The 136,981-nt window shown below is 51.0% G+C and overlaps 9 protein-coding genes across 24 annotated transcripts; 3 read left to right on the top strand and 6 right to left on the bottom strand.

Annotated features, from left to right (window-relative positions):
* Positions 1-4,528: 4,528 nt before the first annotated feature.
* Positions 4,529-15,334, bottom strand: TFE3 (transcription factor binding to IGHM enhancer 3). Its single transcript, XM_044235000.1, has 10 exons — positions 15,131-15,334; positions 12,712-12,825; positions 11,398-11,692; positions 10,527-10,772; positions 10,340-10,444; positions 8,754-8,871; positions 8,339-8,395; positions 8,091-8,166; positions 6,825-6,972; positions 4,529-6,376 (listed from the first exon to the last, which is right to left on the bottom strand). Exons 1-10 carry the CDS (start codon positions 15,244-15,246, stop codon positions 5,933-5,935), a joined length of 1,719 nt encoding a protein of 572 aa, XP_044090935.1. The 5' UTR covers positions 15,247-15,334; the 3' UTR covers positions 4,529-5,932.
* Positions 15,335-23,784: 8,450 nt separating this feature from the next.
* Positions 23,785-38,173, top strand: CCDC120 (coiled-coil domain containing 120). 10 transcript variants are annotated; one of them, XM_044234865.1, is made up of 12 exons: positions 23,785-23,815; positions 27,841-27,923; positions 28,058-28,221; positions 31,418-31,517; positions 31,694-31,784; positions 31,931-32,064; positions 32,759-32,899; positions 33,248-33,548; positions 33,844-33,948; positions 34,219-34,393; positions 34,528-34,626; positions 35,627-38,173. In XM_044234865.1, the coding sequence occupies exons 5-12, from the start codon at positions 31,736-31,738 to the stop codon at positions 36,564-36,566; spliced, it is 1,944 nt and encodes a 647-aa protein (XP_044090800.1). In that variant the 5' UTR covers positions 23,785-23,815; positions 27,841-27,923; positions 28,058-28,221; positions 31,418-31,517; positions 31,694-31,735; the 3' UTR covers positions 36,567-38,173. The 10 variants fall into 10 exon arrangements, with proteins under 10 accessions (XP_044090800.1, XP_044090799.1, XP_044090797.1 ...); XM_044234864.1 differs by lacking the exon at positions 23,785-23,815 and adding an exon at positions 23,848-24,065; XM_044234862.1 differs by lacking the exon at positions 23,785-23,815 and adding an exon at positions 23,848-24,065 and having other exon boundaries at positions 26,159-27,923.
* A 415-nt stretch (positions 38,174-38,588) lies between these two features.
* PRAF2 (PRA1 domain family member 2) lies at positions 38,589-41,541 on the bottom strand. The gene is made up of 3 exons (XM_044235084.1): positions 41,223-41,541; positions 39,853-40,070; positions 38,589-39,431 (listed from the first exon to the last, which is right to left on the bottom strand). Exons 1-3 carry the CDS (start codon positions 41,399-41,401, stop codon positions 39,292-39,294), a joined length of 537 nt encoding a protein of 178 aa, XP_044091019.1. The 5' UTR covers positions 41,402-41,541; the 3' UTR covers positions 38,589-39,291.
* Positions 41,542-41,946: 405 nt separating this feature from the next.
* Positions 41,947-47,369, bottom strand: WDR45 (WD repeat domain 45). Of its 3 annotated transcripts, none has more exons than XM_044235081.1 (11): positions 47,196-47,369; positions 45,515-45,586; positions 45,308-45,382; positions 45,114-45,218; positions 44,112-44,220; positions 43,896-43,990; positions 43,370-43,449; positions 43,045-43,253; positions 42,855-42,956; positions 42,625-42,770; positions 41,947-42,363 (listed from the first exon to the last, which is right to left on the bottom strand). In XM_044235081.1, the coding sequence occupies exons 1-11, from the start codon at positions 47,332-47,334 to the stop codon at positions 42,254-42,256; spliced, it is 1,242 nt and encodes a 413-aa protein (XP_044091016.1). In that variant the 5' UTR covers positions 47,335-47,369; the 3' UTR covers positions 41,947-42,253. The 3 variants fall into 3 exon arrangements, with proteins under 3 accessions (XP_044091016.1, XP_044091017.1, XP_044091018.1); XM_044235082.1 differs by having other exon boundaries at positions 44,112-44,217; positions 47,196-47,367; XM_044235083.1 differs by lacking the exon at positions 47,196-47,369 and adding an exon at positions 47,012-47,111.
* A 28,363-nt stretch (positions 47,370-75,732) lies between these two features.
* GPKOW (G-patch domain and KOW motifs) lies at positions 75,733-92,874 on the bottom strand. Of its 4 annotated transcripts, none has more exons than XM_044234541.1 (12): positions 92,772-92,874; positions 83,172-83,660; positions 82,052-82,206; positions 81,828-81,952; positions 79,870-79,979; positions 78,860-79,073; positions 78,075-78,207; positions 77,277-77,406; positions 76,952-77,075; positions 76,793-76,862; positions 76,181-76,266; positions 75,733-76,084 (listed from the first exon to the last, which is right to left on the bottom strand). In XM_044234541.1, the coding sequence occupies exons 2-12, from the start codon at positions 83,336-83,338 to the stop codon at positions 75,950-75,952; spliced, it is 1,449 nt and encodes a 482-aa protein (XP_044090476.1). In that variant the 5' UTR covers positions 83,339-83,660; positions 92,772-92,874; the 3' UTR covers positions 75,733-75,949. The 4 variants fall into 4 exon arrangements, with proteins under 4 accessions (XP_044090476.1, XP_044090478.1, XP_044090475.1 ...); XM_044234543.1 differs by lacking the exon at positions 92,772-92,874 and adding an exon at positions 91,669-91,760 and having other exon boundaries at positions 77,277-77,382; XM_044234540.1 differs by lacking the exon at positions 92,772-92,874 and adding an exon at positions 91,669-91,759.
* A 9,494-nt stretch (positions 92,875-102,368) lies between these two features.
* Positions 102,369-106,083, top strand: MAGIX (MAGI family member, X-linked). Its single transcript, XM_044234337.1, has 6 exons — positions 102,369-102,479; positions 103,274-103,415; positions 104,150-104,232; positions 104,309-104,545; positions 104,656-104,827; positions 105,577-106,083. Exons 1-6 carry the CDS (start codon positions 102,423-102,425, stop codon positions 105,873-105,875), a joined length of 990 nt encoding a protein of 329 aa, XP_044090272.1. The 5' UTR covers positions 102,369-102,422; the 3' UTR covers positions 105,876-106,083.
* A 3,037-nt stretch (positions 106,084-109,120) lies between these two features.
* On the top strand, positions 109,121-112,021 carry PLP2 (proteolipid protein 2). Its single transcript, XM_044234335.1, has 5 exons — positions 109,121-109,342; positions 110,450-110,602; positions 110,700-110,795; positions 111,335-111,425; positions 111,617-112,021. Exons 1-5 carry the CDS (start codon positions 109,247-109,249, stop codon positions 111,637-111,639), a joined length of 459 nt encoding a protein of 152 aa, XP_044090270.1. The 5' UTR covers positions 109,121-109,246; the 3' UTR covers positions 111,640-112,021.
* Positions 112,022-112,132: 111 nt separating this feature from the next.
* On the bottom strand, positions 112,133-120,789 carry PRICKLE3 (prickle planar cell polarity protein 3). Of its 2 annotated transcripts, none has more exons than XM_044234333.1 (9): positions 120,673-120,789; positions 119,406-119,491; positions 118,399-118,582; positions 116,375-116,488; positions 115,911-116,096; positions 114,818-115,021; positions 114,520-114,706; positions 113,418-113,714; positions 112,133-112,854 (listed from the first exon to the last, which is right to left on the bottom strand). In XM_044234333.1, the coding sequence occupies exons 1-9, from the start codon at positions 120,712-120,714 to the stop codon at positions 112,262-112,264; spliced, it is 1,893 nt and encodes a 630-aa protein (XP_044090268.1). In that variant the 5' UTR covers positions 120,715-120,789; the 3' UTR covers positions 112,133-112,261. The 2 variants fall into 2 exon arrangements, with proteins under 2 accessions (XP_044090268.1, XP_044090269.1); XM_044234334.1 differs by having other exon boundaries at positions 115,911-116,048; positions 120,673-120,788.
* A 1,461-nt stretch (positions 120,790-122,250) lies between these two features.
* Positions 122,251-134,636, bottom strand: LOC122897282 (synaptophysin). Its single transcript, XM_044235472.1, has 7 exons — positions 134,581-134,636; positions 133,355-133,420; positions 132,099-132,223; positions 128,741-128,936; positions 127,821-128,012; positions 126,148-126,478; positions 122,251-123,804 (listed from the first exon to the last, which is right to left on the bottom strand). The coding sequence occupies exons 1-6, from the start codon at positions 134,614-134,616 to the stop codon at positions 126,152-126,154; spliced, it is 942 nt and encodes a 313-aa protein (XP_044091407.1). The 5' UTR covers positions 134,617-134,636; the 3' UTR covers positions 122,251-123,804; positions 126,148-126,151.
* Positions 134,637-136,981: the final 2,345 nt, after the last annotated feature.

Below are 136,981 nucleotides of genomic sequence, written 5' to 3'. Positions count from 1 at the left end.
AAATAAAAAAAATAAAGAGGGTTTCTAGTACACTTACACTTTTTGGAGTTACTGACATGGTCAGATTAAGTTCTATCATATTGGTATATGTTTTCTACTTGTTCCTTCTGTGTTTTCATTCTCTGTTCCTCCTTTCCCACCTTCTGTTGAGTTAACCAAATGTATTTTAAAATTCAATTGTTATTCTTCTATTTGCTTTTCACCTGTCCCTGTTTTCATTATTTTCTTAAGAGGTAGCCTTGATAATTACAAAGTACATCCTTAACTTATCACAGTGAACTGAAAGTTCATATTGTACCATTTCACATGAGATGCAAAATCCTTGCAATGGTATAGTTTCCCAAATTCTGTCCTTTGTGTCATTGTTATGTATATTACATCTACATACATTGTGAATACCACAATTCTAATTGAGCCTCTTTTTTTTTTTTTTTAAGTAAACTCTATGCCCAATGTGCGGCACACACTCAGGACCCTGAGATCAAGAGTCTCATGCTCTACTAACTGAGCCAGTTAGGCATTTCCCAACTTTATCGTCTCAAGACATGTTTTAAGGATATGTTAGAGAGGATCTACAGTAACCCTTACTCTAGCTAGGGCTGAACTGGCCTACTCTTGAGGCATGGTCTTTCTGGGGTGTTTGTTTCTCATTAGGGGTATTGGATGAGGACTGTCTACTCAGGCTGTCCAAAAGACTTCTGTCTCCCCGAACTGTGCAAGTATCCATTTAGTTCACAGAATCCCAGGACTGATCTCTGCTAAGCCTCCCAGTGTTTTGTTTTGTTTTTTGTTTGTTTGTTTTTGTTTTACTTTATTTTAAAAGTTTTTTTTTTATTTATTTGACAGAGAGACAGAGAGCACAAGTAGGCAGAGTGGCAGGCAGAGGGAGAAGGAGAAGCAGGTGCTCCATCAAGCAGGGAGCCTGATGCAGGACTTGATCCCAGGACCCCGGGATGATGACCTGAGCCAAAGGGAGTCGCTTAACCTACTGGGCCACCCAGGCGCTCCATCTCCCAGTGTTTTATTGTGAGCCTGCATAGCCTAGCATTTGGCCAAATACCTACAGCAATGCCTATGGTGATTTCTACAAAGCTTCTTTTTCTCCAGTAGATTGAAATCCCAGCTGCCCTGCAATCTGATCAGTCCCTCCCAGATCAGCTCCATTGCTTTCCTCTGCTTAAGCTCTACTTCCCTACAGGGAGGTCCTGAAAATGACCCAGGTGGAAAGAAGGTACAGTCCAGGCTCACTGCGTGTTTCTCTTCTCTCAGCCATCATGTTCCAACCAGTGGAGCATAGGACAGCAGATAGCCTTGATAAACTTATTCGAAGAATGACGCCAGCTTCTGGGTCTCAGCACCTCGCCTCAAAAAAAAAAAAAAAAAAAAAGCCAGAATTGACATATGGAGACAAACATGATTGAGTTTGCTTAAATATACAGCCAATCTTTCTTTGTCTTGTGTGATCTTGACACTTGAAGAATGTGGGTAAAATATTTTGTAGGATGACCTTGTCCCAATTCATTTTTTTTCTGCTATTTTCTCATCATTACACAGGGGTTATGGGGTTTTGAGGAAGAATACTATGAACGTGAAATGCTTTCTCATTGTATCACTTCCAGGGATACCTGACAGCAATGTGTCTTAGAACTGGTGATGCTGTCAGATTTTTCTACTGCAAAGTTACTGTTTTTCACTTTCCTTACTCTTGTCTTTTGATGCAAGTGACTGAGCCCAGCTTAGATTCAAGAGAAGGAGAATTAAGCTCCAACTCTTTTGGGTGTGTGTGTGTGTAGGGGGGGAAATCAAGTATTTAATAAAAATTTGGGGGACACCTTGATGGCTCAGTCAGTTAAGTGGCTGCCCTCAACTCAGGTCATGATCCCAGGGTCCTGGAATCAAGCCCCATATCAGGCTCCTGGCTTGGTGGGGAGCCTGCTTCTCCCTCTCCCTCTGCCTGCCACTACCACTGCTTGTGCTCACTCACTCATTATCCCTCTCTCTGTGTCAAATAAATAAATAAAAATCTTTTAAAAAAATTTTTGGAGTGATACTTTATGGCCTTGCAACTATCCTGTTCACCTTAAAGTTTTGCCCACTAATATTTGCATTTAGTGGATCAGGTCCGCAGCAGTTACTACTGTGGTATTTTAACAGTAATTTTCTATTTCCCTCATTCCTTCTATAATTATTATTATTTGGAATTCTTATGCATGGAGTTGTCCAGTAGCCAGCATTTATTTATTCAATCATATCACTGATTTATATAAGTGTGGCATCACAGATATTTCATTTTGGGGACTATAAACCAATACTATCATTATTTTTTTGTTGCTCAAGTTGGGCCAGCTTTGGCCATTGGGAGCTTTCAGGATGGTTCTTCTATCCTCAAGACATGTTCCTTTTTTTTTTTTTTTAAAGATTTTATTTATTTGACAGAGAGAGATCACAAGCAGGCAGAGAGGCAGGCAGAGAGAGAGGAGGAAACAGGCTCCCCGCCGAGCAGAGAGCCCGATGCGGGCCTCGATCCCTGAGATCATGACCAGAGCCGAAGGCAGCGGCTTAACCCACTGAACCACCCAGGTGCCCTCCTTTTTTTTTTCTTTCTGGTACTTCCTTACTCTGTGGGACTATAGGAGGCTCCAGTCCCACCCTGTACTTCCCTACCCTGGCCTTATGACCAGCCATTTCTCCAGGGATCCCTGGTTCCTTTTACTGGATAGTGTCATGTAGAAAGCAAGATCTTGGTACTAAAGATGCTCATTGTTTTTAGAAGAGCAGCTTCTAGCCCTTCTCTGTGGACAAAGCACGAAACTGTCAGAGGAAACCAAGATGTGGCTGCTAAGTGCAATGCGGTAGGGAGCTGCTAAGATGGTCCCTCAGTGGTTCCGACCTACTGATATTCATGGTCTTTTGTAATCCCCTCCCCTGGAGTAACTTGATTCTAACCAAGAAAATGCCTTGCCTTTGAGGAGGTGTCACTTCCTGTGATTACATTACAAGAGACTGCAACTTCCATTTTGCTAGTTGACTCTCTTGCAGGTTTGACAAAGCAAACCACCATGCGTGAGCGCCTCATAGAAGGAAAGGAACACATGCGAAGGGCTGGGAGCTCCCCAGCTGATAGCCAGCGAGGAACGGGGCCCTCAGTTCAGCAAGCTACAGAGCTGAGACCTGCCCAAACTCATGGGAGCTCAGACCAGATCCTTTCTTAGTCCCGCTTTCCAGAGGAGTCCTGAATCCTGCCCAATACCTTCCTTGGTAGTATCCTCGGGAAAGTCACTGGAATAGAAGACCCAACTAAGCCAGCCTAGATTCGTGACCCACAAAATCTGGGAGGATGTGAACGTGTGTTGTTTTTAGTTACTGAGATTGTGGTAATTTGCTACACAGGAAGAGATAACAGAGTTTCCTTACTTGGATCCTAGAACAGAAAAAAAAATTCTTGGAAAAATCAGTCAAATCCAAATAAAGCCTGAAAGTTGAGTTCCTGGTACTGTGCCAATGTTATTTTCTTAGCATTGATAAATATGCCATGGTTCTGTAGGATATTCACATAAGAGGATGCTGGTTGATGGGTCCAGGAACGTCAATGCTTTCACAGCTCTTCCGTAAGCTCAACTTCCTTCAGAATACAAACTTGGAGAAAAACATTTCTGGGCGTTATGTGTTATGTTCACAAAACGAAAAAGAGAACACAGCAGATTTGAGGAGCAGGAAGTCCAGAAAAGGTTATCAGGGACACATCAGTCTGGTGCCAGAGGCTCGGCAACCAGGCCTTAGTGGTCAGTGTGACAGGCCAGAAAGGAGTAGGAAGGGTGGCGGTCACAATCTGCTAGAGGAGATGCAAGGCCAGGCCTGATGCCCATCCTGGGAGTCAGAGTCTGGTGGAGGAGTTCCAAAAATAATATTTTCCCCCAACTTTCAAGAAGAGTATTTGTGTTTGTTTACCTCCATTTAAATCCCCCCCCCCAAATGTCAACATTTGTCCCCAAACGGAACTGCTTGCTTGTCCCTCCACCCTTATGGTTTTTGTTTGTGCCCTTTGGACCATCTGGCAGACCTCTACCGCCTGCCAGGAGTTATCCTCATATGCTTCCTTATCGGTTTCCAAAAGTGAGCCTGCAAGAAAATCTTTGCTCCCTCTGCCCTCAGTGATGACATGCTTCACGGCAGATCTCTCACTCTCCTAACTTCACCATTTAGCTCTTCGTCCATCTACTAGCTGTGTATCTTCAGGGAGTTAGTTAAACTCTAGTTCTCAGCTTCTTCCAACATGGAATGGGACTAAGAAGTCGCACTTTCTTCCTAATTAGTCCTTGGATTAAACAATTAGGGGAAACATAACAGGAGGGTGCCTGGCAGGTAGTTGAGGACTGACTGCTTTTGCTCACAGGTTATTTTCCTCCAGCCCCTCTAATTTCTTTAGTCCATCCCACATAAATCTGCTTCTTCCAAGAACCTTCTTCCTCCTGGCCAGCCCCAACCGTGCTCACTGTACAGTCAAAAGCAAGGATAGGAGACCCTCTGCCAAAGTTAAAAGCGCATCAAACACGCCTAGCATTTATTATTTTAATCACAAACCTACAGACCCCTTAGTACACCCTCCTTGGGGCTTGACCCCAAGGATCTGAAGCTGACAACCTTGGGTGTATGTGGTAGGAAGGGTGGGCATGGGCAGGGAGTGTCTCACAGCTCTGAAATGGGGAGGAGTCCTCCCAAATGGAGAACAGGGTGGATGGAGGCCGGAGATTGGAGGTGACCTAGCTTCTGAGAAATGGGGGTGGGGGTCAGTAAAAAAAAAAATCAGATAAACAAAAGAGGCATACATATGCTTTTGCAACCCTCCCTCCAAGCCTCTGCTTTGGTGGGATAGGTTTCCACTTTTCCCCGGGCTTGGGAACTCCCCAGAAAGGCCCCTTCCTTCATCCTGCTCCTCTACAGACTGCAAGAGTGCTGGGGTGCTGGTTCTGGGAACCTGGACTCCGTACCCTCTAATTCCTATCACCTCCCTAACCTGCCCTTCAAAGTAGGAGGCGGGACTCTACCCAAGGGTGAGGGTCTAGTTCTCCTGATCGAGGTCTGGAATGTCGCCCCACAAGATTTCAAGATGGGCCCTCTTGTCCAAGGGCAAGGTTGGCTCAGAGCCCTCCTGGGTTAGGTCCCATTGGTCCCAGGTTAAGGCTGGGGAGCAAAAGTACCACTCTCCCCCTCCCTGCAGCGTGGAATGCTCTGATGGGATGTTGCTAAGGGACAAGGTCTGTGATCTCCACATGGCCTGATCTCACGGACTTCCCCATGTTTGAAATACCTGCGCTCCGCTGTGCCTATAGGGAAAGGGCGGGGCCTGGCTCCCGCACGACCGGAAGGCCAGGACTACGCTCTCAGGTGAAGGGCTCTCCTCACATCTCTTCCTTGGCTGGACAGGACGGGACTGAGGGGAAAGGGCAGGGCTTAAACCCCCAGGGTGAGACCTCTATTTTGACTCCTCTTCCTTGCCCGGATTGACTAGACTAGTGGTTCCAAGAGAGGGGGTGGGCCAGTATCTTGCTACCTCCTTACCCCAGGAGACCTGGCTAGGAGAGTCCCTAAGGAAAGGTGGGCCTAGCTCATCCTGCCTCCTTCCCTCACCTGGGCAAGGGCGCGTCCCACGGGGCGGGGCGAGGCTGCAATCTCCAGGGGAATGGCCCGAGGTTACCGCCTTCTCCACGGCTGAAACGCCTCACCGGCTGGTCTGGTGGGGAAGGGGGCGGGGCCTCATCTGACTCCTCCTCCTTGCCTGGTTGCAGGGGTGGGACCTCATCATGTCTGCTCTTCCCCCCAACACCTGGGCAGGGCAGTCTCACGGGAGGGTGGGGGGGGAAAAGGTGGGGCCTCATCCTGAGGCGTCCTCCTTTCCTGGGTGGGGATGTCCCAGGGGAGGGGTGAGGCCTGATCAGGACTCCTCCTCCATGCTGAAGCTGCTGCGGCGACTGCTGGCCTTGGAGACAGCGGGGGAGACCGACGAGAGCAGGGGGTCAGAGGCTGCCCGCAGTGGGGACAGGGCGCCCGACAGTCCCCCCACCACCCCTTCCTCCTCCTCCTCCATCAGAATGTCCTCCAGCCCCAGGTGGAAGGGGTCCCCCAGATCCCCCAGGTGGTCGCTGGGAAAGTGCAGGTCCAGAAGGGCATCCGAGGGTGGCGCTGGGGGCTGCTGATGGGGGGCACTCTGGGCAGATCCCCCCGCTGCGTGAAATGCTGCTGTGCCTGGCCTGCCCTCCTCCTCAATGTCCAGCTGCTCTGGCTTGAGGCTGTCAGAGGCTGAAGTTGTGGCCAGGGAGAGCAGCCCCGGGGTGGGAGGTACCGGCAGACCGTGGATCTGTGCCTGCAATTCTAGCTCCTGCGAAAAGTAGGGGGTGGGGGGGGCGGGATCAGATGGGGTTCATGGTTCCTCAGAGGCAGAGACGTCTGATGGTGCCAAGGGCAGGCTGCTGCTCACAGGTTGTGTGACTTGAGGCAAGTTTTGCTTAATGTCGCTGGGCCTCAGAGTCCTACTCTGTAAAACGAGTGGAATAACGGTCCCTGCCTCACGGAATCATACAGAGGGCTACCTTAGCAAATGGAGATAAGGCTCCTGTTGCCGTGCGCTGCACGAGACAAACACCATATATATTAGCCAGTATTCGTCGCTGTTCTCGGTAGGGTTATGATTGCTATTTGTTACTGTTGCGTGAGTTGGGGAAGCCCGGGGATCCCCCAAGTAGGCCAGGAAATCCCAGCCTGCTCTTCCTCTGCCTCTGCCTGTAAGGAGCCCCCGTCCCCTCTGCCACGGCCTCCTTGTCCCAAACCTGAATTCGGAGCTGCAGACTGCGGTTGGTCTGTTCCAGTGAACGTTGCCGGCTCTCCAGGTCTTTCGAGCGTTGCTGCTCCTTCTGCAACTTGCGGATGTAATCCACAGAGGCTTTCAGGATGGTGCCTTTGTTCCAGCGCATCTCCCTGTAGGGCCCGACGGGAAGGAAAGGAGGCAGTGTTGCGTAGGGGGGCTCTCGGGAGCTGATGGGGCAACTGCACCAGCACAGGCCTAGACCAGGAGTTCAGGGGTGGGGCATACCTCAAGGGTATGGAATGCCCTTCCCAGTTGTTCTAGGGGAAGAACAGATTCATGCTCCGAGAACATGGAAAACCACTTCCATCTCAGGGCCTCCAGGCCAACAGTGCCCTCCGCCGTGGACACTCTTCCCCAGACACCAAGATGGCTCCTGCCTCACCGCCAATGTTTGCTTTTCAGTCCAGGCCTGCCCGGTGCCCACCCTCCTCACCCTAAGTTGTAACCCTTGCCAACATTCCCCGATCTTCTATTCTTTTTCTAAAGTCACCTCTATGACCAACATGGGTCTTGAACTCACAAACCTGAGGTCAAGAGTCACACACTGGGGAGCATGGGTGGCTCAGATGTCTAAGCGTTTGCCCTTGGCTCAGGTCACAATCTTTAGGTCCCTTGCATCGAGTCCCGCATCTGGCTCCCTGCTCAGCAGGGAGTCTGCTTCTCCCTCTCCCCCTGCTTGTGCTCTATCTCTCACTCTCTCTCAAATGAATAAACAAAATCTTTAAAAAAAAAAAAAGAGTCACACACTCTACTGAGCCAGCCAGGCACGCCCCCATCTTCTCTTTATTTTTCTCCACAACACTCCTTGTAACCTCCCAGATTTTATTTATCTTGTTTATGGTCTGTCTGCCTCCACTAAAGTATCAGTTCCAGGAGCTCAGGGATTTTTGTCTGTTTTGTCCCTCTGATATCCTCAAGGCCTAGCACAGTCCCTGACACAAAGCAGCTCGATGCGTCCCTTGAATGAATAATTAGGAAGTACTAAATGAACCCAAAATGAGTGCCTATGTCAGATGGGGACCAGATGAGGCACACTGACTGCAATGTCATGCACTTAAAATTGTAGGTTAGGGGCTACAAGGGGCTACGCCCCTATGCAGGGTCCTGAAAGCTGGATGGACCCGGAGCAGAAATGCCAGGCGCTTCCCACCCAGGAACAGCTTTAGGGGAACAGGGCCCTCATCCCACCTTCTGCCAGCCCAAGACCCTCCCCCCATCCTAGACTCACGGGTCACTGGACTTTGGGATGAGGGTACCCAGCTCCTTGATCCTGTCGTTAATGTTGAATCGCCGGCGACGCTCGACTTTGGGGGTGGGGTGGGGAGAAGAGTGGGAAAGCTGTCAAGAGGCTGAGGAGGGAGGAGGAGCTGGGGATAGGGAGGCTGTTGCAGGGACAGGCCCCCCTCAAGGAAGGCCAGGGCAGGGAGTGAGGCAGGGCTGGAGAGCATGCTGGCAAGGGCACGGGAGCCCACTCACTTAGGTTGTGATTGTCTTTCTTCTGTCGTTCCTTCAAAAGGGCCTTGGCCTCAGTCTCTGGAAGAGAGGTGGGGGCGGTGGGTAGTCAGGACCTCTGGGCGTGGGAAAGACAGAGGGCAGCATGTACGGCTGAGGGGGTAGGAGATGGTGGGTGGAGGCAGGGAAGTGCCTTTTTTTTTTTGAAGTGCCACTTTCATGACTTTTTAAAAAAGAGCCCTGGTGACTGGTCATTTGTTAAACCCAAGACAAGAGGAAATGGGGTGAAAGCTAGCCCATAGGCCATGTGGAAGGAGAGGGCAAACAGCCCCTTTCTGTCTGCTTAAGTCCCTTCCCCCAGCATCAGGCCCACCTGGTTGACAAAGGGCTCACCCCGGGGTCCAGAATGGGCGCCTGGGGCCAAGACCCTGGCCCTTACCAGAGATCTCCCGTTTGATGTTGGGCAGCTCAGCCGGGCAGGAGTTGCTGACAGTGATGGCTGGTGTGGCCACGCCCTGACTACTGTACACATCAAGCAGATTCCCTGACACAGGCAGCTGGGGGCAGGGAGGGCAGAGAGACGACGGCTCGGAGCAGCCCCAGGCTTGGCCCCCTTCTCAGAACCTGGCCCCCACCCTTCCACACGCTCCACAGATGCCCTAACACAAAGACTCGCTGGCTCAACACAGGGACCCTTCCCTCTCGTTCAAGGGAACTTTGCAGGGCGACTCAGTGGGGAGGACAGGATCACGTGGACCCACCCAGCTTGGTCAGGGGACCGGAGTCTGCTGGACCCTTTCCTTGTGCCCCTGAGTGCCCCCAAATACCTCAGCAACCTAGGAGGCCCCTCTCCCCAACTCTGGGGTTGGCCCTGAGAAGTGCTGGAAAACCACTCCTCCTCAGGTCTTTCTCGGCTACGATGCAACCTTCCAGCCCGTCAGCCCCTCCTAGCACAATGTTCCAAGTCGGCATTCTTGGAACACTCCAGCTCAATCTTCTCAGACCTTGGGAAATTGTCATGGTAACATTCTATCCAAAATATGGCCTTTCAGAGAGTTCCAGCCCGATCTCTAGCCTTCTGCCGTGGCTGTTGTGTTCCACCACCTTATCATGTACATGGTCATGCACCGAGCTCCTGACTTCTGGTATCTTCCTACGCATTCCAATCTCTCAGGATTTCTTGTCCAACTATTCAACAAGCACTACTCTTTTATGCCAGCCTTGATTTTTTGGTTCTCTTTCCTTCACCCTCTCCTGGATATACTCCAAGGTAACACACTAAACCCTGAATAATTAATCCCACCTCTTGATGAATTATCATCTCTTGAAACCCCTGCTAGTCTGCTGGATCCATGTTAATATAAGGTCCCAGTCCCTAGCTGTGTCCAAATCAATAAAAAGTTCTGATAAGCTGGTGCCGTATTTATACACGCTTCTGTCCTTTTGGTGTGTTGGAAGGAAACAAAGCCACAGCCCCCTTGGTATGTCCCAAAGCAAGTTATAGGACTCCTGGAATGTTCCAGAACCAGAACTGTATAATTTATTGGCACATCCCTTGCTCCAGAGAGTTTTACCCACTCTCCACAAGGATCCAGCCTCTTGGCATGGTTCGCTGAAAGAAATGTTGTACTTTCCGATCACCCTGAGGTTCAACCATACCGGGTTTTTAAGACTTTTGATATGTTCCAATCGCTACATGGTCTGGCTATATCCCAATGACCTGAATCTCTTGCTACAAGAGTCCTCGGTCCCTCCCACACTGCAGTTGGACTGCCTGGGTATGCCTGATTACCTCCCCAGAGTCCCTGCCCTTGTATCTCTCAGAATCCACCAGAACAACCTCTCCACACAGCCTAACACAAGGTACCAGGGCCCTAGTGTGCTCTCTTCTCATCCCCATGGCCTCCTTCACTATCTTTGTACAACCCAAAGTAAGGGTCTTATATACACAGCCAGCCTGGGTGTCGTGTCAGGGATAGAGGGATGCGACTAAGCGTCAGCCAGCCTCCCGTCCCAGGGCCTCACCGTGCTGGGGAGCTGCAGCGCTGCGGTGCCTCCGGGCAGATAGCTGAGCATCTCATCATTGTAACTGGATTCCAGGCTGATGATCTCATCAATGACATCGTCAATCTGAGGGAAGAAGGGAATATGGACAAGGGTTAGAGGAAGCTGGGCGACGGGGAGTGTGGTAAGGTTGTCTGCAGCTACTGACCTCCTTCTCTGAGCTGGACCCAATGGTGAGGAGCGCCATGGGGCTATTGGGGGCGCTGCCTGTAGGACCGGCAGCGTGGGCAGCCTCGGGCGCTGGGAGCGGCTGGGTGCTAGCAGCTCCCGGTGGTGGCGTGAGGGCCTGGGAAGCCAGCTTGGGGCCGAGTGTGGTGGACAGGTACTGTTTCACCTGCTGCCGGCGTGCCTGCTGGAGGTGGTAGCGCGTCGGGTTCTCTAGGTGGGTCTGCACCTGTGGGAAGGGGGCAAGGTAGGATGGGCTGACTATGTGCCCCAGGCTGACCCTCAGAGGTCACCTGTTTCTAGGCTCAGGCCGGCAAACCCGGCCCAGAATCAGAAACCCCTCCTACCTCCCCCAATACTGGGAAGTCTCCCCCAGGGACCCAAACTCTTTCTCAGAAATCCCTCAGTTTCTGGGGCACCCTGGCACAGGTCCCAAGACTCCCTCTCCAGTCTCTGACATCACCTAGGAGACCTGAGATCTGACATCACCTAGGAGACGTAGAAGCCACATGTGGCTTCCCAAGTCACTCCAATGGCCAAACTCCTAATGTATGACATACACAGGAAACTCTTCCTATGAATTTCTTCCTGGGGTTACTTCATAGGAGGCCCTAGGGCCCACTCGAGGCACTTACAACCTTCCAGGGCCCACCCAGACATCCTGCGCCTCCTAAGAACCTCTCATGGCTGCACGAGAATGCCCTGGAACCCCTAAATGTAACGGGACACTAACAGAGCCTATTTGAACAGTAACTGGGATCTTCCTGAGAGCCCCTAGGACCTTGGCCGAAAAGCCACCACGACCACTCCTCAGTCACCAAGACCCCTCCCAGGTCCTCTGGATGTCACCGTACCTTGAGCACCTCCCTGGGCACCTGAGCAGGGGGAGGACGGCCCAGGGTGTGGCCCCCTGCAGAGACGCCCACAACTGAGATGGCAGGAGAGGCAGGGGCAGGGCTGGGGAAGGAAGAGGCTGCGGCCTGTTCCCGTCGCTCACGCCTCTCCTGCTCCTGGGCCTGGGCCCGCATGAGCTGCTGCCGCAGCAAGACCCGCGATGAAGAAGAGGACGACATGGCAGGGGTCCTGGAGCCCCCTGCAGAAGACGATGCAGAGAGTGGAGCTGGGGTGGCTTGCAGTGATATTGGGAGGCTGTGGAATGGGAAATATGGGGCCATACGTAAGCTAAAAGTCTTGTCCTGAGCCTAAGGAGTCACCGTGGGAGGAAGCGGATACTGGAATTAGGCCTGTTTTCTGCCTTCAGGGGCCACAACGTGGAGGGGGACACCCAGGAAGCACACCTGCTCAGGGCTCTCTGGGTTCACAGTCTGACAGGGGAGACACTGGGACCAGGCCGAGTCCCAGCCCTTAGAGGTCACAGTCTGGTGGGGGGAAGGTTTAGCCTTCGATCCTTATGGTGAAGGCTGGATCTGGGCCTGTTCAAACACTGAGGAGAGATGCCATTGCTAGGCTGTGGGAGAGGGGGTCCATCCCATTTAAAGGAGAGAAGAAGGATGCCAAATGGGGGCCATGGCAGTAGGTTAGGGTATAGAGGGCTCTTAAAGCTCCGTTTGGGGCTGAGGATGCTCAGCTCCTGGTCATGGGCATCTGGCTACGGGGTAAGTGCAAGGCCTTCCTCAGCCCCAGCCTGGGCCTCTAGACCCAGGAGCTAGGCAGTCTTGAAAATCTCAGAGATTTCACAATCCTCTCTTCCTGCCCCTCTTCCAGGTCCCCTCCCCTCTCTTAGAGCCCAGGCCGATGACTCAGCACATTTAGACTTCCAAGCTTGGGTAAAGAAGAGACCAGCAGGGGTTCCTCAAGGGCTGGGGGGGTGAGTTTGTTGAGTGGGGAAAGGGGTGAGCAGGGACTGTGGGTCCAGCTCCGCCCACCTGGCGGCTGGGCACCCGCAGGCCAACCGAGGCTTCCAGCAATATTTGTGTATGAATGGGTGTTCGGGTTGGGAGGAGGGAGGCAGGGGAGGTCTGGTTCAAGCTAATGGAATCCCAGCGTGGCCACCTGCTTTCCTGTGTGACGTACACTTTCAGGCCCTTAATTTTACCATCTGGAAAATGCACTCTGCCAAAAGGGCTGCCCTGGCACTGAGGGCCTCTGCCTGTCAAGAGGGGATGGAGGGGCCTGAGGAATCGGGAGGGGAGTCAGGGGAGACAGACCTTGAGCGTAGGGGTAGGGGCTGGCTTTTGAGCTCGTAGAAGCTGTCCGGATCGAGGACGCTTTCTAATTCGATGTCAGCAACAATCCCAGATTCCGGAAGCAAAGAGTTGAGGCTGAGGGTGAAAGGGAGGGAAGGGTGATTGTCAGTGAGTATGTGGAGACCTCACTCCCCTCCAAGAGAGAAAGAAAGAGTGGGCAGTGGGAAGGAGAGAGACACACATCAGGGGAGAGGGGAACAGAGCGCAGGCTGCAGAAGAGGCTACTCCTTGGTTACCACCATCGGGAATTTCCAGGTTTTCCTCTCTCCCCACACCCCTCTTCCCTCCCCACTTGCTTTTGTTGTTACCCATAGTCCCTTAGGATTCAAAATAGTAACAGTGCCTGGATCCCAACTCCTCACTCTAACACAATCACGTGTAATAACCTGGGTTGGAGGGAAAAGAGAAGCAAAGAATTTAGGAAGGACAATTCACTTTGCAGGAGTCCTGACCTCGCAGTCAGAGTTGTTCCAGCCCCCCATACCCCCTCCTGGGGTCCTGGCAGCTGAATGTGAGCCCACGTAGGTCTACACACTTCCAGCACTGTGGGGGCACCCTTCAGCACAACAGTCCATTTTAACACAAACTGAATGCATCACAAAGAACTGGGGTCGATGATTCACTGGACGGAAGGATCCACCATTTTTGCAAATAAGTAACACCCGCCCCAGCCAGAGTTCAGGGGAAGCCAATACACACCCCAAATACAAAATGGAAATATCAAGGGCTCCCCTCATTCCGGTAATTTGGATTTAAAAGAGGGAGCGCTGGGGTGGGTGATCCGCTTCCGCAAGCATTCTTTTCTTGGCGGGAGGAGCCAGTCCAGCGCTCTCCTGATTTTTTGGTGACAGAACACACACACACACACACACACACACTCCTACCTCTAAAACCAATATCCACTGACACAAAATAAAAAGCTGTACACCCCTCCCTTTCAACTATTCCCACTATTGTGATGAGCCAGGTTGTTTCAAAGGCATCAGAAAATGGGCAAGCACTGGGTGCAAAGGTTCTCACTCAGTCCTCCAGGCCAGGGGCAAGACCCTATTGTGTAGGGAGCATTCACATGCACATGAATGGATATGCATCCTGAATCGAGTCAAAGACTTAGAATGCTGAAATACTGTGGGTGACTTCGCTTAACAAGAACTCTCTCCCGGCTCCGAGGATCTGTCTTCTTCCTTCCTTTCCTCACCCTCAGATGGGGACCTAAAACCACCCAGGAAGTCGAGAAGAGGAAGCTTGGGGAGCTGCTGAGCTCAGCACAATCCCAGGAAGAAAGCAGGCAAAGCCCCATCCCTGCTCACACACCCATTGCACTGAAGTTTGAAGAGATGGGCACTGGGGTGGGCAGGGTGAGGACAGAGTGGGCTGGCGCTTACAAGCCTGCTGATCGAAGTGAGGATGTGAAGAGGCCACAGAGGACCCACCCAGGCAGGGATGGTGAACCTGGCCCTCATTCCAGCTCTAGGGACAGATTCGAGATGACTGATTTCCAGGGTCTGACTGACTGGCAGGGGGAGAAAAATAATCCAGGCACGCGCAGAGGGTGAGCCAGGCTGACTGAGAGGCTGGGATGGTTGGCAGCAGGAACGAGACCCTCCTCTGGGTTCCCAAGTAAGGTCTGAGGCCTTCCCCGAGCTTAGAAGTAGGACCATCTCTGTTGCCTCTGTCTGTCTCCCTGTCTCCCATTCAAGCCCCTGTGGGGGTGTGGGAAGAGGGCTTTTCCACTATCCCTGACCATGATCTGACCCAGCTGGGTGGGTGGGCAGGGGTAAAGTGATTATTCTGGTCAAGCCTTGATGAATGTTGCTTCTCTTGCTCACGCACACACACACACAAAGCTGGTCCCTCATAGCATATCTGAGATACCCCCCAAATCCCTCCAGATTCCTGTTATCCCCGAACATAGTCAAGCAACCAGCCACTGGGAATCATCCAGCTTCCAAGACAGCACTTCTGTCTTCCAGGACCCCTTCTCTGACACTGAGGGGAAAAGTCCCTTCAGATCAGTGCCTTGCCTACAGAGTACCCCCTCAAATTCATTCCCCTCACGCCTAACTCAAGGACCCCAAATTCAGCCCCAGTCCCCCAAGTTCAGTTGCCCCAGACCAGGCTCGGGACACAACAGAATCTTACCCCTCTAAACCCAGTCAAGAGCCCCCCAAATTAGAACCAGGCCTCCCTTAAGGCACTTCTATGACTTCTTTAAGCCTCAGTCCAAGCAGGCCACCAGCGGATTCCTTAGGTACCCTCCCAATACCGGCGCCCCGACGTCCTCCAAGCCTAGGCCGAGGGCCTGCAATTCCAGGCCCGGGCTCCCGTTGTCCCCCCCAGAAACCCCAGTCGGCACTACCGGTCCCAGGCGGCCCCGCACCTGAGCAGCTGGGCCGAGTCGGCTGGCCTGCGCTCCTCCAACAGCACGAACACGGCTCGAGGGCCTTCCGCGCTGGCCTCTACGCCGTCCCGAGCTGGCTCGGCCGCATGAGACATGACGCCCGGCCCCGGGCGAGCCCTGCCAGGCCGGTCGGGCCCCGGCCCGGTCCCCCTAACAAAATAAGAGTCCCCCTCCCCCCCGTTCGCCACCGCCTCCTCCGCTAAGCCATGGAGCGAGCTCTGCGCGGGCGGGCGGCGTCGGGACGATGGGATGGGCCGTGAGTCATCCCCCGCCCTGAACGGACCAACACCCCCCCCCAACCTAACCCTGGACGACCGCCCTCCTCCCCCTCGTCCTCTTCCCCCTCCTCCCTGGGCTGGGGAAACTCCACAGGAAGTGACCGCACGGAGGATGGACGGCTCGCTGGCCCACCCCCTCTGAGTGAGGCGGCCAATCATCGAGGGGTGGCTCGAGGGCCCGCCCTAAACTACGCCTCCGACACAGAGGGAAAACTCGATTCGGCCGGCCCTCATTCCGAGAAGGACGCTCTAGGCCACGCCCCCAGGAACAGTGGCCAATCAGCGAGACATACTTTGATTAAGCCACGCCCCCGAAAGCGATCCCTCCGCAGGATTTTTTTAAGCCGCTCCTTGCGTCCTCTGCGCCTGCGCACCGATGGCCTGTCAGCGCGCAGAGGGTCTCCAGGCCACGCTTCTAGCAGCAGGACCGCGCCCCCTCTTGGCCGATATTTGTAACGACCGCTCCCTAGATCGCGAGGCAACCTCCATCCAGCCGTGCCTCCTCAGCAGAAGCCTTAACTGGGAGGCCTAGGCAGCTAAGTTCCCCCAAGGTGCGAAGCAGAAACCCCGCCCTTTCGGTACCCACAAACTAACCGCCCAGCTGGTCTTCCCGGGAGCATTCCGCCTACTCTGTGTCACCTAGAGCTATTGCTGTACTAGGTCGTTGTACTACATAGTGTGTGCTTAATAAATCCCTGACAGACGAATGAATGAGTGAAAGGATGGAAATCTGGTCTCTTCAGTGAATGACTTCGAGAATAATAAAGATCCGGGTTTGGATTTGAGCAAGGGACTGCCCCTCTCCGATCCTCAGCTTTCCCGGCCTGTCAGATGGGGGTCATAATTACCTGTCTGGCAGGATTGTTATGAGGATTAGAGATAAGTTATGAAAAGTGCTAGCAGGTTGTTTGGCATGCAATCGGCTCTCCAAAACTTGATTCACTCATTTGTGCACTGGCTGAACAAATATTTATTGAGCTAGTCTGTGTTCCAGATACAGACAAGCTGGCTCACACACAGCAGAGGATGCCCCAGCCATACACGGTCAGCTCAAAGAACATCTGGACCCGCACCCTTCCCTTTGCCCTTCCCAACATCCCAAGACCCTTCCCAGTTGTTGGACCTCAAATAACTTCACTGAGTTCTCATCGGTCTTGCGCGTTACTGTATTGGCCCAGGACGTTGACTTAGGAAACACGCACCTCCCCACATGCTTGCACAACCCCAATCCCATTATCCACATAATAAAGATGACAATTAGGTCCCACATTCGTCTTTTAAAAAAATATATTTATTTATTTATTTCAGAGAGCGAAAGAGAGAGAGAGGGCACATGCGTGGGGCAGAGGGAGGGCGAGAGAGAGTCTCAGCTGGTCCTGGGGCTTGATCTCAGGAACCTGAGATAACGACCTGAGCCCAAACCAAGAGTCTGGTACTTAATTGACTGTGCCACCCAGGCCCACCCCCTCCATTAATCTTAAAAAAAAAAATCAACACATTACCAATAAAAATTCCAAAATAGAACTGGTAGACCTGTTGTTAAAGTTCTTATGGTGCCTTAAATATGTAAGAATATCTAATTTGAGGGGCTCCTGGGTGGCTCAGATGCTTAAACTTCTGCCTTCCACTCCAGTCATGATCCCAGCATACTGGTATGGAGTCTCAGCGGGGAGTCTCCTTCTCCCCCCCCCCTGCTCATGCTCTCTCTCTCTCTGTATCTCTCTGTCTCAAATAAATAAATAAAATCCTTTAAATAAAGAATATCTAATTTTATGAAAGAGGAAGAAAGGGGGAGGCATAATCTTAACAAATTCATAGTATATCACAAAGCACTAGTAATTAAAACACTGTGATACGGGAGTTGGAGTAGAAAATTAGATTGATGGCACAGGAAAAGTCCAAAAATCGACCTAGGTACTTGTGAGAATTAGTAAATGATATTTTAAGAACGATATTTCAAGTAACTGGGAGGGAGATGGACTACTTTATCTAAATGGTTTGGGGAGAAATGAATATCTTTTGGGAGAGGGATCAGACTCCTAATTTACACAATTCAGAAAAAAATAATTCCATGGGGCACCTGGCTGTCTCAGTTGGTGGAGCATGCGACTTTTGATCTCAGGGTTGTGAGTTCAAGCCTCATGTTGGATGTAGAAGTTACTTAAAACTAAAATCTTTTGGGGGCACCTGGGTGGCTAAGTGGGTTAAAGCCTCTGCCTTCAGCTTGGGTCATGATCCCAGGGTCCTGGGATCGAGCCCTGCATCGGGCCCTCTGCTTAACAGTGACCCTGTTTCCCCCTCTCTCTCTGCCTGCCTCTCTGCCTACTTGTGATCTCTCTCTGTCAAATAAATAAATAAATAATCTTTAAAATAAAACCTAAAATCTTCTTTAAAAAGCGAAAAGAAAAAGGAATTTCAGATTAGTTAAAGACCTAAACATTAAAACATTAAAAAAAAAACACTATAAAAAACATCCGAACAGGGGCACCTGTGTGGCTCAGTCTGTTAAGCATCTGCCTTCACCTCAGGTCATGGTCCCAGGATCCTGGGATCCAGCCCCACGTTGGGCTCCCTACTCAGGGGGAGTCTCCTTCTCTCTTTGCCTCTGCTCCTCCCCTCACTTGTGTTCTCTTTCTCTCTCTCAAGTAAATAACATCTTTTTAAAAAAACCAAATCAGAACAGAATATTTTGGAGAATGTGTTTAAAACCTTGGCAAAAAAAAAAAGCCTTCTTGGGGCGCCTGGGTGGCTCAGTGGGTTAAAGCCTCTGCCTTAGGCTCAGGTCATGATCCCAGAGTCCTGGGATTGAGCCCCGCTTCCGCTCTCTGCTCAGCAGGGAGCCTGCTTCCCCCTTTCTCTCCGCAGGCCTCTCTGCCTACTTGTGATCTCTGTCTGTCAAATAAATAAATAAAATCTTTGAAAAAACAAAAACAAAAACAGAACCTCACAACAGTAAGGTTTCATTTATTATCCCAACGTCTAGATCAGGAAACCAGGGTACAGCTAGGTTAAGTCATTTGCCCTAGGTCACCCCAATTTATAAAACCTGGAATTAGAACCCAGGCGTTCTTTACCACCCCCCTGCACCGTCTCTCCAGTTTGATCCCGTGGAAATATAAAACTGTAGTCCATTGCAAGATGCTACAAAGTTAAAAACAAACAAACAAACTTACAGCTGACTGGGAGAAAAAAAATCTACAGCATTAGACCCCCAGGTCACACACCCCAGTTCTACAAACACCAGCTTCATACGCATACCCCAGATATGTCCATGACAAATGCTTCCCCATCAACTGCACAATAAACCCATTCTTCATCTCCCTCAGTCTCTCTCTTAATCTCTTGCTCACATCTTTCCAACTTTTTCAACACCACGCTTTCTCTCTCTCTCTCTCTCTCTCTCTGGTGCGTCTGGGCTCTCATTGCAAGGCAACTGTGGAGTGGGATTAACAGAAAATATGGAGGGAAAAGAGAGGGCAATTGGAGTGTGACATTGGGGATGTTTAGAGGCAGATGTGAGTGGAGATCAAAGGTGGCTTGGGGCGAGGTTGGGATCTACTACAGGACAGTTTGTAGGCAACTAAAGGATTACGTGAAGGGCTTCAGGAGGAATGGGGCTACTAGAAGCAAGTTTAAGAGTGCAGGCGGGAGCCACTGAAGGGTGAACTGGGAATACCATTGGAGGATTGTAAGGGACTATGGGAAGTTGGTGAGTGATTAGAGACAAAATCCTGTCTTCTGTAAAGTTATTATGTTCACTCTCATAGGATGATGTGATCAGATGACTAGTGGCTCCCCAAAATACGTCCATGTCCTAATCCCTGGTACCTGTGAATGTTACCTTGTGTGGCAAACAATGCGTTGCAGATGTGATTTAATTACGAATTTTGAGATGGGGAGATTATCCTGGATTATTTTAATAGAATCTGGTTGTAATCTCAAGTGTCCTTATAAGATGAAGGCAGAGGCAGTTTTGATAGAAAAGGAGAAGGCAGGGCGCCTGGGTGGCTCAGTGGGTTGGGCCGCTGCCTTCGGCTCCGGTCATGATCTCAGGGTCCTGGGATCGAGTCCCACATCGGGCTCCCTGCTCGGCAGGGGGCCTGCTTCCCTCTCTCTCTCTGCCTGCCTCTCTGCCTACTTGTGATCTCTCTCTGTCAAATAAATAAATGGAATCTTAAAAAAAAAAAAAGAAAAGAAAAGGAGAAGGCAGGGCTTCCTGGGTGGTTCATTGGGTTAAACATCTGCCTTCGGGTCAGGTCATGATCCTGGGGTCCTGGGATCGAGCCCCGCATTGGGCTCTCTTTTTCCCTCTCCCTCTGCTGCTCCCCCCACCTGTTCCCCCCCAAAATAAATAAATGAAATCCTAAATGGAAGAGAAAGAAAAGGAGAAGGCAATGTGACCACTGAGGCAGAGATCTTAGCGATGTAGCCACAAGACAGAGAATGAAAGCAGCCACCAGAAGCGGGAAGAGGCAACAAGAAGATTCTCCTCCAAAGTCTGCAGAGAGAGTACAGCTCTTCTGACACCTTGATTTTGACCCAGTGAAACTGATTTTGGGTTTTGGGCCCCCAGAACCATGAAAGAATACAGTTCTTATATTTCAAGCTGTCAAGTGTGTTGTAATCAGTTATAGCAGCCACAGGAAATGAACACAGATTTTGGTGCATTCATGCACACGGATTGTGGCTTTGTCCTAGTCCGCTTGGGGTGTCCTAACAGAATACCACAGACTGGGCACATTAAACAACAGAAATGTATTTTCTCACCGTTCATGAGGCCAGAAGTCTGAGACCAAGGTGTCATCTGGATTCATTTCTGATAAGGACTGTCCGTCTCACAGGCAGATAGTTGCTTTTTGTTGTGTCCTCACATGGTCTTTTCTTTGTGCACACGCACTCCTGGTTTTTATTTATTTATTTTTCTTTAAAAAATATGCTATTTATTTGACAGAGAGAGAGAGAGAGAGAGAGAGAGCAAAAGCAGTGGGGAGAGGCAGAGGGAGAAGCAGACTCCCCACTGAGCAGAGAGCCTGATGCGGGGCTCGATCCCAGGACCCTGGGATCACGACCCAAGCCAATGGCAGATGCCCAACTGACTGAGCCACCCAGGGACCCCCTTCCTCTTTTTTTTTTTAAATTTATTTGAGAGTGAGTGTGCATGCATCAGGAGGAGGGGCAGAGGGAAAAGGAGAGAGAAAATCTCACGCAGACTCCATGCTGAATGCAGAGCCTGACCCGGGGCTTGATCTAACGACCCTGAGATCATGACCTGAACCAAAATCAAGAGTCATATGTCCAACAGACTGAGCCACCCAGGAACCCCAATCCTTTTTATATATATACAAGCAGAAAACTTAGTTGAACTGTGTCCTATAGTTGTGTGAAAAGCAGAGCGTCTCAGTGATGATCTTAGATATTCAACTGAGGAGATTTCCAAGGAATGTGTCAGAGGTACTGCTTGATTCTTCATACTGCTTTTAGTAACATGTGAAAGGAAAGAGATAAATTGAGGGAAGAACTGCTATGCAAAATGGATCCAGGATTTGGTGGTCTGGAAACTTCTCTGGCTGTCCAGATTGCAAAAGATACAGAATTTAGGAGATTTACTTTCAGCAAAGTATGTTCTGGAGAGAGAGCCAAAGGTGTGGCTGGACAGCCTTTTGCTAGTACTAAAGAGATTAGATGTGTGACTCATGGATCCTCTCAACCATTTCAGCAGAAGTCTGGAATGAGGATGGAACCTTCCATGAAGGTTTTGTGGAAGACTCTTCGGTCTACTGGTGTGAATCCTTGGGACTTCCATGAAAACCCACAAAATTTTTGAGGATGAATGTTATACGGACAGAAACACTGGCCCAGTTGGCTTGCGAGAAATGGAGATAGGATGAAATGAAGGAAGGATGTTGGACTCCCAAAATTCTACTGGAAGGACACAGGGCTAAAGCTACTTAGCAGCAAACATGTGCTACCCTTCAAAAGAAAGGATTAATGATTCTGAGGGCAGAGTGATGGGCCCAGAGGTGGAGCCCCACGTCACTGTGAATTAGTCCCAGGTCTTGAAACCTAATGGAATGTGCTCTGTTGGATTTCAAAATTACTTGGGACAGTGACACCTTGTTTCTGTCCATTTTCCCCCCTTTTGAATTAAGAATGCCTATAACTCCTATCTTATGTCTGTCCCACCACTGTGTTTTGGGGACAGATAATTACTTTCTAGTATCACAAGCTGGGTGATGGAGAGGAATTTTGCCTCAGGTTGGATCATACCCAGAGTCTCACTTATACCTGACTCAGATGATAAAATTTGGAACCTTTGGGCTGATGAAACTTAAGTGAGATTTTGAGGGGCTCCTGGGTGGCTAAGTTGTTAAACATCTGCCTTCAGCTCAGGTCATGATCCCAGAGTCCTGGGATTGAGCCCTGCGTCGGGGCTCCCTGCTCTGCAGGAAGCCTGCTTCTCCCTCTCCCACAACCCCTGCTTGTTTCCCCTCTCTCGTTGTGTCTTTCTCTGTCATATAAGTAAATAAAATCTTTTGTTAAAAAAGTGAGATTTTGAAGTTGAGTTGATGCTGTAATGGATGAAAGTTGGGGGTATTGGGATGAGGTACATGTATTTTGCATGTGGGGTAGATGTGTATCTTTGGGGACCAAAGGGTATAGTGTTGAATGATGCCCCCCCAAAGATATGCACATCCTAATTCCTGGAACATGTGAGTATACTTTAGATGGCAACAAAAAAAGGAAAGGAAAAGAAAAGAAAAAGGACTTTGCAGTTTGCAGATGTGATTACGATGAGGATTTTGAGATGGGGAGATTATCCTGGATTATCACTATCACGAGGGCCCTAACTGTAATAACAAGTGTCCTTATAAGGGGAAGCAGAGGCAGATTTCAGAGATGGAATGGATGGCAATCGCCACCATAGCAGAGATTGTACTGATGTGGCTACAAGCCAAGGAATGCTGACAGTCCCCATTGTAAGAAGTGGTGACAAACAGATTCTCCCGTAGAGCCGCTGGAGGGATTATGGCCCTGCTGGCACCTTGACTGTGGTCTTCTGGCCCCCAGAACTGTGAGAGAATACATTTCTTAGGTAGTAAGACACCAAGTTTGTGGAAATTCATTACAGCAGCCACAGGAAGCTAATGAAAATGGCTTGGGGTAGATTTGGTGATTGTTGGAGGGATGATGCTCAGAGATTATTAGAGACACTTTGAGGGGCGTCTGGGTGGCTCAATAGTTTAAACATCTGCCTTCAACTCAGGTCCTAATCTCGGGGTCCTGGGATCCAGCCCAGCATGGGTGGGGGGGAGTCCCTGCTCAGCCTGCTTCTCCCTCTCCCTCTGCTCCTCCCCCTACTTGTGTTCTCTCTCTCACTCTCTCTCAAATAAATAAATAAAATCTTGAAAAGAAAAAGACAGCTTAGGAGCTGTCATAATTAGGAGCCATTGGAAAGTGTCTGGGAACTGTTGGAGCCATCAAAGGGAAGACTGAAGGGGTTTGGTGGGTCACTGGAAGGTGGTTTGGAGGTTTAGTTGGAAGACTGGGAATGTAAATGAGGAATATTTACAGATAACATTGGGGACTATTATAGGGAAGTTTAGGGTGTAGTTGGGAGTTTTTGGAGGGTGGTATGGAAAAAACTGGGAGAGTTTTTGTGGGTATGGTTGCATGTAATTTACAACAAGGTTGGGTATAGTGATCATTGAAGAGTGGTTTGGAGGCATAGTTTTGTGCTGCAGAGTATGGTTGGGAGGATACATGGGGAGCAATTTGGGGTCCATGGGGGTGTTTTCAGTGCATACTGGGGGTGGATGGGAGAGTGACTTGGAAGTGCTCTTTGGAGGTTAATGATTTCATGGCTGATTGCAGATGGTTTAGGGGAACAGGTTGGGGGGTAGTGAAGGGTAGTTTATTCCTACAGTTCGGGAGTCCACGGAGGTTGGATTGGGGGTACTGCTTGCGATCAGTGGATCATAGTTTGGGGATGCAGTTGGGGGGATGATGGAGGGTGGTTTGGAGACACACAAGTTTAGAGGACAGTTTAGAGGTGTGGTGGTCGCTGATAAAAGGCAGTTTGGGGTACTGATTGGGGGGTCCTTTGGGGGGTGACTTGGAGTAAGGGGCGCCAGTCCGATCGCGGAGGGGGCGTGGCCTCCATAGAAGAGCGCTCCACCACCCCTCGAGAAAGAGTGTGCGCACGCGCTCCCAGCTGGTTCGCTCCTAGCGCTCCGAGGGCAGGAAAATCGAAGACCCAAACTGGCGCCTGCGCACTAGGTCTCCGCCGCTGCTGTGGTCCCGCGCCCCGCCCCCCGTCCCCCCACCTCCCCCAGGCTCGCGCTCAGCTGCTGCTGTGTCGGTGCCGCCGGGAAGGGACGGACCCGAGGTGAGGGTCGGGGGGGCCGGGGTCCACCGGCCGCGGCCGAGCCGGCGCGCCTCTCCCCCCCTCCCCGCGCCCCCCGTCTGGCCCCCACGGTTAACAGTCGCGCGGCCGAAGGCGGCCCACGGGCAGGGCGCGGAAGGGGGAGTAAGCGCGAGGCCGGGACGAGCGGGGGGGGGGCGGCGAGGGAGGGGCGCGCCCACCACCCCTCCTGGCCTGCAGCGACCCCGCCTACGTCGCGGGACGCGGACCTTCGGTGAGTAACGCCAGCTTGGAGAAGAAGGGAGGAGACAGGGCGGGGTGAGGGCTCGGAAACGCCAACAGGGGATGTACTTGCGCGCGCACCCGCGACCTCTGACCCTGTGGTCTCACTCCAGACCCCTACCTGACCTGACTACATCTTTTTTTAACCTCGAGCTCTGGCCAGTCTTGGCCCCAGGACCTCCGATCTCACCCCCAACCTAACCATATTCTGGCCTGGCGTGATCCTCAATCCCTGTTTTGTTCCCTTAAACCCAGCCCTGACCCCAAACCCCACCCAGTTCTGTTCTCGGGATCCTTGGCCTGCCCCTGCTCCATCTCTGAAGCTCATCTTGCCTTGTCCTGATCATCCCAGTTTCTGGCCTGATGCTTGACCTGTCTGTTCCCTAAACTCTTGTCCAGCCCCTGATCCCCTTCCAGTCATGTCCTGTCCCCCTAACCGCAGTCTGATCCAGGTCTGTCTGGATTCCTGATCTCTGATTTCTAAACTTTCTCCCCACCCTGTGCTATCCTCCTGGTCCCCTCCTGACTCCCCATCTCCCTCCTGGCCCACCCCCTTTAGACTGTCCCTCTGTTTCCTGCCCTGTCCCTGCCCCCACCCCTGTGCTGTTTTCCCCTGTCTTCTCTTGTCCTATCACTGTCCTCATTCCTCTCCTTATTCTGTCCCAGTCTTTTCCTGTTCCTTACCTCCATTCTGAACCGGCCCTTTTCCCTCTCCCCTTCCTTGACCACCATCTTGGCCTGTCCCCCATCATGTCTTCTAACTACCATTCTATACTGACCCTCCCCTGCTCTTTTGTTCCTTGCTGCCCTCTACGTTTTCCTCTGACCCTTGTCCACAACCTCACTCCATCCCATCCCCTGGCCAGTGTCTTGGCTCCTTCTCTGTCCTGCCTCCTGTCCTCCATCCTATGATGACTCTGATTCTGTCTTGACCCCTACACTCCTTCCTGTTCTTTTCCTTCATCCCCTCCCAACTCCAGGCTCTTGTTTTACCCCTCAACACGCCCCTCCACCCTGTTTAGATCTCCCTCTTCCTAACACCCACTTTCCATCTCCTCTCAGCCCCGAAGAACTAGGGTCCTGTTATACCCTGCCCCTCAACTTAGAGGTTCTACTATTTCCATGATTGCAAGTTCATCCCAAATGCTTCTCTTAGTATGAGCAAGAGCAACAGCCTTGGCCCTGTGTGGCTAAGGGAGTTTTCATATGTGATGCCCTTCACCCTCACCCAGTGATCTCACACACGGCTTGCATTTGTCTTCCTGCCCCAGGAGGGCATGTAACTGTTCCTATGTCCCCCCACCCTACCCAAGTGTGAAAGAACATCCTAAATTATTCAGTGACTCTCTGGGAGTCTGTGAGGTCTGGATCATGTTTCCAGCCTGGCTAGGTTGGGGGCTGCCCCATGTCAAGGTGGGGGGTGTGGTGAGCAAACATTCAGGGGTGGGAGACTCAGGAGTATGTGTGACTCTTCCGTGTCATGTTAACCCCCATGTGCTAGTCCTGATCCTGGGTGTGCATGATCTCTGCTTTCCTGGCCTGAAAAAATCCATTCCATGCCAGAGGCTTCAGGGCTTGATGGGGGTGGGATGGGGGTCAGAGGGGTTCTATCCCCCGCTTTCTCTGCTGTAAGCAATACAAATTTCGATGCTAAGTCCATCCCGTCTCTGTGTGTGTGTGTGTGTGTGTGTGTGTGTGAGAGAGAGAGAGACTGGGTGTTAGAATTAGTCCTATCCTGTAGTGACAATAACAGCTAGAGCAATTCTTTCACTGAATCTCCTTGATTCTGAGGACAGGCAGGGAGAATTTGGGTAGCAAGAAGGTAACATGATATTCAATTGTGTTTTGTTCCTACACTTGTCACAGAGAGTAGTAACAGCTTGAATAATGAGATACTGGACCCCTCTCATTTATCTGAAACACTTATCCAAACCTATTTTTTGAGCCCAATGTGAGGCTTGAACTCATGACCCTGAGATCAAAACCTGAGCTGAGATCAAGAGTCAGACGCTTAACCAACTAAGCCACCCAGGCACCCCTGTCCAAACCTACTAATAACAACACAAGCGTTCTTCATTGTTCCAGCGTCTGTCTAGCACCTGACTTCTGAGAGGGAGCGCTCGGATAATTCAGACAGTGAAAGGTACCAAGTTATCTGAAGAGGTTTTTTGTTTGTTTGTTTTTGCATTGTACATAGTGGGGAGGGTTCAGATGATGAGGGATAATGGCTCCAACTAAAAGATATATTCAAATCAATTCATTTCCTTGAACTCTAGTGGCAGGAGTTGGAACAGTAAGAGGACTGTGTTGTGTGAATATATTTGGTTCCTGCATTTTGCCTGGTGAGTAAGGGAAGCTCAGAGAGTACGGGACGCCAATTCTATCTCAAAGGTGTATCCAGATCCATTCAGTTCCTGTATGTGGATAGTGAGCTTTTGGAGACTGTGTCTGAATAGGTTTGGTTCCTGCATTTTTGATGTTGAGTAGCTAGAGGTCTGATAGTGATGGAAAACAGCTCTTCTCAAATATGTCTGGTTTGATATTTAGGGAGGGTTCAATGTCTGGGTGATAAGTAGGGAGGCTGTGGAGGCTGAGGGATACCAGCTCTGTCTCAGCAGTGCATCTGCATACATTTAGTTTCTGATTTTGGATAGTGAAGAGTTTGGACACGCTTATTTGAGGGAAAACAGCTCTGTTTGAAATTTATCGGGTGGAGCTGGGAGTACCAGCTCTGTCTCTCTCTCACACACACACACACACACACACACACACACACACACACGATTCCCGAGTTTGGATTGGGAGGAATGTTGTAATTATGACAGCCAATATATATTGAGCACTTACTTACCAAGGGCCAGTTACTGCCCTAAACAATCTTTAAGTGTCTTAATTCATGTCACGCTCACAACAGCCCTGTGAAGTGCATATTGTTGTCATCACCCCTGTTTTCCAGATGAAGACATTGAGGCACAGAGATGATAAGTGACTTGTCTGGGCAGCCACATAGCCATAAGTGGCAGAGCAGGGTTGTATCCCAGAGCCATGGTTTCCTACCCCTACAGGAGGCCACATGGGGCTCAAGTCCCGGCTGTGGTGGGACCTGGAGGTTGGCCATCTTGCAGGACGACGATGTGTGTGGGTGATTCTACCCCACCTGTTGGCCTAGCCCAAGAGGCCCAATTACCTGCTCTCCCCTCCTTACTCCTGCCCTAGCCCATCTCCACACGGGTTTATTATTGTTGTCATTAACAGACATTAATGACGTGGTGTGAGTTTTCTTGTACTTTGAAACGCCTTCCAAAGTGACTCTGGTCTCTGTTGGCCCTGGAAATGCTGTTTACCCATTTTACAGATGAGGATAGCTAAACCTTGGTCTGCATTGCCAGCCAGATACCCTTGGCCCTCGCAGCTCTGGTTTTATAAGTGTCCCTCTTCCCAGTGTTCTTGCTGTCCCCCAAGAGGCAGGAGAGAGGCTGTGGCTGAGGGGACACTCCCCATTGACACTCAGCCACCCACCTTATGGCTGCTGCCTCCACCAGCCCTAGGCAGTGGAGGCGGGGGAAGGGGGCGGATGAAAGGAGCCTTTGTGTCCCATGCCAGAAATCTCACTCCCAGGAAGAAAGGTGGGCAGGGTGGCAGGAGGCCTCGCATTGCGTGTCTACATATACGGGGCAGGGCATTGCTGGTACAGTGCTCCCCTCCAGACTTGGCCCCCCTACCAAGTGGGGAGGGAGCTTTCCTCACTCTGCTCTTTCACATCACAGCATGGGCTGCTGCAGGGGCCCGGGTTGGGCTTGGGCCCTGAGGTCACAGAGCAGATGGTCCCAAATGGAGCACAGGATGTGTGGTATGTGCCGGGGCAGGCCAGAGCCCTCAATTTCCTTGACTCCCGGCCAGAAATGCTCAAGGGGGAGGGGTGGGGCAGAACCTGCCTGGATGTGAAGAAGCATGAGCCCCCTCCCCACTTTTCCTCCCTTGCAGGAGTAGCCCCTGTCCACCTCCAGCCCAGGACCCGGCCCCTCAAGTTCTGAGTCCACCCGCTCTTATGCATCTTTGATCAGAATCAGGCCTCCTCACCTCTCCGAGCCCCAGCTTCCACATCTACGAGCTGGCTATGAAGAGCTGGGTCTGCGTCATCCTCCCAGGTTTGTAGGGAGCGGTAGGGGTGAAAATGTGCATGATGTGGTCAGTTGGCTGGGATGATTTCTTCTGGAGATGCAGAAGGTGGTAGGGTCTTGACATCCCAGTCTTTCCTTGGAGAAGCTGGCCTCCTCTGTCCTGAGTTTGGCAAACTGTTACCCCAGTGAGGGTGGCGGTTGCCCCAAGACCTTCTCCCACCTGTGCCTTGCCCTGGGAGGGAAAGGTAGGGGCCTCAGGCACGTGATGCTTGCTGCCTAGAGATACACACCCGATTTATACACGTGTGCTTAACAAGTCCCCAGAACTCCATCCTCAGCTCCCAGGCAATGCCCTTGGGTGGGCAGGGTCTGATGTGGGCTCCTGGGTAGCACTAGAGGCAGCTCCACTCCCACGACCCTTGGCCCTTCTTCCTTTGTTCTCTACTAGGTTACTGGGGTGAGCGGGGACATCTGGGCTCTTTTCTTGGTCATGCTGAACGCCCTGAAGGGACCTGGCCCTGAGATTGTCCCTGAGGGTGTCCTGAGCCCTGGTGACAGGCAGGCAAGGGTTAAGAGGTATGGGCTGGCCCAGGCCCTGGCCAGGTAGGCTGGGCTATTGCCTAGTGGGAGGCGGCCTAGGCATCCGCCACCGTGCTCACCGCTCACTGCCACTACCATCTGGAACAGGGCCTGATTGAGACAACTATCTTTTTCTTGAGGTACCTGAGGCCACCCCACAGCACCTCTCTGGCGTTGGTGAGCACCTGGGAACAGGGGGCCCGGGGCAGGGTGGCGGGGAGAAGGGTGTAGGGTGTACTGAGCCTTCCCCTGGGAGAAAGCCAGGTCTGTGTGAGGAGTGCAGTGAAGAAGGAGGGCCTGAGTAGAGGAGTGAAGCCCAAAATGTTCAATTTCCTCTCGTGGCATGAAGCCGATTCCTTGCCGGAAATGAATGAGGAGAAAGGATGGGGGAGAAGAGAAGCCAGAGTCCTCCTTCTCCACTGTCCCCCCTACTTCCTCTCCCCCTTTCTCCCCTGGGGCGTAGCCTCTGCCTTACTGCAACCCCGGGGCCCTGGGGGAAGCCCAGACAGAGCTATTGAGAAACTGGTTCCCGACACCTGCCTTCCCCTGATCTGTTCACCCAGAGTGGAGGCTGGGAGGGGCTCTAGGGCAGTGTGGGGAGCAGTCCCAGACACTGGGAGTTTGTATTTGCCACGCTAGTGGCAAGGTAGGGAATTGGGGGGTCCCCACTGAGGTGCTAGGGTGCCACCCAGGTGAGGTGTCTTGGTTGTAAACAGTCATTACGGCCAGGCCAGGAATTTCTTTCTCGGCTGTGGTGTCAGAAGGGCAGACCTGAAAAACCTGCTGGGCCCGCCTCTGGGTGTGTGTGGGGGGTACCCTCTCAGCTCTCCTGCTGCGGCCCAGCCTGGGACAGGAGTCAGGGGCTGGGGGGAGGGAAGTTAGGGAAGGGGGCTGCTGGGATCCTCCTTCGATCCCTGTCTAGGTGGGGACAGGGCAATTCTGGACCCCAAGGCAAATGTGCAGAGGGCAGGCAAGCAGAGGCTGAGGTTCAGGAGCTGGCTGTGGGGGTGTGGGGCATTGACCCTGTGTCTAGCCTACCCAGTGACCCCATGACTCAGGCCCTAGCTATGTCCCCGAGGTCAGGCTGGCAGGGTGGAGTCGGGGTTCCTGTCTAGACCCCATGTTGACTTCCAGGATGCCATGAGCTCCCAGGGAGGGAAAGCTCAAGGCAGCCAGCATGGGATGTGGGACCTATCCTGATGAATGGGCCCACCGGGGAGGAGTTGAAGTTCCTGCTGGGGTGGAGCCCTGGGAGAGTGCCTCAGACTCAGCTGCGAGGAAGGAGCCCAGGCTCAGCCGGGAGCTTAGGGGCCCAAGAGGTTGAGCTGGGACCTCAAGGAAGCTCTGCCATGCTGGGCGTCGTCAGGCAGCTTCAGAGTACATGCTGCTGCCTGGTTGTGCAGAAAGGCTCTCAGGCCTGACCCCTGCCCCTGAAAGCGAGGACGAGGGGCCACCGTTTGCCGGGAGCCGGTAGCAGGCCTAGTGGCCCTATGTTAACAGTTCGGCCGCATTCCACAGCAGATAGACGGGGAGGGGGCTCGAACCCTCACCTCCTTGGCTGCCTCGGTCTCCACCACACCTGGCCCCTGAAGCACGACAAGCTGGGATGAGGAAGGGAGGGGACCTCTGTGGCCTCATGAGGCCCTCCCAGTTTACTGCCGCCCGCCCGAGGTCAGGCCAGGTGGTGGAAGGTGATGTCACCTGGCTCCCCAGCTGGGGAATGAGCAGGATGTGGGAGGGAAGGAGCAAACTCCAGAGGAGGGGATGAGGGCAGGGCTGGCGGCCAGCCAAGGCAGGCTCTGTGGTCAGCCAGGGTGTTTGGGGGCAGAGAAGGAAGCAGGAGGCAGGAGGCTTGTTATCTACAGCTGTGGACTTTCCAGCAGGGTGACTCCCTTCTGCCGGTACAGGACTAGAACTGACTGGGGTGGGCACAGGGACTGGAGGGGTCGCGGGGCTAAGTGAACACTCTCCCTGTAGCAGCGGGGCCGCAGGATGGAGTCGGGATGAGTAGAGACCCACAGATCTGGGCTAGATCCATATCTCAGCTCCCTTGGCATTCTCTCACTTACGCGACAGCCATTCATTGAGTGCTCACTGCTGGCTCAGGAGTGTTCTGAGTGCCAGAGATATGGTGAAAACAGGACAGGTATGTTTCTTGTCCTTGTGAACATGCAAGGGAAGCACAATCTCTTATTGGACAGCAGTTGTGAGGGGACCTGGGCAGGGGCCCACCTCTGGAAGTGACATGCAAGTCCCCGTGTGTAAGCTTGCCCCCTGAGGCCAGAGGGGCGAGACATGGCAAGAGTGTTCCAGATAGCAGCCTCAGCCTGGGCAAAGGCCCTGAGGCCTGCCGGGCTGGGAGCTTATGAGGAATTGATGGGCTTGGAGCAACTCTAGCCAAGGAGGGTCAGGTCCAAGGGGTGGGCCTGGGCTGCATCCTTAGCCAGTGGGCAGGTTATTTACCCCTCTGTGCCTTAGAGTCCTCATCTCAGAAATGGGGGCAGTGATCACAGAACTGCTGTCAAAGGGTGGTTGGAAGATTGGGTGTGGCAGGGAGGGTGACTGTTCCAGGACCCAGGTACATCATTAGTGCCCACCATTGTTAGAGTTGGTTGAATCTGTACAGTTCATTCTTCCTCCCTAGGCAGAACTCCTGACTGCGGCCCATGGGCCTCTGAGGAGGCGTCGTAAGTCCGCCTAGCTCCCCACGTGCTGTGCATCCACTCAATGGGAAGGGGACCAAGGTACCAGGGCCCAGTTGGGCCAGACGCCGATACGGATTCTGAGAGGGCAGGTTGATCAGGCGGGCAGGGTCAGGGTTCCCCTTACTCCCAGGTGGGGTGCAGGGCGTTGGGCTGGGGCAGGGGTTGGGGGAAACGTGGGATGCACTTCCTTAACAGCTCCTGTGCGTCACTGCCAGGCCTTGTCCAGCCATCAGCCACGGCCTCTCGACAGTACCAGGATGGAAGTCAAAGGTCAGCTGATCAGCTCGCCCACCTTCAATGCCTCAGGTGGGTGGTTGGTTCCCCTTCTCTGCCTCTGCCCCCACTTCTGAGTCACCGCCTGCCTACTTTGAAAGGGTTGGTCCTTGGCCCCACAGCTGTGCCAGGATGCCCTGGCTGATCTTTGCCTGGAACTTTGCTCCCTCTGTGTCCAGCTGCCCTGTTCGGAGAGGCTGCCCCCCAGGTGAAGTCAGAGCGTTTGCGGGGGCTGCTTGACCGGCAGCGGGCCCTGCAGGAGGCCCTGAGCCTGAAACTTCAGGAGCTCCGCAAAGTGTGTCTGCAGGAGGCGGTGAGGGCCGGGCCCTGTGTCTGGTGGTGGGGCGTGGTAAGGACCCAGAGGCCCTAGGCAGGCAGGTTGGAGTGGCGAGTGCCGAGCCACATGTCTGGGTGGTAGATTCCTTGTCACCCTCTAGCTCCTCAAAGCTCAACTTCAATGTCTTAGAGTCAGTAAAATATGGCAGAGCAGGCCCTCAATTCCCTATCAGCAATTTGAAATCCCCAAACCCTTCTAAACAATAGTCATTTCCAAAATCTGGCAGTAAAACCTGGCCTGAACTAACAAGGGGTGAGTTACCGTTTTGATTTACCCCTCTTGGTGTGAACAGCTACGCAGTTGGCCAGAACCCATAACTGGCCAGAACCCATAATGCAGTTCACAGCATGCAGCCCCCGCCCTGAGGGGAGCGTGATGTCATATGCAGTATATAGACCTGTGGCCTTTATGAAAGAGAAGAAGTTCCAGATTCCAGAGCAGGTCTCCTGACCTCCCATGCCCACTGCCCCAGGGATTTGGGCCACCGAGGGGCTGAGAGTCCATAGCACCCCTATTGGGTGGCAAATGGGAGGGAGGAGGAGAAGTAACAGGCATGGGGTGCTGAGCATTACTGAGCTCCTAGTATGACTAATGTAGCTTCTGTAGTCATTCCTGCTTTGCCCCATTCCCTAGCTAACCCTCGGTAGTCTCTGACCCCTGCCCCCTCCAGGAGCTGACTGGCCAGCTGCCCCCTGAGTGCCCGTTGGAACCTGGGGAACGGCCCCAGCTGGTCCGCCGGCGGCCCCCTGCAGCCCGCGCATACCCTCCATCGCACCCCAACCCAGCACACCACTCCTTGTGCCCTGCTGAGGTGAACAGACGGGCCTGGGGGGCAGGATGGGGGTGGGACGGGTACAGATTGCTGCCTCAGTGTTGCAACCAGGGGAAGGAGAGGCTAAGGTGAGAAGGGAATGGCTTGAAGAAGGTGCGTTCTGGCTCTGAGGGAGGAGGCTGGGCCTCGTGGTCGTAAGCCTCTCATTCCCTGGAAGCATATCTGTCTAGTCCCTCCCCAAGACGGCTCTGCCTGCTGGAGAAATGAGCTCCACCCCAGAACAGGCCCTGCCCCTGCGCTGGCTGGCTCTGCTCACACTTGGGCCCGGGTCTTGTTCCCCTCCAACACTGACACTGGGTCCTGTCCCACCCTCTCGCCCACCTGCAGGAGCTGGCTCTTGAGGCCCTGGAGCGGGAGGTGTCCGTGCAGCAGCAGATTGCAGCCGCCGCCCGCCGCCTGGCCTTGGCCCCCGAGCTGAGCATTGAGCAGCGCCGCCGCCGGCGCCAGGTGCAGGCAGATGCGCTGCGGAGGCTGCACGAGCTGGAAGAACAACTGGGGGACCTCCGGGCCCGCCTCGGCCTCCCAGGGCTCCCCCCTCCGCAGCCCCTGGCCCTGGCCCCGGCCCCGGGGGCTCTCATCACCACCCAGGGAGTATGCCTGGGCACACGCCTCGCCCAGCTCAGCCAAGGTGAGCCAGCCCTGTCAATGCCCAAGTGTGGGCATGGGCTGAGCAACGTGGCAGGGAGGGGTAGATGGCCAGTGAAAAGTGGGAGCTGGGCGGAGCTGAAGGGACTCAGCCCGCAAGAGGAGTTGAGATAAATGGGCTCTACAGCAAGGGTGGGGATGCTAGGAACTTGACCAGATGGCACCAAGAAAACCAGGAGCCAAGCCTCAGGTAGTCTTGGATTCAGGTAAAGGTGGGTTCTTGGGAAGGAACGGGCCGGGGAGGAGACCATCCGGGGTTGTAAGGAGACTGCACCCAGGTCTTGCCTTGATGGGCCTGGGTCTCCCCTTCTCGCCTGTAGAGGACGGAATCCTGCACTCGGAGAGCAGCTCCCTCTCGGAGTCTGGGGCCAGCCATGATAATGGTGAGGACCTCTGGCTCCCACACCCACCCTTGCTTTGATGCTTAGCCCCTCCACTCTCTCTTTAACCCCTCCTGAGCCATGCCCCATCCTCGCATGGGGCCCCCATCTTTCTTGCTTCACGCTGCCCAGCTCCTCATCCCCAGTTCCAGCCTTGTGCTTTAGCTCCCGCCTGTCCTGCTGCTGCTACCTGCTTCACTCCCCCTGCCCCTGCCCACAGCCCATCAGGCCCCCTCTCTTTGACTTCTCCCCCACTTTCCACCTTTCTCCCAGAGGAGCCCCGTGGCTGCTTCCCCCTGGCCGAGCGCCCCTCACCACCCAAGGCCTGGGACCAGCTGCGGGCCGTATCTGGGGGCAGCCCTGAGCGGCGAACCCCATGGAAGCCACCCCCGTCAGATCTTTATGGGGATCTGAAGAGCCGGCGGAACTCTGTGGCCAGCCCCACCAGGTGAGGGTGAACCCCTTCCCTTCCCTTCCCCGGGAGCCGGGAGGGGGATCCTGAGCCTGGACGGGCAGGACGGCTTGCTGGTGGTTATGGTGTCTAACCTGGACCCCCACCTGGGCCTGTCTGTTTCTGCTCAGCCCCACACGCTCGCTGCCCAGGAGTGCCTCCAGTTTTGAGGGGCGAAGCGTGCCTGCTACCCCTGTCCTCACCCGGGGCGCTGGCCCCCAGCTCTGCAAGTAAGGGGACTCTGAGGGTGGGCTTGAGGACCGGAATAAGTAACTGTCCATTCTGACGAGGGGGGCATTAGTAAAGGGTGTGGGATGTGAGAGGCTGGGCTTTGAAAGGTATATTTGGAACAAGTCACTTCCTTTCTCTGAATCTTGGCTTCTCATCTGTGAGACGGGTATGATATCTGCATCTGGAGGACACTGTGGGCATAGTAAGTTCTGGTTCACATGCACTGAGCGCCTAACACCTGCTGGGAATTCGTGCTCTGCGAGGTGTGACTGCGGTCATTGCCATAAGGTCTTGGCTAGGTAGATGCTGTCATTATTCCCAATCTGTGGATGAGGAGCCTGAGGCACAGAGAGGTTAAGTGACTTGGTAGTAAACAGAAGACCTGGTGTTCAAACCCAGGCTGGTTTGACTCTAGAGTCCATGCATTTAATCACTGCACCCTCCTACTTCTCAAACAAATTCTTGCTAAGCACCTGCTTTTCCAGGCTGTGAGTAGAAAGTCCCTATCCTTATGGCACTCGCATCCTGTGAATTGTGGCTGTGGGGCTGATAGTTGAGGGTGGCTCAGACATGTGGGGGGTAGGGGAGGGCAGAGAATTCAGGAAGTTGGATTCCAGGCCCAGGGATTAGGACCCCACTTCTAGAAAGCTGGGAGACACACCCTCACAGGGCAGGGGGCCCCAAGTGTTGGGAAGAGCCCTCTGCTGGCCTTCCTCGGTCAGTTTTCCCCCTCCAGCCCTGCGCACGCTGACATCTCCCTTGGCGCTAACACCCCCCCAGTACGTCTTCTGTCCCTCTGCCCCCCAGCATGGGACAGAACCTCCACTGCCTTTTACACGCCCCCACCTGACCCGTTTATACAAGAGGTGTCTGATCCTGGGCCTCCTTCAGAGATGCGCAAGTGGAAGCTCAGGAAGAGGTGGGGCACAGTGGGCCAGGCACTCTGCCTGAGATTTCCGATCAGCTGTATTCCCATCACCCCCACTTCTGTGTCCCCAGACCGGAAGGCCTCCATTCTCGCCAGTGGTCTGGCAGCCAGGACTCCCAGATGGGCTTCCCCCGGGCAGACCCTGCCTCCGACCGTGCCTCCCTCTTCGCAGCCCGCACCCGTCGCAGCAACAGCTCTGAGGCCCTGCTTGTGGACCGGGCGGCCAGTGGGGGAGCTGGCTCCCCGCCTGCGCCCCTGGCTCCCCCTGCCGCTGGCCCCCAGGTCTGCAAGAGCAGCGAGGTGCTGTATGAGCGCCCACAACCAACCCCTGCCTTCTCCTCCCGCACAGCTGGCCCCCCAGACCCTCCCCGGGCTGCCCGGCCCAGCTCAGCTGCCCCTGCCTCCCGTGGGGCTCCCCGGCTCCCACCTGTGTGCGGGGACTTCCTCTTGGACTACTCCCTGGACCGGGGCCTGCCCCGCAGCGCTGGTGGTGGGGCGGGCTGGGGGGAGCTGCTGCCTGCAGCTGAGGTCCAAGGACCCCTCTCCCGCCGGGATGGGCTCCTAGCTGTGCTCCCGGGCCCACCACCCGTGTACACAGCTGACGGCAGCAGCCCCCTCCTCCGCAGCAAGGACCCCCACTCCCGTGCCACCCGCACCAAGCCCTGTGGCCTATCCCTGGAGGCCGCCGAGGGGCCCGAGGTGCATCCAAGCCCTCTGCTGTGGATGCCCCCCCCAACCCGTGTCCCCCCGGCCGGTGAGCGCAGCGGCCATAAGAACCTCGCCCTGGAGGGGCTGCGGGACTGGTACATCCGCAACTCGGGACTGGCTGCTGGGCCCCCGCGCCGGCCTGTGCTGCCCCACGTGGGCCCGCAGCACCCGCCCTTCCTCCATGCCCGCTGCTATGAGGTGGGCCAGCCGCTGTATGGGGCCCCCAGCCAGGCGCCGCTCCCGCACTCGAGGAGTTTCACGGCACCCCCTGTCTCCGGCAGGTACGGGGGGAGCTTTTACTGATGGGTAGGGGTCTCTGGAGGCAGATGGCAAAAGCACCCATGCTGGGGAGCAGCCAGTCACGGGAGTTAGTGACTCCCAACTGCGAGAGAACTAGCCGCAGCCTCGCCTCAGGGTCCTGGGCCCTGCCTGACCTGCATGAATCCACGGGGTCTTGGAGGGGTGTCTTGGGCCCTGGCAGCAGCAGCAGCAGCTGTCTACCAAGCTGTAGAAGAATTCTGATATTGGAACAAAACAGTGCATGTCTGCTGAAAATGAGCCTTGAAAGCAGGGTGCTGGGAGGAAGGGCCTCCCAGGCCCCTCGCCTCTCTCTTCTTCCTTTTGCTGTGCCCCCATGCTTGTGAGCCTAAAGGTGCTGTCCTGTGCCTGCCTCCACCTCTTTAACGAGCCTCTTTTCCTCTCTCTCTGTGTCTTGTCCGTCTTTTCCTCTCTTCTCTGTCTTGGCACCCTGTCTGGATTCCTGCTACCCCTTCTAAAGATACTACGCGGACTTCCTGTACCCCTCGGAGCTGAGCTCTCGTTTAAGTGACCTGACGCTAGAGGGGGAGCAGTCCTCCAGCTCTGACCCCCAGACCCCGGGGACACTGGTCTGACCCCTTCTTGTTGTCCCAGGCACGACTTTAGTCTGGGGAACACACGGCTGACCTCGCTGAACCCCGGGGTGTGATTGCTCAGTCCTGGGGGGGTGCCGACCTGATCTTCCAAGGCCCCTGGCTCCTTGTGGACCCACGAAGGTGTCTGACTCCCTGCTTCCCCTCTTACGCTGTGCTGGGAACTGGGGCCCTCAGCCAGCTGAAAAAAGAGGGGATGGTGTAATGGGGGCTCCAGGCCCCTTCCTCCGTTTCTGTTTACACTTGTGATTTAGGTATTCACTGTCTTCCCCCAACACTAGACCTTTTATAAAAGGGAAACTGTGATCTCGTCCTGGTTGGGTTCATTCCTATCCCCATGCCCAGCCTGTTCCATTTAGGAACCCCCCCCCCAAAAAAAACCCGGACAATATAGGGTCTCAGGGCCCTGTTCGGGGCAGCCAGGAGACTGGTGTGAACAGAACTCCCTGCCATCCCCCCACCAGGGTAGTTCTTGGGGAGGTGGGCTCTCTGCCCGCATTCGGAAGGACTGAAGTCTGGCTAGGGGGCTTGGGTTCATTTTCCTACTCCCAGGTGTGCCCAAGGGAGCCCCAGTCCTTGTCTGCCTGTCTGTGCCCGCTGCCTCTGCCCACAGGTTGAGATGGCCCAGCCTCTGCCCTATCTATCCCGGTCAGGAAGCCAGCCCTGCAGGAGGGCTAAAGGGCAGAGCCGCTGGGTGTGTTGTGTCCTGGGATGCTGCGGTGGTGGAACCTGGCATCGACTCGATGCCAGGAAAATCCTCAGGTGACGTCTGGCCACAGGCTGCGTCACGTCTTCCTTGGCTTTCTTTCCATCCACCACTTTTTAAACAAATCTACACAAGCTGTGTTTTCTATGATACCTATCTGTGACTTTCTGGAGCTAGGGGTCCCCTGACCTCCTTTACCTGGTGTTAAACTTTTCTTTTTTCTACCAATGGATCTGGGCCCAAGACACTACCCACACTGGAAGGGGATTTCTATAATAAATGTGTAAACCGAACCCATGTGTCACTCCGCTGTCTGCCTTGCCTTGGGGGGCCACACCTGTAGTTAAGACCAGGTTAAGATATTTTTATGAACCAGATTATCAAACGAACACTGGGAACAGCCTAATGTCATCAACTTGGGCTTCACTTGCTGTGATGTGGGGCAACAGCTTCGCCGGCCTGTGCTCCAATTCCCCGCCAGCCCTGGACAGGCGCCGTCAGTAATACAAATGATAGGAAACACTCTGCCTTTAACTGCTCTGGGCTCTGCCCCAGAGGGAGCCACTTGGATGAAGGAATGCAGAGCTTCCCTGCTCAGTCTGCATACTCGACAGAAAGAGACCTAGTCAGAAAAAGTCCAGCAGAACTGAAAAGCAGAAGGCCACTTCTGGCCCCCGAAGCGCATGGACTTGACCCCAGAAGCCCACGTTGGCTTGAGCGATGCACCAGCCTTTATTGTTGCAGTAACACTGATTATAGATGCCCCATTCTGGGTCTACCCCCACCCCTCCCCACCCTACCCCTTGGTCCTCATCACTGTGGAACTTTGGAGAAGGGGGCAGAACCCCTAAGCAGAGCTGGAAAGAGGCAAGTGGGACTGGTGAGTGTTTGGGTCACATGGAACCAAGGGTTCAACAGCATCAGGATGCCTGAATTCTCTGTCCTGATGGGGGCTGGGAACACTGGGTCCCAGGTTCAAGATTTGGCAATGCCCTAACCTGGTTTCAAAGCCGGGGTAGGGTCTGAAAAAGCCTAATATTAGTCCCAGGTTCAAGAGAATGCCTTGGTCCCAGATCCCAGCTTTGGGGCTGAGCATGGGAGATGGGTGGGTCCCAGATTGGGGGTTGGGGGGGGGGAGTATCTCTGGGTCCAGAGTTTGAGGTTGGCCACGGATGCTCTGGGCTCCACGCCCCAGGTTCAGGGCTGGGGAAGTGTGGTCCCCTATGTAACAGGCGCTGGGTAGCAGGGATATCCCAATTTTGGGTCTGGGGTGGGCAGGGTCACTGATGTCCTCTGCTTTTTGAACTGGACGGGGCCCTCTATTTCAAGGGCTGGGAAAGGGCTTTGGGTCCCTCTACAGGGCCAGGGTGGGGGTGGCGTTCTCCAGGTCTTGGGTACAGATCCCAGACCCCTAGGATCCAGCCTCCTGCTCTTGTCCCAGCGCCTCCAGTAGCAGGCCCATGGGCGTCCGCTTGAGACCAATACTCTCAATCTTGTTCTCGATCTTGTTCTTGAGGTTTCGCAGGCGCAGCGAGGCGTGCACCAGAATCACTGTGGGCAGTGCCGAGAGGAGCAGGGTCAGTGGGATGAGACCTCAGCTTTTAGCCAATGGGGGCCCACAGAGGAGAACCGGAGCACGGGCAGGCCAATAAAGTGGTCAGCGGCCAGGATGCCTGCGATCTGAAAGCGTGGCGGAGTAACGAGTCTTGCAACAGGGGCGTGGCCAGGGAGGGCTCAGGGTAACCCGGACGAGGCCCGGGGAGGACGCTCAATACTCAGAGCGAGGCCCGAAAGAGCGGTAGTAAGAGGGGCGTTCTCAGAAGAGGGAAGGCAAAGCCAGGGAAGGCGCTTTGCGAAGGCGGTGTGGTCACGCCCGCCTGGTGTCCCCGCCCCCTCTTAGGGCGGGGCTGGCCTGCCACTGTGCGCAAGCGCCGGTCGTTTATTGGCCTATCTACGGGTAGCGGATACTTACGAAGCACGGGCCCGGCGATGCTCAGCAGGAAGGTGCAAGCGCCGCCCACCGCCCAGAGAACAAGGAGGCCGAAGGCAAGCACTGCGGCCAGGCAGGCGGCGGGGTGGCTGCGGCGGCAGCGGCGCACGGCTGCTTGAGTCTCAGCTGCCCACACCAGCGCGCCAAGGGCCACCGTCACAACCAGCGCGCTTAGGAGGGTGTGCAGCGGGCGCACGTACCTGCGAGGACAATGGAACTGAGCTAGCCCGGGCGACGGCAAGAGGGCTGCACAGCCTCCAAGCCTCCCCATCCACCCCGTTCCGTACCCCAAGAGCCTTGGCTCCCCCTTCTCAGGGACCTCCAGCCCGGAAGATAACTCCTGCCAGCCCGTCTCCCAAAGGTTCCACCGTCCAGGGCTTCCGACTCCCAGGAGCCCTGGAGGTCCTAATTTCCTTTCCGTCAATCCTACAGTCCCATCTTCCTTAGCTCTCCCGTTTCAGGTCCTCTCAGTCCGCTAGGCCTTCAGGCTCCCAGACCTTAACAGCTCTTTTTCTTCCAGCCCTATCCCGGCAGGGCCCCTCTCCAACCCTTCAGACCCCACCCCAACCCGCCCCCAAATCCACCCTTTGGGCCCATCCCTGTAGATTCCTCTTCCAGGCCTTCTGTCTCCAGACATTTCCCTCTCCGCAGGCCCAGAGTCTTTACAAGACCCGTTCCAGACTTCCTCCCCTTCAAATTCCCCATCCAGGTTCCCACTCCCTGTACATCTCTTCCCCCATCATTGCTAGCACCCCTTCCTTGCTTTCAGTACCACTCTTAACTTCCTACCCTGCCCAGGACCCTTCAGGTTCTCCATCCTTCTCTGGTCTCAAGCCTTCCACCACTGGGTCCTCCCTCTCCGTTCAATTTCCCCAAGAAGTACATGCTCCTGGAATGTTCCAGTCACAACCAGGCTCCCCTCCACGCCTAGTGCCTCCACAAGCCCACCCTCCCAACCCTTCAACTTGACCACATCCCTGTCCCTGTCTCTGCCCGAAGTCCTCCAAGGCCGCTTTAATCTGGGCCCATCACTCACGTCCTCCCCCTCCACCCCCACTTTAACTTTCAGGCCCTCCTTATCTTCTGGTCCACCTCCTTACCCAGTTTCCTCTCCAGTCCCACATTCTCCATCCTCCCGACCCGCTATCCTCAGCCAGTATCCCACCCAAGGCACTCCTTATAACCACGTTCGACTTCCTTCAAGCCTCCCCTCCCAGGCCCCGGAGATTTCCCATCTCTAATGAACTCGCCCTTTCCGCCTTCATCCCCCTCCCATTCCTCAAAACCCCACTGGTCCACCCTTCCTGCCCGCAGTCGTCCCCGGCCAACGGGACTCCCCCTCCCTCCCTCACCCAGCCAGAGCGAGACCGAAGACGAAGCACAGAAGGTAGTTGGTTTGGTAGTAGAGGAGGTTGTTGATGACGCGGTGGCACCATCGCTGCGGGTCGCATGGATCCGGAGCCGCTAGACGCGCGGACCCCAGAACGAAGTCGTCCAGGGCGCGTAGCGGTGGCAGCCGCACCTCCGACATCCTGCCGGTCGATGTAGCTGGACCAGCCAGAAGAGAGGCCGGACTACAACCCCCGTTATACCCTGCGCCGCCGCGAAGGACACCGGGAAATGGAGTCTGGGTCCAGCAGTTGCTCTTTCAGCCACCTAGGCGGACTACGTAGCAGCAATGCACGTGACCAGAAATGCCAGCAACATGCCGGAAGTGTAAGGCAGCAGGGGCTGCCGGGAAATCAAGTCTTCGCCGCCGGGCGAGGTACTCCCATCCACCCCCAGGTGGGGGCGCCCAAGGGGCGGTTCCTAGCCGTGCTGACGGCTCAAGTACACAGTAATCCCGACCTTCCAGGACATGCAGGAACACATTCTGGGACATACAGATAGGGACTGTCAGACTTGGGCAGGATTGCAGGATCCCACTGTTAGGGGCCAAGAGGGCCCCACCTACTTGGAAACTCCCGCAGGTCTTTTTCAGCTGCATCTCCTCCGGCCACACCCCTGCACCCCAGGTCCAGCCATAAATACTATTGAGGGCCTTTTTTAAAATTCATATTCACCACATCAGAGATGTCTCTTTCTGGGAAGGTTTTTTAATCCCCACAGGTGAATTAGGGCACTCCCTCTAGGTCGCTAGCAGTCTTCAGGCTGGGAGTCCCAGGGGGGTCTCCTCCCTCCATGGGTCCCTGGCCTGGTCCTGCAGGCACACAGTCCCCAAGCTTTTTGGGGGGAAGTGAGCTGTGTAGGCATTGCACTGCTGTTTGGAAGGTGGGCACCTGCCCCATTACTGCTTGCTGGCTGGCAGCTTCCACGGCACTCCTGACCCCCTGAAGGCTTTGCAATCTAGCACGGCAGGTCCCTCACACAACCCACAGTGTCCTCAAAAGTCATCGTCATCACAGATGTCAAGGTATACATCAAAAGCCTCTCTGTTGCAGTTTCCATCAGGAGTGAAGACATATTTGTGGAAGGTCCCATCTACACAGATGGCTGAAAGCGGGGAGGGTGGGGGGGGAGAACAGGTAAAAGGTTAAAGGCTGCCGAAGCCACCCACTCCAATCCTCGACGGTGTCCCATGGCCTACAGTCTACCTCCAAGCCTTTGTTCAGGCCATCCCTCTGGGGATGGGAGTTGAGCCACCCGCTCTAGCTCTCTCAGGCTTCCCATGCCCTGAAATTCCTGCAGGTCCAAACTGCAGGACTTTGCCCATGCAGCACCCCTGGTTGAGAGGCAAGAGCTATTCCCACTCACCAATGACAGAGTTGACGTTCTTGGAAGTATTGCGACCGAAGGCGCAGATGCAGGCTGACTCGGCAGGCACGGTGAAGCTCGCCAGGCTCCACTGAGAGTCCACGTATTGCCCAATCATAGGCCCCACCTTGCCCACGCGAGCCAGCCTGCAGGCAGCACTGGCTGAGCCCAGGTGTGGGACACAGGCAGGGGGACGGGGGACAGGGTAGGGCCGGGCAGGGAGTACTCACGCGGAGCGGCGGTTGAGGCGGGTGTCCTTTAGAGCAAAGATATGGACTGTGCCCTTATCGCTGGAAGCGCAGAGGAACGAGGAGTCATGGCTGAAATTGATACTAGAAGACACATCGGCAGTGATGCACACGGGTCAGGTGGCAGAGGGTCACAGGGTCACGCAGCCCGCCGCACATACCCTGTGCTCACCAGTAAAGGGTGGCAGGGTCAGTGCCTCGGCGCAGTTCTACCAGTTTCTCCTTGGACTGTGTGTCAAAAAGGCGAATCAGGGTGCCCTTCTGGGAGGCAGAGGCCACTACCGTGCCTGGCTGGTTCAGGGACACGCAGGCCACATCGCTCTGATGGGCGTTGATGGTGAAGGGAGCAGAGGAAGTGCCAGGCTTCGTGCTCGCCAGGTCCTGTGGGAGGAGGAGCAGTCTGGGCTTGGGGTAGTATGGAAGGCGGAGGCCAAGCGGCCACAGAACGGGCCAGCCCAGCCACCCACACACCTACACTTGCCCCCTGGATGGCTCACCACAAGTTGCAGGCTCCCACACTTGTGTCCAGGGAACACCAGCAGCTGCTTCTCCAGGCTGGGGCAGAGGTCACAAAGCCCTAGGGTGTGAGGACAAAATGTTGGGGGAGGGGGTAGGCTGGTAAAGGGGAGGCAGGGCCCCGGCCATGGGCCCGGCGGGGTCTCGGAATAGAGAGAAGCTGGGTAAGGCCCAGACTTTGACCTTCTGCGATATATGGCCCCCAAAAAACTCTCAGGGGGGCCTGCCATCTGCCTGGCTTGCCACCAGTGAGGGCCCAACGATCCCTGGCACAGCCACGCAATGTCCTCACTGGGTGCTCCTTCCCTGCTCTCTGGGGCCCCCAGGGGTGGGAAGACAGAACTGCCTAATGGATGGAAAGACAGACAGACTGGGAATATGAGCCTCTCTGCACAGGGACTCTCGCCCTGCCCCTTTCCTAGCTTCTCTGGGCACCCCTGGCGTTCTCTCACTTCCACCCTGTCCACTGCCTCCTGCCCTCACACCTGCACATCCGGGTCCTCTCACCCTTGGGGTTGTCTCGAGTGTCAAACTCAAACAGCTTTCGGGGATTGTCGGGGAAGGAGTACACGTAGATGCGGTTCCTCAGCACGATCACAATTCTGTGGGGATCACACAATGGAGGAGGTCCATGAGGGGAGGGCAGGATGCCCATGGAGGACTAGCCCTCTTGCTGCTGTGGGGACCTCCTACCTCCCCCACCCCAGTCCCCCTCAGGCTCACTTGTCATGGCGCATGCGCACAGCCAGCACTGGCTTGGTGAAGGTGAACTCCAGCACCAGCTTGTCCTTGGAGTCCTTGCCCTCCCGGGCATCGTCCCAGATCAGCACTGCTGGGCAGGTGGGTACGTTGTCGGGGCCAAGGTTTAGGGCGAGGGGCAGCCCTGGTGACACAAGACCCACCCCTACTCCCCATGGGACCTCAGCCCACTCGCTTAACCTTCTGCTGACACCAGTGTGAGCCTCATGCGGCATGAGCACATGTGGGTGTGATTCCCGAGGGCGCAGGTTTCTCAGACTGTTATACTCATTTACAGATGAAGAAACCGATGCTCAAGGGGGCTGAGTTATCGGGCCAAGGACCTCACTGCCCATTAGCAACCAAGCGGGGATTCACACCCAGGCCTGGAACTTCCCATCAGTAACTAGTTCTGCCGCCGGGCTCCCAGTCCATACCCCTAAGAGACTTCCATGATGAATCCTAGGGCTCTGTGACTCGCCTAGGGCCTCTCCTGCCATGTCCCAAGGGGATTAGCAAAAAGCCTTAGAGCAAGATGGCTCCTGAGGCCCAAAGCAAGAGGGCACGGCTGAGATGTCTCCAAGATTTTAAGACCTATTGGTTGTGTGACTTTGGAAAAGTCCCTTGACCTCTCTGGACCTCGGTTTCTTCATTGTAAAAATGGGGATAACAATACTTCCTGCTCCATAGAGGTACCGTGAGGATTAAATGAGTTAGTATCTGTAAAGTGCTTAGAACAGTACCAGGCTCACAGCAAGTGCTCTGGAGGGAAGGACAAGGCATACATGAGGCATTCAGTTAGTGTTAAGCAAAAGCAAAACACCAAGCTTCTCAAGCAATGAGCGCCGTGACTTCCAAGCTGTAGGCCTCACTGTGTGACTCTGAGGTGCTCTAACATCTTCATCTGCCCACGCCTTGGGGGTGCCTGGAGGAAGCCAGGATTCCAGGGAGTCGGTGCCAAGGGCAGGAGGGGATGAAGGCACTTACCTGAGATCTCTGAGAACTTGGGGCTGCTACCACCACCCACTAGGGCCAGCAGGTTGGAGCGGTGCAGCATTTCCACCAGGCCCATGCTGCCCACCTGCTCATGGTCTGGACAAGGACCAGGGTGTCAGTAGGGGTGGGAGCCAATGCCCGACCCACCCCTTCTGCCCACTGCCCCTCCCCTGCCAACAGCTCACCCAGATGCCCCTTCTCCATCAATGGCTCCACGTTGTAGATGCGCACACCAGTCTCCATAGCACAGCAAAAGCAGCCTGGTGGAAGGGGGAAATTCTGGCTGCCTCGGCTGATGCCCAGGTGGAAGCTAGGGGCTTAACACCCACCTCTGACCATTCTTTCCCTTCCTCCCTCCCAACTACAAGGGTGAAAGCACGAGCCTCTCTCACTTTGGTCTTGGTTGAAACGTAGACTGGTCACTCCTCGAAGCGGCTGCTGAGTCATGGTCCAGGATTGCTTCCCTGAACACAAATGGGGATAGAGTTGGGAAGAGTCTGGTGTTTGCCCTCCAAGTCCTAGAACTCCTTTCCCCAAATGATTTCTTCTTCTTCCTCCTCTGCTACTTACTGCCTCCAGTGCAACTACAAAGACAACAAAACTGGGGGATAGTTCTGGGGTCTATGCTCCCGAGACCCCAAAGGGCATGGCAGGAACTCCTCCATCTTCTCACACTTGGTTGACCCCAGCTCCAGGCCCACCTTGACTTGGCTGGACTCCCCACCTCCTTCTTACTCCATGGCCCTCACTCTGCGCCAGGAAGTAATGGGGTAGAGGGTGCCCTAGTGATATCTTCTCCCCACCGCCAGTCAACCCTGGCCCTAATGGCCTGCAACCACCCCCCATTCGTTTCTCATCTTCACACCTGGACCTACCATCCAACTCCACCTGTCAATAAACAGAGAAAGGGGCTAGGACCCCGCACCTCCCTGACCTGGCCCTGAGACTTGCCATGTTTGGTCTGCCACCCACAGGCCTTCCCCTTCTCATGCCGTGCTGAAGCTCCCAAGCTATTCCACCATCTCAGAGTCCTCGCACACCTTACCTCCTCCCAGGCTTCTCCAAACCCCTTGGGGACCCCATGCCTCGCTCCAGATGACCCCTTCTCGTGCCATGCTAATTTCTGCCTGACCAGGGCCAGCCTGGATGTCCCCCCAGACCTCCTTATGCCCTAATGACCCTACATCAGATTCCCCTATCACTCCAAATCACACACCCTGGGACATCCCCACCTGTGTGCTTTTCTGTCCCTGACTCCAACATCGACTGGCTTGAACTTACTCCCAGGAATCCCATTCCCCTTACATTCCTCCTCCAGATTCTCCACCCTCTTCCCCAAACACCCTGCCCCAGGGCAACCCTTCCCCATCAAGACTTGCCCAGGACACACCTCCCCAAACCCATACCTGGCACAGCTCAACCCCACCAAGACACCTGCCCCAGACCCCTCTAAGATTCCTGTCCTAGAGCACCCATACAGCCTTCAAACTCCCATCTCCCCAAGACCTTTGCCTAAGCACTCCCCCTCCCCATCCTCCAAGAGCTCAAACCTACCTTCCCCCACTTTGTACCACCTCCACTGGACTGCCTCTGTCCCCAGAGACTCATTCTTTGGAGAGCCCCACCTTCCAAGACCCTTTTTTGGACGTCCATTCCAACGATCTTTGACACTTAAGAACCCTGCCCCGGGATGCCTCACTTCCCTCCACTTCCTCAAGTCCAAGACCGCCCTCATACTACTTCCAACCCAGGCGCCCACTTAAGCTTCCTGTCTGAGCCGCGCCCCCATCTACCAAGATCTCTGTTCAAGGGCCCCTCCCGCCCCAACCCTCCCCCAGACTCCAACCAACTCTGGGATCATGCCCCAGTTCCCCACTGCCTGCACTGACCTGACCTCCGTGCGTTCCCGATCCCAACCCTTGCTGTCGGTGCCGCCCGCGGCCCGGTTTTCTGACCTCCCGGGCCCTGACGCCCGGCTCCGGTGTTTACATCAGGTCTCACTTCCGGGGGGAGGGAGTCTGTAACCGGAAGTGACTCATCTCGGCCGGAAAACGCGGCCGCAACCTTGCTCACCGGGTTTCCAGGCCTTTGGAGCAACGCGAGCCATAGCTGCATCCCCCGGCGAGGCTGTGCGAGGGCCTGGCTGTCTGAGGGAGCCGAGGCGGGTGGGCGACAGAGACTTGGCGTCGCTGAGCGGAATAGGGCCGACCATTCCCCAGCTCGCTCCTGCTCTGAGAGCGAGAGGCGTTAACTTTCTGGGCTAACAAGACTCGGGCCTCCGAGGTGGGCTAGAGTGGCCTTTCTTGTTGGAAATACTAGTCCTCCCGGATTTCTAGAGAGGCGAGTGGGGGAGGCCGGAGGCGGGCGCGGACCTGGAGACCTTGAAAGCTGAAACTCCTTTTGCCCAAGGGAAGACAGCCCCTCCCCTCGCTTGGTTTGTTTACAGAAGGAAAAATGAGGTTTTAATGGGGAGAGGTACACGTGCTTACTGCGGAAAAAAGCCCAATGGTGTGCATACTGGAAATACTTTTTAATTCAGCTTTTAACTTTGTAGGTAACTGGATTCACACGTAGTTTTGAGAAATAATACAGAGAATTCACATGTACTTTTAAGGGTTTCCCGCATTACATTACGTTTCCCGCATTTACATTAACATGTAAATGATGGTAAAATGTTACAATGAGGTTGTTGACATTGATACCCGTCTACCCATGCTTTACTTTCTCTCAAGTATTGCTTTGATGCTTTTTAAAGTTTCTATTAATATATAATGGATATCTGTTTCAATTCCGACCTTTTTTTTTTTTAGAGATTTATTTATTTGTCAGAGAGAGAGCACAAACAGGCAGGGCGGTAGGCAAGGCAGAGAGAGAAACATGCTCCTCGCTGCGCAAGGAGCCCGATGCGGGACTCGATTCCAGGATTCTGGTTTCATAACCTGAGCCAAAGGCAGCAGATCCCCAAGATCTTTGCCTAACCAACTGAGGCACCCAGGCATCCCATCTTTCTAACTGATTCATAGCATTCCATGGAATAAATGTAGCATGGTTCAACTCTTCTCTTACTGATGGCCATCTAGGCGGTTTCAAGTATGATGTCAACATACTGTGAATTTGGGCTCCATATCCTGTCCTAGGCGGGACTCCACTACTATGATCCTTGGCAAAGCCAATTTTCTGGCTTTCTTCAGTCTCTACTTCCTCGTGTCCCAGATCATATTTAACTTAATTCGGTTGGGTCCTGCCACTCCCATGTCTCTGAGATTGCTCTTAACCAGATCACCCGTGAATAATAATCCTGTTAAACCAGCAGTCACTTCCCTACCGGCAGGCACCCTCTCCTGTGACCCATGCATTCCAGTTTCTTACTCTCACTCTCTTGGTTTTTCTCCTACATTTCTTTTGTTATTATTATTATGAACGTACGATCTATTATTTGTTTCAGGGGTACAGGTCTGTGAATTGTCAGGCTTACACAATTCACAGCACTCACCATAGCATATACCCTCTCCAATGTCCATCACTCTTCTTTATTTCTTGCTACTCTTACACCTTTATCCAATTCCCAAATATTAGAGTATCCCTGGGTATGACTCTGGCCCCCTTGCCTTTTTAGGCAATATTCTTTCCCTAGGTGACTTCATTTTGTCTCATAGCCTTAATTATTGGGAGATCCACTAATTTAGGCCTCTAGCCTAGAGCTTTTTGCTGAATGCCAGACTTACGTGTGTTGTGGCCTGTTTGACATCTTCCTGTGGATGTCTCATAAAGTATGTCAGACTTAACACATCCAAACAGATCTCTCTGGGTGCCTGGGTGGCTCGGTTGGTTAAGCATCTGCCTTAGGTCAGGTCCTTAGATTGCAGGGTCCTGGGGTGGATCCCCATGTTGGGCTCCCTGCTCACAACAGGGAGTCTGCCTCTCCCTCTGCCCCAAACTGCTCCCTGCTTGTGTTCTCTTTATCTCAGATAAATAAGTGAAATCTTTAAAAAAAAATACAGGCCCTAAAAAAGTAAAATTTATGATGTCTGTTTTCCAAACAGACATGACCAGGCATAGAAAGAAGCAGGAGGTACATATCGCAACATGAAAAAAACCTTGAAAATAGTTTGCTAAGTGAAAGAAGTCAGTCAGCAAAGAACCTCATATTGTGTGATTCCATTTATGAAATGTCCCAAACAAGTAAGTCCGTAGAGACTGAAAATAGATTAGTGGTTGCCTAGGGCCTATGGAAGCAGCAAAGGGGTCATGGGGGCAGGGGTGGGGCATTGATTGGGATGAAAAGGGCACTGATTGCTAAGGGGTATGGGGTTTCTTTTGTGGGGGATGAAAATGTTCTAAAACTGATTTTGGTAGTGGTTGCACAACAGTATACTAAGAGAATTGTACACTTTAAATGAATTATGTGGTATGTGAATTACAGAAAAATACACTGAATAGGATTAATGACTAGACATAACAGTAGGAAAACATGGGTGACTTGAAGTCATAACAATAGAAACTAACAAAATGGAACAGAAAAATAAAGAATCTAGGGGCACCTGGATGGCTCAGTTGGTTACATGTCTGCCTTTGGCTCAGGTCATGATCCTGGGGTCCTGGGATCAAGCCCCACATTGGGCTCCCTACTCAGCAGGGAGCCTGCTTCTCCCTCTCCCTCTGCCTGCCGCTCCTCTTGCTTGTGCTCTCTCTTTCTCTCTCTCAAATAAATAAATAAAGTCTTTAAAAAAATAAAAATGAAGAATTCTAAATAGGGCGCCTGGGTGGCTCAGTGGGTTAAGCCGCTGCCTTCGGCTCGGGTCGTGATCTCAGGGTCCTGGGATCGAGTCCCATATCGGGCTCTCTGCTCAGCGGGGAGCCTGCTTCCCTCTCTCTCTCTCTGCCTGTCTCTCCATCTACTTGTGATTTCTCTCTGTCAAATAAATAAATAAAATCTTTAAAAAAAAAAAGAATTCTAAATAAATAAATAAAGAGGGCATAAATAAGCTATGGGACAATTTCAAATGGCCTTATATGCAGGGAAATAGAATCCCCAAAGGAGAGGAGGGGGACAGAAAAAATATGTGAAGAAGTAATGTCTGAAGGGTGTGGTACATAAACAATGAATGTTAGAACACTGGAAAAAAACCTTCCCAAAAATAGTGAAAAATATAAACCTGCAGATCCAAGAAGTTCAAAGAACTCCACTATAAGAAACATGGAAAATATTACACAAAGGCACATTGTGATGAAATTACTCCAAACCAATAATAACAGAGAAAATCCTAAAAGCAGCCAGAGAAATAAGATGTATTACATAAGGGAGAAAAAAGAGAAGAATGACATCAGATTTCTTATGAGCAACAATGAAAACAAGAAGACAGTAGGGCAATATGTTTAAAAGAGAATATCACAGGGTACGTGGGTGGCTCAGTCGGGTAAGTGACTGCCTTTGGCTCAGGTCATGATCCTGGAGTCCTGGGATCGAGTCCCACATCTGTCTTCCAGCTCCACAGGGGGGTCTGCTTCTCCCTCTGACCTTCTCCCCTCTCATGCTCTCTCTCTCTCTCAAAATAAATAAATAAAATATTTAAAAAAATAAATAAAAGAGGATAGCACTTTCTGAATGGTAGAGTAAGGAACCCCCAAATCCATTCCTCCTTACAAGTAGTGAAAACACTGGCCAACAACAATAGCAAAAGAAAATCCAAATTAACTTTCTGGGAGTTGTAGACAGTTAGTCAATGTAGGCATTAGCTTGAAACAATCTGAGGAGCATTTATTCAAGAAAAGTGTCTGAATCTTGGTAAGAATGAGCTTTGTGATATTTTAATGGCTTTATTCCTGTCCTCCTCACCCCACTCCATCATACCAATGAAAACCAGCAGCCTAACAGGATGAAGGGAGGAAAATGGGCTCGGAGCTCCCCTAAAAGCTACATTCTTAAAGAATTGCCATCCTTTTTAGTTTTTGGTTTTTGTTTCTTTTTAAAATATTTTATTTATTTGACAGAGAGAGAGAGAGAAAGCCCAAGCAGGTGGAGCGGCAGGCAGAGGAAGAAGCAGGCTCCCCACTGAGCAGGGAGCCTCATGATGCTGGGCTCCATCTCAGGATCCCAGAATCACGACCTGAGCCAAAGGCAGAATCTTAACTGAATGAGCCACCCAGGTGCCCTGAACTGTCATCCTCTTTAAAAATCATATGTTGGGGTGCCTGGATGGCTCAGTCGTTAAGCGTCTGCCTTTGGCTTGGGTCATGATCCTAGGGTCCTGGCATTGAGCCCTGCATTGGGCTCCCTGCTCGGGGGAAGCCTGCTTTCTCCCTCTCCCACTCCCCCTGCATGTGTTCCCTCTCTTGCTATGTGTCTCTTTGTCAAATAAATAAATAAAATCTTTATAAAAATAAAAATCAAAATCACGTGTTAACATAAACAGCATTTTCCAAAACAGAACAAAAAATATTTAGTTAGAAGAATGGCATCATTTTACATGTCTGCAAATTTCTTTAATGTCTGGTTTAATAGAAAAAAAGCTAGATTCTCATATACGTTCCTGAGTTCAGTCTCTTGTGATATCACATATTTGATGTCCTCCCGAAAACTCTACTATGCATTTGTGAGAGAATGAGTGTGAAAAAGGCAAATAATGTCTTAGTATTGTGAAAACACTGCTGACCTCCAGACCCCTTGAAAGATTCTCAAGGGCCTCCATCAGAGATCCCAGACCACACTTAGAACAGTTAATCAAAGCTGTTAAACTTTCCGGTTATAAAGATATCAACCCATCCTCACCTCCACAATGAATGTTTAATCTCACCTTTACACTGAAACAAATAGGGCTTTACATCTTATTTGAATGAAGATGGGTTCCTAAGTGTTTAAATCCTCTTCAGTTTGCTTCTCAAACCCGTGGTCTGTTTATTTACTTAATGCTGTGTTTTAATCAGACAGTCACCAGAGAATGAAGAATGATGCACATTCCTGTCATACAAAGTTGTTATGAGGAAGGGTTTCAGGATCAAAAGGACCAAGTTTCAATGACCAAGTAACCTGATGAAGAAATCCAAACTTGGATGAATGTTTAGGCATTCCAGATTTGTGGGACCAAGTTTTAAGTACTTACATCTCTGTCAACATCTTGTTCAAAGTGTGGATCTTGAAGCTAACATGACTGCTCGGATCCATTTGGGCCAACTTCAATATTAAGAGTCTCTCCTCGAACATTTCATCTTCTTTTGTGAGTGTGGCTCACTGAATTCAATGCATCCTGGAAAATGGATTATTTGTGGCTTGAAGAATTGTTTAAGTTTTACTCTGGTGTTTTGAAAAGTAGCATCTTGATTTCCACAGGCCTCCATTTCACAACGAATCGTTGAACATTCAGTCATTCATTTATTAAATCCCTACAACACATCAGGCACACTGTATGAAATGCTGGGAATAGAACTGGAAGCAGAACAATATCCTTGTCCTCTAAGGAGTAAGCTGATGAACATATACTTAACTGCTAATGGAGGGGAAAAGGGTTAGGAGATAGGAAGGAAGAGCTGGGGTAGAGGTAGGGGTTGCTACTTTATTTGGGGTGTCAGAGAAGCTTTTGTGATAAGGTGACATTTGAGCAGAGACCTGAAGAGAGGGAATGAGTCATATGGAAATTTGGGGGAAGAGCAGTGTGGGCAAAAGGAACAGCAAGGGTACAGCTTGAGAGAGGAGGTCACAGAGTTATGGGGTCAGGAGCAGATCATGCTAGGCTTCATAGGTCAAAATTAAAAAAAAAATAAATGAAGGCTTTGGCTCCTGTTCTGAGTGAGATTGGGAGCCACTGGGGACTTTGGAGGTGAGGACAGAGACATGACCAGGCTTGCCTTTTCAAAGAGCATTGCCTGCTTTGTGAAGACCAAAGGAGAGCAGGGAAAAGGTAAGCAAGGAGGGCAGTTAGGAGGCTATTACAGTAAATCAGACAATGGTTTCTGGTGGCTTGGATACTGGGCAGTGGAAGTGATAAGATGCATTCTGGAATTATTTTGAAGGTAGAGTTGAAAGGACATGTTGGACTGGAGATAGGGTGTGAGAAAGATAGGAGTCAAAAATGATTCAAAAGGCTTTAATTCACCTAGGAATCAGCTGGATAAGCAGATTTGAGAAGGGAAATTGGGAGTTTGGTTTTGTTTTTCCAGAGTCTGAAATATTTATGAGATAATCATGCAGAGATGTTGTGTAGGTGGCTGGAGATGACAGAAGATCAGGAAGAGAGCTACAGGCTGGAGGGAGATACACATATAGGAGCAGCCAGAATATCAATGTTATTTAAAGCATGAAACTAGAGAAGATACCCTAGGGAGGGGGTGCAGATGAGGTCAGAGTCCTAAGCCCTCAGGCATTCCCAAGGTACAGGAGTCAGGGCAATGAGCAGGAGTCCGCAAAAAGACCCAGTAGGAGCAGTCAGTGAGGCAGGAACAGAACCCAGAAGGGATTCCTGGAAGTCAAGTGAAAAAGCACTTCAAGAAGGTGATGACGTGTCAGCTGCCAACTGTGCCTGAGAGGGAAAGACGAGGGGTACCCACTATATGCAGACACTGGGTATCCAAAGAATGCCAGGCACATGGGGCTCCTGGGTGGCCCAGTCGTTAAGCCTCTGCCTCGGGGGGCGCCTGGGTGGCTCAGTGGGTTAAGCCACTGCCTTCGGCTCAGGTCATGATCTCAGGGTCCTGGGATCGAGTCCCACATCGGGCTCTCTGCTCGGCAGGGAGCCTGCTTCCTCCTCTCTCTCTGTCGGCCTGCCTCTCTGCCTACTTGTGATCTCTCTCTGTCAAATAAATAAATAAAATCTTTAAAAAAAAAAAAAAGCCTCTGCCTCGGGATCAGGTCATGATCCCAGAGTCCTGGATTACCTCACATTAGGCTCCCTGCTTGGTGGGAAGCATGCTTCTCCCTCTCCCTCTCCCACTCCCCCTACTTATGTTCCCTCTCTTGCTGTCGCTGTCTTTGTCAAATAAATAAATAAAATCTTTAAAAAAAAGAATGCCAGGCACAGAGTAAATGTTCATGTACTTTTTTTTTTTTTAAAGATTTTATTTATTTATTTGACAGACAGAGATCACAGGTAGGCAGAGAGGCAGACAGAGAGGGGGGGGGGGGAAGCAGGCTCCCTGCCGAGCAGAGAGCCTATGCGGGGCTTGATCCCAGAACCCTGGGACCATGACCTGAGCCGAAGGCAGAGGCTTTAACCCACTGAGCCACCCAGGCGCCCCATGTTCATGTACTTTTAATTGTAAAATGCACACAATGTAAATTTACCATCTTAAGCATTTTTAAGTGTACCATTCAGTGGTGTTTAGTATTTTCTCAATGTTAGGAAACAGTTCTCCAAAACAAAAAGTCCCCATTCCCTCCCTCCTCCCCACAGACCCTGGAAACCACCATGTGACTTTGTGTTTCTATGAATTTGACTACTCTCATAAGAGTGGGAACATACAATATTTGTCTTTTCATGATTGACTTCTTTCACTCAGCATCATGTCTTCAAGGTTCATCCATGCTGTAGCATATGCCAGTACTTCCCTTTTTTAAGGCTAAATAGTATTCCATTGTGTGTGTATATATGTGTGTATATATCTATATGAACACACACATAGATATGTACCGTGGGGAGTCTGCATCTCCTCCTGACCCTCCCCCACCTCGTGCTCTCTCTCTCTCTCTCAGTCTCTCAAATATATCCATAAAATCTTTTTAAAAAACATATTACTTATTTATTTGACAGAGAGGGAACACAAGCAGGGGGAGAGGGGGAGGGAGAGGGAGAACAGGCTTCCTATGGAGCAGGGACCCCAGTGTGGGGCTTGATCCTAGGACTCTGGGATCATGACCTGAGCTGAAGGCAGACCCTTAATGACTAAGCCACCCAGGTGCCCCTAAATAAATAAAATCTTAAAAAAAAAGAATACAGACTTCACAGAATTGCTTCATAAAAGTCACTAGATGAATAGCAGAAACAAAACCAACAAATAGCAGCCAAAACAAAGCCCAGGGAGGAAATAATCTGAATTTCACATTATATTAAATGTCCACATTTAAAAAATTGCAAAGAAACTAGAAAGTATGGACCATACATAGGCAAAAAATAAACAATAAATAGAACGTGTCCCTGAGGAAGCCCAGATATTAGGCTGCACTAGACAAAGATTTTTTTTAAATATTTTATTTATTTATTTGATGGACAGAGATCACAAGTAGGTAGAGAGGCAGGCAGAGAGAGAGGGGGAAGCAGGCTTCCTGCTGAGCAGAGAGTCTGATGTGGGGCTCGATCCCAGGACCCTGGGATCTTGACCTGAGCAGAAGGCAGAGGCTTTAACCCACTGAGCCACTCAGGCACCCCTAGACAAAGATTTTTAATCACTAGTTCCTTTTAGTTCCTTTTAATCAAGGTTCTAAATTAGTTCCTTTTAATCAAGGAACTAAAGGAAACCACGTATAAAGAACTAAAGGGAAGTTTAATAACAGTGTCTTACCAAATAGAGAATATTTAAAAGGAATGAGGGGCAGCTTGGTGGCTCAGTCAGTTAAGTGTCTGCCTTTGGCTCAGGTCATGATCCCAGGCTCCTGGGATTGAGTCCCACATCAGGCTACCTGCTCACTGGGGAGTCTGTTTCTCCCTCTCCCTCTGTTGCTCTCTCTCTGTGTCAAATAAAGAAAATATAGGGGCGATTATTACCTGGGGAGACAAGATGGCAGAGAAGTAGGAGGCGCTGTTTCACCCAGTCCTCTAATGTGAGCTGCTTTCCTACCAAAGAACTCTGATCACCCATGAAATTAGCCTGAGATTAGAATTACATACTTTTGGATCTCTATGGGGGAAGAAGATGCAAGTGGGCAGGTAAAGCAGAGTGGAAACATCAGACTGATGTTGGAAGATAAACAAAAGGGGGACGGAGCCACCAGAAGCGACCCATTGGAAAGTAATACCCCAATACAAGAGTGCCCTGTGATTGGGGATTGTTGAGGCCAAAAAAAAACAAAAAAACAAAAAAACAAGGCTGTACCCACCCCAAGCCTTGACATAATACAGCCATCTTGGCCCCAGCAGCCATCTTAGGTCTCTGGGACCAGTAAATGACCCCTGGCTCTGGGAAGACTGACCAGAGCAATTACAATGAATAGGACAGGTCCAGGAAGACTGAATGGAGCAAACACAAAGATCAATCAGAAATAGGATGGCTTATCATTGTAATAACTCATGTCATGAATAATATGGCTTGATGTTATAATAGATCATGTCAGAAAGAAAAAGGAAAAAACAGGAACAACATGGTTTTTCGTTGTAATAGATCATGTCAGAAAGAAAAAGGAAAAAACAGGAACATAGGGCTAGTAGTCGTGGCCGAATCACCTACTGACACCCCTGCTCTGCCTTTAAAAACTCTGACTGTAATCTGGTTCGGGGTCCAAGTCCCTACTCCACTTCATCGGGTATGCTTGGGCCCAAGCTTAAGCTTGTCAAATAAGCCCTCGTGTGATTGCATCCGTGCTTGGCTCCTTGGCGGTCTCTCAGACACAAAAACTCGGGCATAATAGGGACCAGCATTAACTTGGAGTCTGGTTAAAAGCACTCAAAAAGAGCAAAAGATCTTTAGGGGAAATTGGTGGAATTGGGTGGTTAGGGACAGGGACTTAAGCCCATGGACCCAGGATGGCCCCTGAGCCACAGGCGCGCCTGAGAATGTCTCGGTGGCGGCGCCCATGAGGGAGTGGACACCAGCCCGCAGAACCCCAGCCTTTTGCAGTCTGCACGCGCGCTGCACGACCAGAGCCTGAGCCGCGCCCCACACCGTCCCCTGAGAGAGGTGCGTGCAGGTGCCAGCCCACGCTCTCTCAGACCCGGAAAGTCTGAGCACTCCCAGCCCGGGCCAGCTGGAGGGAAAGTCTCAGTGCTCTATATGGCTGCTTGGGACCTCTCTGGCGGTCTGGACCTGCCCAGACAGCCGTGGCTAGGATTTCTCGTGGTTTGGGGTACAAGCGGGAGTTCCTGTGACCCCAGAGATCGTGACTGGGGACGTGCTCTGCCAGCGGCCGAGGGGGAGTTTATGTGCTCCGGTGCACCCAGAGGGGAACAGACTGAGGCTTCTCTGAGAGGGAGGTCTGGGTGCAGTTTGCTTTCCTCTGAACCTCCAAAGAACCACCAAAAGCCACCAAGGGGGGAAAAAACAAACTAACAAACCAACCAACCAAAAAACCTCCAGAGAACAAAAGCCTGAAAAACTAGTTTCTTCAGAGCCCAGCCCCTTGATGGGGGCGGGAGGACTTAACTCTAGCAAGACTCCCTGAAAAACCACACGGCAGGCCCCTCCCCCAGAAAGTCAGCCAGAAAAAACAAACAAACAAACAAGAGGACAACCACCACTACTTCATAGATACAACTTTTATTTTTAATTTGTTCCCACTATTCCTCTTCTTTTCATTTTATATCACTTTTAACCTATTTACCATCACAATGAGATGATCAGTACATCAAATACCATAGTAACCTTTTAACCTGAATGTTTTTGAGACGTATACCTGTGTTTTTCTTTTGCTTTTCTATTTTTCTATTTATTTTATTTCATTTTTAATATTCATATAGAGATAAGCTTCGAGGTCCCCTTTCCCCAACCAATGCTACCCCTATATATAAACCAGTTTTAATCCCCATTTATCTCAGGAAAGTTGAGTCCTTTAACAAAGATATCAAGATACATCCAGGAAGAATCAAAATAACCGTCCTCACCCACACTGAGAATTTATAACCACTCTCCCAGCTTTTTCTTCTGTCAGTGTTTCTGTGTATGTTTTTGTTCTGGTAGTATATAAATCTTATACTTGGGATTCATTTTTGCTGAGTTCTTTTATTTATTTATTTATTTATTTATTTTCTTGTCCTCTACTTTTGTCGGTCTTTTTCTTTGTCTGTTTTTGTTTGTATACTTCATAAATCTTACCTTTGGGGCCCATTCAGGCTGGGCCTTCTCTTTTATTTTTTCTTTCTTTCTTTTTCTCCTGTCTCTCTCTTTTTTCCTTTTTTCTTTCTTTTTGGTGGGGACTCTCGATTGCTCAGAAGTGTTCCAGAGGGCACCTTGCCTGCACCATGGTTGATACATTCAGCTACACAGCCATTCAGCCATGTCTCACCAAAATGACTAGGAGGAGGAATGCCCAACAGAGGAAAAATTCAGAGACTGGGCCCTCTCCATCAGAGCTATTGGATATGGACATAAATAGTATGTCAGAAAGGGAATTCAGGCTAACAATTATGCAGGCAACAGCTAGGTTGGAGAAAGCCTTTGATGACAAAATGGAATTGATTAGGGCAGAAGTGAAAGTCACAAGGGATGATGTTAACAAGGCTCTCAACGAGTTCCAATCTAATCTAAATTCTCTAAAAGCTAGAGTAACTGAGGCAGAAGGTAGAATTAGTGATCTGGAGGACAAACAGATAGAAAAAAAAGATCAGGAGGAAGCCTGGAACAAACAGCTTAGAAGCCATGAAAACAGAATTAGGGAAATAGTGATGCCATGAAATGTCCCAATGTTAGAATTATTGAGGGGGAGGAGAAAGGAAGAAAGACTAGAGGATATAGTTGAACAAATTCTCCATGAAAATTTTCCCAATCTGGCGAATGGAACCAGCTTCCTGTGCTAGAGGCAGAAAGGTCTCCCCCCAAGATCATAGAATCTAGAAAGACCTTAAGATACCTGATGAATCATAATTTTAGACAGGAGCTTTTGAAAGCAGCTAGGGGGAAGAGATTCCCTATGTACAGAGGAAAACCCATCAGAATAATGTCAGACCTGTCCACAGAAACCTGGCAAGCCAGGAAGGGCTGACAAGATGTATTCAGGGCACTAAATGAGAAGAACATGCAGCCAAGAATACTTTACCCAGCAAGACTGACATTCAAAATGGATGGAGAGATAAAGGGCTTCCAAGACTGGCAAGGTTTTTTTTTTTTTTTTTAAGATTTTATTTATTTGGCGGCGCCTGGGTGGCTCAGTGGGCTAAGCCACTGCCTTCGGCTCAGGTCATGATCTCAGGGTCCTGGGATCCAGCCCCGCATCGGGGCTGAGCAGAGAGCCTGCTTCCTCCTCTCTCTCTGCCTGCTTGTCATCTCTCTCTGTCAAATAAATAAATAAAATCTTAAAAAAAAGATTTTATTTATTTATTTTTATTTATTTGACAGACAGAGATCACAAGCAGGCAGAGAGACAGGCAGAGAGGGGGGGGGAGGCAGGCTTCCTGCAGAGCAGGGAGCTCGAAGCGGGGCTCGATCCCAGGACCCCGGGACCACGACCTGAGCTGAAGGCAGAGGCCCTAACCCACTGAGCCACCTAGGTGCCCCAAGACTGACAAGGTTTAAAAGAGTATGTGAACACTCAAGCCGGCACTGCAAGAAATATTAAGGGGGGTTCTATAAAAGAGGAAAAAACCCAAGAATATCATTGAACAGACATATATGGAGACAATCTGTAGAAAAAGAGACTTCACAGGTAACAAGATGTCAATAAAAATGTATCTCTCAATAACCACTCTCAACATGAATGGCCTAAATGCACCCATAAAATGACACAGGGTTGCAGATTGGATAAAACGACAGAACCCATCCATATGATGTCTACAAGAGATTCATTTTGAACCTAAGGATACATCCAGACTGAAAGTAAAGGGATGGAGAAGCATCTTTCATGCCAATGGGCCTAAAAAGAAGCCTGGGGTAGCAATTCTCATGCTCTCAGGGTCCTGGGTTCAAGCCCTCAGGGTCCTGGGATTAAGCCCCACATCCAGCTTTCTGCTCAGCAGGAAGCCTGTCCCCCCACCACCAGCCTGCCTCTCTGCCTACTTGTGATCTCTCTCTGTCTGTCAAACAAACAAATAAAATCTTTTAAAAGAGAGCTTGTGCTCTCTGTCTCTCCTTTAAATAAATGAATAGATAAATCTTAAAAAAAGAAATATATACTATAAGTTAAATCAGTATACTGTAAGTTAAAGATGTATACTATAAGTTAAAGAGCTATACTATAAGTGCTAACTCAACCAATAAAATAACAAATCCAAGACATATAAATGTCAAACTAACACAGGAGAGAAAAAGAAATCGACAAATAAATTTGATTACTTCAAAAGAAGGCAGAATAAGTAAGAAAAGGGAATAAAGAAGAGATGGAACAAAGAGAAAACAGCAGGATGGCACACTCCCAACTTTGTATCACCTTATCCTGTTTTATCATATTAAGGTAAATAACCTAAATATCCCAGTTAAAAGACAAAGATTGTCAAACTGCATAAAAATCTACTAAATGCTAACACTAAAAAAAGATATGCTGAAATAAAGATTTTATTTATTTTGACAAGAGAGAGACACAGTGAGAGAGGGAACACAAGCAGTGGGAGAGGAAGAAGCAGGCTTCCCTCCAAGCAGGGAGCCTGATGCAGAGCTCGAACGCAGGACCCTGGGATCATGACCTGAACTGAAAGCAGACACTTAACCACTGAGCCACCCAGGTACCCTAACACTAGCTTTTTTTTTTAAAAAGGTGGGACTGCTATACTGTTATCAGACAAAGTAGGTTTCAGACTAAAAGCTATTACTAGGGATAAACTTTTATCTGAAGCATTCATACACATAATAACAGAGCTTCAAAATACATGAAGCAATAATTGATAGAACTGCTAAGAGAAATGGACAAATCACAATTACAGTTGCAGACTTCCTTATTCCTATCTGCATTATTTGTAGAAAAAGTAGGCAGGAAATCAGCAGGAATATGGTAGATTTAAAACAACAGTAGCAACCAACTTGACCTGACCAATATTTATAATATATTTCATCCAACACCAGCAGAAAACAGTCATCTCAAATGCACACAGAACATTTGCAAGGCTGAAATATTTGGTGAGTCAAGAAACAACAAACCTTTGCTAGATTCAGACAGTTTATTACTTACATGGATTGCATAAAAAGAGTAGCAAAGATGTCAGCTCCCCATATCTTTTGGCCCATAGGACAACATCAAAACAAAAGGGACCAGATGATTTGCAAGAAAGAGTTTATTCTGGGCCCCCAAATTAGTCTCAGTAGATGCAAAAGGGTTCAGGTTATACAAAGTATTTACTCTGACTACAGCGGAACTGAATTAGAAATCCATAACAGGGGGTGCCTGGGTGGATCAGTGGGTTAAAGCCTCTACCTTCAGCTCAGGTCATGATCCCAGGGTCCTGAGATCGAGCCCCGCATCGGGCTCTGCTTAGCAGGGAGCCTGCCTCTCTCTCTCTCTCTTTCTCTCTTTGCCTGCCTCTCTGCCTACTTGTGATCTCTGTCTGTCAATAAATTTTTAAAAACCTTTTTTTAAAAAAAGGAAATCCATAACAGGAAGATGTCTGGAAAATTGCTAAATATTTGGAAATTAAGTAACATGCTTCAAAATAACTCATGCATCAAAGAAGAAATCAAAATTGGTCTCAGAAAACATCTTGAACTGAAGGAGACTGAAAAGTGAACATATTAGTATTTGTGGGATACAGCTAAAGCAGTACTTGCAGGTGAATTTATAGCATTAAATGCCAATATTAGAAAAGAAGAAAGGACTAAATAAGAAAGGTCTAAAATCAATTACCTCAGCTTCCACCATAAGAAACTAGGAAAAGAAAAAAAAAAGAAACTGGGAAAAGAAGAGCAAAGTAAATGTAAAGTAAGCAGAAGAAAGGAAATAATAAAGATCAAAGTGGAAATTAATGAAAATAGAAAACAGGAAAACAATGGAGAAAATTAATGAAACCAAAAGCTGGTTAGTTGAGATAAATAAAATTGATAAACATGAAGACTTACAAGAAAGAAAAGAATGAAGACACTACTTACCAATATCAAGAATGAGAAGTGACATCACTACAAGTTCTAGTGAAACTGAAAAGGATAAAAGAATATTTTTAGAGGCACCTGGGTGGCTCAGCTGGTTAAGCAGTCAGATTCTTGATCTCAGCTCAGGTCTTAATCTCAGGGTTGTCAGTTCAAGACCCATGCTCAGCTACCTACTGAAAAGAAATAGACTATTTAGAAAAAACCTTATGTCAGTAAATCCCACAACTTAATCAAAATGTACAAATTCCTTGAAAGATACAAATAAGCGAAGCTCACTTGAGAAGACAGATAGCTGCGGTGGGGAAGGAAAGAATGAGAACTAATTAATGGGCACAGAATTTCAATTTTGCAAGATGAAAAGAGTTCTGGAGATGGATGGCAAATGATGGCTGCTCAACAGCGTAAGTATACTTAATGCCACTGAATGGTACCATTAAAAATGGTCAAATGGGAAACTTTATACTATGCATATTTTGCCACAATTAAACAAAAGAAATAGGTAACCTGAATAACCCTATATCTATTAAAGAAAAGGACTTTACAGTTAAAATCCTTCCTACAAAGAAAACTCCAGGCCTAGAAGTTGTTACTGGTGAATTCCATCAAGCATTTTAGGGAAGAAATAGTAACAACTCTACACGAACTCTTGCAAAAGTTTGAATATTTCCTAGCCATTCGATGGGACCAGCATTACTACAATACCAAAACCAGATAAAGACATCACAGAAAAAGAAAATAAAGACCAATATCCCTTATGAACACAGATGCAAAATTCTAAAAGTTATTTTAGCAAATTTATTCCAACAATATATTAAAAAGATAATATATCACAACCAAGTGCAGTTTGTTCCAGCAATGCAGGTTGCTTTAACTTTCAAAAATCAGTCAATGTAACTTCCCATACTAACAAACAACAAAAGAAAAAAAATATGATCATCTCAATAGGGGTAGAAAAAGAAGCTGATAAAAGTAAACATGATTTCCTGATAAAACACTAAGGAAAGTAGGAATAGAAAATAACTTCCTGTATGTGCTATGGTGAGTGCTGTGAAGTGTGTAAACCTGGTGATTCACATACCTGTACCCCGTGGGATAAAAATATATGTTTATAAAAAATAAAAAAATAAATGAAACTATATGCTTAAGGAAAAAAAAAATCCTCACAGTAACCCAGCCTATTGGGTACTATCTCATCCCTACTATACACAAAAGGCAACTGAAGGTCCTGGAGTCTAAGTCACTTGCTGTGGGTAGGGAAGAACTGGGTGGCAGAAGTCAATGGACTCCCGGGTCTGTACTTATAACCACCGTGCATCAGCACCCTTGATCCATAGTACTAGTCGGCCTCAGTAGCAAGGAACAGGAGTCCACTGACACTAGCTTAAGAACACAGGGGTTTTGTTACAAGGAAGGATATCAGGGTGTCACAGAATCCACAGGCAAGGAATTAGCTGGACTGCAGGAATCACCAGCAACTAGACGTTGGTTTGCCACAGGAACCAAAAGGATCATCTGTTGATTATGGATTCATTGTTTGTGTCCTCCCCAAAAATTATATGATGAAGCCCTAATCCCCAACATGACTGTATTTGGAGCTAGGACCAGTAAGAAGATGATGAAGGTTAAGGGAGATCGTAAGGGTCAGACCCTAATTTGATAGGGCTGATGTCCTTATAAGAAGAGAAGGCATCTGTCTGCTAGGCAAGAAGAGAGCTCTCACCAGGGGGAAAAAAACCCACCCCTGCCAGGACCTTGATCTTGGACTTCCAGCCTCCAAAACAATGAGAAAATAAACTTCCATTGTTTAAGCCAAAAAAAAAAAAAAAAAAGAAAAAGAAAAAGAAAAAAAAAAAGAAAATAACTTCCTTAACCTGAAGGAGAGGATCTATGCAACAGGTACATGAAAAAGTACTCATTGCCACTTATCATTAAGGAAATGTGAATCAAAACCATAATATCACCTCACACCTGTCAGAATGGCTAAAATTAAAAAAAACACACACACACAGAAGAAACAACAAGTGCTGGTGAGGATGTTGAGAGAAAGGGGAACCCTCATGCACTGTTGGGGGGTAATGTAAACTGGTGTCGCCATTGTGGAAGACAGTATGAGGGGATCTCGAAAAATTAACAGTAGAACTACCGTATGGTCCAGCAACCCCACTTCTGGGTATTTATCCAAAGGAATTGAAATCAGGATCTTGAAGAGATATACGCACTCTTGTGTTCCTTGCAGCATTACTTATTGTAGCTAATATGTGGAAACAACTTGCATATGGATTGACAGATGAATGGATAAAGAAAATGCAGCACATACATACAATAGAATACTATTTAGCCTTAAAAAAGAAGGAAATACTGCCATATAAGACTATGTGTATGTGCTTGAAGACATTTGCTAAGTGAAATAAGCCAGACACAGAAAGATACATGATTCCACTTATGTGAGGTGTGTAAAATAGTAAAATTCATAAAATCAGAGACTGGAATGTTGGTTATCAGAGGTTAGAGGGTGGGGGAGTTACTAATCCACAGGTATAGAGTTTCAGTTAGGTTAAGATGAGTAAATTCAGGGCCCCTGGGTGGCTCATTGGTTAAAGCCTCTGCCTTCGGCTTTGGTCATGATCCCAGGGTCCTGGAATCGAGCCCCAAATCGGGCTCTGTGCTCATCAGGGAGCCTGCTTCCTCTCTCTTTCTGCCTTCCTCTCTGCCTACTTGTGATCTCTGTCAAATAAATAAATAAAATCTTAAAAAAAGAGAGAAGAAAAGATGAGTAACTTCTAGGGAAGCCTAAAAAACAGTCTAAAAAAAGATGAGTAAGTTCAAGATCTGTTTTGTAACATTGTGCCTATAGTCAACAATTATGTATTGTACACTTAAAGAGGGTAGATCTCATGTTGTGTTCTTACCACAATAAAATTAAAAAAAATAAAAGCTCCTTGAAGGAAAAAAAGATGTGGATTGGCTAAAGTTTTTTTTTTTTAAGATTGTATTTATTTTGTTGGGGGGTAGGGGAAGAGGGTGAGAATCTCAAGTTGATACTCTGCTGAGTGGGCTGATCTCACAGCCCTGAGATCATGATCCCAACTGAAACCCTAAAGTTCTTTTTTTTTTTTTAGATTTTATTTATTTGTCAGAGAGAGAGAAAGAGAGAGCACAAGCAGGGGGAGCAGCAGGCAGAGGGAGAAGCAGGCTCCCTGCTCAGCAGAGAGCCTGATGCAGGACTCGATCCCAGGACCCTGAGATCATAACTCAAGCCAAAGGCAGATGCTTAAGAGACTGAGCCACCCAGGCACCCCCCTAAAGTTCTTTTAAAAAAGATTTTATTTATTTTAGAGAGCATGTGCGTGTGGGGGGTGGTAAGGGCAGAAGGAAGGGAAAGAGAGAATCTCAAGCAGATTCTGACATGGGGCCTGATATGGGGCTCTGTCGCATGACCCTGAGATCATGACCTGAGCAGAAATCAAGAGTCGATGCTTAACGGACTGAGCCACCCAGGCACCCCTCGCTAAAATATTTCTGAGGCCCTCTCAATCTTGCATTAGACGTGAGAATCTAGTTGTGACTATGGACTTTGTCCTTAGTCGTGTTGCCCGTCACTTGACTCTGAAACAGACCTACCTCTGCTGTTTTTTGTTTGTTTGTTTTCCGAAGAGCATTTCTTAACTGGAGCTCATATTATAATTCTCTGAAGGCCTCATTATAATAGAATGCTGGTCTCTACCCCAAAATGTCAAATTCACATCCAGAAGGTTGCCCGAGAATTTGCATTTCTACACTGTTTCAAGATGATGCTGGTGCTGCTGGTTTGGGGTCCACATCAAGCATCTCTGGTTGTCTGATAGTACAAAGTAATAGAACTCTGCTCCTGGAGTATTGTTGTATCTGCCACAAAGGAATTCTGATTCAAGGTATGACCAGAGTTCCTAGAAGGACAGGAAGCTGGGACTTTGATGAGTTTATAGCTTATGATTAAAATATGTTGAGCTTACTTGGTAACAAATGGTTGTTTAATAAATGACAGGTATGTTGGAGAGAGGGAAAAAAACCCCACCATTAACATTATACTTAATGGCAAGAGACAGAATGCTTTTTCCCTAAAACCAGGAGCAGATATCTATTCTCACCATTCTTATTTTACTAAAGATTCTAGTCAGTGCACCAAGGCAAGGAAAAAAAAACAAGGCAACCAGATTGATAAGGAAGAAATAAAAGTGTCTTTATTTGAAGACAGTATGATTATCTAGTAGAAAACCCAATGGAATCTAAAAAAATAGCTACTAAAATGAATGTTTTGCAAGGTTGCAAGATATGACCAATGTACAAAAAGCAACTGTATTTTTATATATTAACAATGAACAACTGTAAATTGAAATTTAAAATAATATATACAATAATATCAAGAAATGTGAAATACTGGGACACCCGGCTGGGTCAGTCAGTACTGCATGTGACTCTTAATCTCAGGGTCATGAGTTCAAGCCCCATGTTGGGCAAGGAGACTGCTTATTAAAAAAAACAAACAAACATGAAATACTTAGGGATAAGTGTGACAAAAGATGTGCAAAAACTATATATTGAAGACTACAAAAACTGCTGAAATTGTAGGGTCATAGGGAAGCTCTATTTTTAATTTCTTGAGGAATCTCCACACTGTTCTCTAAACTGGTACACCAACTTGCATTCCCACCAACAGTGGGAGAGGGTTCCCCTTTCTCCACATCCTCTCCAACACATGTTGTTTCCTGTCTTGCTAATTTTGGCCATTCTAACTGGTGTAAGTTTGTATCTCAATGTGGTTTTAATTTGAATCTCCCTGATGGCTAGTGATGATGAACATTTTTTCATGTGTCTGATAGCCATTTGTATGTCTTGATTGGAGAAGTGTCTGTTCATATCTTCTGCCCATTTTTTGATATGATTATCTGTTTTGTGTGTGTTGAGTTTGAGAAGTTCTTTATAGATCCTGGATATCAACCTTTTGTCTGTACTGTCATTGGCAAATATCTTCTCCCATTCCATGGATTGCCTCTTTGTTTTGTTGACTGTTTCCTTTGCTGTGCAGAAGCTTTTGATCTTGATGAAGTCCCAAAAGTTCATTTTCGCTTTTGTTTCCTTTGCCTTTGGAGACATATCTTGAAAGAAGTTGCTATGGCTGATATCAAAGAGGTTACTGCCTATGTTCTCCTCTAGGATTCTGATGGATTCCTGCCTCACGTTGAGGTCTTTTGTCCATTTCGAGTTTATCTTTGTGTATGGTGTAAGAGAATGGTCGAAATTCATTCTTCTACATATAACTGTCCAATTTTCCCAGCACCATTTATTGAAGAGATTGTCTTTATTCCACTGTACATTTTTTCCTGCTTTGTTGAAGATTATTGGACCATAGAGTTGAGGGTCCATATCTGGGCTCTCTACTCTGTTCCACTGGTCTATGTGTCTGTTTTTATGCCAGTACCATGCTGTCTTGGTGATCACCCCTTTGTAGTAAAGCTTGAAATCAGGTAACATGATGCCCCCAGTTTTGTTTTCCTTTTTCAACACTTCCTTAGCAATTCGGGGTCTCTTCTGATTCCATCCAAATTTTAGGATTGTTTGCTCCAGCTCTTTGAGAAGTGCCGGTGGAATTTTGATCAGAATGGCATTAAAAGTATAGATTGCGGGGCGCCTGGGTGGCTCAGTGGGTTAAAGCCTCTGCTTTAACCTGGGATCATGACCTGAGCCGAAGGCAGAGGCTTTAACCCACTGAGCCACCCAGGGGCCCAATAAATAAAATCTTTTTTAAAAAAGTATAGATTGCTCTAGGCAGTATAGACATTTTAAAAATGTTTATTCTTCTGATCCAAGAGCATGGAATGGTCTTCCATCTTTTTGTGTCTTCTTCAATTTCTTTCATGAGTGTTCTGTAGTTCCTCGAGTACAAATCCTTTACCTCTTTGGTTAGGTTTATTCCCAGGTATCTTATGGTTCTTGGTGCTAGTGTAAATGGAATTGATTCTCTAATTTCCCTTTCTGTATTTTCATTGTTAGTGTATAAGAAAGCCACTACTGGGTATTTACCCCAAAGATACAGATGTAGTGAAATGAAGGGCCATCTGCTACCCCAATGTTTATAGCAGCAATGGCCACGGCAATGGCCACACTTTTCACCAAACTGTGGAAAGAACCAAGATGCCCTTCAATGGATGAATGGATAAGGAAGATGTGGTCGATATACACTCTGGAGTATTATGCCTCCATCAGAAAGGATGAATACCCAACTTTTGTAGCAACATGGACAGGACTGGAAGAGATTATGCTGAGTGAAATAAGTCAAGCAGAGAGAGTCAATTATCATATGGTTTCACTTATTTGCGGAGCATAACAAATAACATGGAGGACATGGGGAGATGGAGAGGAGAAGGGAGTTGAGGGAAACTGGAAGGGGAGGTGAACCATGAGAGACTATGGACTCTGAACAACAACCTGAGGGTTTTGAAGGGGCGGGGGGTGGGAGGTTGGGGGAGCCAGGTGGTGGGTATTAAGGAGGGCACGTATTGCATGGAGCACTGGGTGTGGTGCGAAAACAATGAATACTGTTACACTGAAAAGAAACTTTAAAAAACCTGCTGAAATTAAAGAACGCATAAGTAAATGAACCTTATTCATGGGTCAGAAGGCTAAATATTATTAACATATCAATTCTTTCCAAATTGACCTGTAGATGTGATCCAAACCCAGTAGGCTCTTTTGTTGTAGAAATTGACAAACAGTTCTTAAAACCATATGGAAATACAAATGCTCTAGAATATCCAAATCAACTTTGCAAAAGAATTATAAAATTGAAGGGCTAACACTACCTGATCTCAGGAATCATTATAAAGCTACAGTAATCAACACAGTATGATATTGACATACAGGTGGACAAATATATCAACAGAACATTATAGAGTCCAGAAACAAATCAATACATATATGGACAACTAATTTTTTCTTTTCATTCTGGTGGATAACTGATTTTTTATAGTTTTTTTTTGACAGAGAGAGAGATAGATCACAAGTAGGCGGAGAGGCAGGCGGTGGGGGGGAGCAGGCTCCCTGCCGAGCAGAGAGCCCGATGTGGGGCTCAATCCCAGGGTCCTGGGATCATGACCTGAGCCAAAGGCATAGGCTTTAACCCACTGAGCCACCCAGGCACCCTAGATAACTGATTTTTGACAAAGGTTTAAAGCAATGCAGTGGAGGAAGGATAGTTTTTTCAACAAATAGTACTAGAACAGTTTGATATTCATATGCAAAAGAATGAGCCTGGATCTGTACCTCCCACCATGTCCCAAAATTAATTCAAAATTAACTAAATGTATAATCTAAAAACATAAGACTTATAGAAATTCTTTGTGACTTTGGATTAGGCAAAGATCTTTTTGATATGACATCAAAAGGACAATCCAAAAAGAACAAATCAATATATTTGACTTCATCAAAATTCAACATTTCTGCTTTTTTAAAAAAGATTTTATTTATTTATTTGACGCACAGAGAGGGAGCACAAATAGGCAGAAAGGCAGGCAGAAAGCGAGAGGAGGAAGCAGGTTCCCTGCTGAGCAGAGAGCCCCATGCAGGGCTTGATGTGGGGCTCCATCCCAGGACCCTGAGATCATGACCTAAGCTGAAGGCAGAGACTTTAACCCACTGAGCCCCCTGCTTTTCTTTTTTTAAAAGACATTTATTTATTTGAGAGAGAGAGAGAGAAAGCATGGGGGGAGGGGTAGATGTAGAGAGGCAGGCTCCCCATTGAGCATGGAGCCTGATGAGGGGATCCACCCCAGGACCCTGGGATCATGACCTGAGCCAAAAGCAGGCACTTAACCGACTGAGCCACCCAGGCACCCCAGCATTTCTGCTGATTCTGTGAACATTCTTACACATATCTTTTTGTTGTTATATATGTTTTTTAAAAGATTTTTAAAATTTACTTGTCAGAGGGAGAGCACAAGGAGGGAGAGTAGCAGGCAGAGGGAGAAGCATGCTCCCTGCTGAGCAAGGAGCCTAATGCAGAACTTGATCCCAGGACTCTGGGATCATGACCTGAGCCAGAGGCAGGCACTTAACCGACTGAGCCACCCAGGCACCCCAACATTCCTGCTTTTCAAAAGATATTACTGAGAGAACGAAAAGACAAACCATGCACTGGGAGAAAATATTTGCATCTATATGATAAAGTATCTCTATCCAAAATATATAAAGAGCTCTAAAAACTCAATAAGAAGACCAAGAGTTCATTTTTAAAAGAGAGGCAAAGAGTTTTACCAGATACTTCATCAAAGAAGATACACAGGTGGCAATTAAACACATGAAAAGATGCTCAGTATCATTTGTTGCTAGGCATATGAAAATTAAAACCACAAAGAATATCAGAAACAAATATTGGAATGGATAAAATCTGTTTGACTGACCATACCAAAAACTGGTGAGGAAATAGAAGTCATGTACACTACTGGTAGGAATGTAAAATGGTACAACCACTTTGGGAGACAGTTTGACAGGGTTAATTTTTTTGGATTTTATTTATCTATTCGACAGAGAGAGAGAGAGAGATCACAAGTAGGCAGAGAGGCAGGCAGAGAGAGAGAGTGAAACAGGCTCCCCACTGGGCAGAGAGCCCGACGTGGGGCTTGATCCCAGGACCCTGAGATTATGACCTGAGCTGAAGGCAGAGGCTTAACCCACTGAGCAACCCAGGCACCCCAACAGTGTTTTAAAATATTAAACATATACTTATTATGTGATCCAGTTATTCTGTCCCTAGAAGTCTATCAGGATAAAAGAAACATATGTCCATTCATAGACTTGTATGCTAATGTCCAACAACAGATAAGTAAATAAACAAAATGTGGTATATCAATACAATGAAATATTACACCGTAAAAAGGAACGTAGTTCGGATACCTGCTGTAGTGTGTCAACCTTGAAAACATTATGTTGAACGAAGGAAGCCACACACAAAAGGTCACATATTGTATGGTTCATTTATATAAAATATCCAGACTAGGCAAATCTATAGAGACAGAAAATAGATTAGTAGTTTCCAGGGGCTGGGGGAAGGGGAAAATGGAGAGTGTGTACTAATTACTACGGCGTTTCTTTTTATTTATTTATTTATTTATTTTTAAAGATTTTATTTATTTATTTGACAGACAGAGATCACAAGTAGGTAGAAAGGCAGGCAGAGAGAGAGAGAGAGGAGGAAAAAGGCTCCCTGCCGAGCAGAGAGCCCAATATATTTTTTTTAACATATAACATAGCATTTGTTTCAGGGGCACAGTTCTGTGATTCATCAGTCTTATATAATACCCAGTGCTCATTACAACACATAACCCTCCCCAGTGTCCATCACCCAGTCACCCTCTCCCCAACCCCCTCTGGTATGGGGTGATGAAACGTTCTGGAATGAGATAGTGGTGATGGTTGCACAACCTTGTGAATATACTAAAACCACTGAACTGTATACTTGAAAGCGGTGGATTCTATATGTGGATTTTATCTTACAAAAAAACCCCTTTGGAATGGAATAGGGAATGACCTGTTGATGTATGGAACTACATGGATGAATCTCCAACAATTTTCTAAGTCTGTCAGACAGAGGAGAGTACATACTCAATGATTCACTTATAGAAAACTCTAGAAAATGCAAACTAAACTATAGTGACAGAAAAGTGAATCATTGGGTGCGTGGGGTTGGGGCTGGGACGGGAAGAAGAGATTATAAAGGGGCAGAGGAAACTTGGCGGTGACGATATGTTCACCATCATGATTGTGGTGATGTTTTCATTGGGTGTATACCTGTTATTTTAGAAATAATACAACCCCTCCTCTGCCTTCCTGGGCCACCACCATCTCCTGTGCACGTCTCTTTGCGACGTTTCTGATAGAGGGCATAAAAAGTCATCTCTTAGGTCCCAAATATGAGAAGTTATTTTATTCTTTTCTGTTGATATTCTGAATCTTTGTATTAGTGCTTTCTGAAAACAATCTATACATAGGATATGGTAAAGACACTATGAAGACATATTCTTCAAGCACTTTTCATTTTTTTATTTTTATTTTTTAAAGATTTTATTTATTGATTTGACAGAGATCACAAGTAGGCAGAGAGGCAGGCAGAGAGAGAGAGAGAGAGAGAGAGAGAGAGAGAAAGGCTCCCTGCTAAGCAGAGAGCCCAAAGCAGGACTTGATCCCAGGACCCTGAGATCATGACCTGAGCCAAAGGCAGAGGCTTAACCCACTGAGCCACCCAGGCGCCCTTCAAGCACTTTTTAAAAGGGAATAGGCTCGGGGGACCTGGGTGACTCAGTCAGTTAAGACTCTGCCTTCAGGCCGCCTGGGTGGCTCAGTGTATTAAGCCTCTGCCTTCAGCTCGGGTCATGATCTCGGGATCCTGGGATCGAGCCCCACATCGGGCTCTCTGCTCAGCGGGAAGCCTGCTTCTCCCTCTCTCTCTGCCTGCCTCTCTGTCTAGTTGTGATCTCTCTCTCTGTCAAATAAATAAATAATTTTTTTTTTTAAAAAGACTCTGCCTTCAGCTCGGGTGGTGAACTCAGGGTCCTGGGATTGAGCCTGCTCAGTGGGGAGCCTGCGTCTCCCTTACCTTTACCCCTCCCCGTTTGCACGCTCCCTCTCAAATAAATAAAATCTTAAAAAAAAAAATAGTGCCATCCGCCCACTCCAAATCTGGTTGACGCTGCTGGTCTTCCTTTCTCCGCCATGGCTCTTCTCTACTTCTAGCTGACTAAATAAGTTACCTTTTTTTTTTTTTAAGATTTATTTATTTATTTATTTGACAGAGAGAAATCACAAGTAGTCGGAGAGGCAGGCAGAGAGAGAGAGAGGGAAGCAGGCTCCCTGCTGAGCAGAGAGCCCGATGCGGGACTCGATCCCAGGACCCTGAGACCATGACCTGAGCCGAAGGCAGCGGCTTAACCCACTGAGCCACCCAGGCGCCCCTAAATAAGTTACTTCTTATATTTACTGCTTGTCTCTCTGCCCCACTGGAATATCAGGCCCACAGGGGCAATTATCTTTGTGTTTCGTTAATGGCTTTATCCCCAGTACTTAGAATCATGTCTGGCATATGGTAGGGACTCGTCTGTTGAATGATTTATGCTCTACTGTATCCCAAGCATGCAGAATGGTACCTGGAACACAGCGAAAGCTTAAGAGACACCTGTTGAATGGATTGGGGAAATAGGGGCACTAGGTGAGGACTGATTGCCCCTCATGCAACTTTCCAAGTTGTTGGATCCTTCACCCTCCCGCATGGTACTAAAACATGGAGCTTAAGAGGGCGCAACGTGGGGAGTGGCGGGGAGGAGCCCCTGGCTGAGGAAAGAATGTCAGAAGAGGGTCTAACTGCCTGTTCTCTGCCACCAAGCTCAGCCCTGGGCAACAGTCCTAATTGCCCCAATAATTCGCTCCTCTCTGAAAGGCAAAGAGGCTGCTTCTTGCGTCTGCTGCCACTGGTCCTGTCTGCGCTGGTCCATCTCTGCCCTGCAGTGTGGCATAAGCTGGCAGTTTCAGACAGTCCCTTCCTCTCCTCCATGTGCCATGACACTTAAAACAGATCTTTCATCAGATTTTAGTTTCGTGGAGTTGACTTTTCTCTCGAGCCTGCCTTCAAATGCAGGGCCTGAAGTTCTTAAATACACCCCCATGTCCAGAACACGCAGCCCTAGCAGAGCATCTGGCCCCTCAACAGACCATCGTGGTTTTGTGTGCTTCTTTTGAGTGGATCCCTCCTGATACCTCAGTTCCAAGATAGGCTCCTCGTATCTCAAGAACTGTGCACAGGATCAGGAAGCTTTCCCGATCTGTCCCTTGTCCATTGGGCACAAAGAGAGACAATAAGGCTGCGCGGTTCTCTTGGCTCTCTGCCTGGTGCTATTTGGCTGCCAAGGTCGCCCCTTTGGCCACAGTTGCTGCAACAACAGCTGTGAGTCTGTGAATTCTCCCCAGGCCACGCACAAGCCAGGGACCATGACCGTAAAATTTGTTCAGACTGGCCTCTTCAACGTCATGGGGGATGAACAAGATGTAGGTGAGAAAGCATCTGCCTTTCCTGCAAAGTCTTTTGAAGACAGGCTCGGGAGAAAACACAGAAAGAGTCTTGCTGTTTTCTCCTGAGCCTGTTCAGCTGAAAGAGTCTTTCAGCTCTTCTCAAGGGTATTACCAAGATGAATTTATTTTGATTTGGAGGAGAGAGGCGGCCTTCATGACAGAGCATAGAACGTACAACAGGACTACTGGACATGTCAGATTGGGAACCTTGAGAAGGCATGACCCTTCCCCACAACATGAAAAATATAACTCAGCCAGGAATTCCGGAGGCAGTGTAGACAATCACCATTATGACTCAGGAACTGGAGCAGTTGGGGGTTAGGGGTTTCCTCTGCTCCCAATCTTGAAAATAGATGAGTTCTGGAATTAATTAGGGATGACAAATCAGTCAGTCCGTAAAGTTCATCTTTGCTAGTGTACTTCACGCTGCGGGGGTATGAGACTGGAAGATTTTCTGGTTATCCATTTCCTTACTTGGCATATGGCCGCTGATGTGGCCAACTCACTGCTTTTTTGTACTTGCTCGATTCTGGCTCGAAGCTGCAGTCCGCCTCTGCTTGGCAGGGACAGCAGCTTAGCTTTTATTGTCATGCTCTGGGGGATGCTCCAGGAGGAGGGCAGATGGGCAAAATATGTGAAGGGGGTTAAGAGGTACAAACTCCCAGTTACCAAAAATAAATAAATAAGTAAACAAATAAACAAATAAATAAATAAGTCAGGGAGATGAAAGGTATACCATAGAAAAGAGTCGGTAATGTTATAATGTCTGGTGAGGACGCTCTGCGTGCTGGGCACGGCGTCATGTGTAGAACTGTCAAACCACTACACTGGACACCTGAAACGGAGATCACATTGGACATCAATTATACTTCAACAATTAAAAAATTTTTTAAAAAAGATTTAATCAGAAAAAAAGAGTTGTAAGAACTTTAATGTGATAATTCAATTATTTAGAAAAAAATTCTCCAGTGCTGTGCCATGTTCTGACCTGTCGTGAGTTTATACCAGTGACGAAGATCTAACTCCAACGCCATTTATGACATCAACAACTTAGTGATCGGGGGTGATTTAGAAGCAACTGTACCTAAAGTTCTTGCTTCCCTTGCTGCTTTTCTATCTCAGCCTGTTAAACAGGAAAAAGTTGAAGGACTGTCTAATAATAACTTTTCTCAGAGTCCAGTTACCTGGAGGAATCAGAGAAGTTTTACCCAGGACACACAACATTTTTTACCATCAAGCCAAAGTTTGGGGACTAAAATGGGGGCCCCAAAGTTAACTGACTGCTCTCGGAGGTAGAGCAAACACATCCTATTTGTGGGTAGAAGCCTCCCTTTCCTCTGGACTCTCTCGTCACCGGCTCAAGATAGCCTCTGGACATCTGATCTGGACCAAGAGTAAAAGCAGAGCCACCGCTGGGATTCTCGCTTGGAAAGCTGTGCAAAGACACGGCATTCCAGACTTCTTAGTATCTGCTCAAGGGACATACTTCATAGCTTCGGTGTTCTGAGAATGAGCTCGTGAGCAGGCAGATCCTTTGGCTTGTCTGTCAGCCCCACAGGGTGGTGGGGCTGAAGCCCTGCATGGCTCCCACCACAGTCAGCCCAGCTCCCGCTTCCACTCAGCTTAGCACACATTTACGATCTCATCATTCTGCTAAGTTTGGGAAATGATTTTTATTACATGCTAACTTCTGGAAAAGTCTCGGCCAGTTTTGAGCCTCCCTTCTGGTCCATCTTTCTCATGCCCTGTCCCTGTCCTTGTCCTGGAGCTTCAGTGCAAGCAGATGGCAGAATGACGACCTCCCCACCTCTGCGAAGACAGGCTTTGCATACTGTACAGTGATGGCAGCAGCCCGGGGGTGGGGCTGCAGGTCAGTCTTCGTCTGAGTCATTGGGGCCCTCGTACTGGCAGACAGCGTCATAGTGAAGCTCCACCAGCTGATTCTCTCTCCGCAGCTGCACCAGGGCCTGGTTCCGTTCTCTGTCCCAGCCCAGCAGACGGCCCACCTGGAGCAGTGGCGGGTAGAGTCAGCAAGGCCAACCCAGACACCGAGACGGCCCTGGCATGCCCCCACCTCCCCCATACCCAGGTCTGGGACTCACCCTTCCAGCCTGTGGCCCCAGCACCACCATCACCCGCTTGCCCTCGACCTTGGGGATGAGGGTCTCCAGCATGACTTCCTTCACGCCTGCAGATGAGGAAAGGGGACTGAGTGAGGCCCTCAGCCAGGGCCAGCCCAGCCAGGGCCCTGTCAGAAGGACCTGTATTCCCCAGAGACACCCTGCACCCTGTTGACAAGTGGGGTCCCACCACCCCATTTCACAGGTGAGGACACCTAAGGAGCAGGTCCTAGAAATAACTCAATAAAGGGAGCACTTATGCATGAAGATGATGGGTGACAACAGATCCCATTTACTGTGGGCATGTCAGCTGCCTGCTCTGCTCAGGGTGTTCCATACAATCCGCACAAGGCCCAGTCCCCAGAGGGAGAAAACAGCTCATTTCCATGCCAGTGTTTGCCCGTGGGGGGAGAGAGGCTCAGATAATCACCATCTCAGAAGCGCCTTGTGCTCCATCAAAAGATTCTGGGCCTTGCAAAATACCTGAGTTCTGCCCAACCCCCAGCCTTTGCCCACGCCAGCCTCTGGGTCGAAGACAGGCTTCCCGTTTGGCCTCCAGGAGGATAACAACCCAGTGGTCACCCTCGCATTCACCTTCCAGGATCCGGCCTTCCTCTGTTCGACACACACAGGTATCTGGGCTGAGGACATCTTCAATCGTCATCTGGGGAGAGGGTCGGGGGTGTGATAATGTCAGACTCACGAGGCCTAGTCCCTGGGGGTGGAGGGGGCACCAGGTTGCAGGGTTCCCACCTTGGTGTTGTAATACTGGCCACCCTTGTACTGCTTGTCCACAAAGCGCACACGCAGGTCCCTGTGCAACCAGTGCTGGCTCCGGGAACCGACCTTCTCAGTCTTGGCTACAGGCTCCCCCTCTCTGTGCGAAAAGGGGCCAACGCGAGGCTTAACTGATCATAGGCATGTTCTGGTCACCCCACCTTTGCGGCTGTGACACCCAGCCGTAGTGCCGTCCCTAGTTTCTTCTATGTGCCTGCCTGGCCCTGGAAGCCTTCTCTGGCTGCTAGGACCTTTCCATAGCCTTGCCTTCTCCCCCCACCCCAGATGCCCAGGGTCCCACCGGTTGGGAAAGTGTTTCCGCTTCCTCTCTGAGTCTTCCCGCCGGCCGGGGAGCTCCTGATCCTGAAGGGCCTTCCATGATGACGACGCTGTTCCATTCTGTTGTCCTGGGGAAATTTTGTTCATCTGGCCTGTACAAGGGTATGTGGAGGAGAACCAGAAAGGAACCCCAGTGCGTCATTCTCTTACCAGGGAGGCTACACCTTGGCCTCCGGCCACCTCCCAGCTGCCTCAGTGTCCCCTCCCACCATCACAACTTTGTCAGTGCCATTAGAAGACTCTTCCCTTCCCCTCAACTGCTGGGCTTCCTTCAGGACACCTTCCTCAGCCACTCCAGCATGTGCTGATCTGAGGCACCATTCCCTAGTGTGGGCTAAGGAAATCCGAGAGCTCTGACAGCACCAGTGTCCCATCTGCCAAACTGCTCCCATCCTGCTGCCATGCCTAGAATGCCTTCCTCCTTGGTCATGGCCTAGTCCCAGCTGCTCTCATGACCTAGAAGAGGGGCTCATCACCTTGAATAGAAAGACCTCCTGAGGACGGGCATAGGTTTCCAAACATGTTTTTTCTTTCTCAGAAAGAGGCTAAAGCGCCAGCATCATTTTTTCTTCAAATCACTTATCTTCATTCTCACCTCCTGACTTCTGACCAGAAATCACACCTGCCAGGCAGACCACTGCCCTTCCCCTCTGCGGATCTCACACCTGCCCCCCACGCCCAAGCCTTACCGCCCGAGACAGGCCCTACCACCCCTGGAATGCTTCTCCAACTCTCCCAGCAAGGTAAGAGGCTCACTCACTGAGATCCAAGGAGTTCTTCTCAAACTCCTGCTGGGAGACAGGCCGCAGGCAGTACTCACTAACTGTCACCATGCGGTTCCCCACGGCCAGGCGAACCATGGCCCGGACATTGTCAGGATCAAGGCCTTCTACCTGAAGTGTTGGTGGGAAGAAGTTAGGCAGGAGTTGAAAGGACTAAACCCGCATTCCTTTTATTTTTTTTAAGATTATTTATTTATTTGCTAGAGAGAGAGAGAGAGAGAGATATCACAAGTAGGCAGAGAGGCAGGCAGAGAGGGGGAAGCAGGCTCCCTGCCAAGCAGAGAGCCCGATGCAGCACTAGATCCCAGGACCCTGAGACTATGACCTGAGCCGAAGGCAGAGGCTTAACCCTCTGAGCCACCCAGGTGCCCCTAAAACCACATTCTTAGGATCAAGCTGTCTAGTCTTACCTCCAATAGGCCTGACCCCTGTGTCTCCCCCACCAGACTGGCCCAAGGTCTGGAACTGGGCCTGGTCTACGTGTCTCCCCCACCAGACTGTGTGCTTAGGATAAACTTTAAAGAATTTAAGTCTCAGGAACATGTGGCATATGTCATTCCCTCTTTCAGTTGGAAACCGAGGCCGAGAAAGGCCCAGCAGGTGGTTCTGAGTTAACCAAACGAGGCAGCAAGCCAGGCAGGCCTCAGAGACAAGGACCCCACCCAGCCTTTCCATCCTAAACCCAATTCTTCCTCCCTCTGACCCTTCCCATCAATCTTCTCTGCTGCCTGTTTTGGGCTCTAGGCATAGCCTGGTTCCTTACCTTCCCATAGAGGCCTCGGTGAGGGCCAGAGAGAACCACCACAGCCCCTCCAGGCACCAGTCCTTGAGGCTGGTCTTCCTTATCTTTCTCTTGCTTCTCATCTGGCTTTGGTAGGTGGTGGGTGCCAGTGAAGACCAGGGCCTGGACCTCATTCAGGCTGGCGCCCAACCCTAACCCCTTCGGCCTCAGTGAGTTGACACGGGGCTTCACCACTCTGCAGGGAACATAGTGTGTGAGCTTGTTGGCCTGGGGGCACGGGAGGTGAGGGAGAGACACAAGTCTTCCGTGTCCCCCTGCCCAACGCCACCCAAATCCCAACTGTCAACATGTTCAAGAATATCCTTCCTGATCTCACATTAGGGCTGTTTTTGATCTATAGAGATAGCAATTTCATTTGGTTCAACCTAATAACACTGGGTATACCATCTACTACATATTATCTATAGTGGGATCTGGGGCAGAGCCCTGAATTCAAATATCATAATAATATTTCTACAGGGGAAGTCATACAAATATTCATACCAAGCAGGAGAAATCAACTATAATATGCTCTGTATCAATTCAGGTCATCTTTGGCTAAGTGGTTTATGAAAAAAATGTGTGATTTTCAGAATTCTTCAGAGTTGAGAATTGAGAAGAAGGGCTCCTAAATCTGTGTGATAACAGCAAACATCTCGTCTATGTTTATCTGGGGCCAGGCCCTGCTGTAAGTACTTTATGTGGATAATTTCACATAATTCTGCAACAGACCTGGGAAGTCAGTATTGTCACTATCCCCATGTTGCAGATGAGGAAGCTGATACTCAGGAAGGTAACCAATACATAAACGGGATCCTGTTACAGTTTCAAAGGGCAAACAGGAGACTGAAACAGTAGTGGAAAGGCTTACCGAACTACTTAGGGTAGTAATATGCCCTCTTCGTACCTGGATGGTTCTGGATGGGCAGTAACCCAAGGGGGTCTTGTTCACTGCCCTGTCTGCTGCCCCATGCCCCTACCCTAGAACTCACTGATTGAAGGTGCGGCCAATGCCCTCGCCAGGTTTCCAGCCCATGCCTCGTAACATGGCCAGCCCATAGGCCTCTACGGGGACTGCCTCGTAATCAGCTTCCTCCGGCACCTACAGGTTCAGCAGAGAAAGGATGGTCAGGCTGGGCCCATGGTGCGCCCTTGGAAGCATGCTTACTAACACCCAATGGGTGATCCTCAGTGCTTCTTTACCAGGAGTTTACCAGCTTCTTTACCAGGTACTTCTTTACCAGGGAGTCCAAGCAGAGAAAACAGTAAGACCAAAGGCCCTGAGGCAGGGCAAGCCTGGTATGTGGGAAGAGCATCATGAAAGTCAACCTGACTGAAAAAGAGATGTGGAGGCAGAGAGGGGTGGTGAGGGATTGATCAGGACGTCTGGGCTGGAGCTGTAGGAGGGGGGCCGCCAAAAGGGGGTCCGTGAAGAAGTTACTACAACAGTCCACATGAGAGATGCTGGTGGCTCAGACCAGAGTGGTAGGTAGGTGCTGGTGAGAAGTGGTTAGATTCTGGATGTATTCTGCAAAGGGAGATGACAGGATTTTGCTCAACGACTGCATATGGTGTATGAAACAAAGAAGAGGGTCAAGAGTGACTCGAAGGTTTTTAGGCTGAGTGAGAGGAAGGGTGGATGGAACTGTGATCCACTGAGATGCTGCAGGCTGGGGAAGGAGAGGAAATGAGAGAAATGAGGCCAAAGTGGGAACAGGATGGAAAGTGAAGTGAAGGTCTTTTTTTAAGATGAAAAAAACCAGGGCGCCCGGGTGGCTCAGTGGGTTAAAGCCTCTGCCTTCGGCTCGGGTCATGATCCCCGGGTCCAGGGATCTAGCCCCACCACACTGGGCTCTCTGCTTGGCGGGGAGCCTGCTTCCTCCTCTCTCTCTCTCTCTCTGCCTGCCTCTCCGCCTACTTGTGATCTCTGTCAAATAAATAAATAAAATCTTTAAAACAAAAATTTAAAAAAAAGATGAAAGAAACCAGAAGACGGATGAAGGCCAATGAGAACAGTTCAGTTGAAAGAGGTGATCTAGGGCTGTGGGAGAACTAGGCCCCAAAGAAGCATTGCTAAAAACTGTGAAAAAAGTGGTGAAAAGGAGGGTCCATGGGTATGACAGACAGACTTGGTTGCTTCTTTAGACGCACCCCAGGTAAGTACCCTATTACCTACACATCCCATCCTCACTCCGTCGACTCCTTTTTATCCCCCAATTCTTTATACTCATTCTAGACACACTGCAGGTTGCTTCACTGATGGACCCACACCACAACTGACCCACTGCCACTGTGCCACTGCTCAGGTTGCTGTTGCCCTAAATACCCACCCTGCACCTCCCTCACTCACTAAAGCTGACCTGTCCTTCCAGGCCTCACTCCTACCACTCTGGTCTGAGAGGCCATCCTTTCCAGCCTGTGCTACTGGTCTCCTTACTTCTGCCTTTGCTTACTACTCTATTCTGCTCATAGTAGCCAGAGAGATCCTGTCAAATCTTAAGTTCTGATCCCGCTCTGCTCAGAAGCCTCTCATGGCTCTCATTTCATTCAGGGTAAAAGCCAAAGTCCTCACCATGGTCCATAAGGCCATGCTTAGTTTAGCCCCTGCCACATCTGACTTCGTCTCCTCCTCTTCTTCATTCATTCCACTCTAGTTACACTGGTCTCCTTGGTGTTGTTAAACATGCCACGCTGAGTCTACCCTCAGGATCTTTGCATTTCCTGTTCCCTTAGCTCCTCATCTTGCTTAGATAATCCCAGAATGTAAGTGTCTTCCACATCGCAGCATCTGGATTCATTTGTTAATGCTTCCCAAAAAGGGCAGAAAAAGAAAGGGATAGGCAGCAGGCCTCTAGTACACACACAGACTTTCCCTGCTATGTGCAGAGAGGCAAGCCTGGCAGACGGGGCAAAGAGAGGCTGGGGTAGGAGGAGTTAGGGGCCAGCTCACTGTCTCAGCCCGGGGCTCGCTGTCTGCCCTTTCCCCGTTAGGGATGCATCCTTTCTGGATCATGGGGATAGCAAGCGTGGGGTCGACACCCGAATTCTCTCTCTCCTCCAGGGACTTCTTGGAGTCTAAGGAAGAATGGGAGGGTGCAATGAGGTCCCACCCTATCCTTCCATTTTCCTCCCCCTCTTCCTTCACTGGGATAACGCGAAGAGCGGATCACTCACCCTCAATGAGCTCCTTCACAGCCTGGGACAGCATCCCATCCACCAAGGTCTCAGTATTTGTGGATGGCCCAGGAGCATGGGTCGGTGGCTGCCTGCGACGGCCATTCTGGATCAAAGGGATGACGAGTTCCTTGGGGGTTTCTGAGGGCTTCACACTGATGTGGACACAGAGTCGTCAGGTTGGGAGAGTAGCATGGTTAGTGGGTTCTGAGCCACACTCCTCCCTCCAGAGAAAACAAAAGAGCCAAACTCACCTCCCACCCCAGATGGACCACACCCTCTGCTCTCCTGTAAGGCCTCTAATGGTGCTTTCCTGGGATTCTCTCCCTCACCCACAACTCTTAAATGTCAGTGCCTTTGAGGAATCAGCCTTCAGTCCTGGACCCTCCTCTGCTCATCCCAAGACTCACTTCCATGACCTTCAAGATGCCTCACAAATCACCGTCTTCAGCCCAGCCTCTCCCCAGATCCAGGGTCCACGTCAATCTCCTGGATGGCTGATTTTCTTCTGGAAGCCTCTCCCTCTGACTCTTTCCTTTTTTTTTTTTATTTTTTAAAAGATTTTACTTATTTATTTGACAGAGAGATCACAAGTAGAAGAGAGGCAGGCTCCCCAGTGAGCAGAGAGCCAGACGCGGGGCTCAGTCCCAGGACCCTGAGATCATGACCTGAGCTGAAGGCAGAGGCTTAACCCACTGAGCCACGCAGGCGCCCCTGACTCTCTTTTCTGAATTAAGCAGATGATGGCCTCTCCCAACCTGAATCTGCCCATTCCACCCCGTCCCCATACTAGAGAAGCTTCACCACTTCGGATGGGACACTAGGGGCCCTTTCGTTCTTCACTCTCTTCCTTCACTCAGAACGCACACACTTCAGGGTCCTCAAGTCCTCAAACACCCCCTCTCAGGAATACATCCTCTTTTCTCAAACGCCACGGCTCTTAGGCCCAATTCCCCCACCTCTCCTGCTCCACACTGCCTGCTTCTCGACTCCAGGAACTTCCCCAAGCTGTGTTTCAGGCGTTCCAGACCACCGCCACCAACACAATCAACTTACATTCCACCCTCCCGGTTGCACCCACCGCACCGAACTCCAAGGGATAAAAGACCCGACGCTTCACCTTTGCAGCTCCCTCCCTTCCACGGTCTTCAAGAAATCCTTCTCCTCTGGAGCCGCACCCGCGTCGTCTGCCAGCCGTCTCCGGGCAGATGTGCGACTGAAACTGAATGAAATTGGGGCAGCGGAGGATCCCGACGGCCGCAAAGCGTCCTCTTCGGCATCCGCCATCTTGCCCCCCTTTCCCAGGCTAGTGCGCTGCTTGCTGGAAAGTTTAGTTTGCGCTCAGTTTGACCAGGGCCGGAGGACGAGCGCTAGAACTACCTTTCCCACAGAACACTGCGGTACCAGCCGCGAAGTTGAAAAAGGGGCCTTAGAAAGTAATTGTCGCTCTTTTTACTTCATAGGAGCGCGTCGCGCCAAGCGTAAAGGGAAATGTAGTTCTTGGGTGAGGTAGATGGGGCAGAAGTCGATTCATTCTTGCAGGTATTCCTTCCTCGGAGATCAACAAGTATTTATTAATTATCTACTGTGTGCATGTTACTGTGCCCTCCTGGTATGGGGAAATGTAGATAAAATACATCATTAAGAAAAAAATCTGTGAATGCCAGTTGTGTACAATAACAGACATTTAAATTGTGCCTACCAATGCCAGATTTAATACACAAGCTCTGGATTCAGATATTAGTAAAATAGACATCCTCCTTTCTAAATATTCCAGTGGGGAACAATAACACTTAAACAGATATTTTACACACACACACACACACACACAGTTGACCCTTGAACAATGCAGGGGTTGGGGGTGTCAATCCCCTGCCCCCACAGGTGAAAATTTGAGTAACTTTCGACTCCCCCAAACTTAATTACTAACAACCTACTGTTAACTGGAAAGCTTAATGATAACATAAACAGTAGATTAACACATATTTCTCATCTTACAGGTAATATTTTTTGGGGGGGTTGTTGATGATGATTTGTTTTTAAGTAGGCTCCATGCTCAGCATGGAGCCCAGCGGTAGGGCCTGAACTCACAACCCTGAGATCAAGACATGAGCTGAGGGCACCTGGGTGGCTCAGTTGGTTGAGCGCCTGCGGTCAGCTCAGGTCATGATCCCAGGGTCCTGGGATCGAGCTCTGCGTCAGGCTCCCTGCCCAGAAGGAAGCCTGCTTCTCCTTCCCCCACTTGCCCTGCTTGTGTTCCCTCTCTCTCGCTGTCTCTGTCAAGTAAATAAATAAAATCTAAAAAAAAAAGAAAAGAAAAGAAATGTGCTTTGGGTAAGTAGTGCTGGTCAGGCATAGATTACAAGATGATCAGGGGCCTAACTTGACTTTTCTCATGTCAAAAAAAGCTATGCCTTATCTTTCTTTTTCCAGGGATCCCTAACTACTTCTGCTTATATTACCAACATTAAATATGTTGTGAGAGCAAGGTTCTTTTTTTTTTTTAAAGATTTTATTTATTTATTTGACAGAGAGAAATCACAAGAAGGCAGAGAGGCAGGCAGAGAGAGAGAGAGGGAAGCAGGCTCCCTGCTGAGCAGAGAGCCCGATGCAGGACTCTGAGATCATGACCTGAGCTGAAGGCAGCGGCTTAACCCACTGAGCCACCCAGGCGCCCTGTGAGAGCAAGGTTCTAAGGCTCTGAAAGATTAATGGGACAGATTCCTCTTGTGTCAGACCATAAAGAGATATGGAAAATGAAAGGGCCCCATGAAAGGCCGTTTTTTTTTTTAAAGATTTTATTTATTTATTTGACAGAGAGAGATGACAAGCAGGCAGAGAGGCAGGCAGAGAGAGAGGAGGAAGCAGACTCCCTGCTGAGCAGAGAGCCCGATGCGGGGCTCGATCCCAGGACCCTGAGATCATGACCCGAGCTGAAGGCAGCGGTTTAACCCACTGAGCCACCCAGGTGCCCGAAAGGCTGTTTTCTGAACTGCTGTTTTACCCCTTTTCTTGCTTCTATTGCTAGGATCAGCACACCTGTCTTACACATTCCTTGTAATACAAACAACCTATGTTCTCACTTTGTAAGGATTGAGGAGTTAATGATTTCTTTGGAGCCTTCCGGCACAACAGATAACTTCTTCTTTTAATATTATTTATTTTTTAAGATTTTATTTATTTACTTGACAGAGAGAGAAAGAACACAAGCAGGGGGAGTGGGAGAGGGAGAAGCAAGCTTCCCGATGAGCAGGAAGCCCAATGCAGGGCTCGATCCAGGACTCTGGGATCATGACCTGAGGTGAAGGCAGCTACTCAACGACTGACCCACCCAGGTGCCCCACAATAGATCACTTCTAAGAAATGACTAGGTGAGGCCATTATGTGCATATTCTAGACCACGGGAGCTAGAATCTTGATGCCAAGACTCCTTATAAGTGACTTATGGAGGACACCTGGACCCTTATAGTTCTGACCAGTTTCCATGTGTCTGAGGGGACACTTACATCAGACTACAATCCTCAGTAAAAGCCCCAGACGAAGCAAAAACAAGACACTCTCCTTCCCTTCTGAGTCTCCCAGACGCTCTGTATCTGCACTCTCTCTATATCTTCAATAAACTCTGCTTTTACATCCTCTTGGCTCACATTTGATTTCTATCCTGTGTGACACCAAGGACTCTCTTGGCTGGTCCTGCAGGAACCCCTCTGGGTCCTTAGACCCAACCTGCATACATCATTAAGAGCTTGTAAATTAGGGACGCCTGGGTGGCTCAGTCCTTAAGCGTCTGCCTTCGGTTCAGGTCATGATCCCAGGGTTCTGGGATTGAGCCCTGCATCGGGTGCCTTGCTCAGCTGGAAGCCTGCTTCTCCCTCTCCCACTCTCCCTGTTTGTGTTCCTCTCTCACTGTCTCTCTCTCTCTGTCAAATAAATAAAAATAAAATCTTTTTAAAAAAAGAGCTTGTAGGTGCCTCAGTGGTTTAAGGCTCTGTCTTCGGCTCAGGTCATGATCTCAGGGTCTTGGGACTGAGCCCCACACTGGGCTCTCTGCTCAACGAAAGCCTGCTTCCTCCCTTCTCTCTGCCTGCCTCTTTGCCTACTTCTGATTTCTCTCTGTCAAATAAATAAATAGTCTTTAAAAAATACTTTAAAAAAGAGCTTGTAAATTAGAAGATTGATATTTAAATAGTCACCAGAAAGAATACGAGGTATCTGCCAAAAGTTCATCCCAAGGAAATCATTAAAGATGTGTGAAAAGATTTTTCTAAGTTTATTTAACAACTCTCTATACTTGGGACGCCTTGCTGGCTCAGTTGGAAGGGCATGGGACTCTCAATCTCGGAGTGGTGAGTTCAAGCCTCACGTTGGGGGTAGAGATTACTTTAAAAACTAAAATCTATATGGGTGCCTGAATGCTTCAGTTGGTTGAACATTTGGCTCTTGATTTTGGCTTGGGTTGTGATCTCAGGGTTGTGAGAACGAGCTGTGGATGGGCTCTTCGCTCCAGTGCACAGCTGGCTTGGGATTCTTTCTCTCCCTCTCCCGACAGCCCCTCCCCCAGCTTGTGTACACACACTCTCTCTAACTAAAGTCTTATAAAAATATATAAAAAATAGGGGCGCCTGGGTGCCTCAGTGGGTTAAAGCCTCTGCCTTCGGCTCAGGTCATGATCTCAGGGTCCTGGGATCGAGCCCTGCATCGGGCTCTCTGCTCAGCAGGGAGCCTGCTTCCTCCTCTCTCTGCCTGCCTCTCTGCCTACTTGTGATCTCTGTCAAATAAACAAATAAAATCTTTAAAAAAAATAAAAATATATAAAAAATAAAATCTTAAAAAAAAATCTCTACACCCAATGTGGGGCTTGAACTCATCACCCTGAGTTCACGAGCTGCATGCTCCTCTAACTGAGCCAGACAGGTGCCCCATGAAAAGATTTTTTTAAAGATTTACTTATTTATTTTAGATAGGTGGGGGAGGGCAGAGGGCGAGGGAGAAAGAGAATCTCAAGAAGACTCCTCACTAGTTGGGGAGCCTGACAAGGGGCTCAATCCCCTGACCCCCAGATCATGACCTGAACTGAAATCAAGAGTTGGCCCCTTTACCTACTGAGCCACCCAGGTGCCCCCCAGAATATTTTAAAAATAGAAGTTCTAGTATTTTCTTTCCTTTTTTTGGTAAGATTTTTATTTATTTGTCAGAGAGAGAGAGAGCACGAGAAGGGGGAAGGGCAGGCAGCGGGAGAAGCAGGCTCCCAGCTGAGCAAGAGGGGCTCCTAGGATCGTGACCTGAGCCAAAGGCAGTCACTTAACCGACTAAGCCACCCAGGTGTCCCCCCAAAAAGATTTTTTTAAAGATTTTATTTATTTATTTGACACACAGAGAGAGATCACAAGTAGGCAGAGAGGCAAGTAGAGAGAGAGGGGGAAGCAGGCTCCCTGCTGAGCAGAGAGCCCAATGCGGGGCTCAATCCCAGGACCCTGAAATCATCACCTGAGCTGAAGGCAGAGGCTTAATCCACCGAGCCACCCAGGTGCCCCAAAAAAGATCTTTATATGAGATTCATCATGGTATTATTTCTTGTAGCAAAACATTGAAAACCACTTAAATGAACAACAGAAGGGGACAGGGTAAATGAATTACAGCACATTCCTTAGATGGAACACATATACTAGAATCTTTAAATGTAAAGCTGTAAATATGCTTAAATTAAAGTGGGACATAATCACAGTGTTTGGAAAGTAGAATAACATGGCGGGTCACAGGACAGTCTTGAAAACAAGAAGTACAATAATTAATCTCGTGGCCATATTTCCAGGCTTAGAAGCCCTGGGCATCCTTAAAGATACCTAGCAGATAAAGACTATAAAGCAGCTTTTATAAATGTCAATCTAAATAAAAAGGCAAACTGAGGCAAGCTCAAAAAGATTAGTTAATTTGGGAATATCAGAGATTGACACTGGACACCCGAACTGTAGCAAGCTACAGATGAGTCCCAAATTCCAATTCCTCTGCTATTCCTAAATAAACTCATCATTGTGAGCTTGCCTCAGTTTACCTCTTTATTTAGGTTGACATTCCTTGGAGTCAGAAGTGGGAGCCAAAAGAGTTGATCCCCAAAGAATGATAATCCAGGGAATCAAGTGAGGTACCCACATGGAACCCCTTGCCCTAATCACTTATATGAGTTACACTTTACTTCCAAATTGGTGAGTCTCCTTTAAGATTCTGAACTCCCTCCCTTTGGTTGAGCTTTCTGACTTTATTCAGGATCTGTTTAAAGACTTCTTTTTTAATTGTTTATGTTGTTTTTTTGTTATTCTTTTTAAAAAGATTTTTATTTATTTATTTGACAGAGACACAGCTTGAGAGGGAACACAAGCAGGGGAGTGAGGGGGAGAAGCAGGCTTCCTGCCAGCCGGGAGTCCGATGTGGGGCTCTGATCCCAGGACTCCGGGATCATGACCCAGACAAAAGAAGCAGCTCAATGACTAAGTCACCCAGGTGCCCCTAAAGACTTTGGGTTTTTTTGGTCAGTACTCATTTCTCTTAGTGAGTACTAGTTTGGTGAATACTCCTTTGTTTTATTATTGGAAGCACATCAGAATTTTGGTGTAATTCCTTTGGAATTCTTGGGAGTGTTAAAAAGAAAGCCATTGGCCCAAGGTGGAGTCACTTGCCCTCAGGACAGCAAACTAAGAATTAATTGCAATTTCAACCTCTTCAGGAGTGGAATTTTAAATCAATCAATCTGGAATTTTCTGGTCTGCACCAAAGAGGCCACCTCTCACATGGGGCCCTCTCATTCCCTAAAGCAAGATCAGCTAATCTGGATGGTAAGAAACCCCTTGTCCTACCTCTTCCCATAAGGGGAAGCGACCTTGCCTGAAACAGTACTTTCTTTTCTTTTTTTTTTTTTTTAAAGATTTTATTTATTTATTTGACAGAGAGAGATCACAAGCAGGCAGAGAGGCAGGCAGAGAGAGGAGGAGGCAGGCTCCCTGCCGAGCAGAGAGCCCGATGCGGGCCTCGATCCCAGGACCCTGAGATCATGACCCGAGCCGAAGGCAGCGGCTTAACCCACTGAGCCACCCAGGCGCCCTGAAACAGTACTTTCTTTACTGTTGCTAACAATTTCTTGCCCCATCTTCCTTCATATGAAAACCTTCCATTTTGGGGGTGGCTGGATGGCTCATTCGCTTAAACACTGGACTATCAGTTTGGCTCAGGTCATGATCTCAGGGTCCTGAGATGGAGCCCTGCATCTGACTCCATGCCCGATGGAATATGGGGCTTTCTTTCTCCCTCTGCCCCTCCCCCTGCTCACATGTTCTCTCTCTCTCTCTCTCTCTCTCCCTAAAATGGATCAATAAATCTTTTTTTTAAAAGATTTTATTTATTTATTTGACAGACAAATCACAAGTAGGCAGAGGGGCAAGCAGAGAGAGAGGAGGAAGCAGGCTCCCTGCTGAGCAGAGAGACCCATGGGGGGCTCGATCCCAGGACCCTGAGATCATGACCTGAGCCGAAGGCAGAGGCTTTAACCCACTGAGCCACCCAGGGCCCCTGGGTCAATAAATTAAAAAAAAAACCTTGCATTTTGTATACCTCCTCTCAGACCTCCTCTCTCCTTGTTAGGTTAGATGCTCACCAATTTATGAGTTGCTTACTAAAACCAATTATGGGGCCCCTGGGTGTTTCAGTCCTTAAGCATCTGCCTTTGGTTCAGGTCATGATCCCAGGGTTCTGGACTGAGCCCCGCATCTGGTGCCCTGCCCAGCAGGAAGCCTGCTTCTCCCTCGCCGGCTCCCCCTGTTTGTGTTCCCTCTCTCACTGTGTGTGTCTCTCTCTGTCAAATAAATAACTAAAAAGTCTTTAAAAAATTAAATCCTTGGGGCTCCTGGGTGGCTCGGTGGGTTAAAGCCTCTGCCTTCGGCTCAGATCATGATCCCAGGGTCCTCAGATCGAGCCCCACATCGGGCTCTCTGCTCTGCGGGGAGCCTGCTTCCTCCTCTCTCTGCCTGCCTCTCTGCCTAGTTTGATCTCTGTCTGTCAAATAAATAAATAAAATCTTTAAAAAAATTAAATCTTCACATTTAGTTGATTTTTTTTGCTCCTTAGTGGATATTAGAACTAGTAAACAAGTTTGGCAAGGTTACAAAATCAATATACACAAATTAAGAATGAAATTAAGAAAATAATTCCATTTACAGTAGTCTTAAAATAATAAGATACCCAGGAATAGGTTTTTATTTTTTTATTTTTAAAAATATTTTATTTATTTATTTGACAGACAGATCACAATTAGGCAGAGAGGCAGGCAGAGAGGAAGGGAAGCAGGCTCCCCACTGAGCAGAGAGCCCAATGTGGGGAGAGCCTGATGTGGGGCTAGATCCTAGGACCCCGGGACCACAACCCGAGCTGAAGGCAGAGGCTTTAAGCCACTGAGCCACCCAGGCACCCCATATTTTTAAAAAAAATTTTTTAAAAATTGTATTTATTTATTTGACTGAGTGAGAGATCACAAGTAGGCAGAACTGCAGGCAGAGAGAGAGGGGGAGGCAGGCTCCCTGCTGAGCAAAGAGCCCGGATGCTGGGTTCCATCCCAGGACCCTGAAATCATGACCTGAGCCGAAGGCAGAGTATTAACCCACTGAGCCACCCGGGCGCCCCCAGAATAGATTATTTAAAAAGAACTATGAAAACTGTACTGCAAAAACTATAAAACATTATTGAAAAAACATAACAAAGACTTAAGTAAAGGAAGAGACACGCAATACTAAGGGCCTGTGCTGGATTCTCAACCTGGTCCTTGATTACTCTCCTGCAGCTTCCATCGTTATCTACCACCTCTCCCTCAACCTGTGCTACCAAGATTCATTAAGGAAGTTTCCAGCACCAGGGACTGTTCAAGTACCCAAAAGTATCCACAGGTTTTTCCACATTTTTCTGTATTTGCCACACCAGGAATTCTGTATGAGAGACGAGAGGGTCCTGAGACAAGTGCCTCTTGTAACACGTAATCGTCCTGTTCATTTAGGAATCGCATGCTAAAGACTGCTGGAAGGAAGAGGCTAAGAAAGCTGTTGGTGACTTTACTAACCTAGGTACAACCCTCTAAATTTACATTCTAGCCTCGGCTCTTCCGACTCACATTCAGCCCGGACCACAATTTAATTGCCTAGACAGTGCCCCAACAAGTAATTCTCCAAGTGTCACTCACATGAATAACTACCCAGATCCCCCCCAACTTCCTAACTACTCCTGGTCCCGGCTATTTGAAAACACCTCCAGATCTTCTTCCTACATCCATCTAATAAGGCGAAGATCCTGCTCCTCATATTACACCCTTAGGTCCTTCCTGGAGCAGCGGGGTGCAATGCAAGATTGGGGCCCTGACCTATAAAGTTAAACCCATTCCGGACATTTCGAGTCCCGCCCCCTGGCATTTATAGGCTCCACCCGCATAGAATGTACTTTTTATCCAAGCCCGCCCCTCAGCGAACTGCCCGCCCCCAAACTCTCCAGGCCCCACCTCCTAAAAAATGCCAAACAAAGTCCCCATTGACAGAGATTACCATCTGGCCCTGCACCAACAACTAGCCAATGGGACATTGACGTACCGCAATCACTTTTCCAGGGTCACCTCCCGGAGGAATGTTCTCGGATAATGCCAAGGCTCCGCCCCCTCGAAGCGTCCTCCGAGCCCCGCCCCGCCGCCAGTGGCACCCTTTGGCTCCACCCAGAGAAGTAACCAGCAATCCCGGTTCTGCCAGTTCTGAATCCTGCCCCACTCACATCCCGCCCCCCGAGAGGCCCCACCCTACCCGCCCCACGCACTCTCTCGCCTTGGGGCGTACCAGCGCCGCCACGTCGGCCACAGCTCTGGCCGCCAGGTGGCGCGCGCCAGGAGCTCCAGAGCTCTGGAGCCAGACCGCAGGGGGAGGTCAGCACCCCCCCCCCCGAGCCTCGGCGAGCCCCCACGCTCCCCGACGTCCGAAGACCTAGAATGCCCCTCAAGACCTTCGGAACCCCCCGACCACTCCCTCGATAGTTCCGCAGGCCCCTCTCAACTCCCGCGACCCCCCGCCATCGCGGGTATGCCCGCGGACCCCCGCCCGATACGCTCATGATATCCCTGGAGAGAGCTAGCTGACCGAAATATTTCTGGACACGTCCCAGCACCCTGGGACTATTTCTGGAGGTCTCCAACTGCCCCTTCGTAACCCCAGATTCCAAACTCTTCCCGCACAGGAGCGAGAGGGACCCCGATTCCCCCCAGATGTCCCGACAGAAGACGGTCTGCCCCCGCTGTGGCCCTGGCACCCCCGAGGCCCCTTCCAGATCTCCTAGGCAAACCTGATGGCCCACGTAGCCCCAACTGCCGCTCCATTTATCCCCAGAGGCCCCCGCCTAACCCCCCGCAATTCACTACGGACCCTGAGTGGCCAGGCGTCCCCAGTGACCCCGGGCAGACCCCTCTGGCACATCTCCCCAGAGACTTCTGAGAGCCCCCGGGTCTGGTGCGCAGCCCCGCGGTGCGATGCGGTGCGGTGCGGTGCGGGTCGGGGACCTGGAGTCTAACCCGGGTCACCGGGCACCCGCCCCCACTGGGGCGCCAGGGCTGCTTTGTTTACCACCTGTCGGAAGGAAAAGGTGAGGCGCCGACAGGCGGGGCATGGGGTGTCAGGGACGCGCCCAGTCCCTCCCCACCCAACCCCCGTACCTCCTCTGCTCCCCCTAGGGTCCGTGGCGCCCCTCGCGCGCGGCTCCATGACCCGAAGTCCGCCGGCTGGACGCAAGGCCGCCAGCGACGCGTTTGGAGCGCCTGGGCGCGCTCACCTGGCGGCCCGCCCGGGCCTGGATGCGGCTGGGGCCGGCCGGTCCCGTGCCTGGCGCCCCGACCCGCGCGCTGACCTACCTGGCCGCCGGCGAGGAGGCCTGGCAGCGGGAGCCAGCGCGAGCTCTGGGCCTCGCTCTGCCTCAGGCGCTGCCTCGGTGAGCCCCGAAGCCTGCGCTGGGCTCCTTCTCCCACCCAGGAGGGGTTGTTAGTCCACGAGCGAGAAGAGGAGGGGAAGTCGAGGCCCAGAGAAGTTAAGGGCCCCGCCTGAACTCTGACAACTAAAAACGGGGGTGCAGAAGTGGAGCCCGCGTTTACCAGGGAATTCCGCAGCCTCCCACGGAGCTTTGCTCACAGTAGGACGGGACCTCAGCAAATTTGCAGTGAAACTTTTCTACTCGGGAAGTGGAAGAGTCTGTTGGGCTAGGCAGGGGCGGGGACGGGGGGGGCGTCGGGGAGGCGTCCTTTGGAGCCTTGGGGTCCATGGGAGGGTTTGGGGCCCTGACCATGATAGGGTTGGGGGACTCCAAAAGCCGGGAAGGGCGGGTGCCCTTGAGAGTGGAGAGGCGGTGGGGGCCTCAACTTGAGTAGGCTTTCCAGGCCCATGGGTGGGAAGGGTCGCCAGCCAATGAGAAGGGAGAAATGAGGCCCCTCTTAGTTATTAAGAGTGAAGGGTGGCCTGGAGACAGAGGTCCGGATGGGGGAGCACTTGGGCACAGTGCTATTGGAATGGAAGGAGGAATGGGGTGCGGTGAGAGAGAGCCTGTGACCGCCACTCTGTGGAGGAAGAAACCGGGACCACAGGGGCTCAGAGACGTCTCAGTCCAGGGCCCCACAGCCAGCCATCCACAGTGCACGCCTCAGGTGGCTTATCCCCAGCGTTCACTGGGGCTGACTGTTTCACTCTGGGCCCTGGACGCACTGTGTCCTGATGTCCATTCTGGGTGGCCGGGCAGCCTCTGTTGTCCACCTTTCAGGGGCCTGGTGTTGTTAGGTGAGAGGGGTTGAATGGTCCCTGCTTCCCTTCCTCCTCCCACCCCGGACCTGACCTTGTCTTCGGAGAGGATACACTGGACCGCATTCATTGTCTTTCCCTGTTCTAGATGAGACTTTAAGCACTGAGGATGGGTAGCATAGCTTCCAATCTGGGGCTCATGGCTCTGGGAACTGGTGGTTGAGATAGAGGGGTACTTACGTTCTGGGGAAAGGGAGCTTGAGGCTCCGTAGATTGGTGGATGGTAGGTTTTGCAGGCTCCGTGCACTGTTGAAAGGTCAGGATAGGGGGATAGTAAGGGGAGGCTTCCAGACATTGGCAGCCTCAGTGCGTTGGAAATGGGTCAGGGAACTTGCCAAGTGGATGAGGGTTCCAGGGTCTAGAAATGGGGAAGAGCTTCCAGAATGGGAAATGCTCAGTCTTGGTGGACATGAATGGGGTGTCCAAGGAAGCCTCAGGGATGAATTGTAGTAGCAGGACCCTGGATGATGGGTGGGAGCTCACTGAGAGCTGAAGACAGTGGGGTCACAAATCTGGGGACAAGGGCAAGGATTGGGATGAAGCAACGGATCTTAGGTCACTGCGGCTGTTGTCAGGGTTGAGGGGTAGGAGCGTCCAGACAGCGTCCCTAAGATGGGACCATAGCCACCACTCCATCTAGAGCCTCAGTGTACTCCTCTGGGAAGTGCCGGTAATAAGGTGTGCATCATAAAATCATCAAGAATTTAGGAATAAAGCTTCCAAATCACCTACATTGAGGCCAGTCAAGCTGTGTGGTAGCAGCCCAGCAGTGTTTATCCTTAATCTATATTGATTACTATCAGAAGGGACAGAGCCAAACCCACTCTCAGTCCTGCTCAAGCGTGGGTTTAAACCAATGCCTTAGCTTTGTCCATTCATGAATATACACCTATTGCCCCTTTTTACCTCCCCTCATTCATGGATTTAAGTCAGTTCTTCCCATAGCCCTACCCAATTCTGAAAAATTTAATCAATCCTTTTATTTTTTTAATGGATTGAGGCTTGACAAAATCTGATAAGTTTTTAACTGTGTTTGTATCTGTGAGACTATCATTACAATCAAGGTAGGAAACATAATTCTTACTGCCAAAAGTTACCTTCCCTACTGCGTAATTCCTCTTTCCCGTGCCGTGCTCTCGCCAGCCACTGATTTATTCTATCGCTGCACATTAGTTTGCACTTTTCTAGATGTTTAAAATTGAAGTTGGTGGGGTGCCTGGGTGGGTCAGTGGGTTAAGCCTCTGCCTTCAGCTCAGGTCATGATCTCAGGGTCCTGGGATCCTGCACTGCATCGGCATCCTGTTCTCTGCTCAGTGGGAAGCGTGCTTCCCCCTCTCTCTCTGCCTGCCTCTCTGCTTACTTGTGATCTCTATCTGTCAAATAAATAAATAAAATCTTTAAAAAAAATAAAATTGAAGCTGGGGGCGCCTGAGTGACTCAACGGATTAAGCATCTGCCTTCAGCTCGGGTCATGATCCCAGGGTCCTGGGATTGAGTGCCGCATCAGGCTCCCTGCTCCGCAGAGAGCCCACTTCTCCCTCTCCCTCTGCTGCTCCCCCTGCTTGTGCTCTCCCCTCCTCCCTTGTCAAATAAATAAATAAATAAATAAAATCGAATTTGACCCACAATGTTACATGAGTTTCAGGCACACAACATAGTGATTCCTCACCACCGGTGTAGCTATCATCTGTCATCATACAACACTACTACAATACCACTGACTGTGTTCCCTATGCTGTACCTTATTTTGCCATGACTTTGTTCCTTTACTGGAAGCCTGTACCTCCTACTCCCCTTCACCCATTTTGCCCATTCACCCAGCCCTTCCCTTCAGGCAACCACCAGTTTATTCTTTATATTTATGGGTCTGTTTCTGCTTTTATGCTTATTCATTTGTTTTGTTTTTTTAAATCCCACATATAAGTGGTATCTAGATTTCTATATAAATGGAATCGTATAGTACGTACTCTTTTTGGGGAGCAGTTCTGGCTTCTTTCACTAAGCATGGGTTTTTTGAGATCTGCTGAAAGTTCAGAAATAACAGAAGTAAAACCAATCAATCACCAAAGTAACAATTAGTGAAAGTTTATTGTGCACACACCAAGAAAATAGTCTGGAAACCAGGAGCACTCAAACCAAAACATGGGATGAAGCTCAGGGGTATATTGCTATAAAGCAGTTTATACAGTGAGAAAGGAGTGACTATTTATTCTTCACAGTGACTGGTTATAATATTAGAATTTTCTTCAATGGCAGGGAATTGGTCAGTGGTTACTTCATTTCTACCTTGGGAGACAGTTTAAGTTTTGTTTATGATTTCCAGAGGCCTAAACAAGAAATGACCCGGGTCAAGTTAGCCTTGCAAAATAAGCTAAACTTTGTTTATATATCCAAACCGGTTTTGTGTCCTCAGGAAATCTTTTAGGTTGATCTTTGTTTGTTTTTTATTTTAACAGATCCATCCAAATTTTTTCATTCTATTTTATTTTTTAATATTTTATTTATTTATTTGACAGAGAGAGAGATCACAAGTAGGCAGAGAGGCAGGCAGAGAGAGAGGAGGAAGCAGGCTCCCTGCTGAGGGGAGAGCCCAATATGGGGCTTGATCCCAGGACCCTGAGATCATGACCTGAGCTGAAGGCAGAGGCTTAACCCACTGAGCCACCCAGGCACCCCTTTTCATCCTATTTTATTCCAGAGTAACATTCCACTGCATAGTTTGTTGACCCAGTCACCTGTTGATGGATATTTGAGTTGCTTTCAGTTTTTGGCTATTAATGAATACTATGGGCTGAATTGTATTGCCTCAAAATTCATGTGTTGAAGCCTTAAGCCCCAGTGTAACTATTTGGAGATAGTCTTTAGGAGGTAATTAAGGTTAAATGATGTCATAACAGTGAGATTCTAAACACATAGGATTAAGGCCTTATAAAAAGACAGAGAGAGCCTCTCTCGCTCTCTCTCTCTCCCTCCCTCCACGTGAAGATACACATAGAAGGTGGACATTTGCAAGCCAGGAAGAGAGCTTTTACCAGGAACCAAATTGGCTAGCACCTTGATCTTGGACTTGACAGCCTTCAGAACTTTGAGAAATAAATGTCTGTTGTTTAAGCCATTAAACAACAATCTACAGATGGCTTAAACAACAGTTTAACAGTTTATAGGTGGCTTATGGCAGCCTGAGATGACTAAGACAACAAATAAAGCTTCCATGAATATTCATATGCAAGTCTTTGTGTAGATACCTTCTTTCATTTCTTTTAGGTAAATACCCAGGAGTGGAATGGCTGGATCATATACCTGTCTAACTTAAGATACTGCCAAAGTGTTTTCTTTTTTAAAAAAAATTATTTATTTATTTATTTGACAGAGAGAGACAGATCACAAGTAGGCAGAGAGAGAGGGGGAAAGTAGGCTCCCTGCTGAGCAGAGAGCCCAATGCAGGGCTCGATCCCAGGACCCTGAGATAATGACCTGAGCGGAAGGCAGAACCTTAACTCACTGAGCCACCCAGGCCCCCCTGCCAAACTGTTTTCTAAAGATGCTATATCATTTTATATTACTATCAGCAGTCTCTGAGAATTCCATTTCCTCCATATCTTCTCCAACAGTTGGTATTGTCAGACTTTTTACTTTCAGTCATTCTGCTACGTGTACAGTGGTGCTTCATCATGATCGCCACTTGCTTACCCTAAAGGCTAATGATAATTGAACATTGTCAACACAGTTATTTGCCTTCTATATATGTTTTCTGATAAAGCATGTGTTAAAATATTTTGCCCATTTTTATGGGGTTGTATTATTAAATTTGGGCCATTATGTGTATATTATGGATACAATTCTTAAGAAGAGTGATTTGCATTGTCTTTTGAAAAGCAGAAGCTTGGTATGCCTGGGTGGTTCAGGTGGTTAAGTGGCTGTCTTCCCGTCAGGTCATGATTCCAGGATCCTGGGATCAAGTCCGAGTCCAGCATCAGGCTCCTTACTCGAGGTGAGCCTACTTCTCCCTCTGTCTGGCTCTCCACCTGCTTGTGTGCGCTCTCTCTCCCTCTCTCACTCTCCCTCTGATAAATAAATAAAAATCTTTAAAAATAATTTTTTAAAAAGGCAGAAGTTTGGGGCACCTGGGTGGCACAGTCAGTTATGCATTTGCCTTTGGCTCAGGTCAGAACAGCCAGGGGTCTGGGATCGAGCCCCATATTAGGCTCCTGTTCAGTGGAGAGCCTGCTTCTCCCTTTTCCTCTGCCTGCCACTCCTCCTGCTTGTGCTCTCTCTCTCGCAATCTCTCTGTCAAATACATAAATAAAATCTTTAAAAAAGAAAAGCAAAGGGGCGCCTGGGTGGCTCAGTGGGTTAAAGCATCTGCCTTCAGCTCAGGTCATGATCCCAGGTCCTGGGATCGCTCTGCTCCGCGGGGAGCCTGCTTCCTACTCTCTCTCTCTCTCTCTCTCTCTCTCTCTGCCTGCTTCTCTGTCTACTTGTGATCTCCGTCTGTCAAATAAATAAATAACATCTTTAAAAAAAAAAAGAAAAGCAGATGTTTTGAATTTTGGTGAAGTTCAATTAATCCATTGGTTCCTTTATGGATTTTGCTTTTGATATCCTGTCTACACAACCTTTGCCTAACCCAAGGTCACAAAGTTTTTCTCCTATTCTTACTTTAAGAAATTGTATAGTTTGAGGTTTTACATTTATGTCTATGATCTAATTTGAATGAAAACATTTTGTTCTTTTTTTAAAAGATTTTATTTGTTTGAGAGAGAGAGAGCATGTGTGTGAGCACAGTTTAGGGGGAGGAGCAGAGGGAGAGGGGGAAGCAGGCTCCCCACTGAGTAGGGACCCCAGACACAAGGCTCAACCCCAGGACCCTGAGACCATGACCTGAGCCCAAGGCAGACACTTAACCCACTGAGCCACCCAGGTGCCCCCGAATGAAACCATTTTTTAAAAACCATTCTATAGGGATGCCTGGGTGGCTCAGGTGATTAGGTGTCCAACTCTTTTTTTTAAAGATTTTATTTATTTATTTGACAGAGATCACAAGTAGGCAGAGGCAGGCAGAGAGAGAGAGAGAGAGGAGGAGGAAGCAGGCTCCCCACTGAGCAGAGCGATCCCAGGACCTGGGATCATGACCTGAGCCGAAGGCAGATACTTTAACCCACTGAGCCACACAGGCGCCCCTCCAACTCTTGATTTTGGCTCAGGTCATGGTATCAGGGTCATGGGATTGAGCCCTGAGTTGGGCTCCATGCTCTGAGCAGAGTTGACTTGAGATTTTCTCTCCTTCTCACTCTGCTTCTCTCCTGCTCACAAGCGCTCTCTCAGATAAATAAATAAATCTTAAAAAAATAGTTCAGTCCTGCTTCATCCACGGATACAAAAACTCTCTACCCATTAACCAATAACACCCTATCCCCCCTCCCCAGCTACTGGTAATCTCTATTCTACTTTCGGTCTCTATCGATTGGCCTACTCTAAGTACATTGTGCAAGTGGAATCGAACACTATTTGCCTTTTTGTAATTGACTTATTTCACTCAACATAATGTCTGCAAGTTTCATTCATGTTGTAGCATGTGCCAGAATTTCATTCCTTTTTGAGGCTGAATAATATTCTACTGTATGTTTATACTACTTTTGCTTATCCATTCATCCCTTGACGTACATTTGGACTGTTTCCATCTTTTGGCTATTGGGAATGGTACTACTGTGAACATTTGCATACAAGTATCTGTTTGATTCTCTGCTTTCAGTTTTCTTGTGTATACATCTAGGCACGGAACTGCTGGACGATATGGTAAGACTACATTTAACTTTCTGAATTAACCCCAAACTGTTTTCGACTGTGGCTGCATCATTTTACATTGTCACTGTGAGGCAGAAGGGTTCTAACTTGTCCCCATCCAGAAGGCTCTTTACCAATTACCTAATAGTAACCACTCTTCTGGATGTGAGGCAGTATCCTACTGAGGTGAGAGTGAGTTGATTTTCCCACCATATACCACAAATTCCATACTTTCCATCTGATTTGTAGTGCTATCTATACATTATGTTTCAAGTTCCTATATATACCTGTATCTAAAACTCCAATGTTTCATTGATTAATTTGTCTATGCTCCATGCTCAGCCTGACACTCTTTTATTATTGTGTCTTTGTAGCATGTCAAATTCTGAAGTCCATGTGCTCCTCTTTGTTTCTGAGGTTGACAGGGTCCATCCCACAACATCTGTGAGTCCCAGTGTGAGAATACAAGTGGAGGCCCACATATTATAAAGCTAAATGTCTAAAAGTAATAAATCAAGGTAACTATTAAATAAAATCGAATGTACCCTCCAACTCTGAAAAAGACAATTCCAATACAAACTCTTAAGAAAGGCGGTTCCCAACCTGATATCACTGTGTTGTCAATGTCTGTGTAGGTGTCCCTTCTTCCAGAAAGAGGGCTTACTAATACCGGAGCCCAGAGCTGTTTCAGCCTCATGGACCCAGCTGCCTCTGCATAGGGCTGACCTCTGACCAGGTGTTAGAAAATGTCCATAGAATACATAAAGGAGGGGTGCCTGGGTGGCTCAGTTGGTTGGACAACTGCCTTCGGCTCAGGTCATGATCCTGGAGTCCCGGGATCGAGTCCCACATCAGGCTCCCAGCTCCATGGGAAGTCTGCTTCTCCCTCTGACCTTCTCCTCGCTCATGTTCTCTCTCACTGTCTCTCTCTCAAATAAATAAATAAAATCTTAAAAAAAAAACTTTAAAAAAAAAGAATACATAAAGGAATGAGAATTCTATGGAGAATTCTGCAATATAGGGTCTCAATCCTCCCCTACCCAACACCAGACTCCAGCTGGGACAGGTGTGGGCAGCCAGAGAAAGACCCCAGTACAGACAGATAGAGGCCCAGAAAGGCCAGTGACCACAGTGACCAGCACTGCCCTAGAGGACTGGGGAAGTCCCCAAGGGGAGTTCAAGGGGACTGGATCTTGGAGGAGACAGTGGGAAGACTTCCCAGTGAAGGAGAGGATGGGGGATCCGTGGGATCAGCATTGGTTTTTCTCCTCAAACCAGTTCTCCTGAGAAGACTCAGGAAAATAAAGCAGCCTTAACTCTCCCTCACAGAAAGAAACACGTAGGTTTACAATTCTACATAGCCAAAAACCCATCTTCTGTATTCCTTTTCAGAACTGGATGGATGGAAGATTAAAGCCTTAAAACTGGGCCTTGATAATACAGTCCTCTTTCAGTGAACAAAAGACTGGGAAGAGTTCCCATACAGAAGACACAGTGCAGGCAAAGGAGGGATGATGTGACAAACAGTTCACAAAATTTGGGGAGTTATGAGAGCCCCGGGTGGTTGGCATAAAACAGGGCAGAGCAATGAATGCGGTCCAGTGTATCCTCTCCGAAGACAAGGTCAGGTCCGAGGTGGGAGGAGGAAGGGAAGCAGGGACCATTCAACCCCTCTCACCTAACAACACCAGGCCCCTGAAAGGTGGACAACAGAGGCTGCCCGGCCACCCAGAATGGACATCAGGACACAGTGCGTCCAGGGCCCAGAGTGAAACAGTCAGCCCCAGTGAACGCTGGGGATAAGCCACCTGAGGCGTGCACTGTGGATGGCTGGCTGTGGGGCCCTGGACTGAGACGTCTCTGAGCCCCTGTGGTCCCGGTTTCTTCCTCCACAGAGTGGCGGTCACAGGCTCTCTCTCACCGCACCCCATTCCTCCTTCCATTCCAATAGCACTGTGCCCAAGTGCTCCCCCATCCGGACCTCTGTCTCCAGGCCACCCTTCACTCTTAATAACTAAGAGGGGCCTCATTTCTCCCTTCTCATTGGCTGGCGACCCTTCCCACCCATGGGCCTGGAAAGCCTACTCAAGTTGAGGCCCCCACCGCCTCTCCACTCTCAAGGGCACCCGCCCTTCCCGGCTTTTGGAGTCCCCCAACCCTATCATGGTCAGGGCCCCAAACCCTCCCATGGACCCCAAGGCTCCAAAGGACGCCTCCCCGACGCCCCCCCCCGTCCCCGCCCCTGCCTAGCCCAACAGACTCTTCCACTTCCCGAGTAGAAAAGTTTCACTGCAAATTTGCTGAGGTCCCGTCCCACTGTGAGCAAAGCTCCGTGGGAGGCTGCGGAATTCCCTGGTAAACGCGGGCTCCACTTCTGCACCCCCGTTTTTAGTTGTCAGAGTTCAGGCGGGGCCCTTAACTTCTCTGGGCCTCGACTTCCCCTCCTCTTCTCGCTCGTGGACTAACAACCCCTCCTGGGTGGGAGAAGGAGCCCAGCGCAGGCTTCGGGGCTCACCGAGGCAGCGCCTGAGGCAGAGCGAGGCCCAGAGCTCGCGCTGGCTCCCGCTGCCAGGCCTCCTCGCCGGCGGCCAGGTAGGTCAGCGCGCGGGTCGGGGCGCCAGGCACGGGACCGGCCGGCCCCAGCCGCATCCAGGCCCGGGCGGGCCGCCAGGTGAGCGCGCCCAGGCGCTCCAAACGCGTCGCTGGCGGCCTTGCGTCCAGCCGGCGGACTTCGGGTCATGGAGCCGCGCGCGAGGGGCGCCACGGACCCTAGGGGGAGCAGAGGAGGTACGGGGGTTGGGTGGGGAGGGACTGGGCGCGTCCCTGACACCCCATGCCCCGCCTGTCGGCGCCTCACCTTTTCCTTCCGACAGGTGGTAAACAAAGCAGCCCTGGCGCCCCAGTGGGGGCGGGTGCCCGGTGACCCGGGTTAGACTCCAGGTCCCCGACCCGCACCGCACCGCACCGCATCGCACCGCGGGGCTGCGCACCAGACCCGGGGGCTCTCAGAAGTCTCTGGGGAGATGTGCCAGAGGGGTCTGCCCGGGGTCACTGGGGACGCCTGGCCACTCAGGGTCCGTAGTGAATTGCGGGGGGTTAGGCGGGGGCCTCTGGGGATAAATGGAGCGGCAGTTGGGGCTACGTGGGCCATCAGGTTTGCCTAGGAGATCTGGAAGGGGCCTCGGGGGTGCCAGGGCCACAGCGGGGGCAGACCGTCTTCTGTCGGGACATCTGGGGGGAATCGGGGTCCCTCTCGCTCCTGTGCGGGAAGAGTTTGGAATCTGGGGTTACGAAGGGGCAGATGGAGACCTCCAGAAATAGTCCCAGGGTGCTGGGACGTGTCCAGAAATATTTCGGTCAGCTAGCTCTCTCCAGGGATATCGTGAGCGTATCGGGCGGGGGTCCGCGGGCATACCCGCGATGGCGGGGGGTCGCAGGAGTTGAGAGGGGCCTGCGGAACTATCGAGGGAGTGGTCGGGGGGTTCCAAAGGTCTTGAGGAGCATTTTGGGTCTTCCGACGTCGAGGAGCAAGGTGGTTCGCCGAGGCTCGGGCAGGAGCTGACCTCCTCTTTCCACCCGCGCAGGCCAGGACCTTCCCCTGCAGTCTGGCCCCAGAGCCCGGCAGCTCCTGGCGCGTCTGGACGCGCGCCCCCTGGCGGCCAGAGCTGCGGCCGACGTAGCGGCGCTGGTACGCAGGACGAGCGCCACATTGCGTCTGCGCCCCAAGGCTGGTGCGTTGCGGGGGGCGGGGTGTGAGTGGGGCGGGATTCAGTAGTGGCGTACCCGGGATTGCTAGTTACTTCCCTGGGTGGGGCCAATGGTGGCGGGGCGGGGCTCGGAGGGCGCTTCAAGGGGGCGGAGCCATGGCGTTATCCTAGAATATTCTTCCACGAGGTGATCTTGGAAAAGCTATTTTGATAGATTAATGTTGCATTGGCTAGTTGTGGGTGCAGGGCTGGATGGTTATCCTTGCCCGGGGGGTTTTGTATGGCATTTCTGAGGAGGTGGGGCCAGAAGAGTTTTGGGGGCGGGCAGTTGGCTGAGGGGCGGGTCTGGAAAAAAAATCCACTCCAGAGGTGGAGCCTACAGATGTCAGGGGGAGGGATCGAAATGTCAGGAATGGATTGAAATTTATAGGCCAGTTAGGGGGCGGAGCCTGAAAAGTTTAGGAGTCCACAGTCTTGGAGTTGCACCCCCCAGGGAGTGCCTAAGGGTGTAATATGAGGAACAGGATCTCTGAGTTATTGGAGGACTATAGGAAGGTCTATTCAAATACCAGAGCCCAGTATTATTACTTAGAAGTCGACCTGAGGTCAGTTACTCATGTGGGTTGAGCCCAGTTAAATAGGTGGGCGTATGCATTCTAGAGGTAAGGAAATGAGGTGAAGCTAGAACGTTAAATCAGGGGGCACGTCCTAAGTGGTTTCCCTGGAGTCCCCCTCTTACTGCCTTTTTCATCTTCCAGCTGTTAGTGTGCTGGATTCTGCAGACATAGAGGTTACAGACAGTCGGCTGCCTAATCCCACTTTCGTGGAACACCGGCCACAGGTACTACATCGCCCTTTTATTGAATGCCACCCGCTTTGAGACTGGCAATGTACGTAGGCTTGTGTTTTTACTCCAGCATCATCGGTCAGTGATCTTGGGTACAGGTACTGCACCGCCACAAGTGACCCAGTCTAAGGCATGTTCTGCTTCGAAGCCGCTCCAGACCTCTGGACGGTTCAGCGTGGAACTGGTTCGAGATTCCACGGGCTTTGGCCTCACATTAAGCGGAGGCCAAGATTCATCTGGGGATGCTCCTCTGGCGGTGCGCGGGCTGCTGAGAAATGGGCCAGCACAGCGCTGTGGTCGCTTGCAGGTGAGGTATAAGACGCCCTCCACTCAACAGTGCTCGCCCAATCCTCGCCCTTTGTCGGGGTGCTCCCTATATGCTCATTCTACAATACCCCTCTCCTTGCACTCTTGTAGGCTGGGGACCTCGTGCTCCACATCAACGGAGAATCAACTCGGGGCCTCACCCACGCCCAAGTGGTGGAGCGCATTCGCACAGGCGGTCCCCGTCTCCGTCTTGTACTAAGCAGGCCCCTTGAAAGCCACCCTGCCGAGCCTGAAGGGGCAGAAGGGCCCCAGAAAGGAGATGGTGGGTTTCCCAAGGGAGAGGGTTCAGAGAGCTGTGAGGGGATGGAGAGACTCACAACATGGAGAGGCTGGGGCCCAGGGTGGGAGGTGTTGGTGGTATCTATGGGGAGGAAGTCAGAGTTTAGTGTCTGTGAGGTGTCATGATATTCTCAAAAGCACGATCCATGATGGGGAAGAGCAGGGTCCCAGAACAGGAATAAAAGTAGATTTTAGAGGGGAGTTTTTTGAGGTACTAGGAGAGGAGAAGGGGGATAGGGTCTGGGGTAAAAGCAGGTGTTTAGAAGGAAGAGTTGTTCTCGCATGAAAAGGTGGAGTGGGTCTCAGGAAGGAGAGGATGGGATGGGGATCCGGAGTGGGGGGGGGGTCTAGTTCCAAGGCTGAGGGATCCACATGCAAATGGTTGGGAGTTGAGGGAGGCGCGTTAAGGAAGGGGATTGTCTGGGGTCGTAGATAGGAGGGGTTTAGCATATCGAGATCAAGGTCAGGGTTTGATTTCCTTTGGGATTGTGGTGAAGTATTTGCGGGGGCATGTTCTGGATCCAGCTGGGGAGAGGTCTCGGGACAAGAGGCATTGGAGGGGGGTAGTCTTGAGGGGGTGGTAACGGTTCCTGAATGGTTAGTCCAGGCCTCAAAGGTAGATTTCTCTAAGGAGGGGTCCCTGTCTCCTGCAGGCTCTGGAGTCTGCCGGCCCCCCTCAGCCAGGGGGCTCGGTTTTCCATTCCCCATCCTATCCCTCAATCTAACCCGCAGGTCTGCCATCCGCTGATCGCAGCCCAGATCCTGGTGGACCAGAGGTGATGAGGTCTCACACCGTCAGTGCTTCTCCACTTCCGCACCGTCGGGGCAGCCCTGAGCCTAGCTCAGAGCCGCTGGCCGACTGTCCTGTGGTTCCTCCTCCTCAGCGCCGCACAGACGACCCTAACGACCGAACCCCGGGTTCCCCGGGACCCTGGCTGGTGCCGAGTGAGGAACAGCTTTCACGGGCCCTAGGGATCCCCGGGGCGCCACAGCTTGCTCTCGAGATGGCCGCTGGAAGGCGGAGGCACTGAGCACGTATGGGACGGCCCGATGCTCACTTGGTACTGCCGGACCTGGATCCAGTGTGCTCCGCTGACTGCACGCTAGCTAGCATCGCTGGGAGAGCGCACACTCGGTCTCGTCCCATCCCCACTCCGGCTGCGCAGCGGACCAGCCCGCGCTTCCCTCGCAGTGTCAGTGGTACAGCCCTCCAGACGGGCCAGCCCTGCGCTTCTGGTTTCGAGCGGGGGAGGTAATAAAATGGTTCGACCCAGTCTTGATTTGCCGGGTGCTGTAGGTCGGGTGGGGCTCCTGCGTTCACCCCGCAGAGGAGAAGGTGGGTCGATCTGGTTTCAAGCAGGGCCTCTTCTTGTAACGATTAAAAAGCTTACTTACTTCATGCTGTTTCACCCGTGTCTCTAGCGGGGTCTGCCTGTGCCGATCCTCAGCCTGGCGTGCTTTCTCCCCACTCGGTTTTTCTTCGCCAGCTCCTGCTTCTCCGCGTTCATTCATTTCACTTTTGGGGCGGTGTGCGGGGCTCACAGATAATCTTTGCTCCCGGCATGGGGAATGCAGAGGTGGGCCGTTGTAGCGGGAGTGCGCCTGAATACCCACAGCCCCGATCAGGAATTGTCCTGATGGCCTGATAGCAAGGCTAGAACCAGGGTGGCTTCCTTCACCGGGAACCTGTGGTCTCTCACTTCCGGCCTGCTTGGCCGGCTCTCGCTGGCACGTAGACTGCCACCCTTAGGGCATGGGCTGGGGCCCTGGAGCCCCCTTTGGGGCGGAGCCGGGAAGGTGTGAGTCAGCGGGTTGCGCTAAAAAAGGCTGTTAGAACCTCTCAGCCGCGCCCCCTCTTCCATACATGGTGACGAACAGCGCCAGGCTTGTGTGCACACGCCACATGCTGGGCGTTCCTGGTCCTGGAAGAGGCCAGAGTTTCCTCCATCCTGGGAGCAGAACCCTGAAGGCAGGGCTTATGTGGCCAGCTGGACTCCTACCGGGATAGTCCCAAAGCCAGCGCTGGCCGAGGCAAGCAATGTCTAGTTACCTTCGCTTGTCACCACACCCCAAGCACTTGACCCCCCCCCCCCAATGAAGGAAGCTGTGGTCGGGTGGGAATGGGCAACTCCCACCGGAGAGGGGAGACAAATTAAAAGATGGGCATGTGAATTTCTAGGCTGACGCTGGAAAGAGAGGGGGACCTTAAAGCCAGGCTGGGAGCTGGTGAATGCTTCAACGGTCAGCACTGTGTACATTGTGGGGTAGTGCGCTGGGGCTTCCAGCTACCCTTGACTCAGAGCCTAGTGGAGGTGTGGCTCTAGGGAAGTGAAGGAGCTTCAGTCCTATCAACACAGTTACACCCTGGAGACTAATAATAGTAACCCCAGCCACCATTTACTTAGCCTTATTCCTACTACTGGCTCTACTTGCAGTATCTATTTTCATCTACTTAAACATCTGCTCAACAATCCTGATATGTCCATTTCATGGGGGAGGGAAGTGAGGCCCAGATAGTATAAATAGCTCGAGGGAGGGGGTTGAAGCGAGATTTAATCAAGGCTGGATTCCCGAGCTGGTCCTTTTAATCATGTAATGATTGTGCCCCAGTTGTTTACTTTGCACTGTATAGGCACTGGGGAGATGCTGGTGAAATGAAACATAAAGATTTCTAACTTTGTGTAAACCTAGGTTGGAAAAGGCAAAGGAAAGAAAAGAAAAGAAAAGGAATAAATTAAAGATAACTTCAGAGAGAGGTCAGAGTTATAAAGACAGCTAAAGGAGGTTATGTTGGTGGAAATAATGATGGTGGGCTGCTGGTCTCTTTGAAGCCAACCTTTGAGCTAGGACCTGATTGACCAAAAGCCAAATGAATGTATGAAGAGCTTGGAGAAGGGCACTGGCAGCCATGGGAACAGCAAGTGCAAAGGCCCCGAAGTGGAGCAGAGTTTGTTTTGTTCTAGAAACTCAGATATGTCCTCACAGAGTTGGAAAGCACACACTCAGTCTGGGGAAAAGTGTGCTTCATTCCTTCTATCACCCAACCACTCTTAGCAGCCCGGGCTGATAGTAGGGTGCCCCTTTCTTGGTTTTGAGGCACCCCAGGTTGGGGTGTGTGTGCAGGCAGGCCCTTGGGTCTAACTGCCCTGGCCTTCCAGCCACAACTCTTCCCTCAAATGGGATGAGAATAAAACCAACCTTCAGTCTAGAGAATGTGATCCTCAGCATATCTCCAGGGAGATCCTGATTCCTGTGACCAGATGCCTGTCTCAGATGCAGAAATCAAGGCTGAGTCAGGAGAAATAGCTCACTTAGGATAACACACTTCAAATATCATAAGCTTTGTCACCCCAACCGGGACCCCAGGAACCTTCCTCTCATGTGGCCAAGCTTCCAGCACTAAAGAAACGGGGGCTCCTTCCCCGTTCTTCATCTAGGGCTGTGCTGGTGGCCCTCTTCTGAGAACCAGGAAACAGAGGCCCAGCACTTGGGGCCAGGGCCTCCCTAGGATTGCAGAACAGAGAGCCTCTGGGTTGTGACACCGTTAATAATGTCTGTCCCCATGTACTGAGCAGTTTGATGCTCACCAAGCCCTATTCTCTCTTAGGCTGTGCGCCAGTGCAGTCTCATTTCCATCACTGCTAAGGGGTTTATTCCACCAACCATGATCCTTTACCCGAAATTTGAAGTCCCCAAAGCTCTGGAAATAGCTTTCCCACGTACTGGGCACCCTTTGGTTACAAAACCTAACCTGACTTAATGAGGGACAATTTTCAGTTCTGGCTTATCCCACTTATTGTGAACGATTTCCACCCCTTTACTTGAATAAATATTAAGGCTTTTTATTATTATTATTATTTTAAAACGGGGCTGCCTCAGACCTCGCTGAGAGTGTTAAGAAATACACAGCTTTCTAAGATCCGAAATATTCAGAATTCTGGAAACATGCCTGGGTTTAACCATGGCCTCAGCCATTTTTACAGCTAAGGAAACTGAGTCATGTGCTTCCCCAAAACCAGATCCCCGAGGTTCTGAATTGAGGCAGCACCGAAAGCATTCCTATTCCGAAAGCGCAAAAGGTCCCGCCATTACCGCACATGGTACCCCGAAATGCCAAGCCTCAAAGGCTGGCGCCCCCGGAGGTGGGGCGCCCAGGGGGCTACGCACCCAGCGGGGAGTACCCTTGGCAGGCGGGGCAAAGGGGCTTCCGGGGCGGCAGCCACCTGGCCCGGCCCCCTCCGGCCCCGCCCGCTTCTGCTCTGCGAGGTGATTCACTCCCTCCTTCGCCCCGGGGGCCCCCTTCCCAGCCAGACGGCGGGCAAGACGGCAGGGTGTGCAGCGTCCCGAAATCCGCCAGAAAGCGAGTAGATACTCCGCGTCCCTAGGGACTCCGGCCCACCCCATGGCGGATTCCGAGCGCCTCTCGGCCCCCGGCTGCTGGGCCGCCTGCACCAACTTTTCGCGCACCCGAAAGGGAATTCTCCTGTTTGCTGAGATTGTGAGCGTCCCGGGACAGGAGGGTGGGCAAAGGCAGGGTGGAGTGGCTGGACCATGAGGAGCCCGGAGGCCCCGGGTGAGGCAGGCGCGGGTCTGGAGGCGCTCCGCAGTGGGGCGCGGGAGGGTGGGTTGGTGGTGGAGGCCCGAATCCAGGGGCTCGGGGCGAACCAGTGGGGATTGGAGAAGGTGGTCAGGAGCTGCTGGGCTACGGGGTGCCGCAAGGAGACCATAGCGCCTATGGGGGGGCCTTGTGGAGGGAGACCGCGTGGACACATTGGTGGGCTCCTCGGAGGGATCCCAGGGGGCTAGGAGGCGGGGCGGGGGCCTCTCGTGGCAGGGCGTGGCGCGGCCTGGGCACTGGCGGGCGGGCTGGCTGCGCGCCCAGAGGCGGGGCCTGTTGGGGTGGGGCCCTGAGCCCTGGTCCTACGGTGTAGGGCGGTTCGCCCTTTACGAGTTCTTCCTTGCCCTTCTGTGGTCGGGAGGATGTCCTTAGCTCTTCGGGCCGCTCGGGGAGCCTGGGTTTCCCACCCTTGGCTTCCTGAAAGTGGGAGCCACTTTGATTCACTTGTAAAAGGGGTGCGACGCCTTTAACAGAGTCCTGCCCCTCCGGTGTCACTCTCACCGCTTCCCAAAGGGGTTGCCGAGGGAACCGCAGGTCCCGCCCCTGTCAAGGCCCTGAAGCTGGCGCCAGCAGTGCTCACCAAACACCTGGCAGCACCACTCCCTGCAGCCCGCCCCTATGCTGTAAGGGAAAAGGCGGGGAATCGAGGCACCCAGCTCTATCCCTTCCTAGGTGCCCCCCCCCCCCGGCAAGTCACTTAACCTCTTAGTGCCTCAGTTTTCTCATCTATAAAATAAGGATACTAATAATAGTACCCAGCTTATGGGGTTGTCATGATGATTAAGTAAATTCCTACTTGTACAGCCTCTAGAACAACTTTTGGGACAGTGAGCACAAAGTAAACGTTTAGCTGTTAGTATTTGTCATCTTTCCAGCCCTGGTAGGCATCGTTGGAGTTTGAGACCTCCAATTTAAGCCAAATCCCCTCAGCCCTGGATGCTGATTGGAGGGGGGGGGGTTGTCCCCTTTCCCCTGTCATCCTTCCAGATATTGTGCCTGGTGATTCTGATCTGCTTCAGTGCCTCCACGCCAGGATACTCCTCCCTGTCCGTGGTCGAGATGATCCTTGCTGCTATCTTCTTTGTCATCTACATGTGTGACCTGCATACGAAGATACAGATCATCAACTGGCCTTGGAGTGTGAGAAAGGGGCAGGACTAGGGAGGATCCCCGGGGCAGTTGGGATGGTCCTGGGACCGAAGATGCTGACTTCCCCTCTTCTCCCCATGCCTCACAGGACTTCTTCCGAACCCTCATAGCGGCCATCCTCTACCTGATCACCTCCATTGTTGTCCTTGTTGAGGGAGGAAACCACTCCAAAATCATCGCAGGGGTAAAAGCCACAGAGGCAGCTCCAAGGCAAAGATAGGGGTTAGAGAATCCAGGGCCCAGTTCTGCTTCTGCTTTTGGGAGAAAGTATATGGCCCTTAGCAGGTCACACTTGTCCTCAGAGCCTGCAGGAAGGTCTGGACCGTGCTCTGGTTGTCCTCCCGAGATCATCATTTTCCACGAAAGGCCATGCCTTGTCCAACACAAGGACCTCTGTGGAAAGCACAAAGAGGTGGCCCCTTTGTCAACACACGAGACTACCATCCACTAGAACTTTGTCTTGAATGTACAATGTGCATGGTGCCACTGACGTGTGGGGCCACTGTGTGGTTACCCTGTGTTGGGAGGTTCTAGGAGGAGGGAGGATGGGGTAGATTCCCATCTCCTGGCTTGTCCCTAGGGCTCTCTGGCTTCCTGATCTGGGGTTTTAGTCACCATCCCTGCATGGGAGCAGTCATTGGAGGTGGTAGATAGAAGGAAGCAAGAGGCTGAGTAGGCTGACGGACCTAATACAACCTCCCTTGTGCCCATCCCCACCCTCAGGTACTGGGCCTACTTGCCACAAGCCTCTTTGGCTATGATGCCTACATCACCTTCCCCTTGCGGCAGCAAAGACATACAGCAGCTCCTACTGGTGAGTGTGTGTGTTAGTGGGGGGAAGTGTTGCTGGGGGTTTGAGTAGGAAAGGGGGTCTCCCACGGGCACAAATGCCCCCTTATTGATACTGATGGCTTTAGCCCATGAGTACCATAAGCTTCAGTATTCCTTGTCTGGAAATGGGCATAGGATCCTGCCAATGCTTTCCTCTCTTTTCCTCACTTGCAGACCCTGCAGATGGCCCGGTGTAGGTGAACTCCCTTCATTTCTCTCTGAAGCCTGCAAATAACACTTCCTTCGAGAAACTCCTCCCTGCCCCGACAACACTCCCAGCCAACTCCCAGCCTCTTACTGAAGTACAAGTGCCTTTATTGGGAGAATCTGTCTTCCTACCTGCCAGTCCCTCCTGGGTGTGGCCACCTTTATGGGTGTGCCTCTGTCTCCCTTCCTTCTGCAGCACCCAGGAGGAGACACTTGTTCTGCCTGGACTATGCACCCACTGAAGCCACAAAATGAGGGTGGGGGGGGCCCAGATTTCAGATTCTAGGCCCTAGGTTGTGACCCACACCAAATAAACTCCTCTATGTGGGGGGTGGTTCTGGGGGGGATAAATAAACAGATTGTTACAACATATGATAATGAATAAATTAATCCTTTGGTCAAATGTGGATAAATCTCAAGCAACAGGAGGGGGAAAATTGGGGAGGGGACAGCTGGAGCAAGGAGGTAAAGAAGCCAGGCCTGTTTTACAGCAAATATTAAATTACTTCATTAACACAAACAGATGAAGGAGGAAGGGGATTTATGGCTTGGGCTGGGAGACGGATCATCTCCACTGACGGGAGAACAGAACCCTCCAGGACTACACTGCCTTCAAGCCACGATGCAGTTCTTGTCTCTGGCCTGGCGAGGCATCCCTGGGCGAGAGCTCCTGGGGAGCTGTGGAGATGGGGATTTGGGGGTTCCAGTTGCATTGTCCTTAGCAGGGCCGGGCCTGCAAAGATGCGGGGGCAGGGGGATGCGTTCCCCTAGGAAGAAGCCATCCTCCTCTGAGGACTCAGAGCTGGGGCTAGAAGGTGAGCTGGAGCAAGATCCTGAGTCTGACCCTGATCCCAAATCACACTGGTGGTGGTGATGTCTGCCTGAGTGGCGGCGGTGATGATGATGATGGTGGTGGTGGCGACGGCGGCGATGGGTGGGGCCTCTGGGTGGGGGACTACGAGGCCTGCGACGTTGTGCTGGGGGTGCACTCAGGGTCCGCCGAGGACCTCCTTCAGACACCAGAGGATCACGGAAGCTGACGCGAGGGGTGCTCTGGCGACCAAAGGCACCATCTTCTGGGCTCGGATCAGGCTGGCTGGGGAGTCCTGGGGGCGGCTCTGGGGGGCTGCGGAGCCCCAGCTCTGGCATAGAGTGGCGGTGGGGGGCCCCTCTCAGAAAGTGGGTGGGCTCCTCAGGGCCTGCAACTAGAAAGAGAGATGGAGCAACTCCCTGTTATCTGGCCCCTGAGGGGAGGCCGGTAGAAGGGACTTCTCTCCACCTTACCCCATCAGGACTGGGAAAGTGGGAGCAGCAGATGGAGGGCCGCAGGGAGGTGGGGGGAGTTTGGGAAATGTGAAGCTTGGAGCAGACTCTGGGTGGAGGGAATAGAAGCGTGGCTTCTGACGTAAGGGGGGGTGACATTGACTAAAGTCGACCAAGTTAGCCATAGAATGGGGGGTGGGGCCTGGGCACAGAGGGAGGAAGGTGAGGGGTTTGGAGGAAAGGAGGAAGAACTTGGGTTCAAGAGGGAACAAGTTGAGGCTAGGGGACGGGCCTTGTAACGGAGAGGGGCGGAGCCAGGGTTCACAAGGGGTAGTGTGGGCTGGAGACTAGTCCTAGCATGGTTTGGGGATGCAGCCTGGACGGAGGTGGGGGCGAGGCCAGGGATGCCACCTGAGAAGGGTCTGGGCCCGCCAAGGGGAGGGGTCCGGCTTGAGGTGGGGGCGGGGACTCGGAGAGGCTAGGCGTGCCTCCAGGGTTAGCTCACCGGCCTCTGGCTCCGTGCTGGTCCCTTTGGTGGCGGTCTCTGACGCCTCCGCAGTGGAGAAAGAGGCTGTGGATGCTGTGAGAGGTGTGGAGACCGTGCCCGCGCTCCAGCTCCGGCGGCCCGTCCCGGAAGCTGTGGGCTCAGACCCCAGGCTGCAGGCTCTCGAGCAGAAGATCAGGCCACGGCGTGGCAGGAAGGGGCGGCCCAGGAGAGCTCGCCCGCAGCGACTACAGCAGAAGCAGCGGTCTGAGGCGTGCCAGTGCTGGCCCTCATAAGCCATCTGACCCTGGTCCAGGCCTGCGGGGATGGAAGAGAGGGGGAAAACTGAGGCAGAGCCAGCAGGCATAGCCCTTGCCTGTCCTGAATGGGGCCCATCTTGGGAAGAGGCAGGGAATCTGAGGCAGGGCACCCCAAGATGCCCTCCCTCCCAACTCTCCAGAATGGGGCTCTTTTCTGGAGGAAGAAGGGAAACTGAGGTTTGGGCTTCACTCTAAGTTTCTTCATCCTTTCTCTCTGTGAAACCAGCTGATGTCTCCTCGTCTCCTTCTCTTTTTTTCCCAGGGTGCCCCCTCCCAGACTGGGGGTGGGCATTGGACTCTTGAGATGTGGGTCAGGTGGATGGAGTGTAAAAGGTGGACCGGTGGATGGAGTGTAAAAGGTGGACCTGAAGGAAAGTTGGGGGGCAGAGCTTAGAAGGTAGGGCAGGGCCTTGGTGGGAAAGGAGTGGGTCTTAGAGGGCAGGGTGCAGCTCAGGAGGCAGGACTGTACCTAGCTGAGGGAGGAGTTTTAGAGACTATGGAGTCTGGGAGAGTTGGGCCTCCGCTGAGGGAGTAAGAGGGTGGCCACAGGGGGCTAGGGGAGCTGGGAATTAGGGGGAACCCTGGAAGTGGGCATAGATATGCAGTGGTGCCTAGGGTCACGCAGATGGGGTTTCATAAGTCCAGCATGATGGGGGATACTGGTGAGAGACTTGAAGTAAAGGGTGTAGGGCTATAGTGCAGGCACTAGACCGCAAGTATGGAGTATAACGGAGGATCCTGGTGGGGTGGTGCTATGGCCAGGCTTTCCATGTGTCGCCCCGTCCCTTTTCCTATTCACCCACCAATGTGTTCCCCACAGCCATCACAGTACTCAGCGTGGCGGGCCTCGTAGCAGGCGCAGCAGTGGGGGCGGCTCTGACGCATGACATAGCGCTGCCCTCCCAGCGATGCTTCGCATTCGAAGCAGCAGAAGTGCCCCATGTGCCAGTGCCGGCCCTCGGCCTCGGTGCACTCAGGGGAGAAGATGATCTGAGGGGGGAAGGAAAGGGGATAGGGACACGGGCCACCTTGGCCATCAGAAGGGCCTTCCCCTGGCCCCGCTCACCCTCCACTCCCACCCCGGGGTGGACAGGCATGAACCTCGTCACAGGCTTGGCAACGCGGGCGCAGGCGCTCTGCGTGGTGGCGGCCGCAGTAGACTTTGCCGGCATGGTAGAAGTAGATGAGGTCCACCAGCAGCTCGCGGCACGTGGAGCACACGAAACACTGTGGGTGCCAGCAGGCACCCAGGCCTGCTCGGCTGGCAAACACAGCGATGTCGCCACCTCCGATCTGCTTCCCGCACTGCCAGATGACAGAGAGACGCTGCCACTGACAGTCAGACCAGATGGGGGTCTGCCGAGGCCTGTCACACTTGGGCCTGCCCCTGGCCAACTTCTGTGACCCTAACCCACAGAGACTGGCCCTTCTAATTGTGGGTGGCCTTAAAGGCAAGTCTTGTCCTTAGGGAGCTGGGGAAATCAAAGAGACAGGCCAGGGGGCGCCTAGGTGGCTCAGTTGGTTAAGCATCTGGCTTCAGCTCAGGTCATGATCTCAGGCAGGCCTGGGATGGAGTTCCATACTGGGCTCCCTACCCAGCGGGGAACCCGATTATCTCTCTCTCTAGTTGTCACTCTCTCAAGTAAATAAAATCTTAAAAAGAGAGAGAGAGAGAGATAGACAGGCCAGGCCCAGTGGGGGAACCTTAGCAATGAACCTCACCTTAGAACCTCACAGGAGGATCTAGGGTCAGGCTCCATCTGCCGGGAGGGGCCTTGAAGACCAATTCTACCTGCCACTGGGCCCTATAGACAGGCCAGACCACTGTGGGTCAGTTCTTAAGGACATGTCTTAAACACAAGAGGACCAGAGAGACAGCCCACTCTTCACATCCACTGTGAAGAGGGAACTAATAGAGAAGGTCCACTAGGGCCTCCTTAGAGACAGACCACAGTCAACCATGAGCTGAGAGGGAACAAGCCCTGTCCACCAGGGGGCCCTGCAGACAGATCTTGCTGGCCAGGGAGGCCTTAAGGCATGGTCCCTGCCTAAAGGTGGGATGTGAGGAAAGGACCCCATCCACCAGAGGGGACATGAGAGACAGACCCCTAGGACTGAAGCAGCAGGCTTCATCTCTTCCCAGGGCCTGGAGCAAAGGCACTGCTCTCACCCACTGGGGCCCTCCCTGGCTCACCTCCTCACAGATGGCCCCAGTGATGGTCACGGGGAAGATGCGCACGGTGCCACGGCCCAGGTTCTCCCGCTTCCGCTGCTGGCTGAAGGCTCTGAGCTCTTTCTTCTCCTCCTCCTCCAGTGCTGTGCAGTACTGTGCCTGGGGTGGGAGGGTCTTCCAGGCTCCTCCCACCATGCTCCCCCACCCCTTCCAGAATTTATCCACACTCAGTTTACCTCTAGGCTTTGGTATAGCTGGGTGCTTCCTGCCCGACATTTCCACCCTTTACCTCCTTTCCAGGGCTCAGCTGTGGTATGGCCAAGGAATGGCCCACCTGTCCCTGCCTGTGCACACCTTTCACATTGGATGGGCTTCCCTTTCCTCCCCTGACCCTGTGTGTTTCTTTCCAGCTGCTTAGCATTTGCCCTGGTTGCGCCCTGCCCCCTCACTACCTGGCATGGCCTTTCTGTCTTCTCGCTCCTCACCTCACTGTCGTGTGGGGGCAGCTGGTGCAGCAGCTGCTTGATCCTGTATTTTTCCCCGGGACTGTTGACGTAGGGAACCTTATCCTCTGGGAGACAGCTGAAAAATTGGTATACCTGGGAAGATGTCGGGGACGGGAGAGAACAATTGAGACTAGGGGTGAGCTGGGATGCAGTGGGATGGTGGGCCCCTACTTCTCGGAGAATGTTCAAGTCATCGGAAGGGACTGTCTACTGACACTCTCCACCTTTCCTTCCTACAGATCATTTCCATCACCTCCCAAACATGCCATGAGTTCCTTCAGGCCTTGACCCCACGTTTCTCTCCAGCTGCTGTCCCCATTTTTTCTTTTACAGCAGAGTTCCTCAAAAGAGCTGTGGGCACTCACCCCCTCCACTTCCTCTCCCATTGTCTCCAGACCCAACTCCCCAGGCTTCCCCGCCCCTTCCATCCCTGCTGCTCCTCAAAGCTGTTCCTGTCCCAGCCATTGACATGTCCACACCTTCAGAATCCTTTTTCGGGTCTCAGTCCTCATCCAGCCGGACCCATAAGTAGCACTGAACACAGCTTATCACTCCCTTTTCCTGGAAATGCTTTGTTCCCTTGGCTTCCAGAACACTGTCCTCAGTTTCCTCCTACCTTATTGGCTGTTCCTTCTCTGTCCCCTTTTTGGTTCTTCTTCAAGTAACCGACCCCCAAATATGGGAGGAGCCTCAGGCTCATCCATGGTTCCCTTGCCTCTCTCTACATTCGCTCCCTGGGGAATCACATCCAAACTCATGGTTATAAATACCACTTCATGGCTCATGTTTCACAAATCCATACCTCCAGCCCTGTGACACCTCCCTTGAGTGCCAGGCCACATGGCCACTCACATCTCTGATGGGCATCTCAGAACTCCAGATGGCCAAAACCGAACTTATGCTCTGCCTTGGCCTGTCCCCTGTCAGTTAATCCATCCCTCCTTGAGGTCATCTTTGACTCCTCTCTCTCACACACCCACAAGCAAATCCTCTTAGCTCTGCTTTCAAAATGTATCCAGAATCTGACCACCACTCACTACTTCCACTGCCAACATGGTTATTAGTCATGGTCCCCCTGCCTCGACCCTCACACCTATAGCCTATTTTCCTCACAGTAGCCAGAGGGGGAGCCTGTTTAATCCGAAAGCAAACCACATCCCTTCTCCGGTCACAACCTTCTTGTGACTTCTCCTTCATTCAGAATAGAGGTCAAAGTCTTCCCCATGTCTCCCTCCCCACCTCTGTCCTCACTTCCACTCCCTCTCCCAGTCACTCACTCTGCTCTAGCCACAATGGTAATGGTCTCCTCACCGTTCCCCACACAGCCGAGCACACTCCTGCCTCAGGGCCTTTGCTTGGCTATTCCTCTTGCCTGGATAGCTCTAACCATGGATATATGCATGGCACTTCTTTACCTCCTTCAGGAAGCCCAAAAATCATATTTTCATAGAAGCTGACCCAGGTACCCTATTTACAATTCTAAGAGTTCTCTCCTTCACTTCTTCCCTGCCTTTTTTTTTTTTTTAATTCCATAGCCCTTAAACTATCTGACATATTTTTCCAGGTGTGTTTACTGGCTGGTGCTCACTTTAAGACTCTAAGCTCCATGTGGGCAGACATATTTTGTGTATGTCTTATCCACTGCTGTGGCCCCAGTGCCCAGAACAAAGTGTGACATGCAGTAGGTGCTCAATAACTATTTTTTGAGCGAATCCATTAATGGAAATGTGGAGAATGAAGCACTGGCATGAGACCTGAGTCAAGGGGTGGAATAGGAGTGAGGTGAACAGGCCCCGACCAACCTGCTCAGTGATCATTCAGTATTCGCCAAGAATTGTGGGGGAATGATCACCGTGAGATTTCAGGGGGGTCAGAAGGATTCACATGGTCTCATGTTGTCCCAGAAATAGGATTCTACCTGAGTGTGTGTATGTGTGTGCTGTGTGTGCGTGTGCGTGTAAGCATCTACTGGAGAAGAAGAGTGGGTGGCAGCCTCTGGTCACCTGCTCTGGCTTGAGACCAGGGGGCACCCAGGCATACTCCTCCGAGGCACAGCCTGAGTCATCATCGGAGATGGAGTGGCGCTGGAAGTCCGAGATTAGCCGACACATGATGCGCTCCAGGTCCACAGGCACCGTGTGCACCGCGTGCTCCTCCCTCGGGCATTTGCAGTGCTGACAGATCTTTCTGAGGGGACGGGGATGGAGGTCAGTGATTAAGGGGTGGCTCCCTTGGACCCCTGAGCAGCCCATGAAGGTCCAACTAAGGGGCAGGGACAGGCAGATCAGCACCACCCAAGGACTTCTGGGCCTGGGGGAGGGGCTGCGGTGGGTGAGACCCCGAGAGGAGGGCAAGGCTGGGAGCTGGGGGCAGGGCTGTAGGGTCTGCAGGCCCGCCTACGACTTTTATCTCTGGGACTCAGGTCAGACTTTCCAGGCGGTGGGCCTGAATAGGGGCGGGGCTCTGAGTCTGAGATTGGAGCTTTAAATTCAGGGGGGTTTCTCCTCGGGACTGGCTTTGGAGGTTGTGGGGGAACTTTCCCTAGAAGCGGGCTCTGGCCTGTGCTGAGGCTCTGAACTTGTGGGCAGGTGGGGGCTCCGAGCCTGTAGATGTGCCAGCTGTGGACTCTGGGGTATTTTGAGATGTTTGGGGTACAGTGCTCCAGGGGGAGGACGGGACACTGGGTCCACGAGAGGAATTTTGAGCCTGAGAGGCACTGGATGTCAGCGGACGATGCTCAGCGCCTTGGGACTGAGGATTTCCCTAGGGATGGGACTCTGGCGTGTGATAACCGTCTGGGGGCGGGGCTATGGAGCGGGTGGAGCTTTCCTGGGAACAGGACAATTGGGAACGAGTCAGGGGGCGGGGCCCTGAAGCTGAGCGTGAGGCTCCACCCCAGCTGAGTTGCTCTGGTGGACCCGGCTCAAGCCTAGGGGTGTGGCCGAAGCTTCTAGGGGTTTCCCCTGACGGCGGGGCCCTGACAAAGGCGAGGCGCTTGACGGTCACCTACCTCCATCCATGCAGTAGGAAGCCGGGGCACTGCTCCCTGCAGGAGTTGCAGGGCTGGCCGCGATCTGGGTCCTCCGCCTCTGGAGGCTGAAGTGTATGGGGACAGACGCGGGACCCGGCGAGGCGCGGGGGCGGGGAGAGAGAAGTCAGCGCCCGCCTCTCCACTCCGGCGACCGCACGCTGGGGCCTGTCCCACCAGGGCAGCGCTGGGCAGGCTGGGACAGCGCCCGCAGCGCGGGGGAGGAGGGTACGACTGAGGTAAAGGCGGAGCAGCTGAGACCACCTCCCCGTAAACCCCCTTTTCAGGGAATTCCCTTCCCCCTCACCCAGCCTTGGATACCTCCCACCTGCCTCTGACTTCTTCAGACCTCACACACCTCTCCCGAACTCAGAATACTCTCCCCACCTGAGCACAGAGTCCCTAATCTGGGTGTCTCATCTCAGGCCTCACCTTGGCCCCTTCTCTGCCCAGGAGGCCAGCAGGACTCCGGTTCCACAGGGTAGGAGTCTGCGGCCCCATCCTTACTCGGGATCCCTACAATAACCCTTCCCCTCTTTTCTAAATCTCAACAGCCAACCCCTAAATCCTGGCTTTCCCCTTTCATACCCAAGGAACTGGAGACCCTCCTTCAGGATCTCAGGAGGCCTCTGATCCATTGAATAACCCCCACCCCAAGAAGCCCTGGTCTTCACCCTTCACATCCTAGGGCTATTCACTCCCTGGACCACCAAACCCAGACCCCACCCAAAGACCCCCTCCAAAAGAAAAGCAACGCTGCTATCTAGGAAGTCAAGAAAGCTCCTGGCTCAAGTAGAAGCCTGGAAGCCCTCTTCTCCCGCATCCTAATCCCTGGACCCTTAATATTCAGGCACCCCAGGAGTGTGACCTCACCCCTAAGATCGCCTTCTGTCAAAGTACTGGGGAAGTCCCTTTCCTCAGAAATTCAGGAGGTCCTCGTTCAGTCCAGGACCCCAGAATCCAGTCTGTTGGCCCTCAGAATCCCTTCCCAGAATTCACACGAGAAGGGAGCCCACCAGGTCCCTGGGGTGCTGATAGAAGTATGCAGAGAGGTGAGTAGGGAACAGGTGCCATCAGACCTCCGCCTTCCTCAATCCGCACACTTCCAGCAGCCCCAGCCCCTCCGTTCTGGGAATCTGGGGTTGGGGATTCCCAGACCCTCGATGGAGCGCCTCCTCGTTATTCCAATTCCCTGCTCCCGGGCCTCAGTTTATCCCTGACTCCCACCGCTGCCCCAAGTCTCGCTCACCGCGCGCCCGGAGCGGCGCCTCCGGGACCCACGCGCGAACATGGCGCGCCCGGGCAGGGTCAAGCCGGGCAGGGTCAGGCCGATGGAATCCTCACGGCCGTCAGGCCACCGCGCGTCCGGCCTGGGAGCTCTGTTCCGTAAATCTGACACCGGCGTGGGAGGAGCGCGCCCCGCACGGTCCGCCCCTGGCCCTGTGCTCACTCCTGGGCCAAGGCGCCCCCTGCCTAGAGGTGAGGGGCAGGCAGCCCAGGAGCGCCATATGGGAGAGCTCCCCAGCCTTCTTGCCCTGGACCCAAGCCAGGCCTCAGAAGGCATGGCCCACAGGGCCTCCCACGGAATAGTCTAGGGCTTGAGGGCTCTGCAGCGGAGGAGGGGGGACTTGGAAGTGGTGAGCTAGGGTATTTGTGTTGGCATTTCGTGTCCGTTTATCTTGGAAGTTCATTTGGAGGAGGGGAGGGGTTAAAGCAACCTTTTGGCGCTCCTCCCCACTGGTGATATTCTGAGGGTCTCTTTCCCCCGGATGAATGCTGCAACAATGATCCCCAAGCCCATCGCAGTCCCAGCTGGTGCTCCCTCGCCACCATCAGAGAGCTGGCTCTCATATACCCCCACAGCCTCCACTCCCAGGCCTTAACAGAGCCAGGACTATTTGAGATTTATGGGGGAAAGATGTGAAAGTCACTGGACAGATTCCGAGGCCTCACCTCCTGCTCCCTTCCCTTCCTTACAGGTCCAGCTGTCTTGTCGCCCTAAGTCCTGAGAAATAGATCTTAAAGCTTTCCCTCCCTTGACTTCCATTTTTCTCTCTCCAGTTAGATATCTTTTTCCTGGAGCTCAGTCCCATAGCTGGGAGTCTCTCCTTCGCCTGTCAGGCTTCGCCGTGCCTCAGGGCTGGGAGGAGGGGGTCCCCAGCCTGCCATCAGAACTCGGGCGCTGGGCGGGGGTTTCTAATTAGGCAAGGTGGGGGCAGCAGCCGTCGGGTCTTTCAGCGTGGGCCTAGGGTACCTCCTCCATACTCAACTCCATTATGCACATCCCAGTCACTTCCCACCCCTCCCTGCCCCGGGGAGGAGCCAGGGAGAGGTGAAAGGGAATGAATGAATGAGGTAAGGAGTCACCCCAGTGCTCCGCCCACTGGCCTTGCAGCCCAGAGGGTCTCCCGAGTTCTTCAGCTCCGGCGGGGAAAGGAAATGGCGAGAAAGCTGGGTCTGAAGAATAAGAGGCCGGTGGGTAGGGGGAAGTCTCCCTGTGAAGTATAGGAGTCCTAGCCGGACCCCCTGGGGTTTGAGGACAGGGCTCCACAGGGCCTGGGAAGGGGTGTGCGGCTAGTGGGCCAGAATTAGAACCGAACCCTAGAAAGACAGGGAGTTCGGCAGCCAGTGGGCAGTGGGCAGGGCTACTCAGAGCGTGACTGGGAATGATCAGATTGGCAACACGGCTGGAGGGACCTGACATGAGGGGGTGACTTGAAAGGCAAGTCCAGCAGGTCAGGGGCGGAACTTCCTCTCGCCGCCTCTCCCCGACCTCTCTGTCTTCCTCCCCCCTCTCCAGAGAAAAAAGACACACTGAGAAATCAGAGCCGGGAAGACTAGGTGGTTGAGGAGTTTATTTAGGGGAGGAGAATTAATCCTATTTGTTCTTCCTTGGGGAGGTCTTCAAACAATACCGAAGGGCTAGGAAAGGGGTGGGGGGCGTCTGGAGGAGAGAGGGAGGGACCACAGCCAGACAAAATGGCAACACACGATCACAGGCACTACCGACGTCACAGACACAGCGGAGGGTGCAGGATAGGGACTCCAGACCAGGCCGGGGTGTGAAGGGAGGGAAGAGGCACGGAAAGGGAGGAGAGGGGGTGGGCCGGCCCCACAGACCCGTTGGCTCTGTCCTCTGACTACCTAGCTGTCCTGTCACACGGGAGTGGGCAAGGGTGTGAGGGGTGCTTCTCTCTGGATCCCATCCCTTACCCTCCAAGCCTTATCTCTCGGCTCCTCCCAGGCCACCTCAATCCTCAGTTTTGGCCAGAGATATTTCCGCCCCCCACTCCACCGCCAAACCCGCCCACTTTAAAACATTTTTTGCACTGCTCCATTGGGGTGGCCTGCCCCTTCTGAAACAGCCACGAACACCCACTCTGCGCCCCGCCCTGTCCAGAACTCAGACCTCACGTCAAGCTTGGCCCATTCCTGAATCCCACTTCTCGCCTTGCACAAGATCTGCCCCCTTTAGAATCAAACTCGGTCTCCTGAATATTCCTAGCTCTACCGCTTCAGTACACTCTGGTTCCAATCCAAGACCCGCCCACTCTGGAGCCTCACCCATTCCTGGTTCAGGCCCCACCCCTCTAAAACCCAGTCCTCAGGTCACACCCCTTCTTGTCCTATTTCAAATCCTGCCCACTTTTGGGGCCTGACCCTTGCCTCACTCAAAGCTCCACCAATTCTAGAACCGGGCTCTCAGCCTCATTCCAACAACCCCTACTCCAGAATGCTCTATGGCACCCCTCTTCCTCAGACTCTAGATCCAGTATGTCTGGAACCCACACCCCTTGCTTACCGGTCCTCTTCACCCAAGAGCTCCCCTCAAGTCCTCCTCAGGTCAAGTCCCCCAATCTGCTTTTCTCCCCCCTCAGGGTTGAATTTCCCCTCACGGCCCCTGTTCAGACATTGCTGGAGTAGTCAAGGCCAGTTGGGAGGAGGGAAGGGAGAGAGGGGAGAGAGTCTGAAGTCACACCGACCGGTTCCATAGTGTAATGGTTAGCACTCTGGACTCTGAAGTCACACCGACCCTCCCCACTTAGCTGAGACCTGTCTTTTCCCTGTTCCCCTTTTCAGAGTCCCCCAACCTCAGGGCACAGGGCCAGGGAACAGACAGGGGCCAAGGGATGCAAAGGAAGGGGTGGGGTTAGGAGAGGGACCCACTCAAGGTCAGGCCCCTAATGCATGAGGGGTATGGAGTGGGGGCAGGGCTCGGACAGATAAATAGATATTTATATATAATATATATATATATAAACAGCAAAGAGAGTTAGAGTCTCCTGGCTTGAGGGGCGGAGACCTGGGGCATAGGGGTGGAAAGGGCGGCAGGGCTTCTGAGCTCTTGCCCACCCATGGGGTCCTCCCGGGCTGCACTGACCTGTGGAGACAAAAGACAGAAAGGAGAGGGGGTCCAGACATAGGTTGTGTCCTTAGGGTGGGGGGCTGGGCTGCTATGCCTCCACCTTGGCTTTACCCTCTGCATGCTGTGCCTTTTCTTCCTTCCTCCTTCACTCATAGTCCTTGGGTCAGCTTCATCCCAGATGCCCCTACTGGGAAGGTAGTGCTTGTGCCCACTAGATTAAGTACCAAAGACATTGTGGTCCCCCCTCCACCAACCCAAAATATCCATTAACATGTTACTGTTCTAGCCGTTGGTGATAGACCGTATTGGGCGAAACAAAGCTGCTTATCTTTGTGGTGCTTGTGTTGTGATGGAGAAGACAGACTTCAAACAACAAAAATGTGTTAAGTGAGTTATCGAGTATGACATCAGGTGATAGTAAGTGCAATGTAAAAGTAAAAGGTAGACTAGGGTGAGGGGGATTAGGAGTGCCAGTAGGGGAAGAAATTTTGCTGTGGTAAGTGGGGTAGTCAGAGAAGAACTCATTTAAGAAATGATATTGGAATAAAGAGTTAAGGACATGAGGGAGTGAGCCATGCAGATAACTGGGATGAAGAAAAATCCAGGCAGGGGGAATAGCCAGTACAAGGGCCCTGGGGTAGAGCCACGTCTAGTGTGTTTGAGGAACAGCAAGAAGGTCAGCGCGGTTTGAGTGGAGTAAGCAAGGGGCAGTGGTAGGAGATGTCAGAGAGGCTGGTAATGGGGTCATATAGGGCCTTGTGGACTAGGCTGAGGACGTCAGCTTTGGCTCTGGATGAGGTGTAAGTCACTGGAAGAATTTGAGCAGAGAAGCATGAAATGAGAATACATGTCTCATGTTGTTTCTATTATTTCCTCAATAAATGTTTCTTAACATTAGTAGGGCTCTGAGTGATGTGTGTACATCATGAATAAGTCATGGTCACGTCCTGTAGTTTAGTGGAAGAGACAGTCAATAAATACATAAATTAATAATTACAGACTGTGATAACAAAAGCACAGGGTACTGTAAGAGAGATAAGAAAGGGGAATTTTAAAAAGCTGGCCAGGTAAGGTTATCAAAAGTAAGTGTGGGTGCAAAACTCCAGGGGGAAAACAAGTAACAAAGCCCTGAATTTGGCTTGTGCCTGGAACATGGTTGGGGTGGGGAGTGGGAGGAGGTGGGAGATCGGAGAAGGGAAGGGTGAGGCTTGGTGTCATGCCTGGTGTGGGCTTTAGCTTTTAAGGAGAGTGAGATGGGAGCCCAGGCAGAGCTCTGAGCACAGGAGGGCAGTGTCAGGATTTAGGATTTAACAGGATCCCTCCAATGCTGTGAGTAGAACAGAATGGGGATGTGGGGGGCGCCTGGGTGGCTTAGTTGGTTGGGCAGGTGCCTTCAGCTCAGGTCATGATCCCGGAGTCCTGGGATCGAGTCCCACATTGGGCTCCCTGCTCGGCGGAGAGTCTGCTTCTCCCTCTGACCTCTCCCCTCTCATGCTCTCTTTCATTCTCTCTCTCTCTCAAATAAATAAATAATTAAAAAAAAAAAAGAATGGGGATGTGGGTAGAAAGCTGTGATGTCCAGGGGAGAGGACAGTGAGACGTGGAAGATTATGGATATATTTTAATGGTAGAGTCAACAGGAATTTTTGATGAATTAGATATGAGGTACCTAATAAACTCCTCCCTGCTCTTTCCACCCTGGCCAAGTGCCAGAAGCTACCTCCATCCACGTGTCGTCATCTCCCCCTCTTCCCATTTCCCTCCCTCACAGGTGAGGAAATCAGACTTCTCAGACCCAGCAAAAAGGCCCAGAAGCCTCCCATTGCCTCCGCCTGCCCCCTTCCTTCCGTGAAATTCCACACTACCTCCCTCACCACAGGGGTTGGTGAGAGATGTTAGATCTATCACCACCTCTGGGACTGGTGTCCTCGACTGACCTTCATGACCAAGGCCCTTTACCCTCACCATCTTTTGGCCTTATTAGAACAAACTGGCTTATCAATCACTTCTAAGGATCACGTCTTTCCTCGGCGGATTCCTGCACTACGCAAGTCCTCCAGTCATTCCCTTCTTTCATTGGTTGCTCTGTCCGCTTTTCTCTCCCCTCCCTTCCGTCAGAGAGGCCCTTCTACTTCTCTCCCATTGGCTTTTCATTCCGCCCGTCTTCAAGCACTTTTCTCTTGCTCCCCACCTATTGGCTAGTTTTTCATTCTTCCTATTAGCTCCGCCTCTCTATTGGCGCCTCCAAGCCCCCACCCTGTGCCTACGTATCAATTACTCTTGACTCTTATTGGCTTACTGACCCGCCCGTCCCCCTTCCCGTACCATTCTTGGCCGCGCCGCCCGCCCGTCACTCACCAGACTACATCTGATTGGAGAAGGAGGTGGGCGCGCCCTGAGGGCCATATCCTTGCTGCCCGTAGTCTCCCTGAGGCCCGTAGCCGCCGCCGCCGCCGCCGGCCGGCTGCCCGTAGTCGGGCTGGTAGCCGCCCTGGGGCCCGTAGGAGTCCTGGGGCCCGTACCCGCCTGGGCCCTGCCCGTAGCCTGCCTCGCCATAGGCGTCCCCGGGTGCTGGTTGCTTCTCGGGGGCGCCGGGAGGTGCACGCATGAATGGGGCAGCCCAGCCTGTCTCCTTGAACACGAACCACAGGTTGCCGACCCAGAGCACCAAATTCAGGAAGCCGAACACCTGCGGGAAGACAAAGCCAGGCCGTCGTCTTGTGCCTGTTGATTTGGCCCCGGGGGACGTCGAGGCCGCGCGCGCAGAGCATAGAGACGTGGCCTCCCAAAGGGTGGTGGTTTCTAAAACCAGGACCCTCCAGAGTGCTGGTGCATGAACGCCAATGTGCAGAAAAGTCACCTGGGGCAGGGGGCATGGGGCGTGTTAGAATTCACACTTTCAGGGATGTTGACATCTATCACTATTACACACATACATTTATACATGTATAAAATATAATAATATAAATTTGTAATAAAGTAAAATGTTAAGCATAAATTTTTATTATGTATGTAGATATATTAACAGATGCATATACACATACGTATATACGCATATACAAAGTATATAAATATATGCTTTTATATTAAAACAAATACATGGAGCTTAAATATATACAATATAATTCAATTTTGGGACAGGCAGTAATAGCTCCTCTTTACAGTTGAGGAAGCTGAGGCCTGGAGACGCTAAGATGCTCCAAGTCTCACACCCAGCAAGTGATAGAAAAAAAGTTGGGGGGCCCCTGGGTGGCTCAGTGGGTTAAAGCCTCTGCCTTCGGCTCAGGTCAGGATCCCAGGGTCCTGGGATCGAGTCCCACATCGGGCTCTCTGCTCAGCGCGGAGCCTGCTTCCCCCACCTCTCTCTGCCTGCCTCTCTGCCTACTTGTGATCTCTCTCTGTCCAGTAAATAAATAAAATCTTTTTTTTAAAAAAAAGTTGGTATCTTAGCATCTGTAGCACGTGTATACAACTTACCACATGCCAAGTCCTTTTCTAAGCACTTTGTATATTGCTAGTTCACTGAATACTCAACTTGGAGCAGGACCTCTTAGTAGTTTTCAATTTACATGCGCAGACTGAGGCTGAGAGGCTGAGTAACTAGTTAGCAGGTGGCAGAGCTGGGATTGAAGCGCAGACTGCCTGACTCTGGCCAGTAGGGGGAGTCCAATTGAGAAACATTTCAAGTTATTCTTACATTTTGCATACTGTAGGCAAAATGGTCCCAAGATGGTACCGAGTCGCCAGAGGTTCCCCACGATTAGGCTGGGCCTGGGATCCAGATCTCCCAAACGTAATCGGACAGAGAGTCTCATATTCCCTTCCTGAGGACTATTTGTGGTATTGCAGTGGTTATAATTGCTCTCTCATCCTTCAAGCCACTGTTGTTGGCATGCCTCCTCTGGGGATCCCTCTTGGATCTCCTTTGAATTCTCCCCTCATTCTCTCCACCGCTCCCCAAGCCAGACTGTGAGTTTCCCAGCCTCCCTCCGCAACTGGCCCAGCAGCCCAGCCACCTTCCCAGGGCTTACCACTGAAGTGTTGAGGCCAGAGGTCACAGGGTCCCTAAGCTCCTTGCATGTGTTCCCCGTCTGGTGGCAGACAGACATCCCTTTGATAATGTTCTCTGGGTCAGTGGCCATTTTCACGTCTGACAGTCCCTTGGCCCATGCTGATGAGCTAACCAGCCACATGAAGGCGAACACAGCTGTGGCCAGGAAGTCCTAGGGCAGGCAAGGAGAGGCAGATGGCACTGTGACTAGGCTGCTTCATGACATGCTGTGGGGCCTCCTCAGATCACAGGCTTTCTTGGGAGGGGGAGGCCCCACAGTAAAACCCTGTCTCTCTCCTGCCTTTTCAGCTCTGAAGCCCCCAGTACTCACTTAAAGGTGAGCATTCCTAGCTTGGGCGTTTATGTGTGTGCGTGCGCGCACGTGTGTGTCTGTGACACAGAGGATGTGGGATTGTAATTATGATGTGTGGGTATGTGTGGGGGGATTTTGTGGGATGGTTTCCGAATCTGTGGCAAGTAGCGTGTCTTTCTACTTTCATCTGAATGTGGGAATTTATGTCATTTTGTGTCGGGATGAGGGTGTATGAGTACAGCTGTGTAGGAATCAAAGTGTCTGGGTGGCATGATGACAAGCATGACTATCACAGTGAACCTCTGTGCACCTTTCTTTGATCTAGACTGTGTGGTTGTGTGCAAGGTGGCAGGTTTCCAGGGGGTAGGTCTGTCTGGGATTCTGTGTGGGCTCTGAGTGGGTCCCTGTCTTTCTATGATTCGGTTTCTTTGATGCTCCCAGCAGCGGCAGCAGTAACATCTGTAGCTGTTATGGGGACTGCTGGCATGTGGACTGTCTATGGTTTGGTAGGCGCCTATGAACATGACCGTGTCCCTGAGGCTCTATGTCCCCCGGGCCCTGCACTTGAGCAGCTGTGGGGGGCTTACCATCATGGGTCCTTTGTTGTTCTCTCGGTACTTATTCTGCAGGAAGATGTAGGTGGCCAGAGCCCCCATGGAGTACAGAAAGGCAAACACAGCCACGGTGACAAAGAATTCAGCCGACGAGGAGTAGTCCCCCACCAGGAAGATTTTCTCCTTGTCCCCTCGGCAGGTGGGTGCGTCAAAGTACACTTGGTGCAGCCTGTGGAGAGACATGGCAGGTGTGGTCCAGACCCTAGGAACATGCCCCCCCGCCAATCAATAGTTCCCCAGATTCTGACAAGTTTCCTGGAAGAAAGAGGAGGAAATAACCCTTCATAGAGCACCTACTGTATACCAGTCACATTTTATGGATTGTTCACAGCATCCTGGGGAAATAGCTCTTAATCAATCCTTACTCTAACCCAGGAACTTTGACCTCTTGGTTATTTGTAGAACATCTGAGGCACCCTCCCACCCCAGGATCTTTGCACTGGAATGCCCTTCTCCTAGATATTACTCCCGTCATGTCCTTCAAGTTTTGCTCAATTGTCACTTCAGGGAGGCCTTCCCAGATCTCCGTATTAAAATCAAATGGAACCATTCCCTCCCAGTGCTCCTTAGCCCCCTTTCTAGCTCCATTTTTCTCTATGGCAGTGATACCCCATGCATCTGACATATCATGTGTTTTATGTTTTTCCTGGATTTCCCCCATACTTCAAAGAGGTCTGGGTTTTTTCCTTTGTTGTGTTCACTGCTGTATTCCTAAGACCTGGAACAGTGCTGCCACACAGTAGGTGCTCAGTGCATGTTCATCCAATGAAATGTACAGAGGCTCAGAGAAGTGCATTAACTTGCCTAAAGACACACAGCTGGGGAGAGAATGGCACAGTTGGGCTCTGAACACTGTGTTTCCCCCTACATCATGTTGACTTTTCTCACTACCTCACTTCAGGTCCCAAAGAGAAAAGAAATGTATGCTTAGCAGAGGAGAGCACAGAGACTACAAAACAAAAGACAGACGGACAGACAGACAGGAGGGTAGAAGGGATCCTGGAGCACACAGAACACATGTACGAATGTGAGGTGGAGAGGTGCAGATTGGGAAGGTGTCCTGGGACTAAGGCCTTTCCTGCGGTGTAACTGAGGTCATAGGGAGAAAATGCGTGTAGGGAGAAGGTCTTAGGTGGAGTCCCAGAGGTCTAGCCTCAGACTTGGGGGGCAGGATCCTGAGACAGAGCAAATGTTGCTAGTCCCCTTGTGTAGCAAAGGTCCTGAGGGAGGGAGCTTACACTTATTGATTGATCACCTGCAAGGCACTTTAGATAACTGCCTCACTTAATGACCCTCTCCCTAAATCCTCTAAATCAGGGATTAGTACACCCATTCAACAGATGAACAGAGGCTCAGCAAGGTTGTGTTAAGTTGCCCAAGGTTGTAGAGCTGCTAAAGGACAGAGCTAAGACTTGAATCTGGGTAAGTTTCTGGATTTCTAGTGGGCCAGGTTGGGAGAGATGGTGTCTTGTGGGAAATAGGGGGCCCTTGGGAGGTTATCAGGGCAGTGGGGGATTCAGCCAGGGGGACCATGGCGAAGACTTTTTTTCCCCTCGAAACTTGTGGGTAAAAGGCAGGTCTTCAGGACTGGAGGTCCTAGGTGAGGGAGCTACTAGAGAGTGGAGGTTTCTGTGGCCTTCTGGATTCCCAAAGGAATCCCAGCAGTATCCCAGGCTGCTAGTTCCTCCCCCTCCCCCAAACTCTGTTTCCTGTCTTCTGTGAACCAGTGGATCCCTGCTTCCCACTGCCCCTCAGGCCATGCCTCCCCTGGTGCTTCTTTTTCTTTCAACCATTGCTCAGGGTCTGTCCTGGATTTTCCTCTTTACACTCTTCCCTCTAACCCTGGGTGATCCCCTGAGCCTGCATTTATCCTTAGTGCTCAAAAATGCCCAATTTCCAACTCAAGCCCTGACCTCTTTCCTGAGTCCCTTAAACTTTTTTTATTTTCTTTATTTTAACAAGCCCTCGTGGCACACTTATTGTGTGCCCAGCACCGTGCTAAGCACTTTGCAAGTATTAACTCAGTCACTATTCATCATAATCTTAGAAGGGATATTATCGGACCCTTCTGCAGATGAGTAAATGGAGACCTGGAGCACTTAATGTGATTTGTCCAAGTAGTGGAGGAGCCTCAGAAGCCTCTACTGAGGGGCACCTGGGTGGCTCAGTGGGTTAAAGCCTCTGCCTTCGGCTCAGGTCATGATCCCAGGGTCCTGGGATCAAGCCCCATATCGGGCTCTCTGCTCGGTGGGGAGCCTGCTTCCCTTCTTCTCTCTCTGCCTGCCTCTCTGCCTGCTTATGATCTCTGTCTGTCAAATAAATAAATAAAATCTTTTTAAAAAAAGATTTTATTTATTTATTTATTTGACAGAGAGAGAGATCACAAGCAGGCAGAGAGGCAGGCAGAGAGAGAGAGAAGGAAGCAGGCTCCCGGCTGAGCAGAGAGCCCGATGCGCGGCTCGATCCCAGGACCCTGCGATCATGACCTGAGCCGAAGGCAGTGGCTTAACCCACTGAGCCACTCAGGCGCCCCAATAAATAAAATCTTAAAAAAAAAGAAGCCTCTACTGAAATTGTGTCTGTGGGTCTCTGTCTCCCCACTCCCCAGGAGGTAAGCATCATTGCGAGGGCAATGACCTTGCCTGCTTGTGCTTGTCCTCATGTTCCTAGCACCTGGCACACAGTATGAGCTCAGTGAATATCAGAATTGCTTAACTGGGTTTAATCATTCCCTATAGCTAATCAGACCCCCTCATTATTCTCTGTGATAAAACGCTGCATGAGGATCCCCTCTTTGAATTTCTCCCAGTCTGCAATCATCCTTTTTATCAATTTATTTGTTAACAAATGTTGGCTCCCAGAGGGAGCTTGGTCTGTTTTTTTTCTTTCCTTGTTATGTCCCCAGCATGTTGAGCAGAAACTGGCATACAGTAGGTTCTCTAAAAAATTGTGTATGGAATGAATGAATGAATGGGAATTAAATAATATTGGCTGACATTAATTGAGCAACTAGTGCTTTAAGGCTATTTATCCATATACACTTCTACTTTTGAATCTTGTTTATTGCCAGTCTTCTGCCCCTCCCCATTCACTAGAACACAGCCAGAGGGCACCAGCCAATGCCTGTCTTGCTCACCAGATGTCCTAGATGTCCAGAGCAGGGCCAGGCGTAAGGTAGGGACTCGGTGCATGTGCGGTGACCTGACCCACTATGGTCTCCTGAGGTGAGGGCTGAACAGGAGCCACTGCGGAGGCAGTATTGGCCAGTCCTACCCCAACCCCCACCATCTCCCCTGGGATCCCTGGGGTGGGCTAGGGTTGGGGGGCGCACCTGAAGGGGTACTCGAATTCAACCTCGATGCTGAGGTCACTCTCTGACTTGTTGGCACACTCCACGCTCAGCCGGAGCTCCCCGGTGTAACTGCCGCATGTGGCAAAGGCGAAGATAGCAAAGACCTTGGGCAGCAGGGATGGGGATGGTCATGGTGAGCCTGTGTACACGTGGGATGGGATGCCCTCCTCTGGACAGATCAGGGCCCAGCACAAGCAGCAGCAGATGGACCAGTCCCCACCCCCACCCCCTAATCAGGGCTCATCGGCTCCAAGGACAAGCTGATTACAGGGGTGTGGCTGTCTCTTCCAGTCTTTCTCTCAATGTCTCTCTCAGTCTCTATCTCTCGATGTTATGATCCCCCTCCTTCTCTCTTCTGTCTCAGTCTCTTTATTCCTCTATGTATTTCTGCCTGTCTCTGTTGTTCTCTGTGTCTCTGTTTCTCTTGGTATTTGTTTCTCTGTCTTTCTCAGATGTTTCTCTGTCTCTGTATCTCTGTTTCTCTCTCTGCCTCTACCTCTCTTGTATCCATGTAGGTCTCTTTCTGTCTCTTTTTCTCTGGCTCCATCCATGTAAATGTATGTCTCTCCCTGTGTGTATTTCCATCCTTGGTCTGCTTGTCTCCATCTCCCTGCTCTGTCTCTGACTCAGTCTCTGTATCATGATCTCTTTGTCTCTCTTGTGCATCTCTTTTTCTGTGTATCAGTTTCTCCTTTCCTTGCTCCCCTGAGTATCTCTCTTTTTCTGTTTCTGTCTCTCCCCCATCCCATTTTTTCTGCTACTCTTCCTGTATCTATTCCTCTTCTCATCTCTGTTCTCTATGCATCTCTGTCTCCCTTTTTCTTTGTCTCTTTCTCCTTGTCTCCATTCTCTCTCTCTCTCTCATCTCTCTCTGTTTTCTTCTTGGTATTTCCATTTCTGTTTCCATCCTTCCCTGTCTCTCATTCTGTCTCTGGATTTCTCTGGCTTTCCATCTTTTCTGCAGCAACCAGTTTCACACTCCACCTCCCCTGCCCCTCTCTCATCTCAAGGGAGGAGGTAAGACGTCACATTCTTCCACTTCACAATGGGGGTACCCTTGATCTTACATGACGTCACATCACAGCCCCTCTATTCACTGACCCCAGCCCCCAGGACCTCACCAATTCTTCCAACCTCTTCCACCCGCACCCATCCATCCATTCCTTGCTCCCCACCCCTACTCTTCCAGAGCCCACCACCTCCTTCTCTCTCCCAGTGGCCCAGACCACACTCACCCATTGCAGCACCTTCACGAAGCCAAGGGGCTCCTTGACCACCCGGAACTGACCCCCGGCCACCAGCTGAGGAGAGAAATGGTGGGGAGGGGGTAGGATTGTTGGGAATGGAAAGGGAGGTGAGAGGCAAGTCCACCAGGCAATGACCCCTGGGACTAGGGCATGTGACCTCCAGGAGTGAGTGATATTGGGAGAGAAGGGGTGAGAAGGAGAAAGTGACACTTCAGGGAAAGTGTGAGCACAGGGTCTCCGAGAGAAGATCCTTGGGGTTCAGGACTGGAGGGGAGGTCTGGGGAGATGGTGAGGTTGATGGCAGAGGGTTGTTGGGGTGAGGAAGATGGGGATGGGGTTGGTACTAATTAAGGAAGGGGAGAAGGTCTGAAACAGTAAAGGTGAGTCAGATGGTGAAGGGGATCAGGTGGAGAGAGTGAGGAAGGAGTTGGGGTTCATTAGGGTGGGGGAGGGGGTCTTGGGTGGTGAAGGTGAGTCATAACAGGGAAGGAGTCAGGTTGGCTAGGGTGGGGGAGGGGTCTGCAGCGGTAAAGGTGAGTCAGATGGTGGTGGTGGGGGTCTGAAATGATGAGGGTGGGAGGGGTTGGTACTGGTTAGAGATGGGTGAGGTTCTGAGGTGGTGAAGAAGTGTGAGATGGCAGGGAGGGTCTGGGCTGAGTAAGGTGGGGGAGGGCTGGGACATGGCTTCACTGGATATGTACTGGGGGAGGGGAGACTAGGGGTTTTGGAGAGGCAACGTCGCATCGTCCCCCTTGATCTGCTCTGGGGGAAAGGGTGGTCATCTACTGGGGTATCTTCCCTGGAGGGGCAGGTGTCAGCCCTCTCCCCCCCCACGCCTTCTGTCGCTCTATTTCCTAGCTCATCTATGAGCAACCCCCATCTTCCTTCCACTGTTCCTCCTCTTCCCGTCCCCGTTACCCCTACTCTAGCCCCAAGACCCCTCTTCCTCTCCTCACGGTTGCCGGTAAGGAACCGGGCTTCTGGCGGACCCCGCTGCTGCAGTGAGGACGGCCCTCGCTGCGGCAAAGGGCGCGCTCCTTTTCTCCACCTCCCTCTTCCTCCCTCGCCTGCCGTAGACCCCAGCCCCTGTGCTGGGGACCGACTGTCCGCTGCCAGGACCCTGGCCACCACCACTCGGAGTTGCCTGATTCGCGGCGATCCGGGCGGGGAGGCCGGGCAGCGGCGGGCTCTGTCCTCGGTGCTGGAACACGTACCTGATTCACCACGTCCATGTCTGCCAGCAGCAGCATCAGCAATGCGGGGGGCGGGAGGCGCCTGCTAACAAGGGCGGGCGCGGGGCGCGGCGGGGGCGGCGCGCAATCGTCGGAACAGCCCAGGCGGCCACGGCTCCGCCCCTCGCGCCCCCGCCCCACTCTCGGCGCGCGCCTGCACACAGCGGGCCGAACCTAAATCTCGCCAGCCGCCATTCCAGCCCTAGAGCTGGAGTCGCGAGAGCGCTCAGGGAGGATCGGTGTCTCGAAAAACACAGCCAGAGGTCTGGGGAGTGGAGGACCATTCGGTCCTACAGTAAAATGTTTTTGTCAGGCCCTTTACGGAGTTTGTTGAGTGTGTTCTTACAATAGCCCTATGTGGTAGGGACCATTAGCCCTGTTTTTTACAGATGAGGAAGATGAGTCCCCGGAGAGGTGTAGCTGCTTGCACAAGGTCGCCCCACTAGTATTTGGCAGTGCCCAAAGTCTCAGCGATTTCAGCGTAGTTCAAGTCTTAAAAACCCTCTCTCCTCCTCCAACCATCTCCCCTATTTCTCTATCCTTTTAGTCAAAATTTTGCTTGCTCCAACTCTACCCTTTACATCCTGTTTATTCCTCAGCTCTCTTTTAATCAGACTATCCCTCCTTCATGCTACTAAAACTAGGCCCACAAGGTCAACGGCGATTGCCATGTTGCAAAATCCAGTGGGTAAATACGATGAGAGTTTAAGATGTTCAACCTTGTTTATGCTAAAAGAAATGCCTATAAAAGCTACTAAGATCCTGTTTTTCATCTTTGAGGGTGGTGAATATAAAAAAGTTTGCTTAAGCTCAATATTGGCAGGTTGGCCAGAAACAGGCATTCCCATAAATTACCAGTGGAAGTTAGATTGGAATAGCCTATGTAGAGGGCAATTTGGGAGAATTCGGCAAACTAACAAATCCATATACTGATCGGCTCAGCATTTATACTTCTAGGAACTTATCTGACAGATTCATACATGTGCTAAAAGTTGTATGTATAAGATGATTCACTGCAGTGCTGTTTATAATATGACTCCCTAAGCACTCCTTAATAGTGACCCATTTAAGCAAAATCTTATACATCCACAAAATGGAGTACTATGCAACTGTCATTAGTACTAATATGGAGCCTTGTAGGGGCACCTGGGTGGCTCAGTCAATTAAGCAGCTGCCTTTGGCTCAGGTCATGATCCCAGGGTCCTGGGGTCGAGCCCTGCATCAGGCTCCCTCCTGGTCAGGGAGTCTTCTTCTTACTTAACTATCTTGGTGATCATTCCAAGGGTCCATATCAATATTTTTAAAAAAGATTTTATTTATTTATTTGACACACACACACATAGAGAGACAGAGGGAACACAAGCGGAGGGAGCAGCAGGTAGAGGGAAAAGCAGGCTCCCCACAGAGCAAGGAGCCCAACATGGGACTCAATCCCGGGACTCTGGGATCATGACCCGAGCCAAAGACAGATGCCCAACGGACTGAGCCACCCAGGTGTCCCCCTTTAGAATTTTTAAAAAGTATATGTGTTTATTTAATCTCTACCCTCCACTGGGGCTCAAACTCACAACCCCGAGTTCAAGAGTCACATGCTCGGGCGCCTGGGTGGCTCAGTGGTTAAGCCGCTGCCTTCGGCTCAGGTCATGATCTCAGGGTCCTGGGATCGAGTCCAGCATCGGGCTCTCTGCTCAGCGTGGAGCCTGCTTCTCTCTCTCTCTCTGCCTGCCTCTCCATCTACTTGTGATTTCTCTCTGTCAAATAAATAAATAAAATCTTAAAAAAAAAAAAAGAGTCACATGCTCATCTGACTGAGCCAGCCAGGTGCCCCATGTACCTTTTGAATTTTGAACCATCTGGATGTATACCTACTTTTTAAAAGCATCCCCATGTACACACACTCGAATTCACACAAATATGTAATGGATACCTCGCTGTTGGTGCCTTTTTGGCAAAAGAGCTTGGGTTTCAGCAATTACTTGCATTTGAATCCCACTTTAATATTTATTCCTGTGTGACTTCAGACATGTAAAATAGTTTTAACATGGTACCTACAGGGTTGCTGCACTGATTAAACAAGATAATCACTGTTATGCGCTCAGCCCGGGGCCAAATAAATGGTTCATTCTACTTCCTACACAGCTCTGGAATCCACTAATTTCTCACCATCTTCTCTGCCACCTCCCCTGGCTACGGCAACCATGGTTCCTGCCAATTTTAGCATCTCCAGTCTCTTCCCCCTCCCTTCTGTTTTCAGCACAGCCGTCAGAGCATCCATCTAAAATGCTGTTAACTATGTCACCACCCTGCTCAAATCTCTCCCATGGCTCCCCACTGCTTTTAGGAAAACTCTTGCTCTGAGAACTGGGATGAAACCCTGGGTCGG

The sequence above is a fragment of the Neovison vison genome, chromosome X (genome assembly GCF_020171115.1).
Source record: "Neovison vison isolate M4711 chromosome X, ASM_NN_V1, whole genome shotgun sequence".
NCBI lineage: Eukaryota > Metazoa > Chordata > Mammalia > Carnivora > Mustelidae > Neogale > Neogale vison.
The sequence above is the reverse complement of the archived record's forward strand: the minus strand, read 5'-3'. Positions and strand labels throughout refer to the sequence as shown.

Bases quoted from the DNA above. Each gene is read 5' to 3' on its own strand.
- TFE3 (XM_044235000.1), bottom strand. From the start codon at position 15,246: ATGTCTCATGCGGCCGAGCCAGCTCGGGACGGCGTAGAGGCCAGCGCG. The intron at 12,826-15,130 runs GTGCGGGGCCGC...TTTCACCCTCAG, and splicing joins GACTCGGCCCAGCTGCTCAG to CCTCAACTCTTTGCTTCCGG. The intron at 8,167-8,338 runs GTGAGTGGGCTC...CCACCCCCAAAG, and splicing joins GAAAGACAATCACAACCTAA to TCGAGCGTCGCCGGCGATTC.
- CCDC120 (XM_044234869.1), top strand. From the start codon at position 31,736: ATGGAAGTCAAAGGTCAGCTGATCAGCTCGCCCACCTTCAATGCCTCA. The intron at 32,065-32,758 runs GTGAGGGCCGGG...TGCCCCCTCCAG, and splicing joins AAGTGTGTCTGCAGGAGGCG to GAGCTGACTGGCCAGCTGCC. The intron at 32,900-33,247 runs GTGAACAGACGG...GCCCACCTGCAG, and splicing joins ACTCCTTGTGCCCTGCTGAG to GAGCTGGCTCTTGAGGCCCT.
- PRAF2 (XM_044235084.1), bottom strand. From the start codon at position 41,401: ATGTCGGAGGTGCGGCTGCCACCGCTACGCGCCCTGGACGACTTCGTT. The intron at 40,071-41,222 runs GTGAGGGAGGGA...TTGTCCTCGCAG, and splicing joins TTCGGTCTCGCTCTGGCTGG to GTACGTGCGCCCGCTGCACA. The intron at 39,432-39,852 runs GTAAGTATCCGC...CACTGCCCACAG, and splicing joins CATCGCCGGGCCCGTGCTTC to TGATTCTGGTGCACGCCTCG.
- WDR45 (XM_044235081.1), bottom strand. From the start codon at position 47,334: ATGGTCGGCCCTATTCCGCTCAGCGACGCCAAGTCTCTGTCGCCCACC. The intron at 45,587-47,195 runs GTGAGCAAGGTT...ATTTGTGTTCAG, and splicing joins TCCAAAGGCCTGGAAACCCG to GGAAGCAATCCTGGACCATG. The intron at 43,450-43,895 runs GTGAGAGGACCC...CTCACACCCTAG, and splicing joins CACTCGAGACAACCCCAAGG to GGCTTTGTGACCTCTGCCCC.
- GPKOW (XM_044234541.1), bottom strand. From the start codon at position 83,338: ATGGCGGATGCCGAAGAGGACGCTTTGCGGCCGTCGGGATCCTCCGCT. The intron at 78,208-78,859 runs GTAAGGAACCAG...CCAACACTTCAG, and splicing joins ACCGAGGCCTCTATGGGAAG to GTAGAAGGCCTTGATCCTGA. The intron at 76,085-76,180 runs GTGAGTCCCAGA...CCACTGCTCCAG, and splicing joins TGGGGCCACAGGCTGGAAGG to GTGGGCCGTCTGCTGGGCTG.
- MAGIX (XM_044234337.1), top strand. From the start codon at position 102,423: ATGGAGCCGCGCGCGAGGGGCGCCACGGACCCTAGGGGGAGCAGAGGA. The intron at 102,480-103,273 runs GTTGGGTGGGGA...CGCGCAGGCCAG, and splicing joins GGAGCAGAGGAGGTACGGGG to GACCTTCCCCTGCAGTCTGG. The intron at 104,546-104,655 runs GTGAGGTATAAG...GCACTCTTGTAG, and splicing joins AGCGCTGTGGTCGCTTGCAG to GCTGGGGACCTCGTGCTCCA.
- PLP2 (XM_044234335.1), top strand. From the start codon at position 109,247: ATGGCGGATTCCGAGCGCCTCTCGGCCCCCGGCTGCTGGGCCGCCTGC. The intron at 109,343-110,449 runs GTGAGCGTCCCG...TCATCCTTCCAG, and splicing joins TTCTCCTGTTTGCTGAGATT to ATATTGTGCCTGGTGATTCT. The intron at 111,426-111,616 runs GTGAGTGTGTGT...CCTCACTTGCAG, and splicing joins ACATACAGCAGCTCCTACTG to ACCCTGCAGATGGCCCGGTG.
- PRICKLE3 (XM_044234333.1), bottom strand. From the start codon at position 120,714: ATGTTCGCGCGTGGGTCCCGGAGGCGCCGCTCCGGGCGCGCG. The intron at 116,097-116,374 runs GTGAGGAGCGAG...AAATTCTGGAAG, and splicing joins TGCCCCCACACGACAGTGAG to GGGTGGGGGAGCATGGTGGG. The intron at 114,707-114,817 runs GTTCATGCCTGT...TTCCCCCCTCAG, and splicing joins GTTGCCAAGCCTGTGACGAG to ATCATCTTCTCCCCTGAGTG.
- LOC122897282 (XM_044235472.1), bottom strand. From the start codon at position 134,616: ATGCTGCTGCTGGCAGACATGGACGTGGTGAATCAG. The intron at 133,421-134,580 runs GTACGTGTTCCA...TTCTCTCCTCAG, and splicing joins ACATGGACGTGGTGAATCAG to CTGGTGGCCGGGGGTCAGTT. The intron at 132,224-133,354 runs GTGAGTGTGGTC...CTGCTGCCCAAG, and splicing joins TCGTGAAGGTGCTGCAATGG to GTCTTTGCTATCTTCGCCTT.